This window comes from Pleurodeles waltl, chromosome 4_2 (genome assembly GCF_031143425.1).
Source record: "Pleurodeles waltl isolate 20211129_DDA chromosome 4_2, aPleWal1.hap1.20221129, whole genome shotgun sequence".
Classification (NCBI taxonomy): Eukaryota; Metazoa; Chordata; class Amphibia; order Caudata; family Salamandridae; genus Pleurodeles; species Pleurodeles waltl.
In genome coordinates, this window is record NC_090443.1 from 491213546 (window position 1) to 491357724 (window position 144179).

Sequence of the window (144179 nt, forward strand, 5' to 3'; positions counted from 1 at the left end):
TAAAAAAACATGTTTTCCTCACATTTCAGTGACAGAAAGTTCTGGAATCTGAGAGGAGCCACAAATTTCCTTCCACCTAGCGTTCCCCCAAGTCTCCCGATAAAAATGATACCTCACTGGTGTGGGTAGGCCTAGTGCCCGCGACAGGAAATGGCCCAAAACACAACGTGGACACATCACATTTTTTCATAGAAAACAGTGCCTACCTGTGGATTTTGGCCTCTAGCTCAGCCGGGCCCAGGGGGGGCAGAAATGGCCTAAAATAAATTTGTCCCCCACCCTCCAACCCCCCTGGGAGCGACCCTTGCCTATGGGGTCGCCCCCCCTTGCGTGACATTGGTGCCAAAAAAAAAATCCCCGGTGCCTAGTGGTTTCTGCCCCCCTTGGGGGCAGATTGACCTACAATCGGCCAATCTGCCCCCAAGGGGGGCAGAAATGGTCTAAATACAATTTGCCCCCCAGGGGAGCGACCCTTGCCTAATGGGTAGCTCCCCATCTCTACAAAAACAAACAAACAAACAAAAAAAAAAACACAAAAAAAACAATTTGCCCTGGTGCCTAGAGGTTTCTGCCCCCCCCGGGGGCAGATCGGCCTAATACCAATAGGCCGATCTGCCCCCCGGGGGGGCAGAAATGGCCTAAAATAAATTTGCCCCCCCAACCCCCCCGGGGAGCGACCCTTGCCTGCAAGGTCGCTCCCCTTGCGTGACGGCGCAAAAAAAAGATCCCTGGTGCCTAGTGGTTTCTGCCCCCCTTGGGGGCAGACTGACCTACAATCGGCCAATCTGCCTCCAAGGGGGGCAGAAATGGTCTAAATACAATTTGCCCCCCTGGGGAGCGACCCTTGCCTAATGCGTCGCTCCCCATCTCTAAAAAAACAAACAAACAAAAAAAAAAACCACACAAAAAAAAATTTGCCCTGGCGCCTAAAGGTTTCTGCCCCCCCCGGGGGCAGATCGGCCTAATACAAATAGGCCGATCTGCCCCCAGGGGGGCAGAAATGGCCTAAAATAAATTAGCCCCCCCACCCCCCGGGGAGCGACCCTTGCCTGCAAGGTCGCTCCCCTTGCGTGACTGCGCAAAAAAAAGATCCCTGGTGCATAGTGGTTTCTGCCCCCCTTGGGGGCAGATTGACCTACAATCGGCCAATCTGCCCCCAAGGGGGGCAGAAATGGTCTAAATACAATTTGCCCCCCAGGGGAGCGACCCTTGCCTAATGCGTCGCTCCCCATCTCTAAAAAAACAAACAAACAAAAAAAAAACCCACACAAAAAAAAATGTGCCCTGGCGCCTAAAGGTTTCTGCCCCCCCCGGGGGCTGATCGGCCTAATACCAATAGGCCGATCTGCCCCCAGGGGAGCAGAAATGGCCTAAAATAAATTTGCCCCCCCACCCCCCCCCCGGGGAGCGACCCTTGCCTGCAAGGTCGCTCCCCTTGCGTGACGGCGCAAAAAAAAGATCCCTGGTGCCTAGTGGTTTCTGCCCACATTGGGGGCAGATTGACCTACAATCGGCCAATCTGCCCCCAAAGGGGGCAGAAATGGTCTAAATACAATTTGCCCCCCAGGGGAGCGACCCTTGCCTAATGCGTCGCTCCCCATCTCTAAAAAAACAAACAAACAAAAAAAAAACCACAAAAAAACTATTTGCCCAGGCGCCTAGAGGTTTCTGCCCCACCTGTGGGCAGATCGGCCTAATACCAATAGGCCGATCTGCCCCCATGGGGGGCAGAAATGGCCTAAAATAAATTTGCCCCCCCCGGGGAGCGACCCTTGCCTACAAGGTCGCTCCCCTTGCGTGACGGCGCAAAAAAAAGATCCCTGGTGCCTAGTGGTTTCTGCCCCCCTTGGGGGCAGATTGACCTACAATCGGCCAATCTGCCCCCAAGGGGGGCAGAAATGGTCTAAATACAATTTGCCCCCCAGGGGAGCGACCCTTGCCTAATGCGTCGCTCCCCATATCTAAAAAAACAAACAAACAAAAAAAAACACAAAAAAACTATTTGCCCAGGCGCCTAGAGGTTTCTGCCCCCCCTGTGGGCAGATCGGCCTAATACTAATAGGCCGATCTGCCCCCAGGGGGGGCAGAAATGGCCTAAAATAAATTTGCCCCCCTCACCCCCCCCCCCGGGGAGCGACCCTTGCCTACAAGGTCGCTCCCCTTGCGTGACGGCGCAAAAAAAAGATCCCTGGTGCCTAGTGGTTTCTGCCCCCCTTGGGGGCAGATTGACCTAAAATCGGCCGATCTGCCCCCAAAGCGGGCAGAAATGGCCTAAATACAATTTGCCCCTCCAGGGGAGCGACCCTTGCCTAAGGGGACGCTCCCCATCTGTAAAACACAACAACAACAAAAATCCCTGGTACCTAGTGGTTTCTGCCCCCCGTGGGGGCAGATCGGCCTAATAAAAATAGGCTGATCTGCCCCCATGGGGGGCAGAAATGGCCTAAAATAAATTTGCCCCCCAAGGGAACGACCCTTGCCTAAGGGGTCGCTCCCCTTACGTGAAAAACAAACAAACAAAAAAAACTCCCTGGTGTCTAGTGGTTTCTGCCCCCCTTGGGGGCAGATTGGCCTCATAAAAATAAGCCAATCTGCCCCCAAAGGGGGCAGAAATGGCCTAAATATAATTCCCCCCTATGGGAGCGACCCTTGCCTAAGGGGTCGCATCCCACACCTAAAAAACAAAAGAAAACAAATAAAAAATAAAATAAAAAAAAAGTATCCCTGGTGTCTAGAGGTTTCTGCCCCCACTGGGGGCAGATCGGCCTAATAATAGGCCGATCTGCCCCAGGGGGGGCAGAAAAGGCCTTAAAAAAAAATGACCCCAAGGGGTCGCTCCCTTCTGTCAATTTCATATAAAAAAAAAAAAATCCCTGGTGTCTAGTGGGGTTTCAAAAGCCGGATTGCAAGCAATCCGGCTTTTGAAACCCTCGGAGAGACTTCAAAGGGAAGGAAATACATTTCCTTCCCTTTGAAGCCCCTCCGGGCCTCCCCCACGTGATCGAAAGAGAAATGCTGAGCATTTCTCTTTCGATCGCGCTGGAAGCTCTGCTTCCAGCGCGATGGGGGAGGTTGTGTGATTGTCAGCGCGCGACGTCACAGGGGGGGTTGGGGGGGGGGGGGGTGTCGGGGGTTGAAGGGGAAGGGATTCCCCTGTCAGCCCTGACCTAGGGGGGTGGGGGGGCGGCCCTCGGGAGGAGCGCTAGCGCTTCTCCCGAGGGCAGCATTCAGGACGTAATGGTTACGTCCATGGCGCCACACGGGCGCTGCCATGGACGTAACCATTACGTCCGTGGCGGGGAAGGGGTTAAAGAAGGCTGTTATCGAGGGCGGTAGGGAAATGACTTGGATTTCTAGGACAGCGTTGGGTCTGGAATGTTTGCTTAACTGCTTTGTACAGTTTATGGACAGCCTCGACTTCAGAACTAATTTAACCAAATCCTCCACAGTGACTGGCCCTCGGTTTACCAAGTCTAGAACTTTTCAAGTTAAAGGCAATAGTCTTCACGTCAGTGTTTTTTATTGGTTTGTGGGCTTCCCTAATAAAATCTGCTTGCTTTCATTAGTGAAAGGGACGCATACGTCATGCCTTTTCCGGTGGTTAGCCCTCCTCAAGCGCAGTGACCAAGTACAGAAAACATGCGAGGCTCACTGTTTTCCATCGGGCTCGTGGACTTCTTTTTCTCTAATTTACGAGCGCGATCTCGCTTGGCAGAAGTCGAGCGCTTTACATAGTTGATTTAACTTTTTCGGGTTATGTACATAAATGCACTTTTGCCCGATAGGTGAAAAGTCGGGTTAGGAGTTTACAACGCGATCAGCTCTAACATGAGCAAACGCGAGACCCGTTGCATTGTAAATGCTTGTTTAACTTATGACATGTCTAACCATCATCCTTTTCTCTTGACACGTTTCAGACTTAACTTATTCCATCATCTGTTGGCTATCCGTTGTGGACGCTCTTTCGGTACTGCTTTTATCCCATGTAGTAGTGATTGTCTCCACTCAGAATACTCTACACTATGTTTGGGATTTGAATAAAAAGATTTGTAAGTCTTTTATTCTTCCTTTGCTGGCCAGTGAGCATTTCAAACAAATACCCCTGCTCCGTTTTATCTACTGTTACTACTTGATGTTCGCACTTGCTTTCATCTGGCATGTTTTTAATATGGTGCTGTTCAAATAAAGATCATTTTATCATATGTTTGACGTAACTAATTTTTTACATTGCTGGCTTTGGTGGTTTTATTTGTAAAACCGAATAAAGAATATGAATATGATGATCAGAGAGACAGTAGGATAACCAATGGTAAGCAATTGGTGGATTGTAAACATCTGTATGTTATTGATAAGCCTCAATTATATCTTTCACAAACAGACAGCTGTGCTGTTTAATAGGCTCGGCCTAAATATTTTCCTTAAATTGTATTCTGTTTCCACATTTTTCCCGTAAAATGTGCATGTAGTTTTCATCTGTCTGCAGCACATCACATTGTTTTGTCACTGTTTGTATTGTATTTCACTTGCGTTTTGCTCTTCAAAAATGTTATCTTAAAAGTTGACCTGCGAGGTTTGGAAACAGCTCTGGAAAACACATTTTTACTTGCAATTGGAGTTCTTCATCAAGCTTAATTTTTCTGAATTATTAAAAGGGTAAAATAATGCAGATGCACAATCAGGAAATGGGTGCAGAAACATTCTGTTTATTAATACAGAGAAAATTTCATGAAACACACATTCTGCAGTCAAGAGAAGAGCGGTTATCTTAGGGTATCTTTTTCACAGGTCGCTAGGAGGAATGACTGTAGTTTACAGTTTCATTCTGGTTCCATGTTTCAGGCAGAGTGCAGAAATCCTCAGAAGAATCCAGCCACTGTTGGTGTTTAGCCTCTGGTTGCAAATAAAACCTTTACAAGGAAAAATTTCCAAAGTCAATCACATGGATTCAGAGGGGTAGGTAGTAAAAAGTTCAATTCTTTTTAATGGCGAACACTGCAGCTGGTTTTGGTGAACCTATTACAACTGATTTACCACACAGCTGTGTTGCCATATGCGGAATTAAATCAATTTTCCTGACATTTGTTAAAACTAATGTGAAAGATTTGTGAGGGGCCTTGTACAAGATGTTCTACTGTCCATCCCTGTGTCACAGAGGTGCACCATTGTGTAGCTGAGTCTCATGGTAAGCAAATGTTTTCCTCTGCACCACCACAAGGTCTAGTGGCAGAATTATTGAGCCATTTTCTGTCTCCGTAGCTCTTCATAGTTTGTGTGCTGTTCTAGTGATTCTGACGCAGCCTGGATCTCACGGGTCCCAGATTCTAGCCGGAATATCACGGATGTGTGGCCTAAAACTGGGTTGGTTTCCTGCAAGCCGGAGATCCACCGAGCAAGTGTCGCCTGGTCTCCTGACCCAACCATGCACATGGCGTACACCGGGCCTTCATCCACTGTATATGAAAGAGAGATAGGAGAAAACACCATAGGCATTACTAAAGCACACTGTAATCTTCAATGCTTACAACTTACTGGTAAAAGAGGGAGAGAGAGAAAGAGAAAATAAGGTTCTTCCTCATAGGTACAGTTCTAGAGCCTTGTTATCCTTCAAAAATTGACATGCTTAAATTATTTCCTGTGGTCAAACTGGGAGTCCCACATCAAGATTAAAATAGCAGCATGAACTTTAAATGTTAGTGAAAAACTCCAAAAGATAGTACCACAATCACCTCACTGAAAAAAGCCCTACATTTCAGGAAATCAGGTGAGAGTGCACTAGACCACCACTTCACCTACAGAAGCCACCATCTATGGTGGGCCGCAAGTTAAACAAGAAATAATACCAACTGACAAACCTTATAGTTAAATACATCTAACTTATCCCTTATCCTACATTGGATCTTTCATGTATCCACATGCTTGAACCAGATAATGTCAAGTAGCGTATCAAAATCGTATTTTTAATTTATTTTATTGGGGAGCTGCTGAAGAAAAACATGGAAAATATTGTATATTGATCGAATATTACAAAATATCAAATCAACTGAAAAACACCCACAATTTATTACCACACAAAATGAGTGGAGCAATTATGGAAAGTTAGGCTTCACCTTTCAATTCAGAGCAGTTAGACCATATTTTGTAGCGATCAATTATTTGTGGTTCAGGGGAAAAAGAACGTTCCAATCAAATAATCGCCAACAGTTTATCCCACCAGTATCCTAACGTAGATGGCTCAGGCAATTTTCAATGATTTTTTATAATAGATCCAGGATATTTGAAGTGAGCAAACAGAGGTGTTAGTGCCTAGATTTGCATGGTGGAACCTGTAGGGCCTTTGGGTGAGCCCTAGGGGATTACCACATTGTACACGGTTAAGGACCCATCTGTCTAATGTTTTTGTGTCCCAGTTGTTCAGAATAGCAGTCACTCTCCCACCCACTGGGCCTCAAAGCGGGGCAGGTTGAGCAGTGACAAGTGTCAGAGGAGTCAGTGCACCTGCTGGGTCTTGCAATTTGGAATGCTTTCTCCCCTTCCTGATGCGGTGGCTGGTTAGGGTATGATATTGGGCGTGGAACCATTTACTGTGGTTGAGGCAACCAAATCTGACAGTAGGACTGCTGATGTGGCATGTAGGATAATGGTTCCTATCCTTGATACTGGAATGGCTTCTGCTTCTTGCTCCATGAAAGGCCTCCTGGCTACATAGCTGAACAATGGCTACATAGCTGAACAATGGGCTGTAACCTTGCAGTATCGCTGTCTGGTTGGATATGTTGGAGGTCGTCATTCGCATGCCATTTAAAGAGAGCCTTGCCATTGAATCAGATCCTGTTTTGAACCTCCAGCCTAAACAATGAGCACCTCAACCAACACCGCCCAAGGAGGACTGCTTCCTCCACCAGCTGCATAAAACCTATGTTGACTAAGTCCATAGCAGCTCGCTCACCCTCTTGCAAGACTGCATTTACTTTTCTGTGCTTTGGCAGTCTACCTGATGAGAAAAGCCAGGGCATAGCAGTCCTGGTAGAAGCAGTGCCCACTAAGGGTACTCACTTCTCAATGTTATCCATTTGCTTTTCTTCACTGTCAGTAGTAGTAGTAGTACATGGAGAGGTCAGATAAGGACACCTACTCTGAGCTGCTTGCAGCACAACAACCTCTTCTATTTGATGCCCAACGAGACTGGGGTATTGTCTGGGGTCTATTGCTTCTACAACCATGGGAGCACCACTGACTCTTTAGCCAGTGTTTGCAAGACCTTCAGTCTCCCTCCTGCCAAATCTGATCATTAATTTGATTTCTCCGATAGCTTTGAGCAGTGGGTCATGAAGTGTGTATACATGCTGGAGACAGTCTGCTCAAATCTATTAAGTGCCCTTTCTACTAAAGAATGAAAATGGGTGATGTCATCTGGGGCAAATCTCCCGGGGCAGGGCCAATGCACCAAAAGTTGAAGCACCATATTTCAATTCTCCTCCTTTCCTGACAGGAATGAAATGTGAGACTTCACTCATTTCATCCTCCTCCATTGTGTCTATCTCTGCTAACTGTGGTGAGGTACTGGTAAGCGACTGAGGCAATTGCTGCACTAGCTGGACAGCATAAGCTGCTGCAGTGGTGGTTGCTACAGAGAAGGCTGACTTAGCAACCCTGAATATTATTCTGATATAATTTGTAGGAGATCCTGTAATTTGGAGCATGGTATCTCTTGAAACGTACCATCATTGTGGTAAGGATCACAATGATGATCTTAATACAGAAGAGGCCACCATCATCTGTTGTTCGCACTGTGAACGGAATAAGTGGATTCAGAATCCACCTTGTGAAGATCTTCCTGATGCACAGGTTACTTACTTTTGGTATTGTTTTTATCTGGTAGAGACTCCATCTAGCCGCAGATTTCTTACCTAAGAATTATCCCCAGGCGTCAGACTGGATCTAGCAATGTTTCATAAGCAGGACCCCTGCGTGGCAGTGTCATATAGGTGCTACACCAGCACGCTGACGCCAGATTCTTTTCATGACTTTCCATGCCAGGAGCCCAGAGCCACGAAGGAACACTGACCACTGGAGTGGAAAACAAGGGCCCTGAAAGGGGAAAGCCCTGTCCCTAGAAATTTGTTTGCGGAGCAGGGAGTACGGGTGGGTGGTTAAGGAATCTGCAGATAGATAGTCTCCATCAGATAAGGAGTTACCAAAGTTAAGTAACTTGTTCATCTGATAGAGATTCATAGCTGCAAGGTTCCTAACCTTGGAATAGATATCCATGCAATACCTCCCTAGAGGTGGGCCTGCAAACCAAATTCAAACAAAATAGTCCTGCAGAACTGAATGGGAGAAATGCCCATCGTTACGGGTGCTTGATAAACGTGCCCAGGTATGCCCACATTGCTGCCTGGCAGATGTCCAGCACAGGTACTCCGTGTGGTAACACAGTGGTCGCAGCCTTGGCTTTGGTGGAATGAGGATGCAACTCCTTGATCTTGGTCAATGCGTAGCAGATTTTAATGCAGAGAACGATCCATCGAGATATGGTCTGCTTCTGCACAACCTTTCCCTTCTGTACCTTGACATAGCCCACAAAGAGTTGGTTGTCCACCCAGAACTCTTTTTTGAGGTCAAGGGAGACCAACAACTCTCTTTTTGGGTCGAGACAGTGGAGTTGCTCCCCTTTACAGGTATGCGGGGGCTGTAAATAGTAGAAAGGGTGATGAACAGGCCTACATGTGAAGGAGTGACAACTTTCGGCAGAACGGAAGCCCTAGTTCGTAGAAACTGCTTGTCTGGATAGATGTTCAAGTATGGAGGTTTGGAAGACAAAGAATGAAGCTCACTGACCCTCCGGGCAGATGAGGCTCTGTTCGAGGCCTACCTCCCCCTGCAGGCTCCTGCCTGCGCCTCATCCCTGGTGGCCTAGTGGCCATCTGAATGTAAGTATCTTCCTCTCTTTACTCTTTGCCTCTCTTTACTCTATTTTTTCACTTCTGCCTCTATTCTTTCTCTGCATTTTTCCCCATGCGACTGCAGCCCCTGCGACCCCACCTTCTCCCCTCCCACAAAGCGCTTTTTCCGGCCCTCCCAGCTGACCTGACCCCCGCCTCCCTCCCCTTCTTAATGGAGGCTGCAGCGCTGTGAGAGGGAAACTCCTCTGACCTCCTGGTCAGCGCCTGCTGCCCTCCCAGTGCAGCTCCTACGGCTGCTGCTGCCTCTGCTTGGGACGAACTGAGAGCCGGCCTGGTCTCAGTTCGAAGCCCACCTCCACCTGCAGGCTCCTGCCTGCGCCTCATCCCTGATGGCCTAGTGGCTAACTGAACGAAAGTATCTTCTTCTCTTTACTTCTTTACTCCTCTTTACTTCTGCCTTTACTCAATTTTTTCACTTCTGGCTCTTTTCTTTCTCTGCATTTTTTCCCCACGCTGCTGCTGCCGCCCCTCCCCCGCTAATCGCTTTTTCCCACCTTCCTGCCTCCCAGCTGACTTGGTCTCCCTCCCTTTCTTAATGGCGGCTGCAAAAGGCACAACAAAGGACAAATACAAAATACTCAACAAGGACAGAGCCAACCGACCTGAAGGAGGCATTACCATAATCTACAAAAACAACCTCCGCCTGACTACCACCACTGAGTCGCAGTCTCAGTCAACGCACGAGCACCTACACTTCCAGATCCAGACCAACCCAAACACCTCCCTACCTGGCACCCTCATCTACAGGCCACCTGGACACCGACCCCAGTTCTGCGAAGACATCACCGACCTTGTCAACCCCCCCCAAATACTCACCTCCTCCGACTACATCTGACTCGGTGACCTCAATTTCCACCTTGACTCAAACAACTTGTCAATGTTCACACCCACAGAGTCGGACACATTCTCAACCCCGTTTTCTCCGCAGGGGAAAATATCACCATCTCCCACACCTCCGAACACCACTAGACTGACCACAAGTGCTTCAACTTTACCTATACGAAGAACACCGCACGCCAAACCTCCTTGCCCCCAGCAGATGCTGGGGCACAGTCACAGAAGCACAGCTCACCAGCGCTCTCAACCACTCCCTCTCAGCTGACGCTAATGAAGATGAAAGCAACCTACACCGCTGGCTCTCAAACTGCGCAGACAATGTAGCCCCGCTGAGGAAATCATCAGGAAATCAACATACCAAAACTTCCAAGTGATTTACGTCAGACCTACAGGAATCCAAGCGTGCCTGCAGACGATTGGAACGGAAATGGAGACTCAGCAAATCCACCGAAGACAGCAAAGCCTACAAAAATGCAGTCACCAAGCACCACCAAAACATCGGAGCAGCCAAGAAAGCCACCTTTCAAGCACACCTCAACATCAGCACTCACAACAGCAAGGAGCTCTTCACTACTGTCAAAGAGTTCACGAACCCTGGGGCAGACACCTCATCCATCCCTCCCTCCCAAGACCTCTGCAAAGACCTTGTCACCTTCTTTCACAGTAAGATCCAGGATATCTATAAAGGCTTCAGGAACCAAACCCTGCCAGCACCCCACACTACCACGGACCTTGCCCCCCACCAGATACTAAACTCCTGGACCCCTATCACAATAGAGGACATCCAAAGACTGATGAAATCCATCCACTCTGGAGAACCCTCCGATCCATGCCCTAGTCACATCCTCAACTTGGCCAGCACCACCATAGCACCAGAGCTCTGTGAACCATTAACATATCTTTCAAGACCGCCACATTCCTCTCCGACTGGAAACACGCCGAAATCAGTCTGCTACTCAAGAAACCCACCGCCGACCCTAGAGAGCTGAAGAACTACAGACCCATCCCTCTGCTCCCATTCCCAACCTAGGTAACAGAAAAATCCATCAACCAGCGACTCACCAAGTTCCTCAAGACACACCATATCCTAGACCCTTCTCAGTCCAGATTCAGAAGCAACCACAGCACCGAAACCGCACTCTTAGCAACCACCGATGACATACGCTTCATACTGGACCACGGAGGCATGGCCGTACTCGCCCTCCTTGACCTCTCCGCTGCATTTGACACCTTCTCCCACTCCACTCTCTGCGACAGACTGCACGACGCTGACATTCGAGACAAAGCCCTGAACTGGATGAGGTCCTACCTCACCGGAAGGGTCAGACTACCACCGTTCACACCAGAACCTAAAAACACTTGCTGCGGAGTACCCCAAGGATCCTCACTCAGCCCGGCGCTTTTCAACGTCTACATGGCCCAGCTCGCTAACATTACTAAACAACGCGAACTAAACACAGTCTCCTACGCCGATGACACCCAGCTTATACTCCCCCTGTCTGAGGACTCTACCAAGCCAAGAGGAATTTCCACAACGGGATGAGAGCAGTTTCCGACTGGATGGAGGCCAGCTGCCTCAAGCTCAACTCGGACAAGAAAGAGATCCCCGTGGTCGGCCCCACCCCTTCTGCCTGGAATGACTCCTGGTGGCCCACCGCTCTGGGTAGCGCACCCACCGTCACTGACCAATACACGGAACCTGGGTATCATCCTGAACTCCTCTCTATTGATGGTCCACCAAATTAACGCCATCTCCTCATTAAACTTCCACACCCTCCGTCTCCTGTGAAAGATCTTTAGATGGATTCCCTCCCCCGACACAAGGAAGACAGTCACCCACACACTCATCACCGGCAAACTAGACTACGTCAACGCACTCTATTGAGACACCACCAAGAAACTTCAATCTAGACTACAAAGAGTTCAGAATGCAGAAGTCAGACTCATCCTGGACATCCCCTGTCACAGTCGTATCTCCTCCCACCTCAGAGACCTACAATGGCTCCCGGTCAACAAGCGCATCACAAACAAACTCCTCTCTACACCTTCAAGGCACTGCACAACATAGGACCAGCATACCTCAACCACTGCCTCTCCTTCTACGTACCCAACAGAAGTCTCCATTCCTTACAGCCGTTCCCAAGATCCAGAAAAGTACAGCAGGAGGAAGATCCTTCTCTTACCTTGTAGCCCGGACATGGAACACACTTCCCCTCAAGCTCAGGCAGACCACATCACTGAAGCAGTTCAGGAAGGACCTCAAGACCCAGCTGTTCGACTGAGCAGCACACCTCCATTAAGTGCTTTGAGACCCTATGGGTGATTAGCCGCACTTTACAAATCTGTGATTGACTGACTGACTGCATGATAAAGGAGGAAACATGTTGCAAACCTTGCAAAAAATCCAAGGTCAGTGGTCAGGCAAACTAGATCACACCTCCCACAACATTCCCAAACAATGGTTTTGGGGCACACAATCCTTAGCATCAGTCGATAAGTGATACTACTGCAAAGTAGACAAATGTAGAATTACAAATTTGGCAGTGAACCCCAAAAGAAAGAAGTCCAAAATTCACAAATTCTTGTATGTTCTTTAATTTTTGCTCCAACATCTTTTATTCCAAACCCATAAAAAATCTTCACAGCCTTGGCAAACGTGTTTCGTTTGAACACAAACGTCTTCAGAGCGGTTCATTTGAATAATCCTTATTTCGCCTTAGATCCAATAAGTTTGCAGAAAATAAGCATCATATATTCACATATCAAGTTCACTTTCTATTGTATTCCATCCTCTTGATATGCATTTAATCTGAGTTAGTTATAATTCAAAGGATACATTCAAACATTCCAGACTAATTGTACCCCATGTTGACGCCTGTGAGAAATCTCTTCTGGCACAACATGGTTTTTGGAGCTTCCTCCTAGGCCTGGATGAGTACTGGATCTTCAGTACACATTCCGTGGTGCTACAGCTGGATCACAGGAACATGCAGAGTTAGTAGAAATGAGGCACTCAAAACACCATCATTTTTTGGCAAACCTTTTTTTCAGCCATAGTTAATATTCTTTGGGATAGAATCAATTGCTTTCTGGAGTCTGGGTCTCTGTTTCAGCAATGACATAATTCCTCCCTAAAGGTAGGCAAGCAATCCAGTTGCTAAGAAATTTGTCCTTCAGTGTCCTTGCCATTTGCTATGAAAGTTGTCCTTCAGTGTTCTGACCAATGGCACTGAAGGACAACTTTTTTAGCAAATGGACTGCTCGTCTACCTCCTATCCTGCTCTTGGCCCATAGGAATAGTGCTCAGGCTATTGTCTGGAAGGCATGGCTCCAGTCAGAGTCGGTCAACACCCACCCGGCTCTGTGTTGGAGTCAGGGATCAGAATTTGGATGTCACCGCTGGGGGGACATTAGCAGCACCGGGAGCATCGGTATCGGGATTGGAGAAGGTCGAGATGGTACGATCTGCACCAGTCTGGATCCAAACGGCCTGACTGTTGCTGGAGTCGCCCACTTTGAACCAGTAGGGACCCCTCCTGAACCCACGGGGCCCAAAGGCATGCCAGTGGGAATGGACTGCTCAAATATTAAGCGCATGGCCTCATGAAATTAATGGGGTTGTGAGGGGGTCGCTCCGGCTCCTGGAAACTCCAGGAAGTGCAGAGCCTACCCAGGCACTGGATCAACTGCGGAGCCAGGCCTTGAATGCCGACGCTCTCTCATCAGCCGATGGGCATGGTGAAGTCAAAGACCTCTTTGAATTCCTACTCTTTCTTTTTGTGGGATTTACCCGAGTGGGCCGACAACTTGGAATGTGATGAGGATCGTGGTCTTGGTGACCGATCCCGAGACCTTCATCTCGAGCGGGATCAAGAGCGCTGCGGCGTCGCTCGGCGGGCGACAAGGATCTTGAGGGATTGCTCCCTCAAGGCCTTGAGGAGCACAGCGCAGTAATTGTTGCAGGTATTTGCTTCGGGGTCACGTTCCAAGCACTAGAGGCAAACAATGACAGGAGCAGCAGGGTTTGAAGCAGGTCTGCCTAGTGGACATCGCTGCCATGCCAGGAGAAAAAAAACTTGAAAAAACTTTGACAAAATGTTGAAAAAGCACAGTCAAAAAGTGACTGAAGGGGTAGCTCTCTCTTGATCTGCGCTGACCGGTGCGGAAAGAAAAGAACTGACATCAGTGCACTGGGGTGTTCCCTATATAGGCATACACATGTCACTTTCAGTGTGGTTTAAGCCACGTCGAGCCGATCGAGGCCAACTACCGGCACACACTGGGTACTGCTCACAAAAATTTTCCAAATCCAGTCTGAGGCCTGGTGAGAATTCTATGGTAAGGAATCTTCGGCTCGAAGACTTGAATCATCTTGATCCTCATGACTCATTAGATTGGAGTTGTCTTCTTCACCTGCCTCTCTGAAGTTGTTTCTTAGTTACCAAGGGCTGTAGGACAGTCTGAATGGGGCCTTAATCCTCACACCCTTTGATATTAATGATTTTATGCAGCGCTTGAGTAGATACCTTGCTTGGTGAAGTGTATTCTGACAAAAAGACTGTGGTGATACCCTTGCGGCAATTAGCTCTTGAAAGATTTTTATGATGGTACGGTTGACGGAGTACCTATCAAAGAGGAAGCGACCAATGGCATCCCTGAAGGAGCACCTATGGTACCCACACCAGGCTATTTCATCGGCAAGGCTGGCACCAACAGTGGAATTCTGTCACTGAATGTAGTTGAGGAGAAGGCATTGAATGTGGTTTTGAACAGCAGACCACTGATGCAGCAAAAACCATTGGGGATGCTGGAGAATATAGTTTATTCAACTGTGACACCCCACCAAATGAAACAGACAATCTCCTGAACACAAAGTCTTTGGCGCATGAAAGGTAAGTGAAGAGACTGTCATACCTGTGGGCTTAAAAGCATCCATCCATAATGAGTTTGGTTGAAATTTAAGCTTTCAAAATTACCTCTCTCTGTCTTTTAATCAACTTTCAGTGTGGGTTCCTTAGACACAGAAACCATTTCATCAAACCAGGCAACCATTCAGGGAAGTTTTATTTTTGAATGCCTGCTTTTATGGGCATTTTTCTTCTAGCATTATGGAGGGGAGCTCTGTACCAACTCACTCCCTGATGAGCAGGTGGCCTTGAACTTTTGAAACCCCCAGAAGAAGGCAGCACTTAAAGAACTTTAGAGTTTTCCCCATATCTTGCAACTTTTGGTCCTATTTTTAGAGAACAGACAATAAACCTATTCTTTGTGCAGATCCTGTGCATACAGGTCGCCCACATGGTCTAACCTGGTATTTTTCAGGACAGGCAATTTTTTTTCTTTGTCCATTCCTTAGAGACAACCGATAGAGCTAGAGGACCACCAAAAGGGTTGGAAAAATCAAAGTAAAGTAAGCAACGTTAGGAGGGACTCTGTTCGCTCGATCTAGATTATGTGGCTTCTGGAAGAAGTTGTGTACAGTAGCTTCACTGTTAATACTTGTGCTCTGTTCTGTGTTTGAGAGACGTTTGCACTGCAAATGCTGCACTGATTTCGTGGTATAAAGGTATCTTGAAGAGCCAGAGAGAGAGACTGTCTCTCTCAAACTCATATTCTGTGGTACAAACGTATCTGCCAGTTCCCATTAGTACTATACTGTGTTTGTCTCAAACTGATACTGCTTGTGTGAAGCATGTAAGCTTGTGCTCTGGTGCATTACTCGCTTCTGATCTTTGTGTGATATATCATTAATGGTAAAAACTGTATCTACCGTTGCTATGAAAGAAGATGTTAATCCCTGCAGCCCAAACACCTCAGAACTACATATATGTTAGGGGAAGCCAGACAGTTGAGAGGAAAGGCTGTGTGCGTATTTCAAGAAGCTTGGTTCCTGCCAGTATAGTAAGAATATACACTTGCAACTCACATAAAAATGAACAAGGGATAGAACAGATAAAGATTTCCACATTATGTATGAAAAATCCACAACTGACATGGGAGAATCTTAAGGTATCTACACTAGGTAAGTTTCTGACATTGGACTGCTTTAGAATGTAGGCTGTGAGGTATACGCGGGCTATTCATAACCTACAAAGGACATCTTGTGAATTTTCTACTGAGTTTCATACTCTTCATGTGGAACAATGCAAGAATTCTGGAATGTGAGAGCTACTCACCTGAGGCAGCTTGACATTTCTGTGCTAGGAGACCTACTTGCACTAAAAAAGGGAGAGCTTAAAATCTGGGGAATGGATGTCTTACACTGACAGCTTGGGAACTCAAGGGCAGGGAGCTATTGTTCATAGCACGAGACGTCTCAATCATCAAATGGGGCAACTTTAAAATTCTGGAATGCGTGAGCTATTGAAACCCAACCTGGGACAACATGAGATTCCTAGACTGAGTGAAGTATGAACACATGACAACGGGCACCTCGCAATCACTTAGGTGAGTACACACAGCAGGCGATTACCTTCATTTACATCAAAGTCATCATCATCACCAAGGTCCCGCTCCAACTGCAAGTCTAACACCATCGGGTAGTATAGACTTCGCTCTGGATCCAACACTTTTTCTCTCTATAGAAGCAGAGCAGAACTGCAATTAGCTGAGAGGGTGTAGGAGATTGAGAGAGAATGGAGACTGGAGGCGCATAGACATTATAAGGGACATTTGGACCTTCTGCACAGGTAAAGAGCAGTTCTAGATTATAGTTTTATGGTGAAAGATTGAGGGCGCAGGCATCACATGAATGAGAAGATGGTAGGAGGAAATATAGTTCTTGTGTGAGGTGAAAATGTGAAAATGGACATAAGCCTGTCAGACACAAATGCAACAGACACCCAGTGATCAGTCATAGTACAACACTGGAGCAGACAGGTTATCCTTTTTTTACCTAAGAATTGTGGCAACATATGACAACAAGCATATCAAAGCCAATGGATCTCACCTATGCAAGAGCTATTGGCTTTGCTAATGTGTTTTAGCCATGTTGTATAATAGTGAGGCTGCTGTTCATTGTAGTTAAATCTTAGCAGCACAGAGGAGAGTCGAGTGGCATAGAGAGGAGTGGTGCAGAGTGGCATGGAGTGGAGTTTTATGGAGTAATGTGAAGTGTTAGGGAGTGGAGTGTTTTGGAGTACAGTGAAATGGCACAGAGTAGTGTGTTGTGGAATGGAGCTGAGTGTTGTAGAGTATGATGGGAGGCTAGTATTGTTCAGTGAAGTGGCATAGAGTGGCACAGACTGGCAGAGTGGAGTGACATATAGTGGAGTAGTGTGTGGTAGAGTGGAGAGGCGTAGTGTGTGGAGTAGAATGGAGTGAAGTGTTGTAGAGTCAATTATCATGTAGTGGAGTGTTGTAAAGTGAAGTGGAGTAGAGTTGTGCAGAGTGTCATGGAGTAGCCTTGTGCAGTGAAGTAGAGCCTCGTTTAGTTAAGTGGCAGAGTGGATTGACACAGAGTGCAGCAGAGTATTGCAGAGTGGAGTGGCGTAGAGTGGGGCAGTGTGTCAATGTGGAGTGTTGTGGGGTGGTCACACAGTGGAAGGCTGCAGTGTGTTCAAGAGAGGAGTACAGTATTGTGGAGTAGAGTTGTAAGCAGAGTGGAGTGGCCTAAATTGGAGTAGAGTGTCGTAGAGAGCATAGAGTGGAGGGGCGTTGGAGGAAAGGGAGCAGAGTGGAGAAGAATAAAGTGTTGTAGCACGGAGTGTCGTAAAGCAGTGTCAGAGTGGAGTGTTGTTGAGAGTCGCAGTGTGTTGCAAAGTGGCACAGAGTGTCGTAGAGGGCACAGAGTGTAGGACAGTGGATAGGAGTGTTGTGCAGTAGAGTGGGGGTGTCATGGAGGGATGTGGAGTAGAATGCCATGGCACAGAGTGGAGCTGAGTTTCAAAGAATATGGTGGGGTGTGTAGAGTAGAGTCTAGTATCGTCGATTGGAGTGGCGCAGCCTGGCAGAGTGGAGAAGAGTGCTGTAGGGTGTCAGAGTGGAGTAGTGTATAGTGGCTTGGTGTGGAGTGGCATAGAGTGTTGAAGAGTGGAGTGGTGTGTAGTAGATTTGCGTGGCATAGTGTGTGGTAGAGTGGAGACGAGTGTCAGAGTGGATTATTCTGGAGTGGAGGGTCATAGAGTGGCCTAGAGTGAAGTTGGGTGGAGTGACATGACTCAGAGTGGAGTAGAGTTCAGATACGCAGAGTAAAGTGACAGTCAGTGGGTGGAGTGGCATTTAGTGGAACAGAGTGCTGGAGAGTGGTGTGGAGGGTTGCAGAGAGCTGTGGCGTGTCGTAGAGTTGAGTAGAGTTGTGGAGTAGAATATTGTAGCGTGGAGTGGAGTGGTGTAGAGTGGAGTGGCGCAGAGAAGAGGGGCGTGGAGAAGAGTGAAGTGTCATAGCGTGGAGTGTCGTAGCATAGAGCAGGGTGTCGTACAGCGGAGTGTCACAGAATGGTGTTTAGCAGAGTAGAGTATCGTGTGAGAGTAGAGTGTTGCATAGTGGAGTAGAGTGTCAGAGTGGAGTGTCGTAGAATGGAGTAGTGTGTAAGAATGGAGGCGAGTGGAGTGTCAGAGTGCCACAGAACAGCGTGGAGTAAACTGTTGTAGAGTGGAGTAATGTGTCACAGAGTGGACTGTAGTGGCATATCACAGAGTGGAGTGGCATACAGTGTGACAGAGGTGAGTAGCATAGAGTGTCATAGAGGGAAGTGGCATAGAGTGGAGCAGAGTGGTCTAGAGGGAAGTGGTGTGGAGTACTGCAGAATGGAATGGAATAGTGTCAGACTGGTGTATCGTGGAGTAGAGTGTTGCAGAGTGGAGTAGAGTGGCCTAGAGTGAAGTAGCATAAAGTGGTGTAGTGTGTCAGGGAGTAGAGTCTTAGAGTGGAGTGGCATAGCATAGTGTAGAGGGGAGCAGAGTGCCGTAGAGTGTTATGGAGTAGAGTATTGAAGATTGGAGAGGCGAGTAGAGTGCTGTAGAGTAGAACTGCGTAGAGTAGATCATGCATGGTGTGGTAGCGCACAGCCATTACAGACAATACATTTTTAACTGAAATGGCCATTACATTTGTACAGACGTACAGTTTTACTGATAAAATTATACAGCGTGTGGAAATGGCATCATCTAGTGTATTGATTTGTTTTGATCCTTAAATTATTTGTTTCCACCACACTTCAGAATTACAAAACATTGTGCTTCATTGGTGCTGTCCTAATTTTGATATATTCTGCTTCACACAGAGGGGTGTCTCAATGTTATGTCGGCCAGACAGGGCTTCTTCTCTCATGCTAGCTGCCGAGCTGGAAAGGGGTGAGTGGGAATGCAGGGAGAAGATTAATAATTAATGAATAGGTGCCTAAAGCACCTCACGGAAGAGGAGAAAGCAAGAAGAAGTCTTATACTCACCCTCCTTTATCCCTAAAAAAACGAGCATGACTAGACCATAATAACGAGGCTTTTTCTTTGCTAGGAGTAACCTGCACCCCATACCAGTTTCTCAGTGATGGAATTAAATTGCTGGGACTGCAAGTGGCCAACAATTTTTAAACTTAGAAATAAAACTAGCAGCTCATTACCTTCTCTTCTGGTGGCAAAGGGTCAGCTCGGAGGACGTAGTAAAACACACGGACGGCTTTTAACCAGAGCGGGAAGGGTCCCTCCACCACAACAGGCCTTTCAGGGTTGTGCTGAGCCAGGAGGTCCTGCTGGTTCGGGCTCTGGATGCCTGAAAGTTAAGAACATTAGTTGGTCTCTTTTCACAAAAAACGACGTCAATTTATTGCCATTTTGAACTAGACCTGTTCCAGTCAAAGGTACATGGTGGCCTTTTAATACTGTCATAGGTTTTTCGGAAGATGGACAGAAGGGAAAATGAACCTGGCAGATCCTATAACCATAATAAATGGTAAAAGAAAAGGGCTAATTTACCTGTGCTCCTTTGGATCAAGCTGAGGACACCAGTAACCTTTTCGTATGTCTGTAAGCCTGTTTTCTAATGAAAATCGTTCATCTTGTGATAGAAAGCTGAAAGTTGGTACAGACATTCGTCTTTGTAGGAGTTATCATATAAGAGCAAGAACTCAGTAGATCTTGGCTATGACGTCATATAACTTGATTTAAATCCAAGATGGCCGACAAATATCAAAACATCATTTTACATCTTCTGATTTACGTCACATTTGGCACAAAAGTTAATGTGCACGTCAGTGCATTTTGTGTATATGCCTACAGTGGATCTAGACGATTAAGTCATACATTTAAATCCAAAATGGCCACCAAAACCATGTAAAAAACTTTAAAATTCAAATCTGTTATGAATTTGGTGTAAATATTCATACTTATTAACATGTATAAAAAGTTATTATTATGTCTTATATAATATGTACCTTTGTTTTCAGCTTCAACACTTGTTCTGTAATGCATGAAAATAAGTAGCATGTCAAAACCTTATTGCAAAACCGAAAACCAGTGGTCAAGCTTTCCAGCATGATGATGATATTGCAACAAATTGGTCCATCTGTGTTGTTTGTCAGGAAAGCAATTCAGAAAGACTTATTATCCCAGCAAATGCTACACACAAACATTATGGGTCTGGATGTAGTGTGCTTAGACCATAACCTGAAGAACTTTAAAGAGCTGGAATGCCTGCCTATGAATATCGAACGGCGTAATGATGGTTATGGTATTGAGCAGACCTTCAGGACTAGCAATGCAGTGTGGCATAAATTGTGTTTTAACAAGTGCGACAATCTAAAGATGCACGGGCTCAGAAAAGATCACATAGTGATGTAGATCTATATGGTAGCCCAGTTAAAACACGTGCAGCAATTCGAGTTCCAAATAAAATTCCTGGAGGAAAAGCATGTTACTTTTGCAACTAACCAGATACATCTCCAATACATAAAGCGAAAAAAGATGATGTGGATGCTAATGTTCGCCAGTGTGCTGAGTTTGTTCAAGTTACAGCACTTATTGGAAAACTGCCTATGGGTAACATGCACCCACGGGATGCTGAACACCATCATAAATGTTTAGTTGGATCTGGAGATTCTTGCTGTTGAACTTGTTCATTCAAGTAGAGGGGGTAACTTTAATTTGTATGTACAAGTACTTCATCAGATGGTTCGATGGATGTCTGCTTCAAATAGTCATTATTCTCCATGACTGTCTGTCCACATTCTCTCAGAGTTTGTGAAGGAAAGTTTGTTGTCAATAAAAGTAACCGCACATTCTCATCAATTGTCAAAAGTCAGAATCATGAGCAGGAAAATGCTATAATCAAGGGAGATCGAAGTGTAGTAGGTCTGACGGAAAATCCAGAAGCACCCAGAAAATGGATTATATCCGGGCCAGATATTTCCGGAGTTGCAAATTAATTTAAACAAACATTTGTGAGTGCCAAGAAAACACAACCTTTGCTACCATGAACAAATACCTAGTGTACAAAAATCGTTGGTAAAATATATTGAATCTCTACTGTACACAATTGAGTGAAATGGTAATCCGTTTATGGAGGAGAGAGGTGATCTATTCAATCTGGACAGCAACAAAGTTATGCCTGCTGCAGTTATCACGTCGGTGAAAACAGCATTTTCATGAGGTGTTGCAAATGTGTTTGAAGCCCATTACATATACAATACCTAGGAACAATTTCAATTACTCAGCACCAGCCTACAAAAAACTTCTTTGTCCAACGACAAACTATCGTTGTTAAAAACTAATTGCAATATGTTTGCTAGATTATATATTGGGTGTAAGGCAAAAAATGGTAACTTGGACCTATTTTTCAAGCACGAAAATCAGTCTTTTCCGTTATCTCTATTTGTGAATGGAAAAACTCAAACAAGGACAGAAGTTGCACCTTTTGGACTGCTTTGCTGGAAGTACCACCAAGCAAAACACTGCTCCAGAGATGCATGTAAATATATCAGATGCAGCTATAGTAAATATGCTACCTCCTAAGTAATGTAAAACATTTGATGATAACACTTCAACAGTTTTTACACCCTACGTAGAAACTCAAGGAAGGAATGTGAAATGATTATATATATATTTATTATTGGAAGCATCAAGCAAAGAGTTAGAGAAAGAAAAGAGGTAGGGTCTTCGCAAGCGAGTAGAATCTAATACTCCTGTAACCCAAAGACTAGTATAGTTTCCTTAGACAAGAATGAAACAAGACAGAGTTGTTTGGTTTACTGAGTAGACACGTATAACCTATTAACATCGAAGGGAAGCAAGTAATTGTCACCTGTCAGGATAAGGTTGCAAGTTCCACACTAATTACGAATTTTACAATGCTATTGCCTTGCAATCATAAGGAAGCGGACACACGAGTTATGGTTCATTCTTTCCATGCAGCAACTGAAAGTCATTCCAAAATAATTATTCGTACAGTAGATACCAATGTAGTCTTTCTTGTGATTGCTAATTTTAAGAACACTGGATGTCAAGAAGAAATGGTTTCTTACCTGTAATCCCAGTTGTCTCTTAGGGGAATCTCCATTGAAGTCATAAGCACGGAACAGTCCCGTCCATGTGCAGGGATCCTGGAGCACTTTTCCATAGTATGTCTTCTTAAGTGTAGATGTTCGCCCTACTTCGGGAAGGCCTGCAGATTCACTTAAGAGAAAACCATTAAGCAGCCTATAGTAACAGGCTACAATGGCCATATTCTTTACATTGTAATTAAAAAGGGCCAGTTTAAAGTGAATACTCCGTAAAAACAGCTTAAGTCTCTTTCAGAAACCCTTTTTGTAAAGTAAAGAGATGAAGGATAGCAGGACAGTATAGCCCCCCCATAGGCTGTCATTATACGAGTTTAAAACAGTGTCTGCACACTTGAGGACCCAGGGAGCACCAGTATCTCATTATGCCCAGCAGGTGGCAGTTGCTTCAGTTTTTTCTGATGACATGTGTCAGTTATGGGAAGGGCCGATAATCGCCTCTTGAACTCAACCGGGGAGGCGGAAGGTTGCTAATGACTTTAATGGCGATTCCTCTAACAGAGAACTAGGATTACAGGTAGGAAACCGTTCTTCTCTCTGAAGGGATCTCCACTCATAGTCATAAAGACTGAATAGAGTAGCAAGCCCATCCCAACCAAGAGCGGTGGAAAAGACATAGGAATTACTAAATTAGCTGTTTAAGCAAATATATACCTAGGGAGGTCTGTCCTACATGAGCATCTGTTCTAGCATCAGAGTCCAAGCAATAATGCTTGGCGAATGTGTGAACAGACCTCCAAGTTACTGCTTTGCAAATTTCAGCTATAGGGACATTTCTCATTAAAGCGGAAGCAGCCGCTTTGCCTCTAGTAGATTGTGCCTTAGGCCTAGCTAATAAAGTCTTAATGGATTTCTGGTAGCATAAAAGAATGAAATACACTATCCATTGGGAGATGGTTTGTCTGGAAGCTGCTAGGCCTATGTGGGCTGGACCGTAGTTTATAAACAATTGGGCCGAACTGCGAAAGTCTTGCGTTTTGTATAGGTAAAACTTTAAGCCTCTTCTCACTTCAAGGAAATGGATTGTTTTTTAGGCTGGTGTGGAAGGATGCTGGAAGTAGGTTAGTAAGGTATTTGTCTGATTGAGGTGAAAATCAGAAATCACTTTTGCAAGGAATTTCGGATGAATACTGTAGGAAGTTGGCTCTGCATATACTATCTCAAAGTGAGAGATAGTGTGCACAGAGTCCAAGGGTTCCCCTTAGAGGTAAGATAGTGGCAAAATTAGATAATTCCAATGCTCTATTTTGGAGTAGCGTGGTCTAGCAGTAGGCTTATCAGAGGGAAGTGTTAAGCATTTGTTGTACACACACAGGCAATAAATGAGGAACACACACTCAAAGACTTACTCCAGGCCAATAGGTTTTTATATAGAAAAATATATTTTCTTAATTTATTTTAGAATCACAAGTTCAAGATTTGAAGTAAATACATAAAATGCAAGGTACTCCACACAGGTAAGTTAGGAACTTTGAATTAGAGCAATAACATATACAGTTTTAGTTAAAACGGCAATAAGCTATTTTAAAAGTGTACACTGCAAAAATCAACAGTTCCTGGGGGAGGTAAGTAATGATTAGTTTGTCAGGTAAGTAAAACACTTACAAGTCTAAGTTCCTGGGTATAGGCAGCCCACTGTTGGGGGTTCAAGGCAACCCCAAAGCTACCACACCAGCAGCACAGGGCCAGTCAGGTGCAGAGATCAAAGAGGAGCCCAAAACACATAGGCGCCTATGAAGAAGGTGCTCTGGTTCCAGTCTGCCAGCAGGTAAGTACCTGCGTCTTCGGAGGGCAGACCAGGGGGGTTTTGAGGAGCACTGGGTGGGGAGACACAAGTAGGCACACAAAACACACCCTCAGCAGCACAGGGGCGGCTGGGTGCAGTGTGCAAAGCAGGCGTCGTGTTTTGTAATAGAATCAATGGAGGGACCCTTGGGTCACTCTAGCGGTGAGGCAGGGCACATGGGGGCTTCTCGGGCCAGTCACCCGACTGGGCTAGGCAGAGGGTCGCCTGAGGGTCATTCCTGCACTGAGGTTCGGTTCCTTCTGGTCATGGGTGCTGCGGGTGTAGGGCTTGGTCCAGGCGTCGGGTCCCTTGTTACAGGCAGTTTCGATTCTCTCTGCATGCGTCGCTATGGGGGCTCAGGGGTGTTGACTCGGGCTACTCTTGAGGTCGCAGTCGCTTGGGAGTCCTCCCTGTGGTGTTGGTTCTCTGGAGCTCGAGCCGGGGGCGTCGGGTGCAGAGGGTATAGTCTCAAGCTTCCGGCGGGAAAAGTGAGGTCTTTAAAAGTTGCAAAGTTGTTGCTGTTATTGAACAGAGCCGCTGTTCACTGCAGTTTCTTGGTCCTTTGGTTCAGGGCAGTCCTCTGAGGCTTCAGAGGTCGCTGGTCCCTGTTGGATGCGTCGCTGTTGCAGTTTTCTTCGAGTCAGGAGACAGGCCAGTAGGGCTGGGGCCAAAGCAGTTGTCTGTCGTCTCTGTGGTCTCTGCTGGGCTTTCAGGTCAGCAGTCCTCCTTCTTGATTCAGGTTGCAGGAATCTGATTTTCTGGGTTCTGGGGTGCCCCTAAATACAAAATTTAGGGGTGTGGTTAAGTCTGGGGGGCAGTAGCCAATGGCTACTGTCCTGGAGGGTGGCTACACCCTCTTTGTGCCTCCTCTCTGACAGGAGGGGGGCACGTCCCTAATCCTATTGGGGGAATCCTCCAATCTCAAGATGGAGGATTTCTAAAGGCAGGGGTCACCTCAGCTCAGGAAACCTTAGGGCTGTCCTGACTGGTGGGTGACTCCTCCTTGTTTTTCTCATTATCTCCTCCAGCCTTGCCGCCTAAAGTGGGGACAGTGGCCGGAGGGGTGGGCATCTCCACTAGCTGGGATGCCCTGTGGCGCTGTAACAAAAGGGGTGAGCCTTTGAGACTCACCGACAGGTGTTACAGTTCCTGCAGGGGGAGGTGAGAAGCACCTCCACCCAGTACAGGCTTTGTTCCTGGTCACAGAGTTACAAAGGCACTCTCCCCATGTGGCCAGAAACTCGTCTGGTTGTGGCAGGCTGGCAGAAACTGGTCAGCCTAGCACTAGGAGTCGGACTGGTATTCAGGGGAGATCTCTAAGATGCCCTCCGGGTGCATTTTACAATAAATTCCACACTGGTATTAGTGTGCATTTATTGTGCTGAGAAGTATGATACCAAACTTCCCAGATTTCAGTGTAGCCATTATGGAACTGTGGAGTTCATGTTTGACAAACTCCCAGACCATATACTCTTTATGGCTACCTTGCACTTACAATGTCTAAGGTTTTGCTTAGACACTGTAAGGGCATAGTCCTCATGCACATATGCCCTCACCTGTGGTATAGTGCACCCTGCCTTAGGGCTGTAAGTCCTGCAAGAGGGGTGACCTACCTATGCCACAGGCAGTGTGAGGTTGACATGGCACTTTGAGGGTAGTGCCATGTCGACTTAGTCATTTTCTCCCCACCAGCACACACAAGCTGTGAGGCAGTGTGCAAGTGCTGAGTGGGTGGTCCCCAGGGTGGCTAAGATATGCTGCAGCCCTTAGAGACCTTCCCTGATGCCAGTGTTTGATTTATTACAAAATGCACACAGAGGGCATCTTAAAGATGCCCCCTGTATTTTACCCAATTGTTCAGTGCAGGACTGACTGGTCTGTGCCAGCCTGCTGCTGAGAGACGAGTTTCTGACCCCATGTGGTGAGAGCCTTTGTGCTCTCTGAGGACAGAAACAAAGCCTGCTCTGGGTGGAGGTGCTTCACACCTCCCCCCTACAGGAACTGTAACACCTAGCAGTGAGCCTCAAAGGCTCAAGCTTCGTGTTACAATGCCCCAGGGCTCTCCAGCTAGTGGAGATGCCCGCCCCCCGGACACAGCCCTCACTTTTGTCGGCAAGTCCAGGAGAGATGATGAGAGAAACCAGGAGGAGTCACCCACCAGTCAGGACAGCCACTAAGGTGTCCTGAGCTGAGGTGACCCCTGCCTTTAGAAATCCTCCATCTTGATTTTGGAGGATTCCCCCAATAGGAATAGGGATGTGCCACCCTCCCCTCAGGGAGGAGGCACAAAGAGGGTGTAGCCTAAGACGAAGGAGGACTGCTGAGCTGAAAAACCTGCAGAGAAGACGGAGACACCAACTGCTTTGGCCCCAGCTCTACCGGCCTGTCTCCCCACTTCTAAAGACACTGCTCCAGCGACGCGTTCCACCTGGTCCAGCGACCTCTGAAGCCTCAGGGGACTATCCTGCATCTAGAAGGACCAAGAATTCCCGAGGTCAGCGGCTCTGTTCCACAAAGACTGCAACTTTGCAACAAAGAAGCAACTTTGAAACAACACACGTTTCCCGCCGGAAGCGTGAGACGTTGCACTCTGCACCCGACGCCCCAGGCTCGACTTGTGGAGAACAAACACCACAGGGAGGACTCCCCGGCGACTACGAGTCCGTGAGTAGCCAGAGTTGACCCCCCTGAGCCCCCACAGCGACGCCTGCAGAGGGAATCCCGAGGCTCCCCCTGACCGCGACTGCCTGCTTCAAAGACCCGACACCTGGTAAAGACACTGCACCTGCAGCCCCCAGGACCTGAAGGATCCGACCTCCAGTGCAGGAGCGACCCCCAGGTGGCCCTCTCCCTTGTCCAGGTGGTGGCTACCCAGAGGAGCCCCCCCTTGACTGCCTGCATCGCTGAATAGACCCCTTGGTCTCCCATTGAAACCTATTGCGAACCCGACATCTGTTTGCACACTGCACCCGGCCGCCCCCGTGCCGCTGAGGGTGTACTTTTTGTGCTGACTTGTGTCCCCCCGGTGCCCTACAAAACCCCCCAGGTCTGCCCTCTGAAGATGCGGGTACTTACCTGCTGGCAGACTGGAACCGGGGCACCCCCTTCTCCATTGAAGCCTATGCGTTTTGGGCACCACTTTGACCTCTGCACCTGACCGGCCCTGAGCTGCTGGGTGTGGTAACTTTGGGGTTGCCCTGAACCCCCAACGGTGGGCTATCTTGGACCCAACTTTGAACCCCGTAGGTGGTTTACTACCTGCAAAACTAACAAACACTTACCTCCCCCAGGAACTGTTGAAAATGGCACTGTGTCTAGTTTTAAAATAGCTTATTGCCATTTGTGTTAAAACTGTATATGCTATTTTGCTAATGCAAAGTTCCTAAAGTTCCTAAGTGAAGTACCTTTCATTTAAAGTATTGTTTGTAAATCTTGAACCTGTGGTTCTTAAAATAAACTAAGAAAATATATTTTTCTATACAAAAAAACTATTGGCCTGGAATTGTCTCTGAGTGTGTGTTCCTCATTTATTGCCTGTGTGTGTACAACAAATGCTTAACACTACCCTCTGATAACCCTACTGCTCGACCACACTACCACAAAATAGAGCATTGGAATTATCTCTTTTTGCCACTATCTTACCTCTAAGGGGAACCCTTGGACTCTGTGCATACTATTCCTTACTTTGAATTAGTGCATACAGAGCCAACTTCCTACAACTGGGATTTTCAAGAAAGAGGTTTGTGAAGGACATTTTCTGTAGGCAGTATGAGCCGCTAAATGAACCTTTATGGAAGAGAATTGTAAGCCAGATTTTGCCCCATAGATTAAGTAAGGAAGAATGACATGTTCCTGGCAGGTTGTTGGGGGTCCAGGTTCCTGTTATAACACCACATGCAAAATCTCTTCCATTTGAAAGAGTAGGCTGAACGAGTTGATAGCCGTTTAGCTTCCTTGAGGATGTCCATACAGTTTTGAGGCAGGTTCAATTGTCCATACTCAACTAGCTCAGGTGCCTTGCTGCCAAATTCAAGGAGGAGCGATTAGGGTTAACTATCTGGCCTCTGATTTTCGTTAGAAGATCTGGTCTGCACAGCAGCTTGAGATGTGGACAGTCTGACCGGTGAAAAAGGTCCCTGAACCACCACTGACGTGGCCAACCTGGAGCAATCAGGATCACTGTGGCTCTCGAGTAGGAGAGCTTGATTTGGACTGATGGGATCAGGGGGATTGGAGAAAAGGCATAAAGAAATTTGTTGGAGCAGTCGGGTCATAGGGCATTCCCCAATGTCCCTGACTGGAAGTACTTTAGGACGAAGCCTGGACATTTTTTGTTTTTTGCGGGTGCAAAAAAAAAAAATTTGATAAGTGGGGCACCCCACAGCTTGAAGTTGTATTGAGCCACTTCCAGATTGTTTGAGCCTTGTGGGATAGAGGGCCGGACTTTGTTCCCCTCTGCCTCTGAAGGTAGTACATAGTTGTTCTCCATCTGAGCAAGCAGGGATCTGGTTGTGAATGAAGGAAGAAAAGCTTTCAGCACCAGATGAACTGCCTAAAGTTTGAGGAGACTGATGTGGTATGTCATCTCTTTTGGAGACCATATTCCTTAGATTTGAAGGTGATCCATGTGTGCTCCCTGTCCTAGTAACGAGGTGTCTGTTACTATGGTTTGTGAGGGAACATCCTGATGGAATGGCATTTCTTAAAGCAGATTCTTCGGAGAACACCACTGTTTCACAGACACTGTGGGGGAATGGGGGAAGAGCGTTATCCTATCCTCCCAAACGTCCATGAGTTGGTTCCATTGATCCTCAAGACATTCCTGAAGAGGATGCATATGGAGACTGGCGTCCAGAGTTAGGAAGATGCCTCAAGCCATTGAGCTGAGAGATGACACTGCTTTCACCGTAGAATGAGAGGCTTTCATGACAGAGTAACACTTCTGATGTATTGATAACAGTCTCATCTCTGAAGGTCGCACTCTTGTTTGACTGGTGTCAATGGAGGCCCCCAATTAATTCAGCTTCTAAACAGGAGTAGACGTTGACTTGGCGTGGCTGATCTGGGCCGTAATCTTTGAACATCCTTGACATCGCTTGTTCACTGGTAATGAAGATGGGCTTCCTGAGGAGTCAACGCCTTGATGAGCCAATCATCTAGATAGGGGTAGACGAAGATTAGTTGTTTCCTGATATGTGCAGCAACCGCTGTCATACACTTTGAGAAAGTTCTGGGTGCTTACCCGAGGCCAAATGGATGCACTTTTGAGTTGATAATGGTCTTGACCCACTACAAACTTCAAGAACTTGCAATGCTTTTTGGCTGTTGAAATATGGTGGTACGCATCTTGAAGGTCTATGGAGCAGAGTCAATCTCTCTGGTGTAACTGGGGATAGATATGATGCAGTGCCAGTATTCAAAATTGCTGTCGTCTTAACCACTTGTTGACCATTTTTAAGTCAAGAATGGGTCTGAACTTGTTTTTGGGGCCTTTCCCTTTGACCAGGAAGAATCAAGAGTAAATGCCTGTTTTTGTAGTTTGACAGGAACAGTCTCAACTGCCTGCTTTTGGAGAAGGATGTTTCCTTCCAATCGCAGCATCTGCAGATGTTGATTGGAAGGCTTTGGTAGTATATTCATTCGGTGGAGGACTTGTGAACCTGAGTCAATACCCACGCTGAAAAATATTCAGTATCCAGGCATCTTTTGTGATGTTTTGCCACTCTGGCAGAAAATGTGAAATGCTTCCCTTGACCACAGTGGATAATGGAAGAGAGGGAAGGAAAGATTCATGGTTTTGAGGCTGCTGTGAGCTTTCCCCTGGGGCAGGCTGTTGGATGTTTCTCCCTCTAGGTTGCTTTCACTGCTTCTGCTGGTGGGGCCTCTGCTGATAAGGTTGCTGATTACTTTGGTACCAGTGAGATATTTAAACCCTCTGAGAATGTAAACACCACTGGTAGGGCTTGTAAGACCTTATTTGTTCTTTTTGCTCTCAAGGCCAACTGTTTTGAGGGTTTCAATTTCATATTTCATGTGAGACATCTCATTATCTGCGTGGCTGAGAATGGTTTATTCAGGATTCCTTGTTGCGACTCATGTTTGAAGACCATGAGTTGAAGCCAGGAGTGCCTGCGCAATGCCTCCTTATTGCAGTATCCATGCGCTGCTAACCAGGAGGAATTAGCTGTGTCACTGAACACCTGATTGGAGACCATCATCCCCTCACGGATGACCTCCAGGAAATCCTCCCTTTCCACACCGGGAAGATCGTGAGCAAACCTCTGTATGGAGTCACATAAGGTCCTATCGTATCTTCCAAACAGAGCTGATTACTTGCAGCCTTCAAAGTGGTTGCAGCTGTACTGCATACTTTGTGGTGCACTGAGTCCAGCTTCTTGCTCTCCTTGTCAGGCAGTACAGACGAAGAAGAAGCGGTAGCATAATGTTTCTTGGCTGCTAAAATGACCACGGAATCTGGAGGTGGGCCAGACCTTAAAAAGAAAGGATCCTGCTCGGGTGGTCTATATTTCTTCTGTAGTATGGATGAAGCAGACTCAGCTGAGGCTGGAATCAAAAATAGTTCAATTGCTGGTTCTAAAAAACCCAGCACCAATAGAAGAGGCCCTGACACTGACTGATGGTGAAGCATCTCAACTATAACAGAAGTGGAAGGTGCTGGAATGGACATCAGTGCCTAGATCTTCCCAGCGCCTCTCACCAGGACATCTTGCAATGTGGTGATGTCATCCAAGGAGGAGATTCATGGTGGTGGCGAGTCTGATAGAGTTGGTGAATATGTCCCTGTAAAAGTGGAAGCGTAATGATAGGAATGAAGTCTAGATTGTGTGAGTGATCTTGATAGTGATCTAGAAGAGTGATAGTGATGACAAGAGTGTCTTGAAGAATGCAGGGATCTGTGGCTTCTGGAAAGGCGCGAATGATGGTGCATTCTTGAACGTAATTTGCGTGGAGAGACTCTAAGCCTCGAAAAAGGGGCCTCTCCACAGGTGGAGTTGGCACCGGTGGAAGAGGTGCCAGAAGTGGAGGTTGAAGAGGTGGTGGGGGCAGAGAAAAGGAGTAGGTGGTGGTGAAGGAGTAGGAGTGCCTGGCAACAATACTGGTGAAGGAGGAGAGTAGACTCTACAATATTCTGAATTATGAGATGTAGCAATGCATCTCCGCTTCCTTCTTTCCTCATGTCATGATCTTCTCGACGACGACAAACTCCTCAACCTTCTTCTGCTCCTCAACACTGACAGGCTCCTCGACGTTGAGAGATCTCTCTGCTGTGACCTCAATACATTCCTTGACATTGACATTCTTCTCGATGTTGTAAGGGTCTTCGATGTTGACCTACTCTGTCTCGACAACAACTTTTGTGTCTTTCTCAATGCCAACTCAGCCCTCAACGGTGAGTAAGTAGGTACAGTACCTTGTCTTGACGTCGATCCTCTCAACATCGACTCGGGAAAATGCCGTTTTGGGGCTGAACTCCTCTTTTGGATCTTTCACATCTGGGGTTGTTAGAGGCAGATGGAAGAGCCGTGGTAGAGGACTGACCCTCTCCTCGCTCTGATGTTCCACCTTCAGACTGCGCCTGCGTCACTCTTCTGTGCCATGAAGGTGAATCTTCACTCTCTCCCTCAGGGTTCGCCTTGAAAACGTCCTGCAGTGTTGCCATTTGTCAGGAACATGGCTTTGTGGAAGACAAATAATACAAACGTCGTGAGGGTCTGAGTTGGCTTTCTTTCTCCCACAGGCAGGACCCTTGTCAAATAAAGAAGGCATGTCATTTGACAGAACACCACAATTTTTTTGTCAAAAAGAGTCAGAAAATGTATGGGAGGGATGAAAAACTTCCAATGAAGTTGTTGCCACACAAATTCACTGGTGATTTTTTAAGAGAAAATGCCAAAAAAAAGGCAGAGCTTAGTGCTCCAAGATCCTGCCACTAGGACCCGAAAAAAGAACTGAAGCAACTGCCACCTGCTGGGCGTGACGGGATACTGGTGGTCCCTGGGTCCTTAAAGGCGCAGATGCTGTTTTAAACTCACATAATGACAGCCTATGGGGCTACACTGTCCTGCTATCCTTTATCTCTTCACTTTTACAAAAAGTGTTTGTGAAAGAGATTTAAACTTTTTTGACAGAGTATTAGCTTTCAATTATATACATGTATGGGTATCATAGCCCTTTTTTAAGTACAATCTGAAGAATTTGGCCATTGTAGCCTTTTCCTATAGGCTACATAATGTTTTCTCTTAAGTGATTCTGCAGGCCTTCCTGAAGAACGGCAAACACCTATACTTAGGAAGCTATAATATGGAAAAGTGCTCCAAGATCCCCACACATAGGCGGGACTATTCTGTGCTTATGACTATCAATGGAGATCCTCTAAGAGAATTGTGGTTAGCATTTGGTACAGGAAGAATGTTCTACTACATACAGCTCACACTATTGCAGCAAGCTTAGGCATTCATATATGTGAATCTCTGCCCTTTTTCCACGCTGTTACCGGTTGCGACACCACATTGGCTTTTCATCAAAGAAGAAAGAAAGCTGCTTATGACACCTGGATGGCACTATCTTCTGCTACTCCTGCATTTCAATTTCTTACAGATTGACCGAGTTCTGTTGATCCTGTTCACTTCGGAAATGTTGATTCATTGTACTAATGTACAGCTGCACTTGCCCATTGCATGAAATAAACGGTGCTCACCAATTCATGTTTGCACATGGCAACAGAGCAACTGAAAACATCCCACCAACACAAGATGCTCTTCTTCAACATGTTAAACGATCTGCGTACTAAGGGTGCCATGTTCGGGGTCGGACTCTAGTGCCCATGCAATAATAGCCAAATTAACATGATTGGAGCCGGAAGCAGATTGATGGATTAATGGTACCACATTGGACAACCATTCTGGAGGCATCTGAGGCATGCAAGGAACTTATCTGCTGTGGGTGCAAAAAGCCATACCAAAATCAATGCATATGCTCAAAGACGAGCCTCCTGTGCACTGACCTTTGCTTTTGCTGTAAGACAGTATACAAACTCGAATCATCATTTCATACTTCAAAAACGTTATCAGGGTTTAATATAGTCTTGTATTGTTAAATTATAATGGAAACATTATCCACATGGTCATAGAATGTGCTGTAAGGATATAGATGATGCAAATTATAAGTTTACTTTTGCTACAGTGTGTGTAACTTATTCCTGGCATCCTTACTAGCAGGCATTTTGGATTTATATTTATGACGTCACAGTCTAGATCCAACATGACATGCACTGACCTGTACACATGAACTGTTTCGCCAAATTTGACGGAAATCAAAAGATGTAAAATTATTTTTTCATATTTGTCGTCCATCTTGTATTTTAACTAGACTATATGATGTCATAGGCAAGACCCACTTGGGGTCTTGCCTTTATATGATTACTATTATAAAGACAAATGTCTTTATCAACTTTCAGCTATCACAAGGTGAACAATTTTACAGTCTAACAACTATACGATTTGTGAAAGTACGTAGATACGTGCTGTGAGAAGCCAGGAATAGCAATGGCTGTCATATCTGGTTTGGACTCTGGTTTAATGTAGAAATGCGTGAGTCTTGGCACTGGAATAGGAAGTGGTATTAAAGGTCAGGAATGAACAGTTCTAACCAAGATGAGTGTGGGTCCCAGTGCTAGACTAACAGAGTCTACTGCAGACAACAAGTTAGATGCACTCATAGCACGGTTCATGGGTTAAGTTTGAAACCTAGGCGCACCTATAATGTATGGCAGCTTCCGGTCTTCATCCTGTTCAGAACACTCTTCTGATGACGACATCTGCAGGAACAAACAGCAACATCACTTATTGTAGTTTTTACCGCAACACATACCAGGCTTCTACAGTCTATCCACACTGCCGCCAAAAGCCACCAATCAATTCACCCCACTGAAATAATTCATCCACCCTGATGATATGGCAACTTCAAAGGCAATGGCAAGAACTAAAAATGTGAATACAAAAGTAGCCTTAAAGCCAGTAAAAGCTTGCTGAATTGCTCACACAGCAGAGAGGTTATTTACGGCAGGTGACATTCTAATCACGGTAAGATAACTCAGTTGGATAACGCGCCTGCCTCAATAGTCTGCAGAACACAAGTTTACATGATTAAAACCAGGATCTGTTTAAAGTAAGGCCTGTGATAAAAAGAGAAATTACAGTAATTGAACCAATTTTGGTTGCTGAGTCATCTATGCTACAGATCATTTTGCTTACTGAATGGGGTCCCCATAGTGATTCCATATTTCTTTATTTTATATATGTTTATTAACTTACAAATGAGGACGATGACAGTTACACATACTTCAAAGATATTACCTCATGCACAATACTCTGCATGAAGGGTAACAGAGCGTTTTCCCTTTTTACATTTTTAAGAATGAAGAAGAAATGTTAAAGTTGACAAACAAACATTACCTCCTCAAACATTTTAGCATCTTGTGATCAGGAGAGCTGGTTTGATTGCAACTATGTCTAGTGGGTTGTAATCGCAGTACCAATTTGAGATGGTCCTGTATTTCTAGTGTGTTTCCCCAAAGATTAGGTGACTCACCTGCGTCATCTGATGCTAAGTAAGCCCTGTGTGAGCCAAATATGTCCTTAGGACTAGTGTTGAATGGTTGCAGTGTTGTGTACACCTCGGTTTTGTCACTGCAAATAGCTAGATCCTTCAATCAGTCAATTCTTTTGGGAAAGTCACTCCTGCACCAATTCATCACAACTTTGCAATTCACCAGCAATAGTGCAATTGCCATGAACTATCTGGTCCCAGGTTGGGTCAATCCAGCCTCCAAACCTGGGAGGGGCGGCAGGGCTTTATTACAGTGAGATGCCCGACAACGTGGGCAATGATGCAGCCTGGCAGGGTAAGGATCAATCGGATGTTGTTTTTCAGGCAAGACGTGTGCTTGTGGTGGGGCTTAATCCCGCTTGTGCTGGTGACAACACAGGCAATGATGCAGCCTGGCAGTACCCATCAGATGTTGCTTTTCAGGCATGAAGTATGCTTGTTGGAGGTATTTGAAATAAAGTAGTGTATGCCTGTAATTTATGGCGTCAACTTGGTCAGCATACAAGAAAATTCCCATTTTGCATTAGTCAGTTCTGCCCCCAAAAAATATATCTCATATCGGCTTGCTGTGGTTGGAACCAGCAGTTCTGTGAGCAGAAACCAGTGTGTAAAGTTTAGACACCCAGCTTGTTGAATATGAGGGAATTAACTGTGTCGGGAACCATCATTCCTGCGGTTCCCCAGGGATGGTCTCCCTCGCCATGTCTCAGTCTAGGATAATTCAGTGTATCAGCAGGAGCAGGGTCACATCTGGGCTTGTATTGGTCCAGAATGAGAGGTTTACCTTCCACACAGAAGTGGTCCATTTCAGTTATATCAATCTTGGCCAGTGTTTGCAAGACCGTGCACTCTTTGGTGAGTGGAAGTATTGGGTTTTGAGCCAGGGGTATCAAAGTATAGAAAGTTCATACCAGATTTTAAGCTCATGGTCTTCTACGCCCAGTGCCTAAGTGAATATCTACACCCCATGTTGCATCAATATATGTAGCAGTAGTGAATCCACGGGAACATTATCAGTTTGCTTTTTCTCTGGTGTAAGGCAAGGTTGCCTAGCTTCTGGGTGATACCAATGTCTAGCAAAATGGCTGTAGTCCACTAAACAATACTTTTCCAGATCTGGAACCCTGAACTCACCTCTCTCATAAGGGAGAGAGTCTCATAACATTCCAACTGATCCCTGGCTAGCTATCTGCCCAAACCAACCAAGTCAGCAATTTTTTCAGGGTCTGAAAAAAATCAATCTAAAGGCATAGGTATGCTCATGAACAAGTAAAGAAGTTTTGGAGCACTACCATTTTTAGGTAGTGCCTACAAGACAGGTTGCGAAAGACATTGTGAACTGACTAAGAACATGTAGGGGATTTGAGCTCACCCACTGCTTACCACTGCTTCTTGGCACTTTAATTTGCCTGCTTCTTATTCATATCCCAGCTCCACAACCTTGTGTTTGTCCTCTGATACAGAATAGCCTCCTCACAATCTCCTTTGAATGTCTGGCTTCTATACCTCCACTGCCTGCTTTTCAAAACTATTTTTTTTCTTTTGCATTTGTTTTCCAGCTGTTTCTTTTGTGCAAGTCTCTCCTGCTGCCATCCGTTTTGCTCTTTGTCACACGTGTGCTTCTCCCTGCCCCCTCCATGCTACTCTCCCTTCTTCCCGTTGCTTTCTCACCCATGTGCTTCTCTCCCAACCATTCCATGTTGCTCTCTCACCCGTTGCTTTTCCTCTCACCCCCACGTGTTGTTTCCTGCCATCCAAACCCTCCTATCGTCTGCTGCTGTTCCCACCCACCCCCGAGTTGTTTCTGTGACTCCACCCTCCATGTTGCTTTCCCCCCCGTCATTCTTCTTTACCACCCATTGCATGTCCTCCCACCTCAAACCCCCACCTGCACCCTCTGTGTTGCTCCACCCCACCTGCTCAATAAAACATTTTCAAGTTGACCAATCCAACTCAGATTGGCAAATAAAATAGACTACTACATCACTTTGTGGGCACACACATGCATGATGTGCATACCTACAAAGGGACGTGGACAGCCACTCCAAGTTGTTTTTCTTCTTACTTAGCCATGCTACAGAACATTGGAGATGCTGTACAACCTAGCTAAAAACACTGACAAAGCCGACAGGTCGCAAAAAGCAAGAACTACTAGCTTAACCAATGCTTGTTTAAGGGCTGGGGGATAGTGCTCTGTTGTCGAGCGTGTTTAGAAGACGCAGGATTGAGTACAAACTGGTGGCACCTTGGGAGCTGGGAGTGGATTCTGCATCATTGAAGAATGCAGACCCTCCAGTCTCTCTCTCTCGTACATTGCAAGCTGCATTTTGCCCAGAGTACATTTATTTTATTCTGTTCCTGGAATTTTCCCTCTTGGGTGGGTGCAGTACTCTCTGCCAACACAGTTTATGGATGGCCATTCTAATAGGTCTTGAGAGCGTGATGGCCACACCTCGTTTATGGATTTGGTGCAGAATATGGGTTGGCAATAGCTGAGTATGTGCAAAAAGAGACTCTGTTTTTCTTCTAATCTTCTTTTTTTTTACTTTTTGGAGACCTCGGGCCCACTGCTACACCCCGTTTGGCGAGAATTAGGAGTGTAGCGCAACTGCAGAGAAATATTTCACATTCTTCCCGCCCTGTCCATGTCACTGTTTACACTAGGACAGATGCAGACACATAGGCAAAAAAGTCAGCACAAAAACTGAGGACCATATAGAGCATTATAAAGAAAGTAATGAAGACCCATCATCTTTGGCTCAACTTCTGTGGGCAGTCAAAAAGGCAACATGAAGAGTTTACTAATGAAAGACACTGATAGCCAATTGTGAAAGAAGGCTTGAATAAGGCAAGATGGAACATACGATACGGCATTTATCCAAACAATACAGATAGCCCTTCGGGCGCACTGTGGACCAGGTTAGAGAAGGCACAGTCCTCACTAAATGTGTTTTCCACCACCAAGGCAGATCAAGTCCTCACAAAACGTTAACGGTGGCCTTCTGAGTGGAAGGGAAGGGGATTGAAGGAGGCGGGATGAGAGAAAGTGGACAGGCTGTTGCAGTGGCGTAGCGTGGGGGGTGCAGGGGGGGCCGGCCGCACCGGGCGCAACATCTTGGAAGAGACGCGAGTGCTAAAATCCACGGGTTAAGGGGCGCAAATTACTTGCCTTGCCCCGGGTGCTGACAACCCACGCTACGCCACTGGGCTGTTGGCACTATCGTTTCAGTAGAAAGTGAAACAGATAAGTAATTCCTGCAATATGAGATGGGAGTCGCCATTTACTGACTCACCCTACGGATATTATGGAAGCATGTGCTATGTATTATTGGCATCGCCATAGCCCAGATCAACCCCACCCACAGGACGGTGAGGAGGGCTTTTTGCAATGGCTACAGCTGTCTAAACTTTCCATCAAGTGCAAATCCTCACTTATTGGTGAAATCACGATTGATGAGATTAACTCGCCCATCAAGCAACTTTCAACGTGCAACTCTCCAGAGAAAATAGTTTTGCAGGGAAATTTCACAAAATCGGAGTCTCACACTTAGCGCTAGTGCTATACGTAGTCTTTAAAGAGGCAGAGTCATCTTGATCTTTGAATGAGCTGTCGGGTAACACTGGGCCCTTTTTCTATGCTGATTTTTTCCTTGGTGGACCGTTTAATGGCCGTTTATTCCTTTCATGTGTGCCAAAGCCTGGGCTACGTTTTTCCTATTCTGCGGACCTCTGCCAGGCCTGCTTCTTCTCTGGGCAGTCTGTGTTGCTGCTGACACTGTGCCTTGGTTTGATAGGTCTGTCACAGGTTTGTGAATGGTTTGACAGGTCTGTAAGTTCTGGCACGCTTTCTGCTACTTGTGATTTCTTTGCTGTGAGACTGGTGGCAGACTGGATTGTGCAATCATGCACCAAGTTAGTCCATCGAGGTAACACTAGGTTATAAGACCGGGCAGGCACCCTTGACGAATGTGCGACTACAGGGACCGCCCACTGCCATTGATGCCTTATAGGGTCACAATGAGCTCCGTTTAGATGTACTGGGCAGGTGTCCCCAGGGAACTGTGAGTTATTTACTAACATGAGTGAAAGGATTCATGCTAGATCTAATTGTGACTACAGATATACTAGGCATAGGATAGTATTACAATACTTAGGCTAGGGGTCTGCTTAGAGAGGTCCTGAGGAAAGCTAGAGAACTGGCTGCTGGAAAGTGGCTGAAATACGTGGATCACAACAGTTCAAAATGTAAGGGACCATTTGCATGTCCCCAATTTACAACTCACTTTGTTCTTAACCTTACCCTGATTACCAACCACGGAATAATCTATGAGGGAATTAGCCGTAATTTGAACATACACCAACACAGATCCCAAGGATGTTTCTGCTCTTAGATGTGTTCCCTCCTTAAGGAGGATAAGGCCACTCAGTCACACTAGGCGTCTTGACCCGATGATGAAGCATGCCACTAGTGAACTCAAGCGGGTGAGGGTCTCCTAAAAAAAGCTATTATGGACACCTAAGTAAGACAGGCTTTTTTGGGACCCCACTCTTCTTGATTGTTTACCTGCTGGAAGTTGAGTGGCCATACTCCTAATACTGCGTTCTTCTCCATCGACTGATTGTTAACAACCATTTCACGGGTCGGCAGCTGGCATGGAGAGAGTCAAGCTTTCTCAGACTACAATGAAGTCTGTCCATACTTGTCTAGGATCCGACTGTGCTTCTGTCTATACTGGGTGATTACTGTAGTGAGTTTCTGTGCAGGACATCGTTTCTGTAATGATTGGGACTGGAACCCTTTGGTCACTGGCGATGGCAAAATGTGAGCGATGGAACCTTGGGGCTCGGTGGCAACTGTTTGCTAGTGTCTTAGGGCAAAGGATGGCTACTTGATGCCACATGGTTAGGGCTATGTCGAGTTATGGTCTGCACCACTGGTGGCGTGTCAGGGTGTTTTGGGTTCGCAGGGTGAGCACTGTGTACCTACGGTGTAAGGACTGCGTCTTCTTTTTATTGGGGTCTCGAATGTCAGTGAGCAGGAAGCAGCTGCACTGTGCTAGGCAACATTGCCAGTTGAGGGCAGGGATTTCCATTCCCCTATCATCACAGGTTTTTGTTTCTTCCCCTGCCTTCCCTTTATAGGAAAGTGCTGCTAGTCTCACCATGCTTCTATAGTTGTGTGAATGACAGATTCTTGCAATTGAATAACGGTAGCCTGGTGGATTTATAGTTTTCTTAACTTTCTTTGCTCTCCATTTTCTTCCTGAAGTCCTCGTGAACAATGAGACAGAAATGCTTTCTGATTTTTGGTGTCTCTCTCCATCAGAGTGGGTTCTGGAGGGTGGCAGGCAGAGCAAAAAGGTACGAAAAGGACTCATGAAGGGAGCAGATTTTCTTACTATGATGATATGGGAAAACAATGTCTAACATAGTTGAGGGTGTATGCTGCTTCTCTTTTCAGGGGTGGGCTGGGCTGCGAGCCATAGGTGTGGGACTTCTGCTGCCAAAGAGAATGTATGCATCATGACACACTGGTGCTGATTTGGGCTTTTTCCATTTTGCCAATGCCTAAGCATGAGCAAAGCAAGCAGCTCAGTCATCGCTTTCTAAATGCAAGACCTACTGCTTTTGCCAATGCTCGTTAATGGTGGTACTCGGCCAGACAACAGAGGTTATTTATCAAGCCCTTTATTCAGTGGGCTAGACGATCCACTGCTGGACCATAACTCAGACTAACAATGGCTCCTGTGTCTTTGTACAACACCACCCTTAGGTATTTGGCCTAGCCGTCCACCCACCCCAGAAATCTAACACAGTTTAACTGTGCTACTTGTAAGGAGATATAGTTAGGTCTTATCCCTATTGGTAGATATGCTGGAGAATCTGTCTCCCTCTCTTATTGGAAGGGGGAGGGGTTATCAGTTGGTCGTAGGACAAATAGGAGAATATTATATGTGTACATAGGCAGCAATAGGCGACCAGAGCAGAAATGGAGGCATCTGTGCTGATGCCGTTCCAGCAATTGGTGGGATATTGGGTCTAAGGGCAATTCTAAAAGCAGTGGCAACAAGGGCAGCCCTGGGAGGATGTGTGTCATCCAATCAAAGAGGTGATAACGAACCTAGGCTCCAGGGAAGGCACAAACGCAAGACGAGGAAGAAAAGTCACTGAATAAGATGCAAGCAGATGAGACAGAAAAGAAAGCCAACCAATGTGCTGACCCAAACAGCATTGTAAATATATCTTTCTCCATTATAGGTCTTCAACAGCAGCCAGCTAAAAGCTGTCTATAGGCAAGAACTAAAAGCAGGTGAAGAGCATACACATGCACGTAGTGTGAGCCAACAATGGAACACATCTGGGTGTTCAAAATATTGCTTCCATTAAACAACTATGTTTATTTCCATATAAACACGTAAAGGCAGCCCACTGTGTTATAAGCAATAAGCATGACCTCTCCTCTCAGCAGAACTATTTGCTTTTCCATTCTGTGGAAAGTAAAAGGTATATATTTTGTGAAGGGTCCGAGACGGAGTACATTAGTGGTCAAGTTGTTATAATCATGGGATGTAATCATACTCTACATATTGCTCTTTATATGGCAGTGTATAATAGGACTTGTGTACTGAACTGTGTTAAAGGTTTTGGTCCTTCTTAATGTGGACATCCATGAGACACTTTCCCTGGTACCTAGGGGCCTTAGGCAGCCTCTATTTAAGCCCACCCTGACTTGCACAAGGGCGAAGGAGTGTATAAAGTAATTCCCCACCCTCTTGCTGGGGGAGCAGTGGGGCTTTAACCATGGGAAAGGGGGTTAAAGTGTTAGTTCTCAATCTTTCACAAGAACAAGTAGTATTTAATTCCCTCCTTTCTCAGAGTGTTCTTTGTGTGCCCCCAACCCACCATGCTCAAATGGTGCGGGTCTGAATGTGTCCCAAAATTTGGTTAAGGGCAGGAAGGTGGAATATTTAAAGCTCTTCATCTGCCTTGTACATGAACTGGGGGGTGGCATGTTAAGTAACAGAGGGGGAGCTATTTAGTGCCCAGTGCTGGGGGCTTTTTACTAAGCTGTCCACCATCCTAGAAAAAGGCAGGAAGACACTGCATACCACTAAGGTATATGTGGGGTGCCAAACTGGTGGGTTTTCTAGGTCATTTTACATACTTGTAGTGGTTAAAGACCAGAACGACGATCTCTGATCTCCACAGCAGGTTACAAGAAAGAACCCATTCATCAAAGTCAGTATGTAAGATATTTCGCTCGAAAAAGCAATGATACAAAGTCCACCATCAACATTTTCAGATGGAGACTGCTGGGGGAGCTTCAAGGCCCCGTGGTCTCTGCTGGCTCCCTTCTCCAGCACGAGCCGGCACTGCTCCCGCATTCCAGAAGCAGTTAAAAATGCTGCTCCCTGCATGCAGGAGCACTCTTTTAATCTGTTTTGACAGCAGGCAGTAAAAAAAGATGAAAAGTCCGCTCCCAGCAAGCAGAGGCAGTTTTCCTGCTCCCTCTCGCTGGGAGCAAAAAGTTTACTTTCGCTTAGAGGAGCTGTCAAAGTTTCTAGCAAACTGGTATCTTCCAAGGGTGGGCACATCAAGAGGTAGGAAGCGGGCCCAGGGTAGTGGCATTCCCCAGGGTCATTAATGGCTCCAGGAGGGAGCCCTGTAGTTTGTACAGGTCGGCCCTAGGGAGGTGATGTTCCCCAGGGCTTTTTTTTATTTGAGGGCCAGTAAACAAGCGCCGAAGTCCATGCTTTGATTGTTTTCAATTTTCCTGGCGATTTGTGGATCCTCTGCGATTTCACACCAGAATTGAAAGGAAACAAATGTTTTTGACTCCTGGTGAGGACCCAAAGGGACCCCAGTACAAGGGCTAGGGGGTTAGGATATTCCTACCCTGACCCCTTTATTTTATTTGTACTTTTTGGGGGGACTCTGATGAGTCAAATACATAAAATACAATAGATAAAAAGAAAGTAATCACATTAAATCCGATTGCCACTCTGTAGTTTTAGTTAGTATTCCTAAAGATAGGAATTGTCTAGCTATTTCCCCCTAATAACTTTTCACCTGTTTGACGAATCACCACAAAACTTTACAGACCTATAGCATTTTCTACATTTTGAGATTATGTAATTTTTTATAGTGAATCGTTAAGGGGGTGCACAGATAAAGGGGGTCCCAAAACGTGTTTTTCCACTAATGCATTTTCCATACACTACTTATTTGACGTAGCGCGAAAACGGCTTAATGGAGTTACATTCAATTTGTCAGGATTACACATAATGGTGCAGAGATAATGCTTTTGGGTACTGCAGTTAAGTAGGGTAAGTATTTATTTGTTATGAGGTATTTAAACCTAGTGACATCTATACTTTCGCGGAATTTCGCTAAATTTTGTTAAACTACAGCAGTACATGGCCTTATTTAATATTAATTAAAAAAAATTAAAAAAATAAAAATTTCTACCTATTAGGTAAGGACCTACTACTTAAATATATTTAAGGCCCTAACACTGATCACAGAAGTATAGTAAAAACAATATGTTATTGCTGCACACGGGCCACATTTCGCACACAACTAAATGCCAGTACACTCTACTGTACAACCCTCTACATCAGTTTCCAGCACTGTATGACACAGCACTCCTCTCTACTGTATGAGGTGCCACTCTAATTTATAACAGTTTCCTCAACTCCACGCTACACCACATCAATGTATGCCACCTCACTCTATGCTAATCCACTGTACCCTACTCTACTGCACGCTACGCCACTCTAAACCACTACACTCTATGCTATTCTACCATATGCCAATCCGCTCTGTGCTACTCCACTCTAAGCCATTCCAGTGTACATCATTTTAATATACACTGCTCCAGTGTACACCAATCCATTCTATGGTAGTCCATTGGATGCCACTCCACTATATGCTATTTCACACTATGCCACACCACTGTACACTACACCAGTCTACACCTCTTCCACTGTACTCCATTCTAGCTATTCCACAGTACGCCACTTTATTCTACACCATTACACTGTACGCAACTTCAATCTTTGCCCCTCTACGTATGATAATCCGCTCTCCTGTACTCCACTGTATGCTATTACACTCTACACCACCTCACAATACACCACTCCAGGCTAAACCACTTTACTGTAAGCAACTCCACTGTACACTACTACACTATACACTGGTACGCTTCCCGCCACTCCAGTGTACGCTTCTACACCACATACTATTACTCTCTAAGCTACTCCAGTCTACGCCACTACACTCCACGCTATTTTACTTGATGCCACTCCAGTGTACTCTCCACCACACTATATAACTCCTCTCTACAAAACTCTACTGCACTCTATGCCACTCTACTAGACTCTACTCCACTCTATTCTCCTGCATTCCATTGTCCACATTTGCACTCAACTCCATGCCCATACACTCTGTTGTATAACTCTATACCACTCTACGACAGATTCCAGCACTGTACAACACCGCATTCCATTCAATTGTGTGAGACCCTACTCCAATTTATAACAGTTTACTACCTACGCTACGTCAGTAAACTTCACTGCATGCCACTACTCTACAACACACCAATACACTCTATTGTATGTTACTCTACACTACGTTACACGACTTCACTCTGCTCCACTGTACGAGATTTTACCTCACTCTAAAATCCACTCTATGAAGCTCCACTGTTTCACACACTACTGTACTCTATGCAATTCCACTCTACAACACTTTCAAACACTTTATGCCACTCTCCCACACTTTACTTCTGTCTATACTCTTTGACTCCACTGTACAAGACTATACTATACTGAATGCCACTGTAAACACTGTACTCCACTCTATGATACTCTAGTCCGCTATACAAAACTGTATGCAACTTTGTATGCCACTGCACCCCAGTTTACGCCACTCTACTTTGACACAGTACTCCTCTCCACTGTATGTCATGCTGCTCTACGTCACTCAATGGCACTGTACTCAACACTGTATGCCAATCCACTGTACCACACGACAACACTGTACTGTACACCACTCTTCAAAAATCAACAAGACTGTATGCCTCTCTACTCTACTGTAGTCTATATCACTTTCCAATACTGTAAGACACCCCTCTACACTCTATTGCACAACATGGTACTTAGCTCCACTCTACTGCACTCCATGTTACTTTAGTCTACGCCACTCCACTCTATGACACTGTACTCCACTCTACACTACCCCACTCCACTGTACTCCACTCTACTACACTTTATCCCACTCTACACCACTTCACTGTCCAACACTACTCCACTGTATGCCACTCCACTCTATAACACTGTACTACACTCCATGTCACTCTTGCACTCTCCTTCACTCTATGCCCATCCACTCTACGCTACTCAACTACACTGTATGACACTCGACACGCCACTCAACTTCTCTCTACGATACACTACTCAACTATATGACACGACACTCCACTGTACGATGCTCTCCTCCACTGTACTCTATAACAATCCACTCTATGACACTCTGCTTCACCCTACTCCAATCTAAAACACTCTACTCCACTCTAGGAAAGTCTACAACATCCTACTCTACTGTTCGACACACCATTCCACTGTACAACTCGCTGCTCCGGTCTACGATACTCGACTCCACTATATGAGACACCATGCCACTACACTATATAACACTTTACTACACTGTACGATATGCTACTACACCCTACTACACTTAATACCAATTTACAATACTCCAGTCTATGACAATAGACTTTACAACACTCTCCTCCACTGTACTCTACAACACTCCACATAACACTCCACTTGCGACACTGGACTCTAAGCTCTTAAACACATTTTTATTAAAAAAACTATAAAAAACATTGAAATTCAATCAAAACACACTACGGTTAAAGCTTAGTTACAGTTAGGAAAACTTATTTTCCCTAAACAAACCAAGTTTAAACTACACTAAATTTAAACATTCTAAAGTTATAGTTATAACTTTCATTTACAATTTATCCACAACCTTCAAATTATTATAAGTAGCGGACACTGTTAAACACTTTTCAGCTCACTAACCATACAACACTAACTATAACTCACCAGGAAATGGGTTTCAAAACAAAACATGTTTTTACTAAACCCACAGCTTCTAAATTCCATAAAGTGACATTTTACTCCTTTTTTCACATACAAGCACATAGTTCTGTATTGAGCTTAATGTTTTCAATATCCAATTGTAATTTTCATGTTAACTAAGAAATAAACATGTAATAAAAGAACAAGTTACTTACCTTCGGTAACGCTTTTTCTGGTGGATACAATAGCTACCTGTGTATTCCTCACCTTATGAATTCACCCTTGTGCCAGCATCCATATGGAAAATCTTCCCAGCTCTCCATGTCGACGAGGACGTCACAATTGCACGGCTCCACGCAACTCCGTCTGACGTCACCGTGCCAATTAGAGGTCCTCGCCGACGTGCTGACGTCAGTTTCACCCATTTTTTTACATGCCTTTGAGGTGAACAGGTGAGAACCAACACCACAATAACGCCAATAAATACATATATACATAAAACCTTCATGATGCAACATAATCAAAACCATCATTTATATATACAGGAAAAATATCAATATATACATACATCTATACAACCACATATCCTAGTGCAATCAGACAGGCAACGGGGAGGCGGGTGGGACTGTGAGGAATCCACTGGTAGCTATTGTATCCATCAGAAAAAGTGTTACCGAAGGTAAGTAACTTGTTCTTCTGATGGATACAACTACCTGTGGATTCCTGACCTTATGAATAGAGTCCCAAAGCAGTACCGCACTCGGTGGTGGGTGCCTGTCTGATTACACCAAGAAATCCTGCAACACAGATCGTGCAAAATGGCCGTCCCTCCGAACCTCAGATTCCAAGCAATAATGCTTTGCGAAGGTGTGGAGGGACGCCCAAGTTGCTGCCGTGCAAATATCCACCACCGGAGCCCCCCTTGCCAGGGCCGAAGTAGCAAACTTAGCCCTGGTGGAGTGGGCTCTGATACCCTGAGGAGGAACCTTTTTTGCCAACGAGTAGCAGGTCTTGATACAAAGGATAACCCACCTGGAGATTGTTCTTGTATGTACTGCTCTGCCCTTCCTCTGTCCAATATACCCACGAACAGCTGATCTTCCAGGCAAAAGTCCTTTGTCCTTTCAATGTAAAAACTAAGTGCCCTTTTAGGGTCCAAGCGGTGAAGCCTTTCTTCCTTCTTCGAGGGGTGAGGAGGAGGGTAGAACGATGGAGGGGTAATAGTCTGCCCTATATGAAAAGGAGTGACAACTTTTGGCAGGAAAGCCGCCCTGGTTTTTAACACCACTTTATCTGGGGGAAAACAAGGTAAAGGGGGGTTTAACAGAAAGAGCTTGAGGCTCACTAACCCGCCTAGCTGAGGTTATGGCAACGAGAAAAACAGTTTTAAGCACTAAGAACCTTAACGGGCAAGAGTGCATGGGCCAAGAAGGAGACCCCATTAAAAAGGTTAAAACAAGATTTAGGTCCCCCTGAGGCACATGAAAAGGAGTGGGAAGAAACTTATTAAGTAAACCCTTAAGAAACCTAACTACAATAGGTGATTTAAACAATGAGGGCTGATCCAGGAGACAAAGAAAGGCTGACAGAGCAGCTAAATAACCCTTAACCGTAGCCACTGCACAACCCTTTTTGCTAAGTCCAAAGCAAATAATAAAATATCAGGAAGGTGGGCCTTTAAAGGGTCAATTTGCTTTTCTCCACAGAAAGCCACAAATTTTGCCCCCTTGCCGGCATAAACTGTCTTAGTGGAGTGTCGCCTGGCCAATAAAATAACATCCACTACATCTGGTGGGAGAGAAAAGGAACTCAGGTTGCCCCGTTCAATCTCCAGGCATGAAGGTGCAGGCTCTGGAGGTGGGGGTGTAGAACCTGCCCCTGCGAATACAAGAGGAGGTCTGCCCTGAGAGGGCGATGGAGCGGAGGGCACAGCAGGAGTTGGAGAAGGTCCGTGTACCACACCCTTCTTGGCCAATCTGGAGCTATAAAAATAACCTAAGCCCGATCTTGGCGAATCTTCCTCAGAACCCGAGGAATCAAGGGTATGGGGGAAACGCGTAAAGCAACTGGTTGCACTAAGAAATCTGAAACGCATCCTCCAAAGCGCCTTGCACCGGATACTGGAGGCTGCAGAATGACGGGCAGTGCGTGTTCTCCCGAGTGGCAAACAGATCTATCACTAGAGAACCCCACATCTGAAAGATGTGTTGAACCAGATCCGGAAGGAGACGCCACTCGTGATCGGCCGGGAAATGCCAACTGAGAGTGTCCGCACATACGTTGAGCACTCCGGCCAGATGATTCGCTATCAAGCAAATCTGATGGTCCGAAGCCAGGACCAGAGACGCAGGGCTTCTCTGCAGAGAAGATACGACCCTACTCCTCCCTGCTTGTTTATATACCACATCGCAGTAGTGTTGTCCGTCAGGACCTGAACTGACTGACCGCGAAGGGATGGGAGGAAGGCCTTGAGAGCCAAACGTATCACCTGCAATTCTAATAGATTTATATGATAAGTCTGTTCCACTGGAGACCAACGACCCTTGATCTCCAGGTCCCCCAGATGAGCTCCCCACCCTAGAGTGGAAGCATCAGTCACGATCGTGGCCACCGAAGGTGTCAGTGAAAACTGCCTTCCTTGAGAAAGGTTGCCGTCTACAGCCCACCATCGTAACTCTGCTGCAGCGACTCTGGAGATCGTTATCGACTCCTCAAGGTCCCCTTTGTTTTGAAACCACTGCCTGCGGAGACACCATTGGCGAGCCTTCATGTGCCAACGTGCATGAGTGACCAACAGATTGCAAGAAGCGAAAAGACCGAGCAGACGTAAGACCTTGAGGACTGGAACAAGCACTCCATTTTGAAACATTGGAATCAACGCCTGAATGTCCTGGATCCGCTGAGGAGGAGGATAGGCTCGACTCAATGTTGTATCCAGTACTGCCCCTACGAACAAGAGGCATTGAGAGGGCTCCAGGTGAGATTTGGGTACATTTATCAAAAAACCCAGCCTGAACAACAATTAAGTTTTCATCTGCAAGTGTCGCAACACAAGCTCTGGAGACGTGGCTTTGATCAACCAATCGTCCAGGTAAGGCAATACCGATATACCCTTCCTCCTGAGACTTGCTGCTACCACTGACACCACCTTTGTGAAGACTTGAGGTGCTGAAGTAAGATCAAATGGAAGAACCGCAAACTGGTAGTGTTGTGACCCCACCACAATCCAGAGATACTTCCTGTGCAACTTGAGTATAGGGATATGAAAGTATGCATCCTGCAAGTCAACAGATACCATCCAATCCTCCTTGTTCAACTCCAGGAGTACCTGTGCCAGTCAGCATCGTGAATTTTTCCTATTTGAGGAACCAATTCAAAATCCTCAGGTCTAGGATTGGTCTCAAATGACCGTCCTTCTTGGGGATCAGGAAGTATCTTGAATAACAACCCTGACCCCTTTCCTGCTCTGGAACCAACTCCACCGCACCTTTTGACAATAGGGTCTGAACCTCCTGCTGTAACAACAGGAGATGGTCTTCTGAACAAAACGAGGAGTGGGGAGGGATGGGAGGAGGAAACTCCTGAAAAGGAAGAGCATATCCTTTTCTCACAATGTTTCGAACCCATGAATCTGATGTAACTAACTCCCACTCGTGGAGAAAAAGTCGTAATCTTCCCCCTACAGGAGAAGTATGGTCGATAAAGGGGAGAAAACTAGGGCTGCTTCCCTTGCTGTTGTCCTCCAGAGGTAGAGGATGATGCAGGGTGCTGCTGGGTGGCCCCTCTTCTCCTAACCCTCACCTGCCCTCTAAAGGATCGATATGGGAGGCTGGTAGGCTGCTGGACCAAGGACTGGGGTCTCCCTCGATAAACGGCTCCACACCGAAATCCCCTGACCCTCCGAAAGGACCTAAAAGGAGTAGCAATCCTAAGGACTTCACAGTGGCCCGGCTCTCTTTAAAGCCCTCTAGGGAAGAGTCCGCTTCACTCCAAACAGCTTTTCCCCATCAAAAGGCAAATCCAACAAAGTGGCCTGTACATCTGAAGAAAACCCAGAGGACCTCAACCAAGCGTGCCTCCTGGTAGCAACGGATGTACCCATTGCCCTGGCCACCGAGTCCGTAGAGTCCAGGCCAGACTGGATTATTTGTTTTGCTGCAGCCTGCGCATCAGATAGGAGTTCACCAAATGGTCTCTGTACATCCTGCGGCAGGTCAGGAACTGTGGCCTTCGCAGAGTCCATGAGGGCGTGGACATATCTACCCAGCACACAGGTAGCGTTTGCAGCCTAGAGAGACATGCTGCAAGACGAGAAAGTCTTCTTTGCGGATTGCTTCATCCGCTTGGATTCCCTGTCTGATGGTATCACAGGGAGGGAGCCTGGAGCAGACCGTGTAGAGCAAGAGGCCTGAACCACCAACCTCTCTGGGGTAGGATGTTTAGTTAATAACCCCAGCTCACCAGGCGCCACTCTGTATCTCCGTGCTACAGCTCTATTCACAGCAGGCGACGATACAGGCTTCCCGCAAAGTTCTAATATGGGCTCCGTAAGAGCCTCGTTGAATGGACGCAAAGGATCCGCAGAAGTCGAAGAAGGATGCAGGACCTCTGTTAAAATGTTAGTCTTAACTTCCGCAGCAGGCAATGGAAGTTAAAAAAAGTCTGCTGCCTTCCTGATCACTGTGTGAAAAGAAGCTGCCTTCTCCGTGAACTCCCCCGGTGAAGACAAGTCCTATTCCGGGGAAGTGTCCAGCCCTTGAAACTCTCCCAAGGGCTCAACAATCTCCCCCTACTCCAACAACTGCCTTTGATACTCTTCCTCCTCTAAGAGTCGCAAGGCCTTCCTGCGTGACCTCAGTCGAGCCTCCAACCTCGGCATAGACATAGAATTTGCCGACGGCGAAGACACCAGCTTCAATATCTGATATGGAGCAGGAGAGGAAGGTTGACTCCGGTCGAATCCATCACTCGGATCCGGGGCGATGAAATCGGCGCCATAGATCTGGAAGGCGACATCATGGGATCCCCAGGGCCTCGAAGTGATGTCATCGGCGCCGGTCCGGTACCCTCAGCTGGAAAGAATGGCATTGTAAGGAGCAGGGGAACCCAATGAAAATGCCAATGGACCCGTGGGACCAGCCGGTGCACCAGCAGGGGCCATCGCATTAAACACAGAGAACATGGCATTCGAAAATGCTGCCGGATCCGCTCCCGGAGCCGGGCAGGCAGGATACTGCTGGTCTCACTGTTGCACCTGTGCTTGCTGAACATCGGACTCCTGAGCAGCAGGTGAAAATCGAGGACTGTCCGGAGGTGCCACAACCTCAATGACAGACGGCGACGGAGAAGTCTCAGGGCTCTGGGGCTGAGGAGTCACCGTCGGACTCCCCTCCCACGTCGCCGACGAGATGGAGATCTTGATCGACTCCAAGCCGAACAACGCCGAGAGTCATGACAGCGCCGTTTCTTATGCTTCTTCGAAGAAGCATGGGAAGAGGATCTACAATGGCTCCTATGACCCTTCTTTGCCTTGGCCAAAAAGAGTTTGGCCTCCCTTTCCTTTAACACCTTTGGATTCATGCTCTGGCAAGAGACACACTCCTCGATGTCATGCTCAGAGCTAAGGCACCAAAGACAATCGTCATGAGGGTCAGTGACCGACATGCGACCCCGCACTCTCTGCATGGCTTGAAACCAGACTTCCTAGGGGGAGACATTGTAACTAAAAAGTCAGATAGCAACAAGATGAAACCCTCCAACAGAAGCGAAACCGGTAGGAGAACAGTAGCAGTTCAGTAGCAGTGAGCAGTGAACAGTAGGAGAAAACAGTTAGCGTTGAAGGCACAGAAAAAAAGGAACTGACGTCAGCACGCAGGCAAGGACCTCTTATTGGCACGGTGACGTCAGACGGAGTTGCGTGGAGCTGTGCAATTGTGACGTCCTCGTCGACGTGGAGATCTGGGAAGAAGATTTTCCGTCAGATGCTGGCGCAAGGGTGAATTCATAAGGTGAGGAATCCACAGGTAGCTGTATCCATCAGAAAATATATATAGTGAATACTGCATGTAATAAGGTCCAATATTGCATTCCCAGACTTTTAGATGATGTTTACAAACAACTCTTAATTCAGCCATGTTATTTATTAAGTTGCTTCGGGGGAGGCAGGGGCAGAGAAAAATGATACATAAATACATAAAGTGTAACTGTGAGATATAAGTAAGCCTATACTGCAACTGAGGAAGGGTCCGATGACATCATAAACCCCAAGGCTGTGGTATATTTTGTGATGTCGCCACAAGTGTAAGTATTTATGTCTTTTTTTATATAGTATTATTTATTATTGATTTTAGTATTCTTTTGAAAGATTTGGGGCATTTGAACATCATCCATTTTCATTTCTAGAAATCATTGTTGGACCCAGGAATACATGTATGTCTATCAAAGTTTTCAGAAATGTGTATTTGGGACTAGATAAAGGGCTAATATTTAAAATATGTTTCCATGCAACTATGTGTATTTTTTATAAGTGAAATTTTAAATGAAAAGCAGCATTTTACGGAAACAAAAACAAGTATTAGAAAATGTGCTTTTTTGCAGTACATTGACAACACAGAGTATTTTTAGCAAGACTGAAAATGGGACAATAAGGTGCTCTGTGGGACAGTGTATTTAACTTTATGCTGACAGGATTGGGCATTTAATGGGCCCTATTTACATACTGCATTTTGTAGTACTTTAGTAGCACTACTAAGTACTAAAAAATGATATTCACACACCTATGACTGTAAATCTTCAGCTCCACCTCTCCTGTGATTGTCTATGGGGAGATCCTCACAGTTGTATATTTACTACTTAGCAGCAAATGTGGATATGACATGGGAAGTACCTATTACAAAACAGATGGGGTTTAGGTAGAAAGTAAGGAGGAGTTAAGGAAGGGCTAAGGAGGGGTTGAGGGAGGGTTCTGACACCCACCCACAAAAGAGTTGACTATTAAAAAAAGAAAGGCATATTATACATTTAGTTTAGATTTAGTACACAATACAAAAAATGCTGGAGCACTATTTACTTAAGTTTGAATTAAATATTACATTAACTTAATTAAAAAATAATTCTGAAAGATTTATTTTTTTAAATCCCACATTAACCATGATTCTATTTACTTATGTTTTAAACGTTACAATAGTTGTGTATTCAATTAATTAAAATTAATCTGTGTTTAAAACAGTTACAATATTTTAATACCATTTTTAATTAAAAATAAATGTATCATTAAATAATATAAATTTTTAAATGTATATTCTTTTGAACATTCAATCATATTTATATATTTTTAAAAAATCAAAATGAATTATTTTAATGTAACATTATTTCCTATAATGTTCTAATTTAACTCTCTGCCTTCATTATTCTCTATGGGAGGGTTCTGGAGTATGTGTAGTTCGCCATACATGGTGATAGACTTACTACTACCTCTTCTAGGCTGTAGTAACTTTACACTTTTAAATTTGGCTCTACCCCCCTATTTCAGGTTGTGTAGATATGCAAGTATACACTTTTGAATAACCTAACACTTGTAAATGGTGAATAACTAGACGTACTAAAGTTACTCAAAACGTGAAACATGTTGATGTACACACATTTAAGTTTACCTTTGTGAATATGCATCCAAATGTCTATTTTCACACATTGTAGACTCATAGGTACAAACTGTCTCAAGGATCGGCCTGCATGGTTTTGCTTGTCACTTCTGTTTATTAATGCCCAGCAAAGAGGACCGTCATCATGAAAGTTTTCTATTTTTTTTTTTTTTTTTTTACCAGTAGTGAAAGAAAGAAGAAATTATGTGTTAACCTGTACAGCTCGATTTCACATCATCCACACTACCTCAGCAATGTGGAGGACATGAACAACTACTTCCTTTTTATTTTTCAGCTTGGGTCCATCCGCACAGCCGAGGTAGTGCCGTTTTTAATTGAAAAAAATATGGAAAAGCTGGGCCCCAAAATCACTACAAACTATCCCTGCAACCAGAGGGGGTCTCACAGATGAAATGATATATTATTTTAGTAAATCGACCTATGGGGCACTAAATTACAGTTGGAAATATTGTCAGCTATTTATTTTGATTTTAACAATTAGGTTCTTTGGGATAACAATGAGCAATCAACACAAATCAGTTCTTGCTGAATTCAGAATTTTGGCCACTTCAGAAATGTATAGTTTTACAGCTTGATCCATGTGTTTTCACAAACGCTCTTTCACAGCACTTCTTACCCATTCAACCCTGCGTCCCTAAAAAAATGCTATATTTGACATTTTTGTTCAGTTCTCTCCTTCGGAACCCACAAACCCTAGCCACCTTGAGAATCCCCAACATCTATGAGAAAATGGTTGCAAATTTAGCCTTGATGCCATTTGTGTGGGTGGGTGGGGGGGGGGGAGGGAAATCTATGAAGGTTTGAGCACAAAGCCATAAACAACAAAAAAAGGGCACAAAGCTGAGACAGGTAAAGACACTTCAGCTTGGGGTTTATCCTCTGAAGTAACATTTTTTATGTGTTTAGGGAAGCTGAATTTCCTGCAAATGAAGTCAACACTGTGAATTACGAAAAATATTTCACAGTGAAGATCTCTTTCCTGTGAAGTACGTGCTTTGAAAATGCAAGGGGGGGGGGGGGGGGGGGAATTATACACACACACACAATTTTTTTTTTTTTTCTTCACCAAATGGTCACTCCAAAAATCGCGTGCTCTTGCTGCCGGTGCTGATGACAGAGTTAGCAACCATAATTCTTGTAATTATTCACCAAGAATGAAGCATCGCACTCCAAGAAGTTCCTCTATTTTGCCTTTAATTATTTTCTAGTTAGTGCCTCCACCACCTAACCCGTTTCGACCTAAACAGGTCTTGATCACAGTTAACAACACTATCCCTCCACCACACTTATATAGTCCCTATTAAGTGTTTCTAGCAATGCATTCTGGACCGTGTAGTATTTCTTGAAAACATCTATCAAGAGTATTTTTTATTTTATATTCTTAACTTGTATTACACCATTCTGTTATATTTTGTTACAATGTATCCATGTTTTGTAACACTATGTCATTTATAACATTTATACATTCTTACTCAAATATATATTTATATATTTATCTTATTATCAATTTGGCCTTTTCGTTACAGAACATGGATGCTTATAAATTTGTATTTCTAAACATTAAATATATAGATCAATTTTCACCATTTTACCATCAAAACATATTTCTATATTTGATCATCATTTATTCACTAACTTTATGTTTAACACAAGTGCCTACACTGTTTCAATTCTACCTTGTTACTACATAATATCCAATTTTTGATGTCTTCAATTTGTTCCTATTAAGATATGGTGGACAGTGTTGTTTACATAAAATCAAACAATATTTTAACCCTTGTGAAAACCATGAATTTAAAACTAAACAGACATGTGGTTACATTTGTTTCAATTCTTTCTCATTGTATGAAATACATTATTGTTCAAAGTTCATTCATACCACTGTCTCTTTTTATTTTCTTCCTGTTAATTCCCATAATTGTCTATAAACGTACAAAAAGTTCTCCATCTGTATTTAGCCCAAACTGAATCTTAAGTTTTGAGTTTGATAATGTATCTTGATTCCAAATGACGTAATTTTAAGGTTCTATTGCCCCCTCTCTCATCTTCTGGGACATGTGCCACTCCACAATATCTCATGTGTTTCCAATGTTTTTCCTGACAATGTATTTGATGTTTTACCATTGCATAGCTTAAATCACCATTATTCACTGCCCTGATATGTTCCAATATCCGTTTCTTTTGTTTACAGGTTGTGCTCCCTACATATTTTAAACCACATCCACATTTCAGTACATATACTACATTGGTCATTTCACAAGTTATCTTTTTATCAATCGTAAAAGTCTGACCCATGGTATCTTTAACTGTTTTTCTGTTTTCCCCAATTTGACAAGCTTTACACCTCAAACATTTGTAAAACCCTGTTACATCCTTGTTTAACCATGTCTGTGGGGCCTGTTCAACAAAATGACTTTTCACCAAATGTTCCTTGATGGTGGATGCCCTTTTATAAGTAATGTTCGGTCTTTGTCCCACTACATGTCCAATATCAGAGTCATTATATATCAAGTTCCAATGTTTCTGCAAGATCTTTATGATATCATTGTGTTCCTTATTGTATGACATTATCATCCTTATCGGTTGGTCATCATTCTGCTGCAGCTTTTTTGATTCCATTTTTGATTCTTGGTGAATAAAATATATATATATATATGTATATATATATATATATTTTTTTTTTAATTATAGTTAGGTGATAGAATTTTTTCAAAAGCACAGAAATTCACTTAAAAAAAACAACAGTTACAGGGACATTATAGTTAGGTTCACATTTTAAATGTACAAAACCACAGATATTCAAGAGTTATTTCAAAGAACTATAACTCATTACCTAAGGTAACTAATAACTCGTGCCCCGCCATGCACAGTTTTTGCCTCAAATAAAGTTTACAGCCAATATTATACTGATAGTATCAATGATGTTATCAAAGATGTCATGAGTGTTGCGATATGTGGGATAATTAGCAGTGCAAGGCGAGGGTGGGACCAGTCAGCTTCCACAAAGCAAAAGCAAACAGCTACCTCCCGAGGGTGGGCACCTCTGGAAATAGCAGGTGTCGGGCCTGGAAGGGGGGGAGGGGGTATGCAGTCCCCAGGGCCATCTATGGCTCCAAGAGGGGAGCCTCACGGCCCCCATCGTTTAAATTTAGCCCCAGGCAGGTGGTGGTCCCCAGGGGCCAGGGGGTCAACAGACGGACCCCTTTCATTATTTTATTGGAGCCCTGGGGAGGTAGCGGTCCTCGGGTTGGGGGGCAGCCCGCCATAATTTGTATGAATTGTACCGGGGAGGTAACTTTCGCCCCAGGGAGATGGCAGTCCTGGGGTGCATGTGGGCTGGGTGGGCCCACCAGCGTACATCATAAGCAGTGCCCCGAGGAGGTGGCAGTCCCTGGGGCTTTCATAAGCCCCCAGAGGGTGGGACCTATGCCACCCCCCTCCTATTTTTTCCACAATGCCCCCAGGACCAGGCCCACCTGGGGGCAATATTAAAAGCTAGCACGGGAAACCGTGCTTGCTTTTATTTATTTTTTTAAATCACAGCGAAATTTGCGTTTTTGCCTCAATTTTCAACATGATTTTTAAAATATATATATTTTTAAGCCTTGGTGTGTCCCTTGAGGACTCCTACACCAAGGCTAGGGGGTAGGGTAACAGTACCCTGCCCCATTTCTCTATTTTTTTTTTTTTTAATAGACTCGGCTGAAGCAGAGTCTCAAAATGGCTGCCAACACATCCTGGCTGAAGTGTTGGCAGCTAATCAGATCTGTGCACGAGATCTGGAGTATTTGCGAAGCCTTCATGCCACCAGAGATACAAATTTGGTTTTCTTATATGGTGGGAGGTTTTCTAATATTTCAAAAACTACTGAACAGAATTACACCAAATACCAAAAAGCACTCTGTCTGGTCGAAGAGCTACCATTATACCAAATTTGGTGTAATTCTGCCCAGCAGTTCGGACTGTAGTGTCTAAAATCCCTATGGGAATTAAAATGGGAAATGCACTTTTTTTGACCCCCACTTTTTCTAAACCCCCGCTTGACAGAGGACTCCAAAACTTCCCATGCAGAAGATTCTCAGGCACACTTTTTTTTTTTAAACAATTTCGTGAAGATTCGTTAAGATAGAGAAGTTCAGATAGTAGCGAACCGAGATCTGCTGGAGCGAGAGGGAACACGTCCGAACCCGGTGGCGGAAAGAAACCTACCTAACAAAGGACTCAATGCCCATGCGCACTGTCATCGAGAGGAGGAGTCACTCAATCTCATGACTCGAAAAAGCTTCTTAGAAGAAAAACAACTTGCAACTCCCCGAGCCCAACACTAGATGGCGGACTTATGCAAGCAGGGCTGAGAGAAAAAAAAAAAAGAAAGGTCGGGGGGGGGGGGGGTGGGGGGGGGAAGGTTGGGTCCAAAACACAAAATCCTCATCCATTATCCATAGACTCCTTTAGGCATGGCTACAACAAAAACTGCTTAACGGAATTACACCAAATTTGGCAAGAAGCTAGGTCTTGGTTTGCAGATTCTACTTTGTGTGATTTGGTGTAAATCTGTTCAGTAGCTTTTGAGACATTAAGGTGCAAAAATAGTTGTATATCTAGAAAGTTGGATCTGCAAGAGGCTTGAGAGACTCTTGCAGGAGAACTCATTCAAAAATAGAGTTCTGTTTGACCCAGGAAGCATCCGAGGGAAGCAGACTCCTGTGGGAGAAAGCACTCTGATTGGCTGCCAGCAACATCGGAAAACTGTTGCTGGCAGCTTTTACACAGCTGGGGGACTTATTCCCATGTCCTGAAGTAAGAAAAGTAATATAAGGAAGCAGGGCAGGGTTACCCTGAGCCCCAAGGAGAGGACTCAGAGAGACCCCCTCGGAATCAAAAAATAAAAAAGGCAACTATTGGCACAATCCTGTGGGATCAGGGAACAAAGAAATGGCATCTAGGCCCACTTTGTTTCCAATGGGATGGGGGTGTGTGTGCGTCCACCCTCCCCTGCTCCCCAGCCTTTACAGGCCCTGGGGAGCCCACCCCCAGGGCCAAAATTAACATACATGGAAAGGGGAGATGCCGCCCCTCCCCGAGCCTGAAAATGCAAAAACAATAAAGTGATGGATGAAACGCTTCAATTAATCTCAGCCACTGGCAATCCCTCGGGCTGTATCCCAGTCCATTGTTTTTTTGCGCACCAAGCCACCCCCTCCTCAAGCCACTGCAGGCCCTGGGGAGCCCTCTCCTAAGGCTGAAATTTGTGAAAAAGGGAGGGGGACATGCTGCCCCCCTCCCAATGCCTCTAAGGACCCTGAGGACCCTCATCCCCAGGGGCCACTAAACTAAGTGAAAGGGAGGACAGCAACCCCCCTCCCAATGTCATCGATGGTGTTGCAGAACCCAAACCCCAGGACCAGCTCACAAGCTATGTACTGGGGAGCCCAGACCCTCAACATAGCAGTTTTCCTTCCCACACCGGCATGGGCACCTGCTTGGGGGAAGCATTTCTTGAATCTCCTGCCACGCGGAAGCAAACACAAAGTCTGCTCCCTGCTGGCAGGAGCTTTGAAAATGCTACCGCCTGGGAAAATACTTTTGATCGGTTTCCCAAAACAGAGCAAAATATTGCTCCCACCCGGAGGGAGCAATATAAGTAGCTGCTCCCTACAGGCGAGTGCAATGCTGGCTCTAACATATATTACTCCAGTATTGGAACTTTCATAGATTCACATGCTTGAATCATTCCCCGTCGTCGAGACGGGAGTCCCGGTATAAATTTTCATAAGTAATGTTAAAACATATTGAAGAGAAAAAGGCCCTAGGCCTCTTCAATTTGATAGTCTATCAGAGTCATTTTGTGAAAAGGACCAAACTTGATCCTCCACCAATCAGAACCTCCTGAGAGAAGCTCTAGCACCTCAGATTTTCTACCGCACGTCGTGCTAGGGAGTCTCCTCAGAGCTCTGCTCTGTTTTCACACCTTTATTCAGCTCTTTTTCTCTCAGAGAAACTCAATAATTTTGTTTTGTCAGCTATTTTCAACTATGTCTGACAGGGAAAAGAAAAGTCTCTTTAGAGACCGCAAGACTTGTGGGAAGAAAAGACTTCACTCTGAAGATCCTCATCAAGACTGCATTTACTGCCTTTATCCAGATCATTCAGCCAAAGACTGTAAGATCTGCCGTACTTTTTCTTCTAAAACCTTAAAGGATAGAGAAGGCAGATTACTAATATGGCTGCAGAAACTGAAACATAGGAAGGATCCAGTTTCTGATTCTGAGAGTGAGGAATCATCAACATCCAAGAGATCAACTAAAAGAGCAAGATCACGCTCTAGATCTCCCTCACAAACCTCAAGGAAAGCCCTCAAAAAGACTGCTTCAGGGTCTTATAAGGGTCGCAGCCCATCTTCTTCCCCAACTAGACTCTCAAGTAAAGAGGGGAAAAAACGTTCTTCCAGTTCTGAGAGGCACAGGAAATCCTCATCTGTTCCTCCATCTGTGCCTTTCAAAAAGCCATCTTCCGTGACTGGAAAAAAGGCCTCGTCGACGGATTCCCCGTCGACGGCACCGTCGGTGGGCGCATTGCCGACGACTCCAACTACTTTAGGTGTTCCGTCGTCCACGGCTCCGTCGGCGACATCGTCGATGAGTACACCACCGTCGACGAGAACTACAACGACGACTTCAGCGTCGACGACCGTCTACACCTCGTCATCGTCGACGGCGCTGACGTCGGTATCAGCTTTACCGTCGACGAGGACTTCGTCGACGGTAGACTCGTCGGCGAAGCTTGCGGCTATTAAAATAACAGTGCGTCCAGCATCGACGACACCGTCTACGACAAAGTCAGTTTACACGTCGTCGACGAGATCGTCGACGGTGTCAAAAAACAACAGATACATTAACTCCAACCCACACTTCACCTAGTAAGGTATCCTCCCTGGTACCAGTACATCTTTTGGAGGGAGATGATGATTCAGACGAAGATGGACCTTTTGGTACGGCCCACAGCCCATCTGAATTGAATGTAAAATATCAGGAAGAGGAAGAATATGAGGAAGCTTATGATCCCCAGGCTTCCTTGGAGCATCAGCAGTATCAACAGGGAACGTATATCCCTTCCGACCTGCTTACTGGCCTTAGAGCCATGTTGGTGGATTATAACAGAAGGTTTCCTCCACAAGGAGAACAGCCTCATCCATCGCCCATTTCTGGTCCTTCTACTCCACATCAAAGACCAACGACTTTGCATCTCACAGATGGCCCAGACATGACAATTCCCCAGGACACTGACATTTCTGATGGAGATCAAGAAGAAGGAGAGCTCATAGATGCTCACTCAGAGTGGGACGAGTATATTATTCCTGCTCCACCTTCTCCATCTCATTCGAAGGTGGAATCCCCCCCTGAAGACATTGGAGGTTTTCACAATCTCTTAGAGAGGGCAGCCAAGCGCTTTGCATTACCGCTACCGACGAAGCAAACAGATTGTTTCCTCTATGATTTTAAAGAGCCCTTCCAGAAGTCTGTGCGTTCCATCCCGATGGTGAACTATTTGTGGGAAGAAGGCCTTAAGGTCATGACTAATCCAGCAACAGTCACAGCAGTTTTACCACGTCTGGATAAGAAATACAAAGCTCCCGATGATGCCCCAACATGCTTAACAGGCCATCCTCCTCCAGATTCTGTAGTAGCTCAAGCGGCTCAAAGAAGATCAAAGAATCCTTCTGCTCCAATTTCTGCGCCCCCAGATAAGGAGGGTAGAAGGCTAGACAACATAGAAAAGAGATTTTCTTCTATGGCCAGCTTAATGCTTGGAGCTGCCAACTCCTTGGCTATTTTGTCTAGATACGACAGACAGCTTTGGGCAGATATTGCACCTTTCATTAGTCAACTGCCGGAAGACGTAAAATCAGAGGCAAATAAGACTGTGCAAGAGGGTCAACGCGCGTCTGCAGAGCTTATAGACTGCGCAATGGACATAGCGACCACTGCTTTCAGACAGCTTGCAGGCGCTGCTGTATTAAGAAGACAGGGCTGGCTCAAAGCCACCTCATTTCGTCCAGAAGTCAGAATAGGATCCTAGACTTACCCTTTGATGGCCAAGCGTTATTTGGGAAACATGTGGACGAAGCCCTACAATCAATTAAAACGGACACGGACACTGCAAGGTCACTAGGGACCCTGCAATATCGGAAATCGTCATTTCGCCCTAGGGGGCGCGGCTAGCCCTCTTACAGAGGAGGGTATCAGCAAAAGCGATACTCTTCCTACCCGTCATCATCACAACAATTTCGGCCATACTATTCCCAAAGACAACCGGCTCAACCAGCCTATAATAGACCGGCAGGCCGTGGACGCTCAACCCGCCCTGCTAAGGACGCAGCGCGTAGAACCTGATGTCTTCGAGGCGTCGGCTACGCCCAGTCTTCCTCCCGTCACCCTGGGCGGAAGAATTTCCTCATTTCTCAGTCAATGGCAAACCATTACGTCAGACAAGTGGGTCCTACAATTAGTGGAACGGGGCCATACTTTAGAATTTGTCCAGAAACCTCCACCCAACCCTCCCCGCAGGACTCCTTCAAGATACCCTCAACAACTCAAACAAGAGGTCTACAAGCTCCTTCTCAAGGAAGCTATAGAGAAGGTGCCGCGGGATCAAAGAGGAACAGGATTTTATTCCATGTTCTTCATAATTCGAAAAAAGTGGAAGGATTGGAGACCGATCCTCGATTTAAGGCAACTAAATGTATACCTAAAGAAGCAATCGTTTCGAATGATCAGCCTGCAAGACGTCCTTCTGCGTCTCAATCAGAGAGATTTTATGTCATCGCTAGACCTCAAGGACGCATACTTCCACATACCAATCCACCCTACCCACAGAAAGTATCTGAGATTTACCGTAGCCGGGAGCCATTATCAATATCGCGTCCTTCCTTTCGGGCTCAAATCAGCCCCAAGAATATTTACCAAATGCCTAGCACCAGTGGCAGCCTTTCTCAGGAGAAGAAAGCACCAGGTCTTTCCATACTTAGACGACTGGTTAATAAAGGCAAAGACTTACACAGGAGCACACAAGTCAACAAGAAAGTGAGTTTCCTTGCTGACCAATCTTGGATTCACGATCAACTGGGAGAAGTCCAACCCTCTACCAGGCCGCAGTATTACTTTTCTGGGAGCAAAACTGAACACGGAATCCGGCATCGCATGTCCCACGTTAGAGAGACAACAAAGGTTACTAACCCTAGGGAGTGTCATACAAAGAAGACGAAAGGTTACAGTCCGTCTCTTCAAATCACTATTGGGCATGATGTCTTCATGCATATCTCTGATCCCTCTGTGTCGGCTAAAGATGCACCCCTTGCAGGAGCAGCTAAACCGTCAATGGCTTCAAGTATCAGGAACTTTCGAAGACCAGATACAAATTACTCCGACAATGATCAAAACTCTCAAGTGGTGGTCTCAAAAGCATCATCTCTCAATCGGTCTCTCGTTTCTTCAACAGCCAGCCCCGTGGACCATAACAACAGATGCCTCACTGGAGGGCTGGGGCGCAGTGTTACAGGACCTGAAAATCAGTGGCAGATGGTCAACTCATCTGGCATCAAGACATATCAATTGGCTAGAACTCAGGGCAGTGCACCTTGCTCTACAAGCGTTTCTCCCAAGAATCCATGGATCGCGAGTGGTGATAAGAACGGACAACACCACTACGATGCACTATCTCAACAAACAAGGAGGTACAAGATCTCTCACCCGCTCCAGGGAAGCCCAAGCGATCTGGAACTGGGCCTCGCAGCAAGGCGTCACACTATCGGCGGTGCACTTGCCGGGAATAAACAACAAAGCAGCAGATGCACTCAGCAGACAGAAATCGGAATGCCACGAGTGGGAATTAGACCAGACGGTACTCACCCAGATTTTTTCCCAGTGGGGAACACCAACAGTGGATATGTTTGCGAAGAAGGAGAACGCCAAATGCCAGTTCTTCGCAAGTTGGCATCACCAAAAGGGATCTTGGGGGAATGCGTTTTCGATAGTCTGGTCAGACATCTTTGCTTACGCCTTTCCTCCCATTCCGTTGATCCCAAGGGTCCTCACGAAGATGAAAACGGAACCGTGCACTCTCATACTGATAGCCCCGTATTGGCCGCGCCAACATTGGTTCACGGAGCTCCTCATTCTTTCAGTCAAACCCCATATTCCGCTGGAGCCGTTACCTCATTTACTAACAATCAACAACGGCCAAGTCCGACACCCCGATCCACACTCACTGCGGTTAGCGGCATAGCTCCTCACCACAGAGAATTTGCGCATTTAAATATCCCGCAGGACTGCAGAGATATTTTGTCACAGGCCAGAGCGGATAGCACTAACAAGGCGTATCAGTTTAAATGGAGGGGATTCTGTGCCTGGTGTCATCAACGTCAAATTGACCCTTTTCTTTCACTACCAGAAGAGATTTTACCGTATCTCTTAGAGTTAGCTCGATCTGGCCTAGCACACTCGTCCATTAAAGTTCATATAGCAGCCATGGCTGCATACAGACGTTCAGAGGACACACCTTCGCTCTTCTCTGCTGATTAAGAGATTTCTAAAGGGGCTGTTCAGGGTTTACCCTCCTTTCAGACCTCCACCTCCTTCGTGGAACCTGAACATTGTTTTGGCACAACTGATGAAGCATCCTTTTGAACCGATCCATCGTGCTTCCCTCAAACATTTATCGTGGAAGGTTGCCTTATTGATAGCCCTTACATCAGCTAGGCGGGTCAGTGAGGTCCAAGCGCTCTCCATTCAAGAGCCATTCCTACAGTTTAGACAAGATAGACTACTAATGCGCACTAACCCGCATTTTATTCCAAAGGTTCCGTCAGACTTTCACATTAACGAACCTTTGGTCTTCAAGTCTTTTTTCCCTCATCCGTCTACTCCAGCGGAGAGAGCATTACACTCTCTAGACGTGAAAAGATGCGTTCAATTTTATTTAGACAGGACAAAAGCTTTTCGACGTTCTAATCAGCTATTTGTAGCGTACAGTGCCCCTAGGAAGGGGTACCCGCTATCCAAGCAGAGTATTTCAAGATGGATCGCCTCTGCTATTCGCTTCTGCCATTAGGCAGCGGGCAAACCTTTGCAGTCGTCTGTGCATGCTCACTCGACGAGAAAAGTCTCATCGTCAGCGGCACTGTTTGCCGGACTGCCACTACAAGACATTTGTAGGGCAGCAACATGGAAGAGCTGTCATACCTTTACTAAGCACTATTGCTTGGAGTCCCTCTCGCACGGAGAGGTAGCAGTGGGCCAAGCTGTTCTCAGGAATCTCTTCAGGTGAAGGTGAGCCATTTCTCCTACATCCCTCCATCCTAGAAAACGTATGCACATCAAAAAAAAAAAAAAAAAAAAAAAAAAAGAAATGTATCTAAAGATAATTGATCGCTATCATAATCCCATAGTCAGCGGGTTATCAGATATTGATCAGCTTACATTACTGTTTTATATTTTCATACTGGTTTGTTATTTAAATTTCAGCATGTATCTTCACAGGAATACTCTATTTATATTAGAGATAATGACATACTGTTATTTATGTATATATATACGTGTGTATAGATAGATGTGTATATATGTATATCTATATATAGATGTTTATGTAGAGACATATGTCACTTTATACAGGATGATAAGATTTTGTGGTCTAAGATAACCTGTTTGTTAAAAGGGGTTGTCATTTTACAATGTGCATACTTATTGCTCTCTACTCTGATTCAAGCATGTGAATCTATGAAAGTTCCAATACTGGAGTAAGAAAACAAGTTACTTACCTGTAACTGTAGTTCTCCAGTATTGGAATCTTTCATAGATTCACATGCGACCCACCCACCTCCCCGGAAAAGCTCTCTTCACCTCTTTCTTTCTAGTAGTACATATACTCATTGTAATATACGCACTTGTGCGTGGAAAATCTGAGGTGCTAGAGCTTCTCTCAGGAGGTTCTGAAGGGTGCTGTCGTCTGATTGGTGGAGGATCAAGTTTGGTCCTTTTCACAAAATGACTCTGATAGACTATCAAATTGAAGAGGCCTAGGGCCTTTTTCTCTTCAATATGTTTTAACATTACTTATGAAAATTTATACCGGGACTCCCGTCTCGACGACGGGGAATGATTCAAGCATGTGAATCTATGAAAGATTCCAATACTGGAGAACTACAGTTACAGGTAAGTAACTTGTTTTCTTCCCCTAACTATAACATTATTTTAACCTTTGTTTTTTTCAGTGAATTTCTACGTTTTTTTTCTAAACAAAAACAGATTGGTGTGTTGTGGGTCTTTACTAAAGAGTCAATAAAGTGTTTTTCAACATATAGTGGAGAACGGGATAAATAATGCAACTGATGTCATCTGCCCTTGAACTGACTAAAAAAGTAATGGTGGTGCTGAGTTACAGGGGTTGACTAGGTCAGTAGACGGAACGCTGTCTGACACTGCAAAGGTTGTGGTACTGCTGATGGAATTGGCAATCTGGAGAGGATAACGCTAGCGAGGAGAGTTTAATTTGCATAAATCGCCCCAGAGAACTCTTGGCCTTCTCACAAACAAGCATCTTGCCGTCAAATGCCATGTCTATTAAATTGACTACTAGAATGTTGCTAAGAACGTGTGCGGTTCTTATAGAAAGAAGGTGATTTATGGTGTGTATGGTGTCATGTTTTGTACTGTTCCTATGTAACATGGAACTTAAACTGTGCCCTCAAAAGATGGAAGATGTGTGGTGCCCGAGTCCCTTATATGGTGGGAGGTTATCGTGTTTAGTAAAAAGTGATATGTCCTGTGCAAGTAACTGGGTATGTTGTTTTTTGTAATTGCTTTGCCCGGTATGAAATGCAAGTATCTGATAGGTCCTGTGTTGTGCACTGTTCTAAGTAAGGGTGGTACTCTGCATTGTATCTGTATGGTGCACGGAAAGGCAATATTAATACAATGGTGATTTCTGCTGAGAGTACAATCTATTAGATAGTGCTCCAGGTCGCTGTGTTCCATCAATGACAAGTGGAAGAAAAGAGATGCCCTCGGCGATGAAAATGTGTCTAGTTGTCGACCAACGGTAAATGACATGAAGATCTCCTTAAGCTAGCTGACAATTAGGAGTCCTCATTTAAGTGTGCATCATTAACAAGCTGAGCTATATTACCAAGATTCAGTCCTTTTGTCTATAGCTTACATAGATTTCCGGAGCCAATGTTCAAGCCACTGAGCTAACTTACCAGGCCTTAAACCTCATAATAATTCCTCCGCCACCTTAGTGAGCAGGAGCTAGTATGGTTACCTGGTAAACTGTACTACGCGCGTCTGGGTCAGCGGAGATCCTCTGCAGACTCAGCCTGGCCAGATCGAGAGAGTCCTGGGGTAGGTGGGTTGGCAGTGGGTAGGGATTGACATGCTTGAATCGTGGAAACCAGTACATGATCCTCTGGTACTTCCGGATGGGGTGGCTCCGGTCACCAAAGATCTGCAGGAGCAAGAACTTGGTATCCTTGTTTGGCAGGATTCCTGTGAACAGAAAAAAACAACTCATTTTAGCCAATATTGCTACTCTTTGCTATGCGCCCTACTTTAAGCATGATTATGCCGCCTGCCATCCTTACCCATTACTTCCAGCTTATCCCTGGTGTTCTGTCTCTGCACACTGAAATCCTTTCAATCACTCCTGACATGCAACTCTACTCCTTGGTAATGCATTCCTCAATCTTAGACTGTCCTAAAGCTTCAGCTTGATGCCTAGACTTGTCATTCATTCCAAACCTGATTCACCTCTACGGCCTTTTCTTGTAGCTAGCCTTGCAGTTGCCTCTCGTTTGATGTCTGTATCCTGTCTATCAACTCCATCTTAAGTATACAAAAAAGCGATGGATGGAATACTTAAATTAATATCAGCCGCTAGCAGTTACTCAGGCCGCATCCCAATCCATTGTTATTTTGCACACCATGCACTCTCAGTTTGGGGCTAGCTATATGCAAATCAGTCTTGGCCCTACGCTCCAATGGGAACAATCCAGCCCAAACTTCCAAGTGAGGTCCTTCATGAAGTGAAAACATGCAACCTAGGTCCAGTCTCACCCTACTTAAGGCTCATCAGTCAGGTATATCTTAGTACCAGTGTAGGATGTTGGCTCTGTATGTGCTATTTCAAAGTAAGGAATAGCATGCACAGAGTCCAAGGGTTCCCCTTAGAGGTAAAATAGTGGTAAAAAGAGATAATACTAATGCTCTGTTTTGTGGTAGTGTGGTCGAGCAGTAGGCTTATCCAAGGAGTAGTGTTAAGCATTTGTTGTACATACACATAGACAATAAATGAGGTACACACACTCAGAGACAAGTCCAGCCAATAGGTTTTGTTATAGAAAAATATATTTTCTTAGTTTATTTTAAGAACCACAGGTTCAAATTTAACATGTAATATCTTGTTTGAAAGGTATTGCAGGTAAGTACATTAGGAACTTTGAATCATTTCAATTGCATGTATACTTTTCAAGTTATTCACAAATAGCTATTTCAAAAGTGGACACAGTGCAATTTTCACAGTTCCTGGGGGAGGTAAGTTTTTGTTAGTTTTACCAGGTAAGTAAGACACTTACAGGGTTCAGTTCTTGGTCCAAGGTAGCCCACCGTTGGGGGTTCAGAGCAACCCCAAAGTTACCACACCAGCAGCTCGGGGCCGGTCAGGTGCAGAGTTCAAAGTGGTGCCCAAAACGCATAGGCTTCAATGGAGAGAAGGGGGTGCCCCGGTTCCAGTCTGCCAGCAGGTAAGTACCCACGTCTTCGGAGGGCAGACCAGGGGGGTTTTGTAGGGCACCGGGGGGGGACACAAGCCCACACAGAAATTTCACCCTCAGCAGCGCGGGGGCGGCCGGGTGCAGTGTTAGAACAAGCGTCGGGTTCGCAATGGAAGTCAATGAGAGATCAAGGGATCTCTTCAGCGCTGCAGGCAGGCAAGGGGGGGCTTCCTCGGGGAAACCTCCACTTGGGCAAGGGAGAGGGACTCCTGGGGGTCACTTCTGCAGTGAAAGTCCGGTCCTTCAGGTCCTGGGGGCTGCGGGTGCAGGGTCTTTTCCAGGCGTCGGGACTTAGGTTTCAGAGAGTCGCGGTCAGGGGAAGCCTCGGGATTCCCTCTGCAGGCGGCGCTGTGGGGGCTCAGGGGGGACAGGTTTTGGTACTCACAGTCGTAGAGTAGTCCGGGGGTCCTCCCTGAGGTGTTGGTTCTCCACCAGCCGAGTCGGGGTCGCCGGGTGCAGTGTTGCAAGTCTCACGCCTCTTGCGGGGAGATTGCAGGGGTCTTTAAAGCTGCTCCTTTGGATAAAGTTGCAGTCTTTTTGGAGCAGGTCCGCTGTCCTCGCGAGTTTCTTGTCGTCGTCGAAGCAGGGCAGTCCTCAGAGGATGCAGAGGTCGCTGGTCCCTTTGGAAGGCGTCGCTGGCGCAGAGTTCTTTGGAAGGCAGGAGACAGGCCGGTGAGTTTCTGGAGCCAAGGCAGTTGTTGTCTTCTGGTCTTCCTCTGCAGGGGTTTTCAGCTAGGCAGTCCTTCTTCTTGTTGTTGCAGGAATCTAATTTTCTAGGGTTCAGGGTAGCCCTTAAATACTAAATTTAAGGGCGTGTTTAGGTCTGGGGGGGTTAGTAGCCAATGGCTACTAGCCCTGAGGGTGGGTACACCCTCTTTGTGCCTCCTCCCAAGGGGAGGGGGTCACAATCCTAACCCTATTGGGGGAATCCTCCATCTGCAAGATGGAGGATTTCTAAAAGTTAGAGTCACCTCAGCTCAGGACACCTTAGGGGCTGTCCTGACTGGCCAGTGACTCCTCCTTGTTGCTTTCTTTGTTCCCTCCAGCCTTGCCGCCAAAAGTGGGGGCCGTGGCCGGAGGGGGCGGGCAACTCCACTAAGCTGGAGTGCCCTGCTGGGCTGTGACAAAGGGGTGAGCCTTTGAGGCTCACCGCCAGGTGTTACAGCTCCTGCCTTGGGGAGGTGTTAGCATCTCCACCCAGTGCAGGCTTTGTTACTGGCCTCAGAGTGACAAAGGCACTCTCCCCATGGGGCCAGCAACATGTCTCTAGTGTGGCAGGCTGCTGGAACTAGTCAGCCTACACAGACAGTCGGTTAAGTCTCAGGGGGCACCTCTAAGGTGCCCTCTGGGGTGTATTTTGCAATAAAATGTACACTGGCATCAGTGTGCATTTATTGTGCTGAGAAGTTTGATACCAAACTTCCCAGTTTTCAGTGTAGCCATTATGGTGCTGTGGAGTTCGTGTTTGACAAACTCCCAGACCATATACTCTTATGGCTACCCTGCACTTACAATGTCTAAGGTTTTGTTTAGACACTGTAGGGGTACCATGCTCATGCACTGGTACCCTCACCTATGGTATAGTGCACCCTGCCTTAGGGCTGTAAGGCCTGCTAGAGGGGTGACTGACCTATACTTGCATAGGCAGTGAGAGGCTGGCATGGCACCCTGAGGGGAGTGCCATGTCGACTTACTCGTTTTGTTCTCACTAGCACACACAAGCTGGCAAGCAGTGTGTCTGTGCTGAGTGAGAGGTCTCCAGGGTGGCATAAGACATGCTGCAGCCCTTAGAGACCTTCCTTGGCATCAGGGCCCTTGGTACTAGAAGTACCAGTTACAAGGGACTTATCTGGATGCCAGGGTCTGCCAATTGTGAATACAAAAGTACAGGTTAGGGAAAGAACACTGGTGCTGGGGCCTGGTTAGCAGGCCTCAGCACACTTTCAATTGTAAACATAGCATCAGCAAAGGCAAAAAGTCAGGGGGCAACCATGCCAAGGAGGCATTTCCTTACAACCAGTGACAACGTTTTCACAGGATCCATGTCTGGCCCGTACGTGTACCGCTTAGGGCCACTCCATTCAGCATCTCTGCCTCTGGTTCCCAGTATCCCGACCATCATCTTTGCCACCTGGTAATGGCACCCTCACACCCACACCCGCACACGTTCTTAAACCAGATGTCCTTCAGCACCACCCTTGTGCCTAGTATGGTGTCTTTCACTTCCTTCATGTTCAATGCTCAGACTCTTCACTCGATTTATTTATCCCTATTTCTAGCAGGACCTACGTTTCAGAATCTCCAGCCTGAGATCCATCTCTACATATGTAGATATTCTTTGGTTGTCTGGTAGCGTACCCTCATATCCTACAGCCCCTGCAGCTCTCCCTTTGCTCTTTTGGTATTGTGGACCTCTGACAGCGCTGTGTGGTATCTTCCAGCCTGACATTGTTTGGAACCTTGCTGAGATTAACACTGTCTGATTTATTCTGTATGTGAGGAGTTCTATGTATGGATTATAATTAGAGCTGTGCAGCTGCTCAGTTAAGGCGGTGGATTAGGTGATTAATAAAACAAATCTGCTGAAATTTACTGAACTAAATTGTGAATTACTACACTATGCAGTCCTTTCTCTGTAGATTAGTGAACTGTTCGTTATTCCCCGCCTAAACTACTATTCAAACTCTGCTGCCTGGCAAAGTGTCTTGCAAATTGTACCTCATTTTCAGTTACTAGTAGCACTCCAGCTTTGTCACTAATTCACTTTCGAGACTCTGCTTGATTGGTCTTCTGCCATCTCCCTTCTGATAGTTTACTTGCACCTCCAGTTACTGGAAACCTGTCCACCTCCACCCACCGATTCCTCATTCAACCCGATTAACATTTGATTCCAAGTGTAATATTAACTGTTCTCCAGTGTCAAACCTTGAGATTTCCTGTTCTAGTCACAGAATACAACCTGTCCGAACTGTGGTTCAACCTACTAGGCACATATACAGAAACAGTCTGCTAAAGCAGGCACAGTTTTTACTGTGTGTTTGAAGGCCCAGTTAAGGCCATTACTGAAAACTGTGAGAAGGGAAAGGTCCCCTAAAATAGCCATTTGCTAATATTAGATAGGGACAATCGTGCAAACATCCCAACCAGATTCATGTTCCACTTGAGATCTGCCATCCAGAAACTGACAAATATTACAGGTATCTGGCTACTGGTCAGTGATGCATACAAGGTTCGAGAACCACTGGAAGATGTGTTCTGTGTAGATTAGGTAGAATACAGATGGTGTGGAGAAATATAATTTACGTCTTCAAATTTAAAAAAACTCTATACAAGGCTATTACCCTTACCATAAGACTCCATCTGCTCCAGCACTTCAATCGCACATTCTTGCTGCCGCGGGTAGTGGTTGAACATCCTCTGGATGAAGTTTTGGGCAACAAACACCTCTTTAGGGAACACATCTAGCAGTTTGTTGTAGACTGCAATGTCTCGTTCAACGCCAAACTCAGGCATCTTCTTGAGGGCAGCATAGATGAACTCCACATGGCCTCGTCGGCGGATGTCCCTCTTGCAGAAAACATCAACTACCTGGGCAAAGGTGGCCTTGCTCCTCGAGAGGTGACTGGCTTTCTCAAACAGATCTTCATAGGTGATTAAGGAGCTGCTGCCAGTATCCTCCTTCTTATTTTTCGTCTCTGGTGTTGGTATTGGTTTAAAGCTGGAGACGCAGGTGCTGCAATGGAAGCTTCGTTTAGCCTCCTGGTCTACGGTCTGAAAAACCGAGGTCATAGATATGTTAATCAAACACACCGCATGAACTAGGTGCACATGAGCTGCATTGTGGGCACTGTATGCAACAGAGCTGCTCTACACAGAGGGTACCGAATACTACTGCAAACGTACTTTTTGAGAATTAAAACAGAAAGAGAATTTTATAATTCATTACGTCCAGCATGCACCATTAACCACGGTAACCAAACAAAGTACACTCTATGTAACTGTAAATATATGTAACATGCTGTTGAGAATACTGCATGTACCTTACATGAATGGACTAACGCCCACAACTGGCATGCACTCTGTCCACTATGCACGTAATAGGGACTAGCACTACAAAAAAAGGCACAAATGAGTCAGCCAGACAATGGTTGCAGTCATTTTTATCTGACAGGTCCCAAGAAGTAGATCTTCCTCCATTTACATGTATATTTAAAGGTTTGAGAGATGGTGTCCCACAGGGTTCGCCGCAAGTCTCATTCTCTTTTATAAATATGGCCTCCCCTCGGGCTTCAAATTCTATCATATGCTGAGGACATTTGACAGGTGCTCTCATTCCATCATGCTGATGCTGCAGTGGTAGGAAGATTTCAGGGCTGCCTTGATGCAGTGGCAAGATGGATGCACCACAATTGTTTAAAACTAAATTTAGAAAAGTCTGAAATTATAATTTTCGGAAATATGCTATAACCTGAGTTACACTGATGATAGCCAAAGGACTTAGGAGAACCCCATCCACTATGTGAGGAATTTGGGGATCAAATTTGATAGAGAACTCTCTTTCAAATCCCAGATTCAAGCTATCACTGCTTCTTACTTTGCCCCTAATAAAATCGTAAAAAAGATCAGCCCAGTTTTCACTCGCAGAACAATAGTGCTCACTTTGGTCACCTCAGGGTTGGACTATGCCAGTGGTTCCCAAACTTTTTGGACCTACGGCTCCCTTGACCTATGGGCCGTTGACCACGGCTCCCCATTATGTTACTTATGTTTGGCATGTGGGTGAGGTAAGTCCAGCCTCAGGAGTACTTCCATTTTTCTCTCTGAAAATAATGGGGGTGAAGCTGTATGTTGTTCTTGCCCCCTGTCTGTGTGTCCGTGCCTACAGTCTGTGTGTTCCTGTCTATTGTCTGTATGCCCTTGCTTCCTGTGTCCCCATCCCTTCTCTCTGAGTATTTTTGCATCTTGTCTGTGTCCTCATGCTTCATGTGTGTGTTCTTGCCTCCTGTCTGTGTGTTCCCGCCTACTGGCTGTTTGTCTTTGCCTCCTGTCTTTTTTTCCTGCCTCCTGTCTGTGCCCTCATGCCTCCGGCTTGATTGGTAGGCACTACAAAAAATTTACAGATAAGTTACTTATTTATTTTTCTTGAGCTTTGGTGACTTCTTTAATTCCTGGTCCTTTCCATCAACATTTGAGTAAGGGCATGCTGCGGGACAAGCTCAGCATTTTGCCTCCATGGAACTGTCTATATTTTGGTCAACCTGGCTCCCGTGGGCACCCCACAAGAACATATGTCTTTGCCCCAAGCAGCTTGGAAAATAAGAGCACCTCGCAGAGACAGCAAAAGGGTGGATCCACGAATGACTGACATGTACAATTACTGTGGTCTAAAAGCAAGACTTGAGATGAGAACCCGCAATTTCCAGGGGTCTCATACTTTGCCACCCTCTCCTAGCCGTGCCACAGGTGAAAAAAAAGTTTGGCTCCTTAGGACTGCAACCCACCAGCAAACAAAAATGATTGGGGAAGGCAGCGCTCTTAGACCCCTGCACGTATAAAGTGCCTCTCTAGTGTGTACGTAAGTCTAAATGACCGCTTTAACATCTAGCACGCTGTCCTTAGCTTCCTGCAACAGGGTGACAAACTTGGTAGTCAGCAACCCCAGGCTTTTCTCGTGGCAGCGGCCATAATCCACGCTTGCCTCCCCAGCCATCCTGCATCACAGCCTCCTGTTTAGTGCAAGTAAATGCACGGTAGCCCAATGTGGCGCAGTAGTGACAACACGATAACCCTGGCAGAGTTTCCACATAGGAAGTGACATTGCAGCCTCTCACAGCTGCCAGAGTAACAGGATTGTTGGCCTGTGTTCGGTATGAAAGCTGCCATGCTACTACACTATTAAGGGTAACAGAAGTGTTTTGACTAGTCACAGCAAACCTGGCAGTAGTTAAGCAAAGGGACTAGCTGAAACACTTAGGGATCATGATAGATGGGGTCAGCGTATTGAGGAGTTTAAGACACTAACTATGCACAGCATACCTGATATTAAATCTTTTAAAGGAGAGATGTAATGGGGGTGGGGGGGCTGTAAGGGAATGGGGTGCTAGGTAGTTGGTACAAATCGTTTACTCACCGGCCACTGGTAATAGGTGGCTGTGTGTGTTTAATTGTCTGCACTAAATTTAAAAAAAAAATTAACCAAAAGGGATTCGTCAGTCATCTTTTTCACATCCAGATGCTATTAAAAAAGACGCAGGAAAACAATGCCGTTTTCCTGTTGTTTTTTTTCATAGAAGGACTGAAGTGTCCATTTCCTTATACATTCTCATTTGCTTTTTAAAGTACAAAATCAAGAATGAGTTCCACATGACAAGCGAAAACAAACCACAACAGATGGAAAGGTTGACAGTGGCCCTCTGGTTTGCAGTTTATAGCTCTCAAGTTTCTCAAAGAATGTCCTTGAATGTGGCATTCCGTCAGATTTCGCATTGGCCCTCAACTGGTAGGGTATGTGTCCATACATTTTTTTTTTTAGACAAGGTTGAGTTGCTAAGAATGGATTAAGTATGTAAAAGAGGTGAACATTTTGTATTGTTACATGCATCTTGGGAACAGTGTCAGTGTTGCTTATTTTGACCAGTGACAGTGGAAAATGTTTCCCATTCAGACACTTGCTATGATCCAGTGGTTCCCTGAACTCTGTGCTTGGAGCACGGCGCCCCTGGCTAGTTCTGATGGCGCACAGGGGTGCCACGGCGCAGTTTGGGAACCACTGGGCTATGCGAACACCCCTTGTAGGAAGTTGGCTCTGTATGCACTATTTCAAAGTAAGGAATAGTATGCACAGAGTCCAAGGGTTCCCCTTAGAGGTAAGATAGTGGCAAAAAGAGATAATTCTAATGCTCTATTTTGTGGCAGTGTGGTCGAGCAGTAGGCTTATCAAAGGAGTAGTGTTAAGCATTTGTTGTACACCCACAGCCAATAAATGAGGAACACACACTCAAAGACAATTCCAGGCCAATAGGTTTTTGTATAGAAAAATATATTTTCTTAGTTTATTTTAAGAACCACAGGTTCAAGATTTACATGTAATACTTCAAATGAAAGGTATTGCAGGTAGGTACTTTAGGAACTTTGAATTAGCAAAATAGCATAAACAGTTTTTCACATAAATCACATATAGCTATTTTAAAACTAGACACAGCTAGGGCCGGTCAGGTGTAGAGGTCAAAGTGGTGCCCAAAACGTATAGGCTTCAATGGAGAAGGGGGTGCCCGGGTTCCAGTCTGCCAGCAGGTAAGTACCTGCGTCTTCAGAGGGCAGACCAGGGGGGGTTTGTGGGGCACCGGGGGGGGACACAAGTCCACACAGAAAGTACAACCTCCGCGGCACGGGGGCGGCCGGGTGCAGTGTGCAAACAAGCGTCCGGTTTTTACTAGAAAGCAATGGGAGACCAAGGGGTCTCTTCAGCGATGCAGGCAGGCAAGGGGGGGGGCTCCTCGGGGTAGCCACCACCTGGGCAAGGGAGAGGGCCACCTGGAGGTCGGATCCTTCAGGTCCTGGGGGCTGCGGGTGCAGTGTCCCTACCAGGCGTCGGGTTCTTAGAAGCAGGCAGTCACGGTCGTGGGAGCCTCGGGATTCCCTCTGCAGGCGTCGCTGTGGGGGCTCAGGGGGGTCAACTCTGGCTACTCACGGTCTCGCAGTCGCCGGGGAGTCCTCCCTGAAGTGACTGTTCTCCACAAGTCGAGCCGGGGGCGTCGGGTGCAGAGTGCCAAGTCTCACGCTTCCGGCGGGAAACGAGTGTTGTTTCAAAGTTGCTTCTTTGTTGCAAAGTTGCAGTCTTTGGTGAACAGAGCCGCTGTCCTCGGGAGTTCTTGGTCCTTCTAGATGCAGGGCAGTCCTCTGAGGCTTCAGAGGTCGCTGGTCCCTGTGGAAAGCGTCGCTGGAGCAGTGTCTTTAGAAGTGGGGAGACAGGCCGTTAGAGCTGGGGCCAAAGCAGTTGGTGTCTCCATCTTCTCTGCAGGGTTTTTCAGCTCAGCAGTCCTCTTCTTCTTAGGTTGCAGGAATCTGAGTTCCTAGGTTCTGGAGTGCCCTTAAATACTAAATTTAAGGGTGTGTTTAGGTCTGGGGGGTTAGTAGCCAATGACTACTAGCCCTGAGGGTGGCTACACCCTCTTTGTGCCTCCTCCCTGAGGGGAGGGGGGCACATCCCTAATCCTATTGGGGGAATCCTCCAGCTGCAAGATGGAGGATTTCTAAAAGTTAGAGTCACCTCAGCTCAGGACACCTTAGGGGCTGCCCTGACTGGCCAGTGACTCCTCCTTGTTTTTCTCATTATCTCCTCTGGCCTTGCCGCCAAAAGTGGGGCCGTGGCCGGAGGGGGCGGGCAACTCCACTAGCTGGAGTGCCCTGGGGTGCTGTAACAAAGGGGGTGAGCCTTTGAGGCTCACCTCCAGGTGTTACAGTTCCTGCAGGGGGAGGTGATAAGCATCTCCACCCAGTACAGGCTTTGTTACTAGCCACAGAGTGACAAAGGCATTCTCCCCATGTGGCCAGCAACATGTCTGGTGTGTGGCAGGCTGCTAAAACTAGTCAGCCTACACGGATAGTCGGTTAAGGTTGCTAAGGTGCCCTCTGGGGTGTACGTTACAATAAAATGTACATTGGCATCAGTGTGCATTTATTTTGCTGAGAAGTTTGATATCAAACTTCACAGTTTTCAGTGTTTCCATTATGGTGCTGTGGAGGTCGTGCATGACCGACTCCCAGAGCATATACTCTTATGGCTACCCTGCACTTACAATGTCTAAGGTTTTGCTGAGACACTGTAGGGGCACAGTGCTCAGGCACTTATGCCCTCACCTATGGTATAGTGCACCCTGCCTTAGGGCTGTAAGGCCTGCTAGAGGGGTGACTTATCTATACTCTATAGGCAGTGTGAGGTTGGCATGGCACCCTGAGGGGAGTGCTATGTCGACTTAGTCGTTTTATCCCCACTAGCACACACAAGCTGGCAAGCAGTGTGTCTGTGCTGAGTGAGGGGTCCCCAGGGTGGCATAAGATATGTTGCAGCCCTTAGATACCTTCCCTGGCATCAGGGCCCTTGGTACCCGGGGGTACCAGTTACAAGGGACTTACCTGGATGCCAGGGTGTGCCAATTGTGAAAACAAAAGTACAGGTTAGGGAAAGAACACTGGTGCTGGGGCATGGTTAGCAGGCCTCAGCACACTTTCAAATCAAAACTTAGCATCAGCAAAAGCAAAAAGTCAGGGGGTAACCATTCCAAGGAGGCATTTCCTTACACCCCTTACCTAAGATTCCCGGCAGCTCCCGCCCGCAAGCTGCAGGTGGTTAAGAATGCAGCCCCAAGTCGGATTCTCAACCTGCCAAGATGGAAGTTGGTTTACCCATATCTTAAGCAACTGCACTGATTTCAAGTGGACAAGAAAATTACATTTAAGGCCTTAATCATCACGCACAGAGCAGTACATAATAAGGGCCCAGTATACCTAAGAATTTGATCTCCGGTGTATGTATCCTCCAGATCAATTTGCTCTACTAACCAAGGTGTACTGATTATCCCCGGGATTTACAAAGCCAGAATAGGAGGGCGCTCATTTTCTGAAAACCGTCCTTTTTAGGCAGATATTGGCTTATGAATGATTACTTGTTGCAAACTCGTGACGTTCTAATGATACACTTGCGCGCTCGGTAAATGTATTCATTCACTTTCTGGAACTGCTACAGACCAAGTGCACTGCATACTACTGTAAACACGATATGAACTGCATGTGAATGTACAAATTCAGAGTGTACAATCTATGCCACTGTACATAACATCTGAATTGTTTATCACTGTAAATAAAACCACACACTTTTTGCAATATAAAAAACACACATGTACTGGATGCTTCTGTGAACACCAGATGCACTATGTGAATGTACTAACACACCACATGCGCATTGTGCTCTGTGCAGATTGTATGCACGGTGGATGTAAACATACTAAGCACTATATACAACCATTACCACACGGCGCTTGTTCTGCATGCTTGCTGTGAAAGCACTACAAGCATTCTATGAATATAAAGAAGCTACCCACAATGTGACTGTAACTATTACACCTAAACACATACCACACACACCGAGTGACTACATCTGACTCAAACTCAATTGAGATAAACTGCTGCCTCTAAACATCGCATGCAGGCGTAGCAAGCAGCCTCATGTTTTTATACTATACTAAGAAACCCAGAGTTCACACCGAGTAGGCCTAGTGGAAGGCAGAAACCCTAAGCTAAAACAAAGGTTTCCTATCACAGAGCATCGCACACTATTTAAGTGCAGAACGCACCTTTGTCGGCCTCAAGAATAAACATTCATTTTGAGGTTCTGGTTGGAGAGGCAGTTGTCAGATATTCCATCTGTATGTTCTCTATGATCAAAAGTCTAATGAGTGGCAAGAAAAACATCCTCTCAAAGATTGAGGTTGTTGTTGTCTCTGTTACTCGTACGGGGATCAGCACCCTTATCTAGCCGCATTTTGATGCAAGGACTGAATTTCTAATCACCGCAAACTCAAACAGGTAGGCAAAAACATTTGTGTATAATTCCCCCCGCCTTCAGGCTAGGTTTGGGGTATAGAAATAACATATACAAACATAAGTGCCTGACAGAAGTTACTATTATGTGTGGGCACAACTTCTGAACTTGTCCCGTTGCTACCCTGTTCGCGTCGGTTAAGAACTTCCCCATTCTTTATAAGACACGTCATTCCACACCAAATTTCATATATCTTGTAGGTGCCATGAATAAATAGGGGTCAACCACTTCAAGGAAACTGGCCAGAACAGAAGGTTAAAGTCGAACAGGTTGGTGGATTTGATTAATGCTCTTTCTGGGTCTAGTCGGCTGCTTTCTACTCATGGGAGTCAGCTTAGGGGCATACTGGTGCACCAGTAGCATAGCTTAGTTTTTTGATGCTAGAAGAGGCCTGTTTTGTTTCTTACCTTTGTAGTAAGCAAAGTGTTCCTTAGTAACCCCATCTCCTGCCTTAACACCGTAGGCCGGATATACGACGTGGCTTGCTGCAGTCGGACAATTAGGAGCAGATCCCGAAAACACTTCATCCCAAACACCTGTCTTCAAGAGCACCTAAAAGAAAGAATACAAAATAGAGGTTGGAAATTATAGAGTGACAGCTGCATTGCTGCAGAATACTTCGCCAGCATCATTCAGTCTAAGCTGGAAAGAAATATAAGCCCTGTGGTTAACTTCTCAGCAAAACACCAGCCCCAGAGAGTGCTTAATTTAAGTCATGTTGGCTGGTGCTGAGGACAGGCAAGTACCTTAGAGGTCCAGGACACTTCCAACAAGGAGCTCACAGTGACAACACAGGCTAATGCCCAGCGACAAGTGTGAAGCAGATAATAAATCAGTCCTATAAACAAGCAACGTTAGGCTCATGTATGTTGCATAAGTAGCACCTCCTGGTGCTTCTATAATCACTGTCACCGTGACAGCATGGGCTCAGCACACCTACGAAGCCGGGAGCATCAGTGAGAGACACGGCCTCCCTGAGCCTGCTAAGGTGCTGGTCGCTTACTCCACAATTGGCACCGTCCACTGCTTGATTTGAACTGTGCTTCCTCAGTTTGAGTGGGCCAGGCCATACGTAGGATATGCAGTACCTCTCTACTTGGCTGCTAAATTCAAAATACCTCTCTGCCATCTGCCCTTCCAGGAGCACAGACTCCTCTCAGACGCTGTGACAAAAGATAAGGCTTCTGAGACACCAACTGTCCAACGCCGGGTGCCCGTACTTTAATGCCTTCGACTCATTAGGCAATCATTGATACTGTGCACAGTTCACTGTTGGATGGAAGGTCTGTACGTCCTCCAACACTGTTGAGTGAAGTGGGTCATTCCACCACACATAATACTACTGATCGGTGACATACCTTGCCCAGCAACCTTGAACACGCCATCTAGACAATGTGGATCAAGACAAGACCAGTTCAACAAGACTGGACAGGTAAGCATAGATGTAGCTTTAATTTATTTCCGTCATAACCACTGCACTGCTAAACATGATGAAGCAGTATGCCCAATTCTTAACAAATTAATGTGCAGAATAAGGGGCTCTCGTATTCTTACACAACCTTCACCATAAAGTCACAACAGCCCGGACAAGTTCAAGAGTCATGCCTGCCAATTTCAGCAAACATACAGACCCCAGTCGAGACCCTCCACCAAGCCAAGTGTCGTTAACAGTCTCTCACTCTGCTTCTTCTAAGCTTTCAGCGTGCACCTCCTCTCAGCCAAAGGATGAGTTCTTTATCTAGAAAAGTCCTCCTAACATGGCCAACTTAAATAATAAATGTCTCTCTAATATGTAGCTGGTGTTCAGTGGTCTACAACACCGGTTTTTAACCTTTTGACTTCTATGGACTCCCACTTAATCATTACTGGAATCCAGTGACCCCCACTGAATCATTACTGGAATTCAGAGACTCTGCCCTAAGCAATTCCGATGATTTGAACCTCAAAACTTTACACAAAAATGCAGCAACAAACATAAATCAAACACACAAAAGATTACATATTGTACTTGGTTAACAAACAAATGTTTAAAAAAAAAAAAAAAACATTTTCATTTTAATGGGAAGGGTGGAGCTCTTATAAATTCAATTGACGCCACTCATGGTCCATACTATATTCTGTTTGAAATTATTCACAACAAATAAGAGCAGTGCAGGCCCAACACGATTACACTGGTGTCAGTAGTTGTGAGCAGAAGTTTCAGCTTACTTGTGAGCAGAAGTTTTAGCTTTCAACCTCCTATGATTCTACCATTCAAGAGTCACTTCCCTCCAACAACAAAAATATTTCCAAAAGGGTACACTATGATAAAAAAAACGAAATTATTACTCTAGACGTTCAGTATATCAACTGTTCATCCGTGTTCAAACAGAGAATGTTTTTTCTTCTTTTTGTCTAATATTGCATGGGAGCCGTACTTCATTATCAAAAGCAATTTAATTGGTATGCTTTAAACAACGTAATCCATCCTAGCCAACGTGTTTCGTCCTGAGAGGACTTCATCAGGATTGTTCCATGTCCATGCCATTTAGGAAATATTCCCAACAGTCTCTTGAACAGAACATCTTGGTGTACTGTGTCTTCTCCAAACGGGGTCTGTAAAATGTAATAACTACTGCATGCCATGGCACTGAAATGGAAAAAAAGCGAAGTACAATGGGACTATTCAGGTAGGAGGTAAATTCTTTATTCCAGGTTATGCCATGGGGTTACATCAGCAGCTGGTAGGTCCCGTTGGGGCTCCACTTTCCCTTCAACTGTCATGCTTCGTCCACCACAAAGTGATGTGATGAGTCTGTGTGTGTATCTGGCTTGTCCTTTATATAAGGAAAGGGGATTTATGAAATTGGACTATAAGTGTTATGCATAAAACTCAAACAGGCCGTTCTAACAGGATTTGACATTCAAGCACGAATTGACACTGAAATGGAAGAAACGATGCTCAGAGCCCCACAATGCATTTTCTGTCAGGTTCAGGGGTGACTATCTGCCAATTAAGGTCAGCCTATTGTTGGCTACTGGGAGGGACTACACACCCATTCATATCTATTTGAGCGCTAATTACTGGCTGGCAGAAGTGGAAGAAAAATGCAAATGGGCCTCTAGAGGCTTTTGGCAGGGAAAGATAATTTTCTAAAAGTACCTTTTCCTTAATATTTAATCAAACAACTGACTATGCCATTTAATTGAGTATTGCATAAGAATTTAAAATAGTTGGTCATTTATTTGTATAGCTGTTCCTAACTAAAATTATTAAATGTAATAATGTAACCCAAATTCTTCCAATGGAACAGCCAGCCTTGCTACAGTGAAAATAGCAATGGGGCTTTTTCACTACAAGGACGCGTTTAGTATTAAATTCCTACATGCCCTACTTTTAAATACCAATTATCCTGCCTTATAGGCAATAAGCCCTAACGAAGGGTGACATAAATATTTGCTGGTAAAATAAATATACTAATTAGGGGTATGCCAATTTCACTATGTCAAAAGGGGAGCACAAGCACAGAGTTCTACAGCCATAAAAAAAAATAAGGTGCCACAAAGAGCGAATGACCCAGAGAAAGGGCAAATTTCATACAGGCCTGATGTAGTGACATAGTGTATCTGTGATGCGTGGGCATGCTGTAGAATGTTTAGTGTGGAAGCTGGGAGAATGTGATGATGCATGGAATGTTGGAGTGTGTGTGTTAGGTGAAGTCTGGAAGTTGAGAGCAGATGGAGGAAGAATGGAGCCCTGACAGAACCTACCTCCTACTTTAATGGATCCAGCTTCTGATTCTGACCTACAACTACAATATTTTGATGATGAGGATGCGATACAAACCCACATGGTTAGGTTAGATCCCGAGGTTACAGCGGGTAAGTTCTGTCCTGTCTCCATTCTCCCCCCAACATACTTCTTGCCTTAGCTATGCATGTGGAGTTCTTACAATTGCAAACCCATTTTTAAATAAAGTAGAATAAAAGAGAACATGCTATCTGAGATGTGAAGCTACTTGGAATGCTGGGCTTCTGCATTATACGAAATCTCCAAGTCCTCCATGCAGGGGGCAGCTATGTGTCCCATCAGTGCTAAAACTCTAACTGACTATCTCCAGTAATTGTGGATAATTTGGGTACTTCACATAGAAAGGTGTATTTTGTAATCTGCAAAGTGAAACATCAGTTTAGCTGAATAAAGGCCTCCATAAACCAGGAAATATGTTAAAAAGTGGCAGTAGCAGAAATTAATGTAATTAGTGTTGTGATGAATAACGTTACGAAATTCATGTGATTTACAAGCTTTTATTGTAACGTTAAATGCGACCCCGATACAGGAAATGCGAAGCGCGTCGTCTTCGCAACTGTCTTTCCTCAACCTCCGTCCAACTCCCGTTGCCTAGCGATGCTCGTGCCCAGTGTAAACACACTGTGCGCGAAGCACTGTGCGCGAGCATCGCAACAATTAGTGTATCAAAGAAGAAGCTTTTTCAGATCTGCCTGAAAGCTTTAGAGGGTACAACGTGGGCGGTTGTAAACGACGGCGGGGCACTCTGGGCTATATTTTTCTACCATATGACCTACTCATGAAGAGGATGCCTGAACAAGACAGATGCAATAACCCGTTTTTTCGAGCTTTCAAGACTGCACTGTAGCCACCGATATACTGTTTTCTAACAAAAAGGAGGTAGCAGGTTCAAAATGCCTAATGGCAAAGATGAGGGCTGGCAGGGTAAAAAGGTGGAGGGCATATCGCCTGGAGTGTTTGGTATTGGGCAGTGGGTGCACCATTTGACGAACAAAAATTAGAACCTGGAACTTTTTTGCTTTTAAACATAAATGTAGGGAAAATGAGGAAACAAATGGTCCAATAAATGTGAAAATCTGATCTCACGTTTTGATGAGCAAGTCCTTAAGTATACCCCATTGTGATGCACTATTGCATAGGCTTCACAGGCACAAAGTTTCTATCCTACTCCCTCAACCATCTGATGTAACAATTGCTAGAAAAGACAAATTCTATCACATTCACATCTTTAGGAATAAATGAATGCATACGTAAAATGCATATAAATATAACAATAACATTCTGATCACAGGCCTGTCGGACAATTATTGCTTAAAACGTGACACCTTGGACCACCCGGCTGTAACCTTCAAACTGCTGGCTTCCTGTTGTAAAACAAGATAAAGAAAATTAATAGGACATTTGATTCTGGAGACGACGTGGGAGACTGGAGATATATGAAAGGTTTCCCTTCATGTGACTGCTAGCACATTTTGGAAGATGGCACGTGTGGTTTTCAGGGCAGCAGCACACTGTCACTCTTGGTAAACAGGGTGATGGACTGAGAGCACTCACTTGGTGGATATGTTTCACCCTGTGCAACTGCAGTATGAGGGTGGGCCCTAATGCAAGGAAAACTAATAAGGGCTTAGCCCCCCGTCTGTTGATAAAGGCAGTCATTGGGATGCAATGACCCCTTTCACCCCTGGCTCCTTAGTCTGTAGTCTGATGGTTTCTTGGCTGCAAATGTACCAGGATCCACCAGATAGTGAGCTTGTCTGCAAGTTAAGTGGGGTGGTGGTCATGACTGCTTTGTAAACCATGCAGCCGGTTTTGAAGATGGTGCAGGTCGGCAAGGGGAGCCAATGGAGATAGTTCAGGCCCCAGATGAGATGTGCAGTGAAGTGTAGGATGCCAGTGTGGAGTCTGGGAGGCCATGGAGCAGGGTGTGACCATCATCCAGATGTTTATGTAGAAGGGCTTGAACTGCAGTTCTGAAGTCTCTTCTTGGAAGGCTTAGTTTCAATTTCTTCAGAAGAGAGAGCTGGTGAGCCGTCTTAGTGTTTTTTGACAGTGAGTTCTTAAGGGTGTGGTTGGTATCCACGGTGAATCCAAGTGACTTGCATTCAGTGAAATCCGGGCTTCAAAAACCATGAACATTTATGTCACTTTCATAAACAAGTCCTTCTACCATTTCCGTTATCATACTTGTTATGTTCATTTACTAAGGGAGTATGCCTACCTCACATTCCAGTCTGAGGTATAGCTTGTTTTTTTCCCCAAAACATCAATCAGAGGCTAGACAGCATTATGTCAAACAACATTTAGATGGACACTGCTACATTTCAGTTGCTCTGAGCTACAGTTTTTGTTAATAACAGTTGAAATTATTTTTCACCCATGCCCTGTATTCCTTTTTACAACAAACACAGAAGGAAGATGAAGAATTTAATTTGGGTCTGCCGCTCAATTTTTCAAAAATGGATAGGTAGGGGAATGGTTTTGGGGGGGTGGGGTTAAGTCTGGAAAAAAACAACAGAAACGTAGCCAAATTTCAGGCAGAAAATTAAAGAAGAATTGTGTTTGCTTACCTTCATTTAACACACGTCCACATTGTACATTTGGAAGTGTTTAAATTGATGTTTAATAAGCCCACTGTTTGAAAGTAGATTATATCAAAACCATCTTTGAATACTCATGGCTTAAACCACCTTAAACCACCTGTAGAAAAAAAGAAAAATGAAATCAACCCTGACGTAAAACTCACATACCACGACTTGCAAAACCTATTTAAGATTGTATCATTGGTAAATCAGTCAGATAAAACCAAATGACATAATGTATACCATATCATTCACATCTCATTACACATATGCAACCTGCAACACTTACATTAAATTTAATGATGTCCCTTACATCACTTCTTTTATAGAACTCGCAATATCCACATCAGTCACATTATATTGCATTGGTTCTCCTCACACCATATCATTGGTATTATAACCCTTAAGCACTAGCATTATATTACTTCCTCATGCTGGGCCATCACTCACATCATCCACTTCACATCCATTGTGATTCACTTCCATCATATCACTGACATCAGAGCCCCTTACAAGTAACTGCAGCCACTGGTGCCTCCTCTGTCTCGAGACATAATGGTTTCACTCAGCTTTTCACTCAGAAGCTCTGACCTTAGCCTAGGAGAGCGACAAACCAGTCACAGCTGCCACAGGGACTGAAGCTAGTTTGCCTGTGTCAGCATCAAGAGGTTGTAATAGCAAAGCACATATTAGACGGGAGCAAGGCGACGTGCTCTAGTGGTAAAGTGTGAACTGTGGAACAGATTCAATTCAATTTTCCCTTCTTTTGAAAACTAGTGCGACCTTGGACAAATTACAGCACATTACTGTCCCACAATTATGTTTTATGTGCAGACACTTTAAGCCCTCAGGACTAGCCGTAACATGTGGATCAGGCACTACAAATGTGGTCAATGAGAACAGAGCAGAGTTTTTCTGGCTTCAGACTCCCTTACCTTGCTTCGCTTGGACCTGTTGCTCCCAAAGGGAACAAGGCAGACAATTGTACCCTGTCTACTTTTACACCATCTGCACCTGACCGTGACCTGTGGGCCCCACACCCTGGCATCGCCTGCTCACGCCACAACCTGGGTCTCCCCGACGACGACGCTCCTGCTGACACCGGCTCAGCTGCCTGCACTGTGGCCTGTGGACACCGCTCGTGAGGAACACAAAGCACCGTCCCGTCCTGCACCACAGCCTGGTCCACCGACATCAGCACCATTGACTCCAGTGTCATCACCAGGCATCCCTGCCTGCAACATTGCCTGTGGACACCGCTCCTGAGGGTCACGAAGCACCATCGTGTCCCGCACCGCTGGCTTGTGCCTACAGGCGACAGCACTTCCCCAACGCCGCCGCCGCTGCTTGCACTGTGACCTGTGGACACCGCATGGTGCACCGCCCGCTTCACTCTGCGGCCATGGTCTCATCAACGCCGTTGGACGCTGTCACCGAGCTGCTGCCTGCACCGTGACCTGTGGGCACCGCACATCGCATCAATCTTGCTTCGCACCACAGCCCCGAGGCCATCAACGTCGGCGCACCCAACTTCATCAGCCCGGAGTTCGAACCGCAAAGCATGTGACTTCAAGGGCCTGACGACTCATGCACTGACTCTGGAAAGTACTTCCCGACAGCTGGCCCGCAATGACGAAGCTGCCAGATGTTGGTTTTGTTGCTTACGACGCTGTGATAACCCCAGGTGGAGCTACTGACTTCAAGGAATTGTATTTTTGAGTAAATCTTGCAGAACTCATCATTTCATTACTGTATTTTGGCTTTTTTATCATATTTGGTCTTGTTTTAAATAGATAAATATTGACTATTTTTCTAAAACTGGTGTGGTGTCCTTTTTGAGTGTTTTCACTGTGTTACTTTGTGTTATGTGTAAATGCTTTACACATTGCTTCTGAGATAAGCCTGACTGCTCGTGCCAAGCTACCAAGGTGGTGAGAGCAGGGGTTATCTGAGCGGGTATCTCCCTTATCCTGACTAGAGTGAGGGTCCCTACTTGGACAGGGTGCAAACAGACTGACAACTAGATACCCCATTTCTAACAATGCTGCTCAAACTTGTATTTATGGTTCAATAATGCAAAGCCTTTATTATTAGGGTGGGTGCTCGAAGGAAATGTTGTGAGCTCGGACTGCATTGCAACGGTGGTTCCAGTATAAAAATGTGTACATGCGTTTGCAAAGTTTAATGATATGAGGCTACATGTAATGCTCTATGATTAGGTGAAAATATTTACAGAAGTTTGAATACAAACTTAATGAGCCTTTGCTTTAAAATTAAAAGTTCACAAAACAATGCAACTAGGAAAAAAAGGTTTGGTTAAACTACTGTGAAGTTTTAGGTACCATTCTTTGATGCATCATTTAGTAAAATGTGTTGATGCATGCTAGTATTCCCAAAAAATTCATAGTGGAAAACGAGTGCAACCAGTTTAAACAAGATTGTGGAAGACATGAAAATAAACAATCATTGGCAAAGCCATTATGTCTGACATCGGTGGTCAGCATTTTGGTTTAGTCAATGCCTGTCTTGTTTTGACATGTTTTTTGTAAATCGTTATTGTTGTGGGAGCTGCTGTCCCCAATATAACAAACATCGGCAAAAAGCAATAACATTTTTTTGGTCTAAAAAAAAGCACATGTTGCCACAATAGTCTCTGGCACTGAACAAACTACTATGTGCGCTGATATACTCCCTATAAAAGAGTGGAATGCTGTCACTCACAGTGTAGCTAGTCTATAGATACATAAAGAGAGAGAGACAGAATTTTAACAAAAACAAAAGGTCTTGGTTAACTTAAGACCTAAATAGGGGCACAATTCTTAAATAAAGTCACAAAAGTGCACCCATAAAATATGCCGGTGAATTAGTACAGATGTACAGCTTTCATGAATTCACAATCATTCCCAGAAGTAGGCTAGGAAATTGTACTCCTAGATAATATCTGTGAACTGCATTTTAGCAGGACCAAATACGCATCTGTAGATTTGCTCATGCGAAAATCTGTTGGAGCGTTTACAGGTTCGCTTTCGCTACAACCACTGTTTTTCCCAACCGTGGACTAAGTTTTAGTTCTGCCCTTGTCAGGAGTACATTTCCAACCTTTCTCAGTATGGGAAAAGATTAGAGAAGAGCTGGTGAAAACCCCTAACACGTGCATGTTAACAGGCTTGCGCAGATTCCAAAAAGCATTCCCATCCTGGAGCCATTGCTTAACGCTACCTCTAGCCGCAGTATGTAGATCTGTAAAAAGATAGCAAAATGCCAGTATTGCTAGAATTCAAACCCTACTATAGCATGAGCGCTGGAATAATCGAAGAAGCTTTTATCAGAGCTCCTGCATAGTGAGATTTCTGCCAAAATGTACTGCTAAACTACATGGAACCAAAGGGACAAGTGGACTTTTTTTTACAGGACAAATAGATTTATGAAGCAATCTGTCCCATGGACAAGTAGATATTTTATTAAATTCCACACCCCTGATGGGGAGTAATTACCCACTTCAAAGAATAATCACGACCCTTGGCAGGGTAAACAATCAAACTCACTAAACCAGAGTTCAACCCCATGGTAACTATTGCACAGAGCAGCCAGGTGTAACTTAAGGCAATACATACAGTATTTATGGAGTACCAAAAGAGTAATAAAGTCAAAACCCAAAACAATAAATATCACAAACCGAATTAGAAAACTAGAGTAAATTGTAAGGAACAAAATCACCAACATCCAATAAGGGAACCAGAGATATAATTTGTTTTAAGTTGAATAGCACCAAGAAGCAAAACGTGCCAATGACAGTTAATGGTCGCAGTAGACCAGGACCTAGGTGTAATATGACGCTGACCATAATGGAGCACAAGTCAGATCCATCAACCAGGTTTGTCCTGGTCAAAGATCCACCATACTTCAAAAGCCCTCCGGGACTTCAGGATAGGCATTTTGAGACTCACTGGCTGTTGGGTAGAGGCCAAGAGGAAGGTGCAGTCCGGGTCCAGTTGCCATTGATCAGCTGGATAGTTGCAGCAAAAGCCTCTTGTAGCTTGTTCTGTTCCTGTATCTTGAACAAAAAGTCAGTCTTATGAGCCTTGGAATCCACTTATTTCTCTTTGGTATAAAAGACAGCAGGCCCAAACCTTCTGGGTTCTTCTTAGGTTGCAGGCAGCAAGTTCAGGCATCTTCTGATCTTCATCAAGTCCATGAGTGCTCTGAACTGGATGCCTTGAGATGTCATATTTGAGACCGGCAAGAGCTAATGGGTGGAATGTCTCCTAGTCACGCCAAAATCAACAGGATAAAAGTTCCTGAGGTCAAACCTACTTACTTGGGCATTTGAAAAATGTCAGACATCTTCAGCAACACTAAACTTTGGCTCTTAGGGCTGTGAGTGTGTGTGCACAGAGTTTACTATTGTAATTCTTGTCTCCCACATCTAATACTAAACTCCAGTTTGGGTTAGCCACTGTGTGTGCAGAACAAAAGTAGGGTTTTCCAGCAAAAAGACAGTGGATACACTTGAAAAGCTTTGGCATCCAGTTTCCCTTCCTTTCAAGTGCGCCCAGGGTGTTATATGGAAACCCAGCAGAACTGTCACGCAGGATTTAACATTCAAGCAGGGTTTGACATTGTAATGTCAAAAAAGGAAGCTCACAGCTCCCATCCTCCATATTCTGGAAGGTTCAGATTTGTAATTTTTGCCCATTCAGGTCAGCCTATTGTTTGCTCCTGGGAGACATTTTACGCCTTTTCAAATGCTAATTAGTGGCTGGCAAAAAAAAGGGGACAGCAAATGCTAATTTAGCCTTCAGGAACTTCAGCCAGGGAAAAAATAACTTTCTAAAAGTTATCTTTTCTTAATAGTTAGTTTAAATTCGAGTTCACCTTTGAATTGGATTTTTAATGACTATTGAACATAGCCAAAAATCAGGCTATAATGGTACGCTTGAACCCACTGTTCTGGCTATTTTTTTAGACGGCTCTATGACATTGAAATCCTCTTGCCATTCAATCTGGTCACAATTGATGTGGCGTCTTTGTATACGTCTATCAGACATGACATTGGCCTTAAAGCTATCAAGTATTTCTTGAGACAGAGAAAATAAGAGTCCAAGCATTCAGACATGTTACTGGGGATGATTGAGATATGTCTGTGGAATGTTTTCCTTTTTAACCGTGAAGTAGATCAACAAACATGGGGACAGCAATGGGGATTTCCTTTTCTCCCAGCTACGCTAATCTGACAATGGGCTAGAGGGAGAGGGAAACCGCATGGCAAGAAAAATATAATGAGTTTGTGTCCAACATCATCATTTGGCTGAGGTACATTGACGACTTATTCCTAATTTGAATGCGTACACAAGATATCTTTGTGGCATATTTTGAGGAGATCAAGTCATATGACTGTGGTTTAAGATTTACACATAATACAAGCAAACAACAGATTGACTTTTTGGATATCGGAGTGTTTGTACTTGATAACAAACTTGAAACAACACTTTATAGAAAGCCAACAGCTACAAATAGTGTCCTACATGGCTCAAGTTTTCACCCTAGGGCTTTAATTAAGAATATCCCATATGATTAATTCATTCACACCAAAAGGAATTGCTCCTCTGCAATTGATATGGATCTTCAATTTAAAGAAGTCAAGAAAAGATTCTACAAGCAAAGATATCCAGCAAGGTTTATTGAACAGGAAGCAGTCAGAGCCAGCAGCTAACATGTACAGACATTCTGAAGGCTAAATGGTCAGTGGCATCTGATAGTTCAGATCTTGTAAGGATGGTAACAACTTACAGTAAGGAGAACAATGACATCAAACAGATCTTTTGGGGAAACTGGCATATTCATATGAGTGATGGTGACATTTCAAAGATGATAGGGCCTAGACCAGAAAGGCTCCCTCACTTAAAGATAAACTTGTCAGAAGTCATTTTGCAGACAGTCTTCCACATGGCTAGGGACACAGAATAAAGGGATTTATCTATTGTGTGTCTCAAATGCAAAGCATGTTTGGAAAAAATTGTAAGCATATCAGTGATCCTAAAGGCAAATGGATAAAGATAGAACAGAGGATTACATGTGGAAATACTCATGTGGTCTATGTTACTGAATGCAAATGTGATCTAAATTATATTGGAAGTCAACCTTTCCATTAAAGAAACATATATTGGAACACATACATGCAGGGGAACACAGAGATGGAAGGTACGCTGCGGTCAAAAACTTAACAAAATCACATTGTGGAGATTAAAAATGCCTCCAATATTATGGTTTGGTACATGTACGTTTGAATGAACGAGGTGGGGATTGGACTGTACTACTATGAAGACTGGAAAGTAGGTATATCATTAGATAACAGACTAAGGGCCAGATGTAGCAAGCATTTTGCATGGTGCAAACTGCGAAAGTCGCAGTTTGCGCCATGCAAAATGCCGAATGCGATGCACATTCACAATTTGCGAGTCGGTACCGTCTCGCAAACTGTGAATGCGACTCGCAAATAGGAAGGGGTGTCCCCTTCCTATCTGCGACTCGCATCACTATGCTAAATTGCTTTGTGACCGCGAATGCGGTCGCAAAGCAATTCGCAGTTACCACCAGTGTCACACTGGTGGTAACCCATTCGCAAAAGGGAAGAGGTCCCAATGGGACCCCTTCCCCTTTGTGAATGTTGCCAAAAAGGGGTTTTCAGAGCAGGCAGTGGTACAATGGACCACTGCCTACTCTGAAAAACCGAAACCAAATGGTTTTGTTATTTTTTTTATTTTGCACCTCGTTTTCCTTTAAGGAAAACGGGCTGCAAAATAAAATAAAAAAACTGCTTTATTTAAAAAGCAGTCACAGGCATGGAGGTCTGCTGTCTTCAGCAGGCCACCATCCCTGTGAGTGCAGGGACTCGCTAAGGGGTCGCAAAATGCGACCCACGTTATTAATATTAATGAGGTGGGTCTTTTTGACCCCAGAGCGACTCGCAGACGGTGTCTGAGACTCCGTTCTGAATCCGAATTTGCGATTTGGAAATTCGGAAAATGCTACATCTGGCCCTAAGATTCCAGAACGACTCAATACTGATGAGGAACTTCATGTTCATCTGTAATAGCTATGATTGATACCATCAACTATTGGTAGGTGACGTTAAAATGTTTAGGAATGTTTACAATAACATTAAATGGGCAATGGGATCACTGGAACTAAAATGGTAAGATGGCACTAAGCCATAATTTATTACTGGTTACACTTATGGTCATATAGGAGGATATATATACCAATGCGAGTTATATATACAAACAGGACTCCTAAGTGGTTGATTTATGGTTTGTTGGACAACGTAAACTGTTTTTCTTTGATCCGGAGACACAATGCAATTTTTATGTAATTAAATTGTACAGTATATAATAGGGTTGTTGAAATTCATATGGTTTCACTTACTGTGCATGGTTGATTTACCATGGCATTTAAGTTTAACTTTCTTTTCTCCATTGTCGAACTACATGTACCTGAATGCCTCATTATGGGTTCACTGTTGTAGTAGTATTTAATGAATATCGAGAAAGGACTCAGAAGCCGTGAACAAGACTCTTTGGCTTTGAAACGCGTTGTTGTTAGTTGGCCTGGATTAAATACTGAATTTTTCAGGAAAAATTGAGTGCAGTGGTTTCTTTTCTTGGAATCATAGTTTGAGGAGGATTGGTACTAGAACTAGCAATGGCAGTTCTTGAGCACCGTGACTATACACACACATATATATATCTCATCTACACACACATCAGTTGTATATAGTGCAAACACTGCACTTTACATAAGCACTAGATTGCATTATGGAAGGTCAGATTCATATTATTTTAAGCACAGGAGATTAAACGATTTTCCCCGTGCCAACACTGAGACTTGAACCTGGTTCCCCAGATCTAATGTTGAGAGCTCGGGCCGCTAGGCCACACCTATACTTCTCAATTTAAAGTGTGAAGGTCATACACAAGTGGGATGGTTGTGTATGATCTCGTATAGTGAGAATATTCTCTGGTGAAATGGCTTAGAAGTAAAAGAACAAAAAACACACAGCAGCAAAAAAGGAATACTAGCAAGTGTTTGTTTCCATTACACTTCAGAATTACCCAACAAAATGTGCTTTATTTTTTATTTCCTAGCTGCTGATATATTCTGAAATGTACCAGCAAGACAGACGCATTTTAAAAACTACTCTCACTTTGCAAAGAAAAGTAAACACAAATTCCCACGTTAAAAAGAATAAGCTGCAGATTGTCAGACGACAGACTCATATTTAACCTGTCTTTGAAGCACACCAAAGGTAACAAAATAAATACAAAAAGCTAAATTATTCTCTTTTGCTATACATGATAAATCAGTGGATCGTTAGCCGTTTGAGATAGGCTGCCATAAAGGAACCCGCAGAGCTGACCTAAGATGCCAGCCTACCAAAAACCATAAAGTGTGCATCTCTCTTGCACTCTTACACCAATCAGAACACGAAAACTAGATCTCCTGGGTCGTCACACACATCGGATCAAAAGAAATCCGACACCCTTCCAACCCTACAAGGTGCAGCGTGCTACCCACGTAGGCAAGCCCTTCAGCGCCCCACATATGGCTATTAAGCGCGATATAATTTCTATAACTCAAAACCAGCACAGAACAGAGCCGGCCTGCCGGTGGTCAAGAAGAGCTCCCGTGATTGAAACCTCTCAGATATGTCACTAAACGAGATAGAACAGACTAGAAAAAGACTTCCATCAAAACACAGCCATCCTTACACAAGATGAATGAGGGAAAACGCACAAGCCGCACATGTCCTCTGCACAGCTTCCAGAGATCATACCCACAGCATAATCGGAACTGCAAATTAAAACGCGTTTTGAAACCAGAAAGGGTGTGTAATAAGCCAGCGAAGGGGGTCTGAAACTCTACAATCTGATTTCAGAGTCGTAGCAATTAATCGACAACCAACATCCCCTGCAGCAAGAGCTCACTGAATCCAAAAACGTCAGTCCACAGGACAGAGGCACACATCCCAACAACAAACAAAAGCAACCACAGACCAGGTTCTCTGCTGCCCGGCTTATTATCTGCTTCCCCCTCCCCAAACCAACCCAACCCTGCTTTTGTCCCCCTTAGTTTTAGTTAACCAACTATACGTTACTTACACTGTCAGTAAATTCAACCTAATACCTGCCCTTCATCTTTCACCGGATGTAATTGCAAAAACAATTCACCGCTTCCGGGTCACCAAACAACCTATCGCTATGTAGATTATATGTCTATGTCTGAGGCTGGAGGGACAAGTGATGAATAAGGTGACCGAGCACTTGCTACACAGCCGCCAATCCGAGTGCGCTGCACAGAATTCCGTAGTGCTGATTCGCTGTGGTGTCTGTAATTGTCTTGGTCGAGCCGGTCTGACGTCAGGGGGTACACATACGGACGGGGGTGTTCAGACACGCAGAACAACCCGATGATAACAATCCGTCTCAGCATAGTAGGCCCGTTTGCAGCTGCCTGTGGTTTTTGGCGATAACCCGGGGTTTGAAGTTGAGGGCGTGAAGCGTGGCAGAGCAGAGCCGCGGTGGGAATGGTGGTTGCACCCGTCATAAACTTCCGAGCGTGGCGGGATTTGTTTGTTCACTTTAGACAAGAAGCCCGTTTGTTGGCGAGGTAGGCCCTGCTTGCTGTTTCTAAGGTGACGGTGGTTTAGGCCGGCCGGTGACTGTTATAGGGGGAGCAATTTGGGGAAACATGGTACGTGATGGTAGTTCTCTAAGACGTACGAGGTATCTGTATCGTTGACTTACTGTAGGTAAAAGTGACACTGCTACTGCGATAGTGGCGCTCCTCTTTCCTCCATCTATTCTAGCGTGTCAGCAAGCAAGACATACGTTTGGTGCATTAGTGTCTAGGTGGGGCCCGTTGCTTATAGCACTTATTCACAATGAATTCCCACCCCAAGTGCTGGAAGGAGGCAAGACGGTACAGGGACCCAATAGCTGAGGGGAAGTCGGCAATTTCAAGTAGAGTATAGATTAGAAAAAGGCTCAAATTAAGAATTTAAAAGGGTTATTAGGCAGAAATTGGATTTTCTGACCTCTCAGACTCAAAGTCAAGACAATAAATAAAACTTATAACAAAATTCTGAATTTTGTCAACCTTGTGGATTTATTAAAAATAGAATTATAAAAGAAAGTAAAAAGTAGTTAATCTAAAGAATTTGCGTGATCATAAGTATCTAAATAGATCTGCAAAGAGAGTGACACAGAGACCGTCTCTACATAAAACCCCCCAAAACAACTGCATATTGTTATGTAGCTTAAAGTAAAATTAATATAAGCTGACTGTCTCCCAAAAAGCTTATCCTTTATAATGTTTTAGTCAAAGAAAGGACACAACTTAATAGAATGACATAACTTGAATGTTACTTACAAAGCATCGATCACATTATTTTAAAAATAATGTACTTACATTGTATAACAGTGCACTTATCTTACAGCAGATACAAAAGCATAATTTTATTAATGAAAACACAAAAACAATGCGTTCACACTTAATAAATAGCTCAGTTCAAGCAGCCAAACTATGGAATTCATCACCCCCAACTATAAGAGCCACAGATAACTTTCTTGTCTTCAGAAAACTACTCAAGAGTTGGCTCTTTCCTTCATAACCACCATATTCAAACAACTATGAACTGCATATGCCTATGTTGATAAATATTTTTTTCCAGATTATGTCTATATTTCTAGTTTATTTACATCCCTGGAATTCCTATGCCCGACGCCCGGGACATCTTGTTTGGGGTCAAGGGCAACAAGTTTTTATGTTTACTTTGTCCTTGGGACAAGTAGGCCCAACCCCCTGCAGCACAAACCCTTTGGCTGCCTGTTTACAGAGAGTTGAACTCTCTGCAGTTGAGGTAATGTGTTTCCAAAAGATAATGCTGTTCGAACTTGTATTTATGGTTCATTATTTGAAAGCCTTCATTATTAGGGTGCGTGCTGTAAATAAATGTTTTAAGGTCACACTTCACTACTGACGTTGTTCAAGTACAAAACAAAAAAACATGTACACACATGTTTGAAAAGTTTAGGCTAAGAGGCTAAGTATAATGCTCCCAGAATGCTCTCTGATTATATGCAAATGAAGTGTCATTTAGTAAAATGTGTTGATGCATGCTAGTATTTCCCAAAAATATTTCTAATGGAAAATCAGTGTAACCATTTTCAACACGATTATGGGAAGCATGAAAATAAACAAACACTGACAAAGCCAACTGATCTGACATATTTTTATAAGTCTTTTAGTTTCATCAATGCGTGTCTTGTTTTGACATGGCTTTTGTAACACTTTATTGTTGTGGGAGCTACCAGGCCCTCAACATTGTAACAAACATTGGCAAAACCCCCCCAAAAAGTTTTTGAACTCTTAAAGCACACGTTGCCACCAGCGGCATAACAAAGGCCCCGCAGCCGCCCTCCAGGGGGCCCCGTCAGCACAGCACCTGCCCTGAGTGAGTCTGGAGAGGGGGCTCCTCCATGTTCTTTGCAAAGGGGCACCCTCCAGTTTCGTTACGTCACTGATTGCCACTGTAGTTCCTGACACTGAACAAAACTACTTTGTGTGGCAATATGCTCCTTGTGGAAGAGCAGAATGCGTTCACTCACAGTAAAGCCAGCCAAAAGAGAGAGAAATAGAAGTTTAATAAAAACAAAATGTCTTTGTTAACAACAGACCTAATTAGGGACCAAGACCCACATGTAGGTAGCTTTTTGCATGTCGCAAACAGCGACTTTCGCTGTTTGCGACGTGCAAAAAGCACATTGCGATGCACAAACCCAGTTTTGCGATTCAGTAACCTGGTTACCGAATCACAAAACGGGTTTGCGACTCGCAATTAGTAAGGGGTGTTCCCTTCCTAATTGCAACTCGCAGTGCAATGTAGGATTGTTTTGCGAACGCGGGCGCAAACCAATCGCAGTTTGCACCCATTTCAAATGGTTACTAAACACTTTCGCAAAAGGGAAGGGATCCCCATGGGACCCCTTTCCCATTGTGAATGTCACTGTAAACATTTTTTCAGAGCAAGCAGTGGTCCTGTGGACCACTTCCTGCTCTGAAAAAATGAAACGAAAACGTTTCATTTTTCGTTTTTGTTATGCATCTCGTTTTCCTTTAAGGAAAACGGGCTGCATTACAAAAAAAACTGCTTTATTGAAAAGCAGTCACAGACATGGTGGTCTGCTGTCTCCAGCAGGCCACCATTCGTGAGGGGGTCGCAAATTGCGACCCACCTCATGATTATTCATGATGTGGGCATTTGCGAAGCCCTTGCGAATCACAGATGGTGTCAAGGACACCATCCTACATTCGGATTTGCGACTCGCAATTTGCAGGTCACAAATCTGAACCTACCTACTTGTGGCCCCAAATTCTTAAAGAAAGTCACAAAAGTGCACCCATGGTATATGTCGTACCCCTATAAAATATTTGTGAACTGTATTTTAGCGTGGGTAAATACGATGTGTAGATTTGCTCATGTGAAAATCTATTGAGCATTTGCAAGTTCATTTTCCCTCCAGCCACTTTCTTCCCAACCCTGGAAGAAGTTCTAATTCTGCCATTGTCAGGAGTAAATATCCAACCTTTCTTATTATGGGAAAATATTAGAGAGAAGCTGGTAAAAATCTTTAAAACATGCAGGTTAGTAGGTTTGCAGACTCAAAGGCATTCCAGCCCTGGAACTATTGCTTACTGCTTCCTCCAGCCCCAGTATGCAGATCTGCAGAAAGGTGGCAAAATAAGGAAATTGCTGCAGTAGGGATTGAAACTCCCAAGTATTCAAGCCCTACTATGGTAGTAGCCCTGGCATAATCAGAGAGGCTATTAATTGCTGCCATAATTTGTCGCCACACTACATGGCACCAAAGGGACAAGTAGATCTTTTTACAGGACAAGTAGATTTGAGAAGCAACCTGTCCCCTGGACAAGTAGATATTTTAATAAATTCCACACCCCTGATTTAGAAAATATCGCTACTATGTCATAACAATAAAATACTCACACACTCTTTAAACCTGTTTGACTAAGTATATTTTACCCATGGTTCTAATTATGTATTGTATGTGCATGTGTGTGTGTGTATGTATGTATATATATATGTGTATATGTTGTTCCTGTGCTTGGCATGTTCGTGGGTCATTGCATGGCTCCTGGGTGGGTTGTTATACTAGATATCTATGAATTCCTGCTCTCATCTCATCACACTTATCTACCCATCATCATATGTCATGTCTCTATCAAACTATCCTCCATTCTCACGCTGACTCATCCCAAATCCTTTCTACTACTTTCATCTCCTAAATAACTCTGCCTAAGCTCTTCCCTCCGCTTCCACATCTAACTCGCCAAACCTCACTCTACTACCGTGACCTCCCACACAGCCCTACTAAATTCTCCTGTATTTATCTCACCCTGCTACTATGTTCTCCCTTCCACATACTCTTCCCTCCTCCATCCCCCTTCGCTCATTCCAAGCCTTTGGGTTGAGTAAATTAAGGATATACTCCCAATTAACACTTCTGGATTTCTTTCCTCCTCCACCCCTCCATTACTCCAGTCAATCTAACTAACAAACTCTCATATCTGCGGCTCAAATTAACTCATAATAATACTGAAACTGTACTCATTTCCCAATACTAATCCATCACTAATTCTTGTTGGGTTCCAGAGTAGCGTGCTACTCACCGAAAAGCGCTTCAGCGCCTCATCAGGGGTAGTAAGCACTATATAAATACGATTACAATTACATGCTAATGGAGGTTCAGATGGGTGGCTTTACAGAGCTACAACATCAGGACATCATCTGTTGAAGCTAATGAAACATTATTCTGTTGCATGCAGGTAGAAACCATGGTTTGCAGCCTAATTAAAATGATTTTCTGTAATAGAGAGACATGCTTGTGGAAAGCTTGTACACCGAAATTAAACATGCACTTTCAGGCAGCATTTTATGAATGATTATCACTATGAACTGGTTATGCTACCTAAAGGGTCTCCAACCTTTTCTGTAGTGCGAGCTACCTCTGATCAGTGCAAATCATTGTGAGTTATTGAAGACTAGACAACTCGTGCATTTTTACCAAACATCCCCACGCCCAGCTTCATTGACTTTAAGCATAATGTCCATACAGCCAGATACCATGATTTGAATAAAATACTTTGACTAGAGCCACTATGACAGGGCTGTCGTGTGTCAGTGAGAGCTTGGCATTTGGGGGAGGGGGTCTGAACATGTGTGGGTATGAATTGAATATATGTGTGTGGGTGACTGAGACCCTGTGTTGTATTTGTAGAACAGGACATACTTTTCTCCATATGTAATTGTAATTGTAATCGTATTTATATATTACATGTATAACACAAACATAACCGTTGTTTATGAGAAACATTTGAAGAGCACTAACTTTCTACAAAAATGTTAAAAATATGGAGCATTTTCCTGCCCTTTCCATTAAAAAAAAACAAAAAAAAAACATATGGCAACATATGGCACAGTGTCTGCTGGCCACAGATAGCAAGAGGCCTACTGTTAAGACGCTTTGAAATAGAAGAACATTAACATGAAGAGTAAACTTATATAATTAAAGTAAATTTTTGTTTTAATTTTCTCCTGTTTAACTGCATTCAGAAACATCATCTTGTTCTCACTCCAAGATTGAGTTGACAAAGACTTTTATTTAAGATTTAAATACCTCAGTGCTTCAGTTCTTCCCCCCTGTGCCCCAGGCCCAGCCAGGGTCAAAAAAACTAACTGAGCACTGCTCATTATCAGGCCCTTTTATTTACAGCCTAATGATAATAATTTAAAATCAACATAGCATTCCCTTAACAATAAAAAGAAAATGTGACCCTGTGCTTAGTTAAAAGTTAACTCAAGGCTCTGAGCTACTCTGAAGGTTTCTGGGAGCTCGCAATCAACTTGTTGGAGACACCTGGGCTAAGTATATGAAAAAGTTGTGTGACAAACTATCCAGATCAGTACCTGAGCTCTACAGCTTTCCTGTAAGAGATACTTGGCAGTTGCTAGATGGTATGCTGAAAGCAGCTTCACAATCTTTATCGTTAATGAGAAACGCTATTGACTTTCTAGCCCATTCTGGTGCACTGTTTCTTTTCATGTGGGAGTTAACATGCAAATATTTCTCATTTTGTGCGTTGAGTGGCCTAAAAGAAATATCCATCCAGCTGTGCCATTTTGCTGGTGATTCTCAGTCCTAGAGGCTGTGAGTGCTGTATATGTGGCGAAAATGTACCAAATATTTGTTTAGTGATGATGCCACCTGCAAGAAACGTGAGGCTTTTTTGTCAAATATTGGTAGTGATGCAAAAAGAAGTAGTCTACCATATTCTTAGATTTTTACAGGACAACTTGGCTGCTTTAGTGGACATAATGAAAAAAAAACGACAGTCTGAAAACATACTTGTCTACCAAATGTTCAGAGAGATTGGTGGAGATGTGAAATGTTTGCTTGAGAAGAGGCTGCGGGACACTATTAGTGACTTTAACCTAGCAGCACGTTCCATATTAGAAAGCTTACCACTTGGTAAGCAAAGAAGTAGGGGATTTTAAAGAAGGACAAACAAAGCGTGATCAATCTTTTGTACAGCACCCTTTCATAAATTATACATCCTGTTATCCCAACTTATTTCCCGCCAAGCATCTGTAACGCAATTTAAAGGGAGCTAATTCAGCCTAAGCAATAACATATATCAGCATACAGTATGCTCTTAAGTTCCAGTCTAGATAGGGTTGCAGCACTGAAACACAGCCAGACTATTATTTCACCCAGCCTCTTTATTCTCCCACAGAGACGGATGTTGTATTCCACAGCTATTTTTCATAAAAGATTTTAAATAGCCTTTAAGATTAAAATAGCTCATATTTTGCACAATCTACCAAATGCAAACTACAGTGCTCAAGTGTGAATAAAATATTTGCCATCAGTGTACAATCACACCCTAGAGGATTGAGGAATTCTACACTTATAGGCTTCCTCAGGCTGTTCTTCTGCAAGTGAAAAAGACAGTAACCCCAGCGTATTATGGCTGCCAATCCTTTTATAAAAGTGGTTACCAAATCCATTTCAATGCGTAATGCCTCGATCACCATCATCATATTCAGATTTTAAAGTGAACGCAGAGTCCTCCCTTCTGATCTATGCATAAAGTGCTAGTGCTTTACTTTTATAATTTCTACATCATATAAAGGTCTTGGAGATGGGGGGGGTTATCTTATAAACGGTTAATAAGTGGTTAAAGTGCTTCACCACATATCGCCATAAAGTGCTTTAAGTCGGTTTGCACGGAGAAGTGCCTTCTTCATCAAATGTGTTGTATGTTATCTCTCTGATTAATTAGCTGAGAAACTTTTCCTTAAGTAGGAACATGATTTAACTATTTCCATAGGTACATGCCCAAATGCTAGCTATAATAATTCGTTGTTGAATGACAACCGTAGGAGCAAAACATCTTGGTTTTTCTTTTATTTGTGTTAACTTTCAGATAATGGCAATCAGCATATGTTGATAGAAAGTTAAGACATTTCTGCAGTCCTGTAGGTGTCAGATCTAGTAACACAATTTCATCCACATAAGAAGCCCTACCACCTACATGGCTCATCAACTCCAAGAAATAAGCAATGTATAGTGGAAAAAAAGGGACGCCAATAAGCAGCGAGTATTGGTATGGAAAGCTATGTCAGTGGCTCGAGTTAGCAACTTGTGTACTGGCTGTTAAGGTGCTGGCCGTCTCAAGTGCTACTGTTGAGATGGTGTTTTCACAGATAAAAGTTTACATGGGAAGGAAAGAGTGAATACGGATGACCAAAGACTCACTGAAGATGTATTGTGAAGAGTATTAAAATACGTTTGATTTGTAAAATGTTTCTGAACCTTATATAAATTGCAGTTATGCTGTCTGCACGTGCTATCTGAGCAGAAAACGAGCAATAATAAAAGCAAACTGTTCTATAAGTACCGGAAAAACAGTTGTTTTTTTTAATGCGGCACAAAAGTGTACTTGCTGACAACCGCTGAACTCGAAAAGGCTGGAAAAAAACACCAGGATTAATCGATAACAGAAACTCAAAATAAGAAAGCCTAATTACTAATATTTGAAAGTGAGGTTTTCGCCTTTCAAAAGAGATTGTTTTGACAGGTCAAATTGCAGTTTTTACACCATTACAATTAGGCTACAAAGGGTAGACCTTAAGTCATGTTTGCACTCCCCTGTAGTGGGTGGCACAATATGTACTGCAGTCCACTAGTGGCATTTAACTTCCAGGCCCGGTGTTATTTTGCACTATATACTAGGACTTGTAGACAAGTCTGACAATTAAAGCGCTAACAGTTACATCACGTTGAGAGGAGGAGCTTTGGCACTTTAGAAGAGCTAAAGTGCAGCTAGTTCCACAGCCAGCGAAAATAGTTAAGGCGAAAATATGGAACGGCAGTACTCAAACGATGGTCATTTCCTGCATCAGCCATTGCAGCAGTATTTTTGAAGACCTCAACTTCAGTAGTTCCCTCTAAATTTCATGGAGCTTTTCCCCAGTTTTTCCTCAATCAACTCTGTGCTCCCATAGCCTTTCATTTGGTCAAATCAATGTTGAAGAAGGAGCATATGGGCCATTTAAATCATTAGACTGTGGCCCGAATAACCCATCTGCCCCACTTATGACACGCCTCTAAATTAACATGGTACATTCAGTTGCACAGCTGCTCCTTTTGCGAGTGCATGCCTTTGTCCCGCATGTGTTTAGACCTGTTATAAATACATCGTGTCAAGCTTGGTGGTTAGTTCTTCACAGATTCCGTTCCCTTTGTTAATTTGTTTTGATCAGATGTGATTGTTTCTCTGCAGCACGAACATTTATTTTAATTGTTGGTTATTGTATTATAGAATAATTGTGTAATACAATTACAAATATATAAAAGCAATATTTCACATGTGATCATTATTGTGTTTATATCTCCGCATATTGCAGGTAATATAATATAATATATAATGGTCCTGTTTTGCTCCTCTACATCTATCCTTCGGCACCATCCTATGCTAAAACGCGCATTCGGGTCTTCCTAACAACTTTTATTTAAACGTTCAACTTTTTAAGACCTGTGATGTCATAATTGTATTGCTGACAGGTATCATTTAATGTAAAGAAAGCCCGTATTTAACTTTTCACCACGCCATGTTGTAATAAAGTGCCACCGTCAAAGCTACAGATAAACCGCAGTTTATTAGTATTTCGTTAATGAAACAGCAGGTGTCGCTAAGACATCATAACCTACCCATGAAGGTAACGCCAAATATATTTCCAGAGCCAAGGGGTGACGTTTCAAATGACATTTATTTACACTCCTTATTCGAGACATGGCTCTGTCACAACGAGTTTTTTTTTCTAGTCATTTTTTGGTTTGTTCTAAGGGCCATACCTGAACACATTTTACCATAGACACAGAATGGGCAAAACTGCTTGCTACATCTGGCCCTAAGTATTGTGGGCTTTTAACCACCCCCACTGCACGTCCATCACTTTCACTTGTTGTTTGGCTTACCTTTCAAAAATCCTTTGTTATCATTGGTAAATGCTTTAAATTTGTCTCTTCTTGGTGCGGTTTTGTTTCGCCTTGCAAACTACCTCTGTTGCATGGATCATTGCACCATTGCCGTTATGTTTGACTGTGAGTGAACTATCTTTAACTTTTATGTCTCTCCTTCGCGCTCATGCTCATGGCACATATGGTGCTTTGAATCGGCTCTCTTCTGTCAACAGTTTTACTTTTCATTTTCCATTTAATTGGCAAGAAAAGTCCAGTTAGGAATTTACAACGCTAATAGCCATAACGCGAGCAAACGCAAGACGCGTTACATTGCAAATGCTTGTTTTGAAATAGCACGAGTTTTGGATGCATAAGGATTTTATTATAACGCATGACTACAACTAAGCAAGTACCTATAAATGGAAATACAGCCTGTGTTCAAAACACTTACTTCTGAAATTTTTAAGCAAAATAAATGTGGTCAGAGGCACATTACTAAACAGCGAGGCCATATGAGCAACATGCAACAAAACATGGGCACGAAATGTGTCAAATAATCCATCTAACAATAGGTAAGTGTATTCTTTTTACCCGAGGTGGAGTGCTATAGAAGCGCTCTTTGTGTTGAAGCACACGTACTTTGTCGAATCAAAAGCTGTATTAAGATATTCTGAATGTATCTCTGTAGTACTCCCGAAAGCGCTTTTTAACATTGATCACAAATTCTGGCGCAAGCTGTGCTGTCAAACCAGACCCAAAGATCCAGCCTCGTTTTGAAATTCTCACACAGAAAATAAACATGATCCGGAGCAGATTTTTAAACTGTGAGGCCATACATACAACAAAATCTAAGCGAAAAGCCGCAAATAATCAACCCATTCAACAATATATATATATATATATTTTTTACCCGAGATGGAGTGCGGTAGAAACACTCTTTCCACAGACACACATATTATGTTAAGTCACAAGCTACAGTTGAGTGAACCAATATCCAGGTTTAGGCAAAGTCCATCTCTCTGTAGTACTCTTGAAAATCATTTTTTTTGATTGGGCACAAACTATGGAAACAGTTGAGCTGTCGAATCAGAATTCAGGCCTGATGTAAATATTGGCGGTCGCACCGCTCAGCCTCATTGGGCGCAGACCAGAAAATACAGTCACAGTGATGGTTTTCCACCCACTGTATTTAGATGATAAAGTTCTGCTGGGCATCTGAATGGCAGTGCTTCTCTGAAGGCAGGAGACAGCAACAGGATTCTATGGACTTCGTTCAATGGCAGGGGCTTTGGAAGCGAGGCAAGTCTCACACACACATACACTCCCTTAGCCATAGGTGTACCCCGCACTATACATTACACAACACATGCACACAATTACCCATTGCAATTCCGACACAACCTGTACATGCCAAAAACACACATTGATACACATCTATGACACAACATACACACACCATTGACACTGCACCCACACATGACACAACAACTGCACACTCACACGCCCCCACCTCAACCAGCCAATCACACACACACACACCTCTCACAGCACAACATGACAGGTACAGGTCCCCTGGCAATGTGCACACATGGACACAGTTGGCAGGTGTTAATATACCGTCATTGTGGTGGCAACATTCATTTGTCTTGTCAATGAATACTGGCACCATGACAGTTGTGTGTGTGTGTGCAATATGTGTTGTGTACCAGTGAGTCCCCACCTGTGTCTGTCCTATTCGTGTCCCCAACATATGCATGTCACAGTGATAAAAAAAAAAAATGCTGTGACATGTATACATATCCAGTGGTCCCCACCTCCTGTGCAGTGCCCACCTAATGTACACTGTAAATGCGGCACCCCTACCTTGGAGTCCGCCGATGGGTGCTTTTTTTTCCATGGGTCGGTGGCAGCAGCCATGGCAGGTGTTGTGCAGTCCTGTCCAGTCGAGCATGGGAGTGGGGGGGGGGGGGGTGCAAAGAAGGTGAGTTTTCACCTCTTAGCCCCCCAGTTTGCCATCTAAGGAGTGGAGGTCAGACCTCTACTTTTTACTTGGTGCTAAGGCACATCAAAATCTGCATGGCGTAAAGGCTGGCAGCGGTCCTGCCAGCATCCCCTTTTCCCTTTCCTTCTGTCAACGCCGGTGGTGTTTCTTGGCAGAGACGGCGGTTTCGAATGCAGTTTTTCATCTATCTGACCTCCAACATCTAAATACGGGGAACGGACCATCGTAGCAGCGCGTGGGTTTCCCGTAGAAATGTCGACAGTGTGACCATTACCCCCCAACATCTAAATCAGGCCCTTAGTTAAGTAAGCGATGATCTTGTTTGAATAGTATTTTAAAAACCGAAAAAAGAGTCTTTGGTCCTTCAATTTTGTCTGGCAGTGCACTATGAGTTTTAATAAACAAGAATCTTGTGAAAAGAACAAATCATAAAGTAGACAAAAGAATACTATACAGAACATGGGATGGACACGTGTGCATAGCAGCAAGCGTTGTTGGCGAAAGAAAGATAAGGAAGGAAGGTAAAAGAGAGAGAGGGACTGTGATAGGTAAATGAGAACAATTTATTAAAACACAGAATTCCAGTGCTTTGTAGAAATTCAGTTAGTACCTCATCAACATGAGGGATCTCACACCTGGACCCATGCACTCCCTGCCTCTCCACCTTTCGCCCATAGGGTGCCTCTGACTAGTTCACACATGATAATTGCCTGTCAGTTGGTTTGAAAACATGCAGTAGGCATCAGTGGTTCTTAACCAATGGTCTGGAGACACTTGTGGGTCCGCAAAGCCTACTCAGGGGTCTGTGACTGCTTGGAAAATTAAATAATATTAATTGATTAATAAGGTGTATTTAAATAAAGTAGCAATATGTAAAATTTAAAAATTAAAAATTGTTCTTTAAACGAGAAGGAATTAGAAATTGCAGTCTAAAAATTAAGGTGGTAGTCTCAGATTGATTCATGGGAGCAGCGCAAGCACATCAAACAGAATATAATAGGGATGATGGGTGGCTTCAGTTGAATTTAGAAAAGCTCCCAACTTCCCTAAAAAAATAAACATTTTGATTGTTTTATATTTGTAAGTGAATTAAATAAATATTTAGTCATTTGTGTATTTGTTTGATGAATGCTTGTATTTTTGTGTAGTGTTTTGCAGTTCAAATCATCAACATTGTTTAGGCCAGGGTCCCTGGCTTCCAGTAATGACTCAGTTGGGGGTCCCAAGATTCCAGTAATGATTCAGTGGGGTCTCTCGATTCCAGTAATGATTATATTGGGGGTTCACATAGGTCAAAACGTTCAGAACATCTATTCTAAAACACTTCCTGTTTCTGTTAGTCCTCATCAAATAATTCACTGTGCTTATTGGGCTTCTTTTTTCCTCTAACTGGAATACCAATTGTATTTTTTGTGAATGTTTTTAAACAGCTTATTACACCCTCAGTCGTTTCTGTACATTTTTTCCGCAATTTCTCTTTTTCCCCTTAAAACAGATACTTTACAAGTATGTCTCACTCTGAAACTGCCGGAGCTGATTGAAATGAATATCATCTCTTTGGATAGCTGCTGTTGTGGAGTAAAACATCTGTCAGGGAAATACCTGCATCTTTTTTTATCATTTTCAGGTTGATTTCCACACTTGGAGGCCAGTGGCCACTCCCCTCTACTCACATTCCATGATTGTTTAAATATATAATCTATTGGGCTGAGAGAGCATAGCTTATATAATCAAATATTAACATGAAATGTTTATGAACTAATGTATAATAATGCCGCATAGAAAATGCATTAATGTATTTTTGCTAAACGCGTGCTTGAAATGTGCCCACGGGGAGTGGCCGCCAGTGTATACGGAGACTAATGAAATTGACTAATAATGATGAAATGTATTAATAAAATACGGTTTTACACTAATATTAAAAGGGTATATGCTAAAGTTCTGCTAATAAATCGTTAAGGCCTTAGTTAGCATGAGTCGAGGCCTAGCTGCCTGGCTCTCACATTAAGGGGGTCATTCTGACCCCGGCGGTCAAGGACCGCCGGGGCCAGGGTCGGCGGGAGCACCGCCAACAAGCTGGCGGTGCCCCGCAGGGCATTCTGACCGCGGCGGTTTGGCCGCGGTCAGAAGAGGAAAACCGGCGGTCTCCCGCCGGTTTTCCACTGCCCTTCTGAATCCTCCATGCCATGGGGATTCAGACACCCCATACCGCCATCCTGTTCCTGGCGGTTCGCCCGCCAGGAACAGGATGGCGGTATGGGGTGTCGTGGGGCCCCTGGGGGCCACTGCAGTGCCCATGCCAATGGCATGGGCACTGCAGGGGCCCCCGTAAGAGGGCCCCACAAAGAATTTCACTGTCTGCATTGCAGACAGTGAAATTTGCGACGGGTGCAACTGCACCCGTCGCACCTTCCCACTCCGCCGGCTCCATTCGGAGCCGGCTTCCTCGTGGGAAGGGTGTTTCCCACTGGGCTGGCGGGCGGCCTTTTGGCGGTCGCCCGCCAGCCCAGTGGGAAACCCAGAATAACCGCAGCGGTCTCCTGACCGCGGTGCAGTATTCTGGAGGGGGGAACTCTGGCGGGCGGCCTCCGCCGCCCGTCAGGGTTAGAATCACCCCCTAAATGTGTTTTTCTAACGTGCAGTGTGCTGACTTGCTGAAGGACATGAACTCTTGTTTTTCCAAAGCTAGAAGATGAATGTAACTGTAGTAGATCCGTTCTCATGAAATTCGACTTGCTTGTAGAAATATTTTGGCTGAATGCAACAGTGTAGATTAATACCTGGTACAAGGTCGCCTGAACCGGTACAGACAATGGAGCTACTGACTGAAGATGTGCAAAGGACCACGAGAGGATGAAATCATACCGGACATTCTACCCGCTGAAGACGTCAATCATAAGGACCAATAAACTATGTGAGAACTGTTATGAGGTGACAAATTTGATGAGCTACTTGAATCCTTATTGGAGGGAAATAGTGGGGTACCGACTTTGACCAATTAAATTTTAGGGGACTGTACAACAAAAAAGGGATAAAAACCTATGACCCGGGGAGCCACTTAGATTAGTTAGGGAAATGCTGTTGATATGATCCAGAAACGTTGTCACTCTGTTTGGTGACTTGCTAGATTGGTTATTGAAACCATTCTTGCTTATATTGCCGGTTTATACTTTACCTCCTTATGAGCCCTCCTTAGGGCTTTACCCTTTTGCCCGACTTGCTGAGTTCCTGGCGAATGGCGAATCGACTGATGTCCTGAAGACGAAGACTAAATCTGAATGCTGACCCAATACGGAGGGTAACTATATGACAATGAAATTGTGATTGTCTGTTTGCTTTTCCTTTCTAGGTACCAACTGCTACTTTTGACAGAGACCATAGTTAGAGGTTTTCTAAATTGATGTTGCTAAATTGTTTTGCATGAAGTCCAACATGCCAATGCTAATTCGAGGTTAGTGGAGGGGTTTCACTAAGTGATGCAAATAGACAAATGACTGAATCTATGCCTTGTTGAACTGACAAATTAATGTTACTCTGCTAAGGTTAACCTATGTTGACGCGTGTTATGTTCTAATAATTGTGATTCTTGCTTTGATGAAGTTTTATTCCGGTTGCCAAATTATGACAATGTTGATGAGCATTTTGCTATTGAGATTAATACACTTGCTATTAGAATTGTAATCAATAGGGAATAAATATCACAAAATCTTACTAAACTGGTGTGGTTATTCATGACTGAAAGGTCATGGTGATTTCCGAGTTTTATTAATGTCTTTTACTAATGTGAAGTGTCTTGTTATGATAAATATTGATGATGTTATTGACATATTGATTGACATGTTGATTAGCTATCTCGTCCTAAGGTGTCTATAATCAGGGTCGAAAGATTCATTGGCCTAAAATGAGTCCTCGAGTGCATAAATTAGTCTTAAAGGGAAGTGTTGTCAGGCCCATTCCGGTGCCCCTGTGTAAGCATTTCTCTGGCAGGGGAAATCTTCACACAATGTCCACAAGGCATATAAAACCGCATACTAGTGAGCAATTATGCATTTGTTGGCCCATCTGTGTTTTACAACACTTCAGGAATACAGCTTTTGGATTGAAGTACGCTTTTGTCATGTCAAATCTTCTCTACTTGGATTCAGCCAAAAGTTAAAGTCACCCAATAATTTTATAATTCATGGGATGGGATTCTGTAATCCCTGTATAAACTGTAGTCTCAAATGTCTTTATAATTGGTGACTTGTAACACACCCAGTTGCCAATTATAAAGGAAAGACGTCAGAACTCAACTATTGTAAATTAACTACTGTCGAGCTCTGACCTCACAATGCCTGCTGCCAGCAGCTAAGGTGAAAGGCAGGTCAGGTCACGGATCATAATTGAAGCAGCTGTTTAAGGCAACAAAAAGGAATGTTGGTTTTCTTACTTCTGCTCTAAGTTTTAACTTGCAATGACAAACAGAGAGAACGTTTATTTTTTGCACTTCCTATATAGTAACAGGAAAGCTTTTATTTTTGCTTGTTTCTACTCATTCTGATCTAGTGCAGCAAATAACTAGCAGGTTTTTGATGTGATTAATTTTGCACTAGAGCAGTGGTTCCCAACAGGTGGTCCGTGAAGCCTCTTCAGAGGGTCTGTGACTGATTAGAAAATGTAATAATATTAACAGATTAGGTCCCCAGATGTCAGTAATGACTCACTGGAGGGAGGTCCCCGGATTGAAATAATTATTAAATGGGGGTCCCGGGTTCCAGTACTGATAAAGTGGGGGTCCATAGAAATCAAAAGGTTGGGAACCACTGCGCTAGAGGTTTAGTTTCCATTCTTTATATTTGCAAACATGCTTGCTGCTTTATAATAAAGAGCTACACATGAAGGTTTTAAGTGGTCTGTGGGAAAGATAATGGTATGCCCATTTATTATATGGCAGTGGTTCCCAACCTTTTGACTTCTGTGGACCCCCACTTTATCAATCCTGGAACCCGGGCACCCCCCCTGAATCATTATTGGAATCCGGGGACCCCCCCACTGAACCACAACTGAAAGCAGGGGACCTAATCTGTTAAAATTATTAATTTTTCTAAGCATTCGCGGACCCCCAGGGGAGGCTTCGCGGACCCCCGGGGTCCCTGGACCACAGTTTGAGAAACACTGTTATATGGGATAAAGTAGTCCCTGGCAAACATGATAAGGATATTGCAAGTCACCTCTGAGTTTCATAACCTAGTAAAAGAAGTTCCTCAATATGGTCAAGGAATTCCTTAGTGACTTGCAATAGCCTCATACTGTACGGCAGGGGGTACTTTAGCCCTTATAATAATGTTTTAACGTACTTATCACAGATGGTACATGAAACAGCTTTAAATAATTGCATCTAATTCACAATACATTGCTTATCTCCTACTATAGTAAATCCATTAATCATTATCACAGAGTTAAGACAAGCAGAGGTAATAAACAGATTAAATGACATGTTTGCAGCCATCCACCTTCTGTTTTTAATTGCTTTGGCTTTTGTGCTACCTTGGCTGAGATTAGAGTCATTAAACCTCCCGACGAACATCCTGTACCCGGTGGTGTTGCTTAGGTGTTAATTTGAACATACTGTCAAACTGCGGGGAGACACCTGACAGCCAGCTCTTTTCCTCCAACACACTGTTGAAACCATCTATTCCCAACAGTCTATTTAAACCATGTACGTTCTAAGCAGAGACCTTTAGGTTGTCCAATGTAAATTCATCCTAATCTAAATCACTCATATTTATATTTCCCCATGCTCAGACAATCATATAAGTTTATCTTTGGTAAAGCTATATCTTTCAATTCTCAGTTGGATTGTGGTATAGTTTTACCCCTGCAAAAACAACAAGTGATGGACGGAATGCTGAACATTGTCAAACATTCACCCCCAGTCATAGATCTGGGTTTAATCCATCGTTTTTTTGCTGCCCATGCCATTCCAGTTTGGACCCAGCCATATGCAAATCAGTCTTGACCCTGTTCCCCATGGGAACAGTCCAGCCCGAACTGCTAGGCCAGGTCTTCCCTGGACTGGAAACAAGCATCCTGGGACCGGTTTCGGGGTTTCACCCCTCATCAGCCAGGCCAGCTTGAATCCAGTGGCATGGGAAGCACGGGACCCACGTCTGGGCATACCCTTCCCACTTAGGGCGACAAATGCAAAAACAACAAGTGATGGACGGAATGCTGAACATTGTCAAACATTCACCCCCAGTCATAGATCTGGGTTTAATCCATCGTTTTTTTGCTGCCCATGCCATTCCAGTTTGGACCCAGCCATATGCAAATCAGGCTTGACCCTGTTCCCCATGGGAACAGTCCAGCCCGAACTGCTAGGCCAGGTCTTCCCTGGACTGGAAACAAGCATCCTGAGACCGGTTTCGGGGTTTCACCCCTCATCAGCCAGGCCAGCTTGAATCCAGTGGCATGGGAAGCACGGGACCCACGTCTGGGCATACCCTTCCCACTTAGGGCGACACCCTGCCTATACCTACTGACTGCCATTAATTTTCCCCACGCCGTCATTTATGGACTGGCTGATCTTAGAAGTAAACCCTGAACGATTATTTAGAAATATATTTGCATTAACTCTAGTCGGCTCTTTATCTGGGACTAGCCTTATTCCCTGGGTTGTTTGCTCTTTTACAGTGCTCTGCTTTCTTTTACCACCAGGGAGTAAATTCTGCTCTTGAAACCTTTGCCATCTTTATTAAAGACAACCCCCACTTGCTTAAGGTCACTAGTTCTTATTGATTGTAGAGAAGTACACTGTTAAAATGCTTGTAAAGGTGAGATCTTTTCAGGTGTTTCCATTTACTAGGTTATTTATCTGATCCTTGATTGTCAAAATGTAGCAATAAGCTATTTTCTTTACACATTTGTTTTGACTCATAGATACCCCCCTTCTCTAGAACGTTTGCTTTTTGTTCAGGTCCGTCTTTATTGAGGCAGCTGTTAAGCCTCCCTCTACATCTAGTCTCTATTTTATATAGGGGGTCATTCCAACTTTGGTGGGCGGCGGAAGCCGCCCGCCAAAGTTCCCCCGTCGAAAGACCGCTCCGCGGTCAAAAGACCGCGGGGGTCATTTCGACTTTCCCGGTGGGCCAGCGGGCGACCGCCAAAAGGGCGCCCGCCGGCCCAGCGGGAAAGACCCTGCAACAAGGAAGCCGGCTCCAAATGGAGCCGGCGGAGTTGCAGGGGTGCGACGGGTGCAGTAGCACCCGTCGCGATTTTCACTGCCTGCAAAGCAGACAGTGAAAATCTGTATGGGGCCCTGTTAGGGGGCCCCTGCACTGCCCATGCCACTGGCCATGCCAGGGGCCCCACGACACCCGTTCCCGCCATCCTGTTTTTGGCGGTGAAAACCGCCAGAAACAGGCTGGCGGGAAGGGGGTCGGAATCCCCATGGCGGTGGAGGATTCCCTGGGCCAGGGGAAAACCGGCGGGAAACCGCCGGTTCCCCTTTTCTGACCGCGGCTTTACCGCCGCGGTCAGAATAGCCCTGGAAGCACCGCCAGCCTGTTGGCGGTGCTTCCGCTGCCCTCCGCCCTGGCGGTCAGAGACCGCCAGGGTTGGAATGAGGGCCATAGTCTCTTCATCTGCATAACCATTTTTGTTACTTTTATTCTTTAGGCTCACCATATTTTGGTGTTGCCACAACTACACGCTTCTTTAGGGTTTCCCTGCCTGCCTATCTTTTGGCCCAGCCTTACTTTTCTTGTTTGTCCTTTTTTCATACAAACTTCATTTAATTTATTTGCCTGTCTAGTCCCCGTTTTTCCTTTGCTCTTATATTTGCCAGGTTTAATAGGGGTTTCTCTCTCCTTAAAGGCTCTTACTACTTTCCTTCTGCACCTTCTTGGGAACTTTATTTTTGCATAATATGGAAAGCTGCAGCTTCTCACAATCAACATTGATTGTTTAGAAACAGACTGACTGGTTCAGGCCAGACCCTGAGGCCAGACCCTCCCTCCACATCCTGGGCCCCATTTGTATTTTGCCCTTTTAAGATATGTTTATTTGAGAAAATTGTTTCTAAAATGCAATAAAAGGTTTCTTTTGGAAAAAATAAAACGTCCAACATAGAAGAAGAGCCAATTATGGAGGCTTCTGGGTGATTCAACAGTGAATTCTTGGTGTATTGTCCCAAGCCTTTCTCATCACCTCTCTTTGCAGACTTTTCTGTGCCTTTTTTATATGCCTTATAGATGATCTTCACCATATCCTCTATGGGTCGGATCACCCCCAACCTAATTAAACAAGTTCATCAGCTTCATTCCCAACTAAATGATTTAATCATCTGTGATCGAACGTGGTAAAGCAAGGGGAAGAAGATAAGCGAGGATTGAGAACGCCCTTTCTGCTGCCGACCGGATAAAGCGGTGTCCCATCCATACTGTTCAACAAAGAGACAAAGTCAGGGTGGGTGGTATATATCCTGTGTTGAGATGACAGATGGTAAAGAGGGTACTCCTTGGGTTTCTTATTTAACATTTTTCTTTACAAATTCTCTAATTAACCCCAGCAATATGACTACTGATGTAGGTTCTGTTAAGCAGGTAGATGATTGGATGGATAGGTCCTCTTCACCCTTTTGGAGGGTGCTTAGTTTTGTTATGGAAAGCATCCCATATTGCACTTCCTCCACATGGCACCTCAGAGTTGTCTGCTTCTTTGGGCTATACTTATTGCTTTTATCACTCCTTGCCTTTCCTTTACTAAGTCCGCTCCCTGCTGCGCCTAAGCGTTTTTTTCTTTTGCAGTGACATAATAAATTAGGCGCAGGTGGCAATTAAATTTGAATTTGCATAGTTCTATACTGGACTCTCCCTAAGATCCACATATTTAATGCCTTAAGCAGCTTTTTGCCTTGGTGCCTTGGTCTTCCTCTAGCAGGCAACTCCAAGTAATGTGGTAAACCTCTACTTCCACTTCTTTTACCGCCTCCCTCTGTGCTTTGCTGCAACTAGAATCTCAGAATTGGAAATCCTCTTACAGCTATTCTCTAGTCCTCCTATCATGTGGAGCCTCCTCTTTGCCCTTCTTCAATAATATTAAATACTGCTAATTCAGGGGTTATTAGTGTTTGCTCTTTCTACCACGTTTCTCACCCTCACTCTGCCGCACCCCCTGGCTCCCTAATTTCCTGCTATCTGCAGGGGTCTCCTAATAAAAAAAAAATCTACTCTACTGCTCACCGCATAAACCGCTCACTTCCAATACTACCAGCAGCTAAGCAAAACAACTGTTCATAGGCTGCATCTCCATGTCTCGCCTCTCTTCCTATCAGCCCATGACTTCTTTGTCAACTGTCATCTCTGCTGGTGGCCACAAGCAGGATCTCAGATACAACACGTGATTAAGGGTCAGTTGCAGGTCCTCCTGGCCTAGATTTCATGCAACTCTTATTGATTTCATCCAAGTAATATCTGAATTATTGTTGACAACTTTCCTTGTGGTGCTGAGTTCAGACTGTTGATGTTCCATTCTGGTGGTTCCCAACCTGTGGTCTGGGGACCCCTCGGGGTCCGCAAAGCCTCCTCAAGGGGTCCATGGTTGCTTAGAAAATTAAATAATATTAACAGATTAATAACATTTATATAAAGTGGCTAAGTGTACAATTGAAACATTTCAAACGTACTGTAAATGTCAAGGAATTTGAATTTTGAGGCTACAAATGTAATTAGTATTGTCAAAATGATTTGTGGGAGCAGTGCAGGTGCATCAAACAGAACGTAGTAATTCAGAAATGCTCCAACCTTCTTATTAAAATTTAAAAAAATATTTATTTATTTATATTTGTTTGCAAATTAAATAAAATATGTTTTCATTTGTGTAAGTGATTGATGGAATGCATGTTTCTGTATTTTTGTGTGTATTGTTTTGCAGTTCAAATCATCCTCAATGTTGAGGCTAGGGTTCCGGCTTACAGTAATGACTTAGTGGGGGGTCCCTGAATTCCAATAATGATTCACTGGGGGTCCCGGGTTCCAGTAATGATAAAGTGGGGGTCCTCAGATGTCAAAAGGTTAAGAACTTAAGAACTAATGTCCTTTTCTGTTCGGTAGAGAATGTTGGTGCTCTCAAGATATTTTGTTTGTATGATCCAGACTGACTCCCACAAATGCTCATGCTTTCTCCAGTAAGCTCTTTCATTATCTGCAGGATCTTAATGCCTTCTCCCTATCTCCAAACTTATTACTTATTACCACTTGTCTTTGTTTATCTCAAACTGTTGATTAGTCCTGGCTACAATTTTAACAATGTTGGCAAAATTTCAAAAACTTGCATTGAGCAAAAGTCACAAACATTTAGTGAGATTTTACATACTGCACTTTCACATGATTTTTGCCCCTGACCCAACAGCATGCGTAGAATATCTTTTGCACAGAGACAAGAGACTTTTTATGCTGAAACCAGTATTGTGTTGCTAACTTGCGATGCTTTGTAATACGAGATATACACATGTGTACAAAAGTACTGCAAGATATTAAATAGCAGAAGGTATTTCACACTAAAAGCTTAAATTCTCTACCCTCCCCCGTCCAACCTGGACCAGATGAGAGAATAAAACATTGAGATAATTAATAATATCACACGATTCAACCAGTTGTCCGTCTAAACTGTCCAAACCAAACAAAAATGTTTTGTTTCTGGAAAACATATTTCTGGCCTTGGTGAACCTCCTTTAATCTCTCTGGATGTCCTACACTAGCCTCAAGTCCCTAAGCACAAAGCTCTCATTTGACCTCCAACTGCTTCCTTTTCCTGACAAGGGTATCCAGGCTCAGGAGTAAGCCTGGGCGGAACTCGCAAGTTTCACTACACAGAATTCCTCAGAGTTCTGCGAGCAGGTGGAATCGGGCATGTAGACTTACTCGTGCTGATTTTTAGCACCGGGAACTTCTTCCATGCTGGAAAAACAGTGCAAATGGCACCACAGTGCGCCAGAATGCGCTGCTTCCTACGACTCAAGCACAATTTTCTCAAGGTAAACGGCCACGACCTACTGCGACCGTCTGCGTTGAGAAATCTCACTGGGAGGCATTCTAGCACCTGAAAATGGTGCTAGGGGCTCAAGTTCTCACTTGTGCTCGCCAACTTAACATTAGTGAGCCACACGTCAGAGAAAAACCTGCCACGCGGCATTTGGGGGAGTTTTGCCAGTACTCCGTGCTCCAAGCAGAGCGCAGAGTGCCAAGAATCCCTGTATTCTGCTGGTGGAGCAGAATTATTCACCCACACCCTACTCAGGAGCAGACAACACTCTCCCAACATGTGTACCACCACTTGAAGCACACTCTCTGCATGCAACAGAGCATAAAGTCATCAATATTATACTTCCCGTGTCTGCACCCTTTCGTTCCCCACTGATGTCATCCTGTCTGTCTTTTAAACCAGTTGCTGTTCTAGATTTTCCTGAGCCTAGAATCTCGTGCAATACATTCATCGTTTCCTATGACAGTGATTCTGCAGTGACTGGAGCTCCCACCATAAGCAGCTGAGCGCTTCCCAGGTTGTCCAATAATTTCAATTTCGAATCCCATTTATTATGTTTGCATTGGTACAGTTACTGAAGTTCAGCGTGTCATTCAAGTCATTTATGATTTCCCGATTTTGGTTCCCTAATATCTGTATCTTCACAGCTGAGGCAAATAGTTATTTCTTAACTCCTAAAACTTGAGAAGATAGTCTCCTCGTTTTCCCAGTCTCAGTCTTCTGATGAAGGTCAGCACTGAGTGCGTTGATGTGCTTTAACAACAATCTCTCCCCCTCTGCCAGCTCTGATTCATCATGTTTCCTTCTGACCTTTCTTATTCCCAGAGTCTTGGAATTAAACAAATCCTCTTCAGTCCACCTTCTGTCTGCCATGGTGGACTCACTTTTGTTGAGAAGCTGTCAGGAAGTGGTATGTGCTTCCACTAAGGATTAATAGTGCTATAAGGTGCATGTAGGTAAATGAAGGGGAAAACCCAGTTCATAATTCCATTTCCCTTTTTGTATCACACTGAAATTAGCATCTAGTTGGACTGTGTGAGGAGAGGAAAGAGAAATCCTATGACGGCTCGAGATTCAGCAGGTGACTGAAAAAACGGGATCGCCATCTGTGACACCAGGTCACCCTCTCCTCTAGCAGGCGTCTCTCCAACAGATGCGTCATCCAGGATATCAACTATCACAGTTCTGGACTTCTGTGGGCACTTCAGCTGTATTCATCATTTCCCCAGTCTGTTGATATGTTTACGGCATCCAATGCTGTCCAATTGCCCCACCGCACTATGGTACACTGATGCAGCTAAGCTCGCCACCACCGGCTCCATCCACCCTGCGTGGCATGCATGCTGACTTCTCTAAGGCATGTCGGAGATTCTGGAGAGTCTACTAGTGTAATGCTAAGTAGTGATTCCTAAAAAGCTGGAACAGCTCAAATGTCACTCCACCACTCATACCTGCAGAGAGGTTCTCCTGGGGACGCCAAAGACGTAAGTAAAAAAGCAGGATTCAATGGGGGCCTAAAAATGCATGTCCATCTTGGCCTCTAGGATGTCCACACACCCGGTGCTCCCAGACCCCCTGGTTACCTCTTTCTCAATAACCTCAGAAGTGTCCTATCATTCCTGAGTTAGCCTTCTAAGAGGATTACAAGTACCCTCAAAATCCCTGAAAAAACTAGAGTAGTACTCCACAACAACGAAAATAATAAAAAATAATGATACCTGGTCAATGTAGTTCTCCAGTATTGCTGTCTTTTGTAGATTCACAAAGTCACTTGTTAAAGCTGTACTATACAATTCTTTCTTTTAACTGCTTGTTATAATTTCCTAGGGGCTCCCATCTCGATGAGGGGTAAGATTCAAGCATGGAAATCTATGAAAGATTCACTACTAGAGAATCATGCTTTCTCTTTAGTTTTAAGCACTGAAAATGTTTAATGCTGCCTCTAACAAATACACCTCGGGTTTTATTCCTGCTTCACTTATGAGTTTAGCCCAAGTATTCAACTGAACATTCTCAGAACTGACATTTCTCTGTCTTTACAGTCTAGGCACACTCAGCCATTCATCTCAGGACTTTTGTCAATATTTCACAATGTCCATCCATTATGTAAACTAAAATGTCATCTTGGAAGAGTCTTACATTGTTCCTGCCAACCAACACAATTTTCATTTCTCAGTGAAACACAGCCACTGCCAAACCAAACTGAACAGCATAAGTATAAACCTAAATGCTCCCAAAGGTGCTATGAACAAGCTAAAATGTTTTGCGTCTTCTTCCAGCATTACCTAATGGTAGGTTGATGAGAAATCCATTACACGAAGGACAATTGCACATCCCAGAACAGCCAAGGCCTCTGAAATATTCAAAAGGGGAGAGCGATCTACCCAAATAATTTTAAAGATCACACATATCTGCACACATGTGACTGCCTTGCTGACTCACCATCACAGTTAAAACTGTTGGCGCCCACCACTGTGATGCCTCTATATCCTTAATTATGCCTAGCTTTAGTAACACTTTTGAACCCTCCCTCAACTGATCTTTTATTGAAAAGGTTATTTGCCTTACTTTATGCATTTGCAGTTTGCCCCCCTCTTAAGCCCAATCTGATGCTTAAACCCCCCATTCACTTCCAAGTTACTGCAAAAAACTTTAGGAAAGTTCTTCATCATGTCTTCATCCTAAAGAGACTTTGGTATCAACATTACTTGCTCCCTCGCATTTGGGTTCACTGGTTTCCGAAGGTCTCAGATGTTTCCAGAGTAACACATTATTGCCCCATTATGGCAGCATCTTTCCCATAGTTATTCAGTCCTTAACATCACTTCCCTGCATACCATGCCTACAAGAGCAAATTTGCTTCTGCCATATTCTTCTGGATCAATATCTGCTTCTACAAGTTCATCCACGCACTCACCAAATCCTCTCTCTCTGGCTCCTTGTCTTCTACCAGCATGTGCGGAGATCATGAATCTTCCAGCACTATCATGCCTTTCTTGTCCAGTTTTAATTCTCACTCAGGCATAATCATCCCATCATCCTCTTCTCTTTCCATTTCACCTCCAAGCCAAGTTGCTGTGTTTTCTTCCCCTTCATCATCCCCCCCCCCCCGCCATTTACCAGCTGAAGTTCATCCATTCTACACCTCGCATAGTGTTCCGGTCTTCCCACATTTAATTCAGGCGGAGCTCTTCATGAAACTCACAGTAGTATCCTATGGTGCCTTAGGTTCCCACGTTTAAAACATCTCACTTTACTTGTATCTCCACTTTTAGACACCAAGCTTCTCCTCCGTGAACGGCCCCCTTTCTTGAAGTTCACTTCCTTTACAGTGGCCTCCCCTCTCATTACTGCCACACAAACCGCGGCATGTTCCATTCTTCCGACAGTACTTACAGTTTCTATCAAACCTGCAACTTGGGAACGTTAGTGCAGCACACTGATCCCTTAAAAAAAAACTTTATCAGTTTATGCAAAGATAAACCAAACAAGCTACACGGTGTGAAACACTAAAGGACATTTCTCACATGAGCGCTTCCAAAAGGAAAGCGGGAAGATACGTTATACAGAGATCAAAAGCAGGGAATGAAGGCTCAGGATGACAGGCACGCAGTGACAACAAAGCAATCCAATTATCGCACGAAATACAAGCCATAAAAAAAAAACATGTGCAGTACAATCATAAATGAGGGAGAAAAGGCATTAATCTACTGTTTCGTGTTCCTCATCGGAGTCCAACATTAACAGGTAGTCTCTGAGCAGCTGCCAAATATCCTTCGGCCTGGACGATGGCGGTTGTAATGAAGCATAAAGTTCACTGGTGGTGTCACAATATACCATATCCTTAAGCCATGCAGCAACAGTTGGGAGTCTGCTGCCCCAGGGAAGAGCCACCTGTTGTTTAGCCAACAATAATGCAAAGACGGTAAAACAACGTAGGCCTGGGGGCAGTGGTTTGACATAACCCAGCAAGGCCAGCAAGGGGTCTGGGTCAGGTACTTTTTCAATCATGAGGAAAACCATGGAAAAAATCTCCCTCAGTATGATGCAATCACAGCGCAATTCCATGTCGTGTACAAAATCAGCTTGGCCCATTCTGCCTTTAGGACAATGGTGTGGTCTCATGGGATTGAGTTTAGCTAAAGCTTTTGGTGTTATATAAGCTCAGCGTAGGTATTTATAAAGTAACAGCTTGTGTTGGTGGTTATTGGATACCTGTCTGGTTTGCATACAGCAGTAGTTCCAGGTCTTATCTGGGATGGTGTGACTCAAGTCTTCTTCCCATGCACTTGTAGATTTTTTGGGCCCTGCAGGGCGCAGTTGGAGAGAGGTGTGGTAGAGGCGGGACACTAACTCACCACTTTCCCGGATGGATATTATCAAGGTGAGTTGAGTCAAGTCTTTGGGTTCCTCAGGATACGTGGGCATAGAGGAACATAGGGTACTGTGTAAGGGGTGGAAAACAAAGCTATCCATACATGTTGGGTTACCACCCTCCGCTAAAACTGAACTGGGTTTCAGTTGATTAACAGATCGCTCATCAGAGTTAGCTCGTGGGAGGTGAGCGGAAGCCACGGATTATTGGAGAGGGGTATGTGCGAAGAGTAATAAATCCCCCCAACCCAGATAATGCCGAAGTTTGGACCAGGCCCAGAATGTGGTAGAGAAGGTCTGTATGTCAGTGGGGAGGAAGTGTGATGCTTAGGCCTTCTAGGGTTTAAGATATGGTAACTTAGCATCTGGATGATACCAGTAATGTGCATAGTGAGATTACACCACTAAATCGTATCAGTAGAGGCCTGGGACACCCAAATTCACCACAGCCATAGGGGAATGTCAACGTTTCCCAATAAATGCGAGGTCGGCAGCCGGCCCAGATGAGTCATGTTAAGGAGGCCCATAAAATGTCAAAAAAGTGTTAGTCTAAGTGATGGGGATATTTGCGAAAAAGTATAAGAACTGGGGAAGGACCACCATTTTGATGATGGCAGTGCTCCCTGACATAGCTAATGGCAACTTGATACACCGTTTTACTTGGGCGGTGAGTTGTCTGGGCTGGCTGGGCCATAATTATGGCAGATAACTTCAGAATTATCTCCATGCAAAAAGATGCCCAAGTATTTAGGGGAGTCGGTGCACCAGGTTAAGTGATAGTCGAGATCAAGGGGTTTAGTGGGCTCCATCAATGGAAAAAGGTCAGACTTGTTCCAGTTAATTAATAACCCAGAATAGGTCTCAAAATGAATCACTTCACGAATGAGAAGGGGATAGATTGATAGGTGGGTCATGGACAAACAGCAATATATCATCCGCGTATAGTGAGGCTAGTAGTGGACTGTGTCGGAATTGAAGGTCCCTGTGTAGATGGCATTACTGGAAGTGCCTAGCAAGGGGTTTAGTGGGCTCCATCAATGGAAAAAGGTCAGACTTGTTCCAGTTAATTAATAACCCAGAATAGGTCTCAAAATGAATCACTTCACGAATGAGAAGGGGATAGATTGATAGGTGGGTCATGGACAAACAGCAATATATCATCCGCGTATAGTGAGGCTAGTAGTGGACTGTGTCGGAATTGAAGGTCCCTGTGTAGATGGCATTACTGGAAGTGCCTAGCAAGGGGATCCATGGCAATAATAAATAAAAGACTGGAGAGCGGGCAGTCCCGCTTGTACTAGTGATCGGAAAAAGACTCCAAAAGCGTGCCATTCACCTGTAGTCATACCAGGGGGTTCTTGTAGAGTAACGTAATAAGGTCCCTGAAATTGTTGGATATGCCCAGTTTGATGAGTGTTGCATGAAGGAATGACCACTCGAGCTAGTCAAATGCTTTTTCAGCATCTAATAGGGCAACTGCAGCAGGAGTGGTGGGCAAAATCTGGCTTAGCACTGCAAAGATGGTGCGGAGATTAGTTGAGGTGGAACAATGCAGGACAACGCCAGACTGCATGGGGAAAATTGAACAGTCCATTAAGAGGGTGAGGCGGGTGGCTATCACCTTAGCCAATATTTTATTGTTGTGAGTCAGGAGTGATAGTGGTCTGTAGGAGGTGCACAGGTTGGCTGACTTCTCTGACTTAAGCAGTAAGGTAATAACAGCTTCACGCAGAGTAGGGGGAAGCAGGGAAGCAAACTGATCCCTAATAGGAAAATCAGCCAATTCTCCAAACTGGTAAGTGCCAGTTAAGTTTGTCAGTACAGCAACAAAATTACTCACTTGTTCTTGAGTCCCTCGCACTTTGGTGTAGATCTCGTTTCTCTCCATCATCACATTTATTTTGGGACCAAAATACGTTTCTAGTATCCAGGATGTCATTTTGTAAAGGTTGTATGGTTCAACAGTACAACTTCCTACAGGTACCTCTGGGATACTTTCTTAGAAGTTATGTCGTCCCCTCCCTCCACCCCCCAAAAAATTCTGAAATAGTCCATTCTGTGTTCATAAAGGAGAATCATTTTATCCACCAGTGGCTCACAAATAGGAGTTAAAAATGTTTACAAGTTAACAGTGATACAGCCGCTTCCTGCAGAAGTAGCTGGGGTTCCAATGTTTTTGTTACTGCCATTCTAACAAATTAAAAAAATCTACCTACACAACCTGAAAGTTCAAGTTAAAATAACAATTTTATGTGATTGCAGTTGCTCTTCTCTCTGTAAGAAGAATAGTAGGGGGTTGATCCTTTCAGCACATTCGTAACTCTTTCTTTAAAGAAGCCGAAGTGAGCATTTATTTTTTAGCTTCCAAAATACACTTAGGGCCAGATGTAGCAAAATGCTAATTTGCGACTTGCAAATTGCGAGTCCCTGCGACTCGCAATTTGCAACTCGCAAATTGGTATGCAGTACGGTGTCTCAGGCACCGACTGCGACTCGCTATGGGGTCGCAATGACCCACCTCATTAATATTCATGAGGTGGGTCGCTAATTGCGGCCCCATAGAGAGTCTAGGCACTCGCAAACATGGAGGCCTGCTGTCGTCAGCAGACCTCCATGTTCGTGACTGCTTTAAATAAAGCAGTTTTTTTTTTTAAGTGTAGCCCGTTTTCCTTAAAGGAAAACGAGCTGCACTTAAAAAAAAAAACGAAACCTTTAGTTCCCTTGGACCACTACCTACCCTGAAAAAATATTTGTGGGTCCATTCACAAAGTGAAAGGGGTCCCATGGGGACCCCTTCCAATTTGCGAGTGGGTTACCATCCACTTGAAGTGGATGGTAACTGTGACACCATTTGCGACCGCATATGCGGTCGCAAATGGTATTGCATACCACTCAGAATCGCAAATAGGAAGGGAACACCCCTTCCTATTTGCGATTCGGAAATGCATATTGCGAGTCGGTACCGACTCGCAATATGCATTTCTGCATTGGGAAACGCGAATAGCGAGTCGCAAACAGCAATTTTTGCCGTTTGCCACTCGCTATTTGTTTCCTGCATCTGGCCCTTACTGCCTTATTTTTCCTTGTGCTGTTTTTGTACAGCTCTGCAGGGATTTACTGTTTTGATAACTCGTATTTTATCTTCAAAGTACAGGTGATAAACATGCAGGGACACTTCTAGATGGATAACAGGCTACACGCTGACGTGACTTTGCTTCGGTCACCTCCAGCACTGGAAGCATACAGACCTCTCTTCTTGAGTCCAGTCCCGCTGCCAGCCCTCTTTAGAAGGAACATTTCCACAGCAAGTTAGGCCTCCTGCGCAGCAGAGCAATTCCACATGCGTCCGTTACTATGTCCGCTTACAAGAATTCTGGATGGATATCTACCTCCTCAGTTCGCCTCTCATATGCCTCTATATATATATGCCTGAACAATGTTGACTCAGATAACATAGTCCCAAACCTCCAGCAACACATCTTTAACTGATCTAAATCAAATAATACACTCTAATATAGAAACCCTACATGACATAACGTCTCAACAAATAATGCATAACATTTTAACTGCTTATTTTACAGCCTATTTGTAAGTGTATGACTATTTCTTAAGAAAGACACCAAAAAAACTGAAAACAAATCATACCAAGCAGTTGACATGATCTTCTTGTGCACTGGTCCGAACATAGTCCCCATCTACCTCCACTTATTACTCTTTTGCTAGATACACCTCCCTTATATTTCCTTGACACCCACAATAACGTTCCGAGCTCCCCTTTCTGTTCCAAGTCTCCTGCAAGCCTTCTAATGACACTGTGAAGAGAGCTGGAAACAAAATGCTCAGACGACCGGTGAGTAAAAAACTTCAATGTTTAGTCAAGATAAAGAAACAATCCGAAGAAAATCACCCCAGCGCGCAGCAGTCGGCCCCTGAGGTCGCAGCAGGAAAACAACGTCCGGCCGTTGCCACATCCGAATCTTCTGTGTTCCTCGTCGCATTGTTAGCGCGAGGAACACCGAACAGCGAGGGACGGCCGCGTGTCAGCGTCTCCGCTGCGCATGCGGTACCGAGAACAGCTGAGAACAGCTGACCGGCACGCGCAGCGAGTTACGCTGCTAACCAAGCCACTACAATTAGTTTTCCCTTTTAACAAAAAAAAAAAAAAGCATTTCGAGATTTACCCCTAAAAAGAGACAAACCTCAAGTAACCATACATGCCATGTTTTAATTTTTTTCCCAATGAATACAGATAATAGGACATTCCAAAAAAAACATCAGAAACCAGTCTCACTTAAAGATTAACTAAACATGCTGTGCTTTACATTTTTCAATGCATAAAGATAATTGAACATTTACATAAAACCCAACATAAACAAATCCCACTCAACGATACCTTATAGGTAACCTGTGCACTCTATCACTTTTCCTGACAGGCACAAGATCCATGCATGAATCCACCTCCTTTTAACTGGAAGTCTTAACTCCACCGGATTTTTGTACCCTCAAGCCTTCCTTTGCTTTCGAAGAGTGATCTTGTCTTGTCTTGAGGTGGCAACAAAACACCTTTTGATTCAACCTTTACACCTTTCCCCATATTCCACCAGTTACATCCATCACAGCATCATGCTCAGCATTACCACAAACCTTGTCAACCTTCAATGGTTCGGAAAACTTAGATTCACCTTTCTTGACAAATACAGGCAATTTAACCCGCACCCAATCACCAACAGTGAACTGTACATCCTTCACACACCTTTTCTTATCAGTACGTTTTTTGTCTTTGTTGAGCTTTTTCCATACTTGAATGAACCTTTGAGTAGATGTGTTCCTTACATGTAGAATGCTTGAAAAATTTGGACAACCAAGCTGGCCTAAATAGAGTGTCCGGCTTTCTCCCTCTAAGTGCCTCAAACGGAGATACTCCCGTGCTAGTGTGAGGTGTTGTTCTGTAAAACCAGAGCATACTCTTTGCAGCGGCATCAACCACACACACATTAGCTAACGCCCACTAAATCCATTCACCAATCACTCTATTAAAGCGTTCAACCAAACCATTCGTTTGCGGTTGTTAAAGAGAACTTCTCAAATGTTTGATGGCACACTCATTCAGAAAACTCTCAACTTCACTGGATACTAATTGAACCCCGTTGTCCGACACAAGTTCCTTGGGAAACCCTTCCTCCAGAAGTACATCTTTTAGAAACGATACAACTGACGTGGAATCTGCATGACTCATGAACTTCACATGAGGCCACTTGGAAAAGTAATCAATTACAACATAAGCATACCGTAATTTAGGTGGAAGAGAATTGAACGGTCCCAGCAAATCGATCCCTATCTTTTCCCAGGGACCAGCCGGACATTCTATTGGCATTAGCGGAGGAGTCGATGTTTTGAGAGTCTTATCACTAGATGCACAAATATGACATGATTTGACTAATGTTTCAATGTCTCTGTCCATTTGCGGCCACCCCCACCAATAGTATTCTCTTACCCTCTTTTTAGTAAGAGTAGCACCCAAATGACCCTCATGTGCTTTTTCCAGAATCTTGGGTCTTATAACATCAGGAGGCACAATTTTATCATTTCTCAACAATAAACCATCTTCAATAGACAGTTCATCAGACACCTTTAAAAAAGGTTGTTCACTCTGATTCAAACTTTTTTCATGTGGCCACCCATTCTCAATGTATGTCAAAACTCTAGAGGGTACAGGATCACTTGAAGACGCTTCTTTCCACTGCATTTCGGAAAACGACCCTGTACGTTCCAAATCAACTACATCAATGAAGCAGTTTTCATCTTGACAGTCCATTTCCTCTCCACCGTCTTCGGAAACTGGATACCTGGAGAGGTAATCAGCTCTCATGTTCTTTCCCCCAGAAATGTGTACCACCGAAAAATCAAATTGTAACAACCTGGCCGCAAATCTTGCAATTCTTGGTGTGCTACTTTTAACATTGGTACCATTTAAAATAGAGACTAATGGCTTATGATGAGTCTGGAGAAAAAAATGTCTTCCCCATAGATATGACTTAAATTTCTCTATACCCCACCAACATGCCAATAATTCTTTTTGAATTACAGAATAATGCACTTCATTAGGTCTGAGTACTCTTGACGCAAACCCAATGGTATGCTCCTGTTTCTCATTCACTTGCGTCAAGACAGCTCCCAGACCGAAATTACTGGCATCCGCAGTCAAATAACATTTCAAGTTATGATCATAAGATTGTAATACTTTAGCGCTACACAACCTCCTCTTAATCGTGTCAAACGCTTCCGTACACTCAGCATCCCACACAAACTCAGTTTTAGTTTTAAGCAGATTAGAAATGGGTCTGACTAGTGTTGCAAAATTTTCACTAAACCTAGAATAAAACTCGCAAAGTCCCAAAAATGATTTGACCCCAACTTTGTCCTGAGGTGCAGGTGTCCCTACAAATTGCATCTGCCAGACCTGGTCTGGGATACACACCTTCTGCTGTGATGACATGCCCAAGATACTCTACAGACGTTTGTAAGAACTGAAATTTTTCTCTTTCCAACACTACACCAGCACCGTCAAACTTACTCAAGACTTGTTTCAAAATCACATCATGTTCACATCGATCACATGCATGAATCAACACATCATCCTGAAAAATACACACTTTATCTATGCCTTTGAGAAGTGTAGTCATTATCCTCTGAAATACTGACGCTGCTGACGGCAAACCGAACGGCATACGACAATATTGATATGTTCCCCACGGGGAAACAAAGGCCGTGAAGTGCCGAGAATCATGTGTCAATTCTACTTGGTGATAAGCAGTGGCCAAATCAAGTTTAGTAAATAATTTCGCTCCATTAATACAGGAGAGCATCTCACCAATCTTTGGCAGTGGATGGGAGTCCACCCAGATCTCTCTGTTGAGTGCCCTCAAGTCGACACATACTCTCAATTCCCCATTTTTTTCTTTGCCACCACCAACGGAGATAACCATAACGAAGAATCAACGGGTTAAATAATTCCCTTTCTTTGTAAACTTTCCAATTCTTTTTCCAACTCATCCCTGACACTAAATGGCACACCTCTCAATTTATGTTTAATAGGAATGGCATTGTCCTTGACCCTAATCTTGTGTGTAAAGCCTCTTATCTTACCTAATTCACCCGAAAAAACCCTTGGAAACCCATTAAGCAAACTCTCTATATCAGAGGAGTCTCTAATGGCTGTCACCTGTTCACACATACCTGGACGCAAAACCATTCCAAACAACCCTTGGTGAAACCATCCTAAAATGTTCAGTCCTTTCACAACCACATAGACTTTCCCAAAAATGCGTCGGCCCTTGAAAACCATGACGTCTTAAAAAAAAAAAAACTAAATCAATCCTCCTTCCCGCATAAGAAATCGGAGTCCTATCTGGTGGGTTCAATTTTCGTGTGCCCCAGTTTTGTTCGAAAAGCTCCTGAGTAGTCATAGTGATTCTGGCACCGGAATCAGCCAATAACTTTAAATATTTGTCTACTACTTGGACTAAACTGTACGGATCAATACAGTGTTCGGGATTACCAGTTACTATGTCATGGTCTCCCACAGCCAGAATCATCTCTTGCATTTCAGTCATCAACTCAACCATCCTGTCATCATTATCATCAATGACAGCATTAACCTTAGTGTTACTACTTATGTTACTTTGACAAACTTTTGCGAAATGACCTGTTTTGCCACATAATCTGCACTGTGCATTCTTTGCTGGACAGATCTTTCCTCCTTTTACATGTGATGGATAGCCACATCTAAAACAAATATTAGTCTGCTTGAAAAAACTATTGGATTTGGTCGCCTCCCCTTTATTGTGAAAAAGGACATTCGTCTTGCGTCTGTCGTCAGGTCTCTGAACTACGTTCACCTGTTCTGCCTGTGCACGTTCCAATTCTTTAGCAGATTTAATAGCAGTTTCAATGCTTTTAGCGATCCTGATTGAATCCGACAAAAATGGATCTCCTAAGGACAACAACTTTTGCTTGATAGCTTTTTCGGAACAGTGACAAATGAATTGGTCACGTATTAACTGATCCATAAATGTGTCAAAACGACACTCTGACACAAGTTTCCTCAAAGCAGAAATGTAGGTATTAATATCTTCTCCATTCTTTTGCTCTCTCCTAAAAAACTTATGTCTTGCAATAACCAAACTCGGTGGAGCACCAAATCTGTTGGCCAATTTCTTGAGAGCTTCATCAAATTCATCGAGTTCCTCCCCTTCTTCCACCTGAATGTCTGGTAAATGTTTAAACACCGACCTTCCCTTGAAACCTAAAGAATGGAGCAACAACCATTTTTTCCTTTCCGGTCTGAACCTTGACGCTCCGATAGCACCCATATACGTTTCAAAAGCATCATACCACTGCTTCCATGGTATAGCTGGCTCCCCAGGTGTTTCCAAGAAAGGTGGCGGACTGTTGACCAACTGCATGACTGGTTTGAGAGGAAACGCAGACACCTGGGACCATATAAAACAAATTAACCAATTTTTCGCAGATTTACTAACTCCACCACAAATTTCAGCTTGAAAAAACACTAGGAAACTTGAATATCAATGCCTTTCAAAGATGGCCGCCACTTTTCCATCGAAAATAAGCCTTCCTGTACATTCACCTTCTGACTTAAGGTTCATGGGAGGAAAATTTGGCAGTAATGAGAAAACCTCACTGTTATTACAACTGTCCAGAAGGTCTTCAATGATGAGAGACAGGGAACAAAGCAAGCATGAGTGGGCTACGAGGTATCTGCCTGGGGTGATTCAGTTACTCAGCTCGTCACCACTTGAAGAGAGCTGGAAACAAAATGCTCAGACGGCCGGTGAGTAAAAAACTTCAGTGTTTAGTCAAGATAAATAAACAATCCGAAGAAAATCACCCCAGCGCACAGCAGTCAGCCCCTGATGTTGCAGCAGGAAAACAACGTCCGGACGTTGCCAAATCCGTATCTTCGGTGTCCCTCGTCGCTTTGTTAGCGTGAGGAACACCGAACAGCGAGGGACGGCCGCCTGTCAGCGTCTCCGCTCCACGTGCGGTACCGAGAACAGCTGAGAACAGCTGACCGGCACACTCAGTGAGTTATGCTGCTAACCAAGCCACTACACACTGCCTAATACCACATGCGCCAAACAATCTTTTAAAGGCATATTTTACCTTCACTAACCACTTGTTCAATTAAGTTGTATACCTGTACGTCTTTTTCTTGGTGTTAACTTTACTGCAGATGAGCATTTTGCAAAAGCTTTCAATATTTGTTCTTTTGTCCTGGGATAGTGAAACTACCTTAACAACTATGTGGGGGGCCTGAGAGAAAACCGATTTTCAGAAGTAGATTCTCCATATTCTACAAGTTGAATAAATGTATAAAGAAAACATAATGCTATATTAATCCTGCTTCCAGCCATTAATTGAAACATTTCAACAATACCCTCTGTAATGCCTATGACAGTCGCTTCATCTTGCTATCCCTCATTTCATAATTCATACTTAGCCTCTCCCTTATACAAAACCAAACACTTTAATGAATTGTTACAATGTAAATTGTCCTTTATTTAGTCCATTTTTGTAGCCTGTTAGTGAGCTTTTTTATGCCTGTTGGAATTTGAAATACTGCTCTCTTTGCTGCTATGGCTAGAGACAACTTTAGCTGTTTCGCCAGTTTTTTTGTAAATAATCCATAAAATCATGATACTTGGATGGGCTTTAGGTCAGTCCCCTTCCTCCATGTATTCAGTATAAGCGTCACTCAGAGCACACCATCACTCAGTATAGTTGGAGGGTTCACTTAGTAAAAACACAATTTCACTGGTAGGAACAGCCTTACAAATTCTGAGTTTCAAACTTTGGAGAAAGGTGTCACATGCAGAGCTATACTTCTGCACCATAAGACATTTTCATGCACTGCTTGTGAGTTTCAGACAATAATCAGAGATAAAAGTATTGTACCTAATGTTTCTTTGTGCGTCTCATTGAGCGAACGCGAACATGCATAAGTCGCATTAATGATTTTGTTTTTGCGATCACACACAGCAGTGACATACGCTATACTGCGTAACTCCTCCCTACACCCCAGTTTACACTAGGTGACACTTGTTGGATGAGCAGTCTGTATCCATCTGTATTTGGCTGGCATTCAAACTCCAGCACATATCATTTATAGATAGAAATCTTACAAACGCCGTTGTCTAGTGCATGACATTGGCAGTGTGGGCATATGTTCAGTGAGGCCTTGAGTGGTGGCCTTCACGCCTTCCAGAAGGGTGGTGACAACTTTGCAGACAGTCCAGGCTGTCTGTGCAGACCTTTGTCCATCTGCTAACTAGGGGCAAAGTTAGGTTTGTACTCTGTCTCGTTGGCTTGCATAAGCCTCAGTACATATAGCTTTCACTTTGCTCATGCTTTAGCAGTCTCCTTACATTGTCACATCTATAAACTAAAAATTGCTCCAAGTTCGTAGAGAGAACAATCCCAAATCACCTGCCAGCCTGTCACTCTGAGGACCCGAGGATGACCCTCAAACTGATTTAGAAGCACCTGCATAGTCGAGACCCATATGTACTGGGACTTAAATACTCACACATCCTGTCTCCCCAGTGATTACCGGGAATTTTTTTCCTAGCATTTTGGGATACTTCCTGGGAGAGATAGTGGCTTCAGTGTCAGCTGTGCCTTGGCGAAAATACAGGGGCGTTAGTCCCAGCATAGACAGTCACTTCCCATCCTAGGGAGTTCAAATAGCCTTAGTTCCCTGAATGGCTCTCCCTTTCCTGGGAGTATACAGACAGTCCAGGCCAAGCAATGCCAGTCCTTCCCGGAGGTACAGGTATGTGTTTGACTCGAGAGTCCATTTTCTCCCACCATTCGTAGGGTTGAGTTGTGCACTGATACCCTGCCACCCCCACAATTCTTCCTCTTCTTAGAGGACCCGCTGGGTACAGCAGAGATCGAAAGAGATACCTTTGCAGTAAGGGCAATAGGTCTAGAACTGGAACACAGCATTTAAATGGGAACACCTAGGAGCAACAGGTCAGCTTCCCAGGCCCGTGCCACACTGCCACCACCACATCTGGGCAAATAAATAAGAGCAGTAAGGTCTGGGTCAGGTACTGAGGGACTGAGGGAGCTCAACCCACTGGGTGAACACCAGGGTAAGTGAAATATCTGTCCTTCCTTTATCCCAATTATTCAGTACCATTATATTTTATGCACCATTCCCTAGTGCTGCCTACAGTCCTCCTGTGCTCACTGTCACATATCCATTCCCTTTGGTCCCCTGTGATCTTTGCATTCCTATTGGTCCTACTTATTCTCTTCCTAGAGGGGAAGGTAATGAGAGGCCACCAGCTGTTACATATCTTTCAAGCCACTGGGAAGTGCCTGTATTTTTGAAGTAAGTGGGAGTGTTGAGGCGTTGCAGGGTGGAAGGTGAGCAACTAAAAGCAGCACTAGGAACCAATTTTCACTTTTAAACATGCATAGAAGTACTAAGAACAACTACAGTGACGCAGTCCTGAACCAACAGGGGAAGGCCCCAAGCGTTTAATGTAGCCTAAGCCCTTCCCAGACTAACTTAGGGCCAGCGTTATTCAAAACTGGCACAGCGCTGGAGAGTGCCAAAATTTGCAGCGTCACGCTGCGTCACTTTAGAAACACAAGGATGTGCCGTATTTATTAAAATATGGCGCAGCCCTTTGCTAAATTTAGCTGCCGGCGCCAATGCAGGCATCCTTGCACCAAAGTGCAAGGGTGTCTGCGTTGGGGGATTGATTGTTTATGTGCAGGAAGGTGTTCCCTTCCTACACATAAACAATCTACAATGGGAATTTGGCACTTCTATGTGTACTGCAGAATGCAGCACACATAGAAGTACCACATCGTCATATTTGAATGTTTGTTTATGTGCAGGAATGTGTCTCTTCCTGCACATAAACAATCATTCATGGCCTTTTGCTCTTTGTATGCGTGCCGCAGAATGCAGCACACATGGAAAGAGCACAAACGAGGAGGAATAAAAGTATTCATACTCGTTGTGCCATACTAAAGTCACCCCTGGGGTGGAGTTAGTTTTTGGCGCTGCCATAGATTTCAGACTGTTGTAAATCTGGGGCAGCATCAAAAGCAATGGGTGTTGCGATTGTATGCCCACAGCAGCACCCATTGCTGCCCTTCTGCTGCAGTAAACTGCATCGGAGGGGCCCATATTTACAAGGTGGCATTAAGCCACAAAAAGGGGCTTAGCGCCACCTTGTAAAAGTGGTGCACTGCACAGCGGCCACCAGAGTGTCGCAAAAAGTGAAGCTTCAGTGGCGCAAGCTCCTTGTAAATATGGCCCTTAGTCTTTCCGGTCTCCACCCTGTCTTACTGTGTTATGCTTTAATCTTCTACAATTCTTATTCTATTATGTTATTGTGGACCAGTCACCATATCAATCAGCCAGACGTACACAGGAATGATCTGCTTAACACAGAAGCTTAGCCTGAGCCAGGGGAGGCACCAGTGCTAGCGCCCTTTGTTCATTGTGCTCAGTTGATCATCCACCAAAGGGATTTTAAATAATATGTTTGGGTTGACCCACTTGCTTGCAAAATCACAAACACAATATATCAGTCTGTGGGCTGTAAAAACTGTGCACTTTTGTTCCATGTACACAAGCAGTTCATTGTTAAACACAGCTATGCTATATTCCCAGGAGTGCCTTGTTTCTACTGTGTGTACCTTTTACATCATGGATTTGGCGATCAACACAAACCTCACATGTGTGTGTAAAAAGAAAGGTTTGCTTTTATGTAGCTTTTTTTTAACCCCTCCACTTTGGTGTGCCAGTTGTCTTATCACATAATTCCCCTGGATTAACAGGAGATGTGGTAAAACATATAATAATAAGGATGTTTTATTTTATTTTTAGCTGGCATCTGAAACTGCAGTATATTCATCTAATAAGAACAAACCACAGCTCATCATTAACTGGTAGTGTTCATACTCCATCCAGAAATACATTTGGTGGTTCCAGAAGGTACAGCATAGGCCAGCTGAGGCTGCGCAGTTTTTGCACTCTGAGGCACTGGGTGGCTGGTCATCTAACAGAATGTTCTTCCTAGGCCACCCGTGCTTGCCTGACAGACCAACGCACCAGATCTGAATTACATTACAAGAAATATAAATTTTATCTGGAGGCAAGCGTCACTATGGCTTGCTGTCTTCCGCGCTTAGTCTTGATCCAGGTAATTATTTGCCTTGAAGGCTCTGCTTTGTGGTGGAAATTTTACAATCATGAATAAACCAGCTCAGTAGACTACCTGAAAACTATTGAACATACTCAATCCCTTGCTTTCTAGTATGCTTTGCCATGCTGGGGAAACGTTACAGTGAGAAGTAACACAACTCAGTAGACCACCTGGAAAATGATGGTACACACGTCCTCTTCCCCAACTGCATCACATGGCATTGGTAGTGTATTCTTAGGCTGGTGGCACAATTTGCACCCTGCCCTTACTCTCTTCATGTTAAACACATGAAGAGAGTATGGCTGCACCACTGAAAATTCTAGTAGCGCCATGTATGTTGTTTCGTTTGCTACAATATGTTACGTTTACATTCAGTATCAGTTGTATGTTCTTAACTAAATGCACGAGTTGGCCGCTATAATTATTTCTGCAAAACAAGAGGTACATGCATGGCATAACCTATAAGAAGTCGACTGCAACAGGTATACACTTGGGCTCCTACTTTCAGTAGAATGGTGTATAATTGCAACCTGGCCATGTCAAAGAGGTTGGCAAATTGGGCAGGCCAGAGAAGCTGTCTTGATCCACGGTTGAAGCTTTTTGTATGCACCTATGGAGTACCATATTGAACTAAACCACAATATGGTGTTCTATGTTTTACAAGGCTTCTTTCTACATCGAGAGTTGTTTTTTCACTTTTGCTTTAATGCAGGAATTGGAACTTTTTTTTACTGTCATTTATATGTAATTCATATGCTCTAATAATACATTTCATAATTTCCACCGCTTGTGTCGGGGGGGTGGAGGTGAGGGTTGGCAATGGGGAAAACAACATAAAAAAAAAAAAGCACTTGCCGTTTCCCTTGCACCCCATCTCGTGCTGCCTCCAGCCACCTTGCTCCTCTTGTAGTGTCCCAGCATTCGCTGGAACACCATCACAGGTTCCCCAACAATCCTGGCACTGCTTACATGCTAAACACAGCATGTAAACAGCGTCAGGATTGGTCTGAGCGGCTCTGACTGCTGCTCAGACACAAACCTGGGGTCTGTGCTGTTTCTCCAGCTCAGCTGTGTATACAGCCGGGTTGGAGGAACCTAAGGACGCATGTCTGTTTGGCCGGCCTCCGACGGCCGGTCAAACACACAAGTGCTCTTAGTTCACTCTCCCCCTCCCACCTCCCATGGCCCAGCCCCACCCCTCCCTGTACACTCTGCTGGCTGAGCCAGCAAACAAAAAATGATGAAAAATAAAACAGTAGCAAGCTATAATTTTATAGTTCTTCTGCAGGCTCAGGCTCTGCGGAGGAGCCCTCACTGGAGCAGTGACTTGCTGGTCCTAACTTAGACAGACGTATTTCTAGCTTTCTGCTTCCTAGAAAGTCAGTGATTGGCTACAGTTCACCTGAGTAGTTTTCATCCTTTAAGTGGAGATGCTGATAGTATTGGAACTCTCTCTATCTATAGGTGATTCCTGAGAGGTATTTAGAGTACTTATGAATCCATATCTGGTTAACCATCTAACTAAACACATTTCCACATAAACGCTGTACATCTGCACTCCAGAATGGCATCTCTGTGGTGTACACACATTTCACTTCCTATCTTTGGAAGATCCTCTTGCATTATTTGAAGTGTACAGCACTGTTTACTTTGGCAAGGATGCTTTTAATGTGCAACTGTCCGCTTTTACACCAAAACCAGATTCTGTTTTGTTTGCACCCTGTGCTACTTTGCTCGCTCTGAATTGATGGACCCAGGCAAGGAGTCGCTTATTTACATTTGTTTTGCAGCTCCATTATGTAATTTTCTTGATAATTTGAGACTTTCAATGCTTATCATTTTATTTTGTATGCTTTATTTTTAAATATGGGTCATAATGTCAAAGAAGGAATGCTGTTAGACATCACGTCCTGTCACACTACCTACTGTGCATTCATACTACCAATAGCTGTTAAGCCCAAAATATCAGTTACAATGAAGCCCTTTTGTAGCAATATAAATGCAGTGTGTATCATCATAATGTGTTTGCAGCTCTTTCCTCACAGCAGGCAAATAAAGACCTTGCAGATGGATAATTCTATTTCAGGACCAGAGGCTCAGATTTTGCTTCTCTTTCTTTACTACTCATAAAACAGCAGCCAATCACAAAACAGAAAAATATCAACTACATTTCCCATATTGCACATTGTAATATGTCCACCAATCACATCTCTTCAGGCCCTATTAGAGACCAGAACACCATCTTGAACTCCTCTTTCTTTGCTGCTCCGGCATAAGAAAAGTGCCTCTCACTTTTTCTCATATGCGTGCATTTCCAGAGTGTTTACCTTAGTGCGTTCTAACTTGCGCCACACTCAGGATCCCCCCTGCCAATCTGTATTTTTGGCTTGATTGCGACAAGCGTCATTCCTTGGTATTTCATGTCTCCGTTCGGTGGCCGCTCATGACGAGTTGAGGTAGCAGCCGGCCTTCCAGGTCGTCGTGACAGGTCGATAATTCTTAGCAAGCGGTGCGCTGGGAGTTTATTTCTGTACAGTTGGCTTTTTCCCCCTCAGGGCAGCATGTCTGCTGCGGCCCGTAGCCCTTCATTTGTCAGGCCCGGGCAGAGAGCCTGACACGAGCGTGTAGCCCAATTGGGCTATTTTTGGTAGGGTTGGGCTGCGCACTGTCCTACCTTCATTTCTCCTCCTCTGACACTGAAAGGACGCCGGGAATTGCGTGCATTTTTCGAATTCCTGGCTTCCTGTCAGTGCTATAGATGACATTTTCAGGCTGTAATAACCGAATTGGCCCTGAAGCGGAGGGGAGTGCATGCTCGTATATATATTGACTTTTCTTCAACACTTGTGGCTCTCAGGATGTCCTCCTTCTTTGGGGGGCTGTAATAATTAGTGGAAAGCTTTTGCTGAGGAGTCGATTTACTTGCTCTTTGCACTAGAGGTGACTCCCCCCTTGAAATCTGAGTGACTACTGCTATTTGTCAGTTCGTGAAAATGACCGATTGGGTGCCCTTCAAGGAGGAGGAGTATGGGCATTATGATGAAGACGGTCAGTTTCTGGGTGACAGTCTGTCCGAGGCAATCAATGCTTCGGTTCAGCAGGGCCTTAGAAGTTTTGGCCCCACGGCAGATCAGTCAAGCGTTGGTGGTGGCTCTACAGCCTTTCACGAAGCAATTGGAGACCTTTGCTAAAAATCTAAGTCTTTATCCTTATTCCTTTACCAGAGGGTAATTCCTTCCTAGTACACCAAAAGACACTCCTTCCTCTTGGCCCCATGATGGAGTTATGGCTGCACTGCACCAGCCCTCGGCTAGTGATCATCAGACCTGTTCTGCCCCGTCCACTTCCAGTGTTTTCCCTAGAGGGGTTCATGTTTCATCAGACTCTGATCCCAGTGATTCGGAATCAACTCATTCTAGCAGTCCCTTACGCAGGCGCAAAAAATCTAAGAAATCACTTTCCTCCAAGACGCAGGTGAACCCCGTCCCTGATTCCAACCCCTTTCAGTTCAACCCAGAGGTCAGAGTGCATCCCCGTTATGCAGATTGGGCTCCTGCGCAGGCGGTAGCGGAATATTTGCATGGTAGGCTGTGCAGGAGTTTTGACAGAGAGGCTCCAATAGGTTGCGAGCCGAATGTCCTAGGCCTGAGCTCCCGGATTAGGTGGCGGAGACGCCTGAGATCAATGCCAGCATGCTGACATTTTTTTTAAAATTCGCAAAACACCCAAAGAAAGGGATTGACCGGGCCTGTCGCTCCTGCCAGGACAAACTTCTTGACCTGAGGGGTCCCCTGGCAAAAATACTAAAGATTGCGTTGAGAGCCAAGGAAACTGGTGTTTCTATTGATCCCCACATCCTGGTCGAGTGGAAGGTGATATGTCTGGTGGGTAATGCCAACTGCGCCATTTCGACTGAGAGGCGCAAGTCCCTCCTTATGAGAATCGACTCCAATTTGACGGAGCTGGCCTCTGCAGATCCGGGTCCCCTGGCAGAGGGTCGCTTTTTCGGTGACAAGTTTGTAAAGGACATTGCCAAATTTGTAACAACATTTACAACGTTGGACAAGGCGCAAGCTAACTTAAAGAATGTGTTTCATTCAGGCCTTTTTGGTCAGGTCGGACTAGGTAGGGACCGCTTGTCAGCCGCGTATACTATCAAGGCCCCCAGAGAGGAACCTTTACGCGAGGCCAGGATTACACCTGAGGTGGTACCTTCTTCCCCTCTCGTTCCCGTTTCCAATGGCACCGAGGACAGCGGGGAGGTTCATGGGCTTCCGCCCCTACTGGTTACTCAGCAGGTAAGGCTTTTGGATTCTTCACTAATTCAGTTGGGGGGTCGATTGCAATTCTACCTTCACAATTGGCTTCAGGTAACTCAAAATGAGTGGTTGTTGCAGACTGTGCAAGGCTTTCGTCTAGAGTTTTATCAAACTCCATGTAAAATGTCTCTGCCTCCTCCCCTCTGTTTTTCCCTACAGAGACCAACTTTATAGATCTAGAGATAGAGACTTTGATTAAGAAACGAGCAGTGGCTTTTTGCCATCCCCACCCAGCCGGTTTCTGCAGCAATGTTTTTCTTGTGGAAAAGCAGGGAGGAGGGCACCGTTTGGTGCTAAACATCAAGGAATTCAATTCTTTCATTGTTTATCGCCACTTCAAGATGGAAGGCCTTCATCTTCTTCCCAATTTACTCCAAACGGGAGACTGGATGATGCGTCTGGACCTGAAGGACGCGTATCTGATGATTCCCATTTGGCATCCTCACCGATGGTTCCTCCTATTCAGATGGAAGGACAAATGGCTACAATATTTGGTCCTGCCTTTCGGGCTTTCTTCAGCACCCTGGTGCTTCACCAAACTGCTCAGGCCGGTGGTAGCTCACTTTCGGTCGAAAGGGATTCGGCTGATAAAATACCTAGATGACATATTGATCATTGCTCAATCCCTAGACTTAGTGAAGCAAAACGGTTTCATGACAATTTCTCTTTTACAAGATCTTGGGTTTGTTATAAACGAAGCTAGGCGATTTTGGTGCCCACCAGATCAGTGGAGTTCCTGGGTTTTGTGATCAACTCAGAGACTTCTCAATTGATCCTTCCCCGGGCCAAACTTCGGGACATCAAGAAGGAGTTGAGGGTCGCCCTGACACAAGCGTCTCTGTCCTTGAGAAAGATAGCTTGTCTGGTGGGCCTTTTGGCCTCCTCTATTCAAGCGATATTCCCGGGACCCTTACACTATCGAGCCTTACAGAGGCTCAAGATTCAACACTTGCAAAGAGGTTTGGCGTATTCAGAATGAGTTCCCCTGACAGAGGAGGTCCAGATAGAATTCAGATGGTGGTTGACGCAAGTGGACCATTGGATTGGCAGAGCCATTTTCAGTTCCCAACCGGAGGCGATCATAGAATCCGATGCCAGTCGATGGGGCTGGGGAGCCCCATGCGGGTATATCGCCACAGGAAGCTGTTGGTCTCAACAGGAGCTCCAGCTGCATATCAATTGTCTGGAGCTACTAGCAGGATCCTTTGCAATCAAGACCTTGACCCCAAAGAAAGTCTGATGCACCATCCTCTTGCGGATGGACAACATCTCGGCAGTCCGTTATATCAACAAGTTGGGGGGTATGAGATCCCCTCTGCTAGCGGAGATAGCCAAAGACTTCTGGCATTATTGCCTGTCTCACAGACTGATTGTGGTGGCGGAGTATATCCCGGGGCAATCCAATGTGATTGCCGATTGGAACTCCAGTTACCTCAAAGATCACAGCGACTGGAAGCTGCTTCCTCAACTATTCAGTTGGAGGCCGGACACTCTCACGAGGGCCATGGATGCTTTCTCCCAGGACTGGTCGGAGAGCCTCACTTATGCTTTTCCTCCCTTTGCGATGATTCCGAGGGTGGCAACTCACATCAAGAAGCAGGTGGCGGAGGTGATTCTGACCGGTCACCAGTCTGGACGGCGCAACCGTGGTTTCCACTTCTGCTGGAGTTAGCCTACGACTCTCCCCTTCTCCTTCCCTGGTCTCAGGACATACTGCTGGGTCTCCAAGGGGAGTTGCAACCCCTTGTGATGGAGAGACAATTATCGTCTCATGGCATGGAGGCCTTCAGGCAACAATGGAGCTTGCCAGGTTTTTTAGACACAGCTACAAGTTTTATCAGTAGAGCGTGGGCACCATCTACCAGGAAACAATATACCTCAGCATGGAGAGCTTGGCAGAGTTGGTGCATGGGAAGGCACGTGGATCCCGTGGAAGCGGGAATAGTGGAAATAGTCAATTTCTTGTTGCAGAAAGCGGCGGAAGGCATGTCCTATAGAACAATCAACAATTTTTGTCGAAAATAATCCGGTAGGTATGCATCTGATTATTTCTAAGCTTCTTAAGGGCATTAGAGTTTCTAATCCTATGAAGCCTATGTATACGTTTCTGTGGGACGTTAGCCTCGTGCTTAAGTTGTTTGAGAGATGGCCTGAAAATGATTTTTTTTGTAGGAAACAATTATCAGTGAAACTGGCCATGTTGTTGTGCCTTGCGGCATGTCGTCGATCGTCAGATGTGAAAGCTATGGCCCTTGAAGGTAGAGTGTTTACACCAGAAGGTGTTTCTTTCTTTATTACTAAAAGGACAAAAACAATGTCGGCAAGTATTGAGTATGTTGCGTTTCCTTTCAATTCAAAACTGTGCGTAGCGAATTGTTTGAAACAGTATGAAGAATGTACAAGAGCTTTCCGATCAGCTGGGGATGGTCAATTACTGATTTCATTGAAAAAACATTTCGAACTGGTTTCTGCTTGGACCATTGCCAGATGGTTAAGAGAAGCGATGGTCGAGGCAGGGATTGACGTTACTCAGTTTGGTGCTCATTCAGATCTCTCGAATTGGGAGTTACTATTCAGGATATTATGAAATCAGCTGATTCGTCCTCCGATTCTACTTTCAAGCAGTTTTATTATAAACCGGTGAGTGATATTGCGACAAGAGTTTTTCTATCAGTTTTGAACTAGCATAATCTGAGCCTCCAGTCCTGAAATAGAATAAAAAATGTGCTAGCATTTGCACCAAGAATTTTCAATTCTATTAGGGACACGGAGGTGAGGATTATCCACCCTGTTGATGATCTGGTAATGTATGGTTATCATGTATGATTACGTCAGCATTTAGCGATCTATGTATATGTAATGTCTATATACTTTTTCCCTCCCTGATATTGTCAAGGCAAGATTGTAGGAGTTTTCTCTAATGTTCTGTCTGATTATCTTAGGAGCAGAGCAAAAAGCGGAATGAAGAACGCTTTCACCTATCAAATGGTTGAGGTCCCCAAGTTCATTGTCGGGATGGTTTGAGGTGGTCAAGGACATTCGTCATGTTGAAACCCTACAAGTTTTACAGGAAGAAGTTGCTCCAAGTTGTGTTTCCCATGCAAAGAAAGAGGAGTGCAAGTTGGTGTTCTGGTCTCTAATAGGGCCTGGAGAGATGTGATTGGTGGATATATTCAATGTGCAATATGGGAAATGTAGTTGATATTTTTCTGTTTTGTGATTGGCTTCTGTTTTATGAGTAGTAAAGAAAGAGAAGCACAATCCTTGCCTCTTTGTCCTTAATAGAATTGAAAATTATTTGCGCGAATGCTAGCAAATTTTTTATTCTTAGTTTCTAATGATGTAACTGGAAATTGGGCACTTTGGTGAGATAGTTTAGTTTCACTTCTGGCGTGACTTACATCTTTATAGATTTCTTTAATGGTGCTACAAAAGCTGCTTTTGCAGTTGCAGAGCAGATTACCACAAAATTATTGGACCAATGCTTGGAATTCAATTATATAACCTCGCACTATGGTGACAATGCTAATGTGCATTATGGACAACACCATGGTATTTTTCTGTTACTGAAAACAATCAAGGAAATTCTTCCTGCATACTGTCCTACCCATATCGCGCATACCTACGCTAAGCGGGCCACTGATGGCTTTTCTATTCATGTTGAAGTATTCATTTTAAAACTCTATGATTACATCTCCTCTTCAAAAAAGCATGAGTTAGGAGTGCTTCTTTTTGTGGGCTTGAGATCGCAAACTTTGTTCTTACATATGTCAACGTGTTGGCTGAACTTATTTCCAGCATATTAAATGGAATACTGCAGTCCTGGACAGCAGTTAGACAGAATGTTCTGAGCCTATGACAAAACAAATCACCAGCCCTTGTATGGGATTTCCTAGGACCTCTGACTGGAGGGGATGTTGTGTCACTGGAAACTGTAATTTTTCTTTGTTCATTACATATATTTTAAATCATTTTAATGATGCTATCTTTCCACTTCACTAGAAGTTGGGAGCCCCAGAGGTTCAAGCCATCCTCTAAATACAGTGGGAAAATCTAAAAGTGTAGATGGAAAGGCAGTTGTTTGTTTTTCTAGTACAAAATTAATTGTTCATAAGTTTTGGAGCGTTGTATAGCCTTACCTGTTATAGAACCTCAATGTAAAGGAAAGATGATAACCTTTGAGCCACTATACAAAGGCACAATTCTGTAAACCTCTCCCATTGTCTGTAACTCAAATACTCTAATGAGTACATTTCATGTGAACACAAATAGTTGCTTGGTTTTTCAAAGTTGCCATTGGCTATTTGTGGTCTTGACTAGAAAGTAAAGCAGCAATGACAGCATATTTTTTCAAATGAAGCAAGAATGAAACAAGAAATAGACATTTTGGGGGTCATTATGACCCTGGTGGTCCTGCTCCGCCGGCGGTGGCGGTGCAGGTACGCCAAATTATGACCACTGCAGTTCACCACCTGTACCGCCATTTTTATGTCCTCTTTGTTCATCTATGGTAGACAGGGAATGAATGAAGCCTTTACAATTAGAGGACACCATTAACTGGCTACTCGGGGAACCAATACCAAAACAAAAAATGCCTGATCTGCCGTGTCCGTAAGCCTGATCTGCTTTGCATTACAGATACATAACTCGCGGGCACCCCGGGACCTGAGACTCCCAATTACTATTTCAGCAGAATATCACGAAACACATAAGCCAGGAATTAATGCAAAGGCTGGCGGAGCTGCATTTGTCTTTAAGCAAATATTAAGTGCATTTGATCCCAAAAGTCTAAAAATCTTTTTGTTATAGCCTTTGAATGGCTGCTGCGGGAATGTACTTTAAATGCTAATCAGGGATTTTCGAGCTGCAACCATTCCAAGTTTGTTTGCGGAAAACATTACAGTAGCACAGCTTTTTCGGGCGAAATCTGTGTAACTGTTTACTTTATAAAAGGGGATTTACTTTGTTCTGCTAACGCTAAACAATAACAACAACAATTGGCAAAAATAGTAAACCTGCATTCACATTCAAAAAGCGAGATCTATTGCCTATGCCAATGTTTGTTTCAGGAGGCAGCAGATATCCATACATCAGTCTACGTCTGACCTACATCATGTGAGCACTCTAATGCAGTGCCGATGTAGGAGGTTGAGGGCAGACAGCAGGGAGGACCTAATTTCACTGGACAGCAGTGGATGAACTGGGGCTGACCCTAAGAACTGGAATGGCACACAGCGCTCATACAAAATAGGAAATGACTGCAGCACAGAGAAGTGACTTCCAGCTAAAAAAATATATCCAGTTGGCCATACAGCTGCTGGCTTACGCTGCATGAAATGCTCTGTTTACTAAAACTC

The 144179-nt window shown here is 44.4% G+C and overlaps 1 protein-coding gene across 3 annotated transcripts; it reads right to left on the minus strand.

Annotated features, from left to right (window-relative positions):
* Positions 1-4683: 4683 nt before the first annotated feature.
* On the minus strand, positions 4684-94515 carry ECSIT (ECSIT signaling integrator). Of its 3 annotated transcripts, XM_069231914.1 has the most exons (10): positions 94409-94515; positions 85239-85368; positions 81087-81179; positions 79286-79430; positions 71626-72049; positions 66772-66995; positions 33855-33915; positions 19361-19509; positions 16273-16378; positions 4684-5450 (listed from the first exon to the last, which is right to left on the minus strand). In XM_069231914.1, exons 4-10 carry the CDS (start codon positions 79403-79405, stop codon positions 5230-5232), a joined length of 1305 nt encoding a protein of 434 aa, XP_069088015.1. In that variant the 5' UTR covers positions 79406-79430; positions 81087-81179; positions 85239-85368; positions 94409-94515; the 3' UTR covers positions 4684-5229. The 3 variants fall into 3 exon arrangements, with proteins under 3 accessions (XP_069088015.1, XP_069088014.1, XP_069088016.1); XM_069231913.1 differs by lacking the exon at positions 81087-81179; XM_069231915.1 differs by lacking the exons at positions 71626-72049; positions 81087-81179.
* Between the last annotated feature and the right edge of the window lie 49664 nt (positions 94516-144179).

Excerpts from the sequence above, each read along its gene's own strand:
- ECSIT (XM_069231913.1), bottom strand. The coding sequence starts at position 79,405 with ATGAAGTGTTTTCGGGATCTGCTCCTAATTGTCCGACTGCAGCAAGCC. Across the intron at positions 19,510-33,854 it reads GAAGCTGCCATACATTATAG|GCATCCAGAGCCCGAACCAG; the intron begins GTGCGCCTAGGT and ends CTTAACTTTCAG. Across the intron at positions 16,379-19,360 it reads CTTTGCCACCAGAAGAGAAG|AGAGAAAAAGTGTTGGATCC; the intron begins GTAATGAGCTGC and ends CTGCTTCTATAG.